Source organism: Zeus faber (assembly GCF_960531495.2).
Source record: "Zeus faber genome assembly, chromosome: 5".
Taxonomy (NCBI): Eukaryota; Metazoa; Chordata; class Actinopteri; order Zeiformes; family Zeidae; genus Zeus; species Zeus faber.
Window position 1 is genome coordinate 6,542,722 of NC_137192.1, and position 144,179 is coordinate 6,686,900.

Below are 144,179 nucleotides of genomic sequence, written 5' to 3' on the forward strand. Positions count from 1 at the left end.
AAGGTTCATGTTAACAAATATGTGCAGGGGCGGAAATTACGGTCGGGAGAGGGGGGTCCGAATCCCTCATTCCTGGCAAAAACAAGAGTGGTCCCCCTCAATATATCGTTGCAAAAATAACTATATCATTTTAAATAATCGCGGCTCTGCACCCCGATTGCTACCTCTCTGACGGTACCGACTGTTCCGCGGCGCATCAGCGATGGGTCAACCATGACCGGTGTGCCAAAACAGCATGTTTTGATTTTAGAAATTGGTGATTTTATTTTACTCCGTTTCCTTATGTAACAAAACAAACACTATGCGTGATGGGGACACATTGTCGAGCACTCTCGAGCCCGTGTTCAGCGTTGCCAGGTCCACGGTTTTCCCACAGAATTGTGCTACTTTTTAAATGTTGAAGTGGGTTGTATTTTTTGTCTTCTGGTTGGGGGATGGCTGGGTTTGTCATGGAGACCCGGCAACACTGCCGTGTTAAAGCTTTGTTTTTGTGACATAGCTACTGAACAAGCACAGGCATGTCACAGAGAGCGACAACTAGAGCAGCGTGTTGGAGAGCAACGACCACAGCGATGAGCTCCTCCAGCAGCGACGCTGCCCCACCTGCACCTGCTACGACTGATGGAGACCAACAACTGGGGCCATGTTTACAACAAATGTGGGTTTTGTGTGTTTGTCATGTATGTCATTGCTGCTGCAACACTGGAATTTCCCTCTGGGGATTGATAAAATCTTTATCTCTCTCTCTCTCTCTCTCTCTCTCTCTCTCTCTCTCTCTCTCTCTCTCTCTCTCTCTATATATATATATATATATATATATATATATATATATATATATATATATACACACACACACTAATTTTTACTCTACCAATGAGGATACATTGAGAACGTGCACCTCATGAATATTCACATCTTGCCCTGAAAATAAATCCGCTTCCTGCTGCTTGTCTGGACTTTCTCTTCAACTTTTCCCTCGTGGTTAAATAAAGTTATTTACCCTGGAATATTGAGTCGATGTGTGCAGCTGTTTCCAATGAAATCTCGATGCCCATTCACCAAAAACAAGTAAAACAAAACCCGCCTGATAAGAAAACGACACCACGGACATCCAGGCGACACCGCACCCTCGCACGTGCCTGATCTACACACACACGTGCAGTCGCGAGGAGTCGTTTTAACCCCCCGGTTCCGTGACGCAACGTTTCTCAGGAAGCGAGTGAGCGAGAGACCAGCAAAATGATGAGAGAGCGAGAGAGAGAGAGAGAGAGAGAGAGAGAGAGAGTGAGAGAGAGCGTCATAAGCAAAGCACGCTGGTTAAGTAAGAACTGAGAGTATTGCCATTACTTAAAAAAAATAGATACATAAAATACAAATAATAATAACAATAATAATAATAATTATAAATAAATGAATTAAAATGTTTCAATCCTCAGAACGTAGCACTTGTCCTAGAGAGAGAGAGAGAGAGAGCGAGAGAGGGAGAGCGAGGCAGTCAATTTGCAGATTAGCGCCATTGAGCGATAGAATGCCGTCCGACCGTTCAGCAATCGATACGTTTTATTCTAATCCCCTCCCATGTTTACTCCAGAGTCCTGTCTTTACTCTCACTGTACCTTCCCAGTCCCACCTCATCCGTCCTCATCTTCTCCCTCTCTCTCTCTCTCTCTCTCTCTCTCTCTCTTTCTCTCATTTTCCGGCCGCTCGAGATCGAGACTCTTTCCTTTCCCTACTTAGCTTCCCCAATTCTCACCAAGCCGCAAGTAGGGCAGTCCAGTCGGAGCAATCAAGACCGGACATCCATCATCGTCCTGTGGGGTGACGGCGGTGGCGGATGGTGGTGGAGATGGTGGTGGTGGAGGAAATTACCTTGGTGCTCGTCTTTGAACATAATTTTGGGTCGCCCCCGGGGCGTTGTCGCGGCCTCGGCGTGGGTTTTTCGCGCTTCACGGCGATGCCCGGTCGCCACGCCCAACGGGAGGAAGCGGAGGGCGATGAGAGAGGTGGCGTGGCGGGTCGGAGCTGCGACGGGTGGGGTCGGGGTTGGAGGTTGGGGTGAGGCAGCAGGTGGAAGTGGCGGAGCCTTGATTGGTATTCAAGAACTCGATCCCCCCTCCCATGTCTCGATCCCCCAAACCACACCCTGACTCCAAAACCAATGGTTACGACTTTAGGTATTTGAAGATGTTCTTCAAATTGGAGGGGAGGACGGGCACGGTATGGAGGGAGAAGCTGGGGGCTGAACAACGTAATAAATCCAGGGTGGAGGGTTCTCTATGAGCCTCCACTCACCAAAAGGTCAGGTGACCTCCAACAGTGCTTTTGCGGTATATGCGTGGACTTTCAGAAACTAGAAAGTATTTTATTTCAGAAGTGCAATGAAAATGTCCTTTGTGTTTGGTGCTATAGGTACCATAAGCTAGACCCAACTAAATGGAAACTTTTTTTCCATTTTTTTAGTTAGGGAAGCAAAACTTTGAATACAGAATGATTTAAATGAAGAGGTAGCCCCGTTGTCTGTTGCTCTGGGGCTGATTTGAGGTTTATCAAAATTACGAGCGAGGTGCAGGATTTCAAACAACAGTGGTGCCACAAGGACATTAATCGCTTTGTTTTAGAGGGAAACGTGACCCCTTGCACAGTTTTTGGTTTATTCCTTTGTGTGGTTGTATGGTCTTTTTTTTAACTTTAATTTCTATTTTTTTATTAGTAGTAGTATTATGATTACTTTATTATTATTACCAATGTGTACACCAAAAGCCTTGCAAGGTCGGTAAACTCCCCTCCCAAATGATCAAAGACCAAGATGTGTGTGTGTGTGTGTCGCTCTCTCTCTCTCTCTCGACGACACAGACACCTGCCGGCGCTGATTACTGATCGTTTCTTTCCACCCCTGCTTGCCCAGTCGGTGGTGCGGTTCCTTCTAGTCTCGAGAGGGAGGGGTTTGTCCCGGTTCACCCCCACCCCCACCACCCAGGGGAGTTCATTTGGCGGCGGCGAGAAAGAAAAACACCACCCGCCAGGTTTCAGCCGCGTCAGACGTGCTCCGCTGTCAAATTAGACACACAGCAATATCTCACTGACTTGTTAATACACCTGGATTTCCTCAGCCCTGGGGTGAGGGATTGCCCTGGTGTGTGCGTGCGTGTCTGCGTGCGTGCGTGCGTGCGTGTGTGTGTTTGTATTGTTTAAGGGGTGAAGGGCGGGGGGTGGTGATAAGGAGATTATGCTCGAGTTAAACAAGCATGTAAATATAATATAGGATGTTCGCGGCTGGCCCTGGATTATGCTTCTCTAATCCCTCTCTCTCTCTGACTCCGCACCCTCTTATATTAGTCGTTTAGGAATTATAAGATTAAAAAACAGTCTGTCCCCACTCCCCCCCAGGTGCAGCTTCCGGCAGCGGGCTGCTTCTTATGAATTAATGTGTGTGTGTGTGTGAGAGTGTGTGTGTGTGTGTGTGTGTGTGTGTGTGTGTGTGTGTGTGTGTGTGTATGTGTGAGTGTGTGTGTGTGTGGAGGTACTTATTGTTGATTTATTTTACCTCGTCCGACCTAACCCGTTTTCCTGAGGGACGAGGAGGAGAAACCGGCGCGACAAGCTCCAATGTGCGCATCACCTGACGGCTGCCGTGCGCAAAGAGCAACAGGCTGCGAGAGCTGCAGCGCCTGTACTGGAATTCCCGCAGCTCCCGCTACATCGAGAGGTCGCCGACTCGTCAGCCCGGAACGAACGCCGGCACGTGAAATGCGTGCCTGGGGGGCCTGAGATGATCCACGTCACTCCCTGTTGCATCACCATTCTCCTGCCCAGTCACGCTCAAGGCAAAAGCACACATTGAGCCTCGTCCAAGACAACTCATGCAACCCAAATGCTGTACCTGAGAAAAGCCTCCCGTTGCCCTGACTGCTAAGTTACTTTCCTCCTCTCGATTTTTTTTTTAATAATATCACGACGCCACTAGGGTGATGGCAGGGTCCTTGCGTTCTTTCAAAAACTCGGCATCCAGCATCAAGGTCTGTGCATCGTTATAGCTTGTCACGATGCCGTCTGCATCTTGCGTATTGCTCTCTCTCTCTTCTCTCCGGCAGATTGCCAAGATGTGTGGTTCCAAGAATGAGGAGGCTCTTGGCACCCCAGTCTCTCAGCTACACCCCCCTCCCATCTCTCTCTCCCTCTCTGACAAACAGCTAGAATTATCCTCTCATGAATTTATTCGCTGCTGCCTGTCTGCCACCCAAGAGCTGGAATGTGTCAGCTAGAGCAGAATACTAAACATTGCCTGACCTCCATGACAAGAAGACAGAGAACCAAAACTTCCACCAATCTAAAGACAAAAACAGATGTAGATATATTGATGTATAGTGTATATACTGTACTAAATGAAATACTGAAAGGACAAGGGGCAACGCAGATCAGTTCAAATTTCTTGTCCGTGTCGGTGTCTATGCCACTGAATGCCAATGGGGTGAAATCGTTCCTTGTCATAAGGTTTGGTGCTCAAACCTGTTTTTGATCTACGCATTTTTATCATGTGAACGTCAAGAGGGAAAATGGGGACCATAGTTTCAAAGAAAGTGGAAAGCCAAGGCTATGTCTGACCTACTGTTACCTCAGCGGTTCAATTTAATACATTTCCATATACCAGGGAAGTTTCCTGCGATGTTTATTTACAGACCGGTGACAAACTAGTTTTGATCCACAACCGACACAGGCATATTTGGTTATAAGATAGGCAATGCCCATAACAAGATTAAGCCTGTTCCAAATTCCTGCAACCAGGGTGGATACATTTCCGCAACCGCTGACGAATGTACAACTTGTAAAGCAGTTTGTGGCAGATCCGCCTGCCACACGCCACCTGAGCGACGTTTTCAGGGCCCTCCCACACAGAGACAAAGGCAGAGATGTTGCAAACACACCAGTTTATTGTAGAGTATGTGTGATATTGACAGAGGCTCTCCCCTGTGTGTGGGGATGGGTGATTTACCTGTTGCTCATTGATTGCTGAGGAGTAACAGGCATACAGCCACCTCTGATCCCAGGCCCAATTACTTAGACCTGTTAGAACAGTCCCCTTTCCATAAGACCTGGTTCCCCGGAACAGTACGATCCATGGGCGACCCTCCCCCAGGGCGACGAAACAGACTGCCCCCTCCTCCCTTCCAGAGCGTGGGGCCTCAGGCTGCCGTGATGACTGGTGAAGGTGTAGCCAGGCTTGGCTGTTGCAAGGGCGTCTTGGAGGGGTGGTCTGGCTGCTGGGCTGCTGGGCTGATGGATGGTCAGCTAGCCGCAGGAACCCTGGACATCTTGGGTGTGGCTGCTGCCAGGATGGGCTAGTGCTGTGGCCGCCATCTGACCTGCTGGTGGCTCCATTGTGTCTTCAGACAATCCTTCCGTGTCTCTTCCCTGTGCCGGAGAGTCCCGGTTCAGGCGCCACTGTGAAAGTTCCGCTTGCCGCACACCACCTGAGTGGCGTTTTCAGGGCCATCTGACACAGAGACCCCGGCAGAGATGTTGCAGACACACTAGTTTATCGTAGAGAGTGGCAAAATGTAACAAGCCAGAGCAGAAGGACATATGTCATGACAGAGGCTCTCTCCTGTGTGTGTAGGGAAGGGTGATTTACCTATTGCTCGTTGATTGCTCTGACGAGAAACAAGCGTACAGCCACCTCTGATCCTGGGCCCAATTACCTAGACCCAAGACAGGTCTGGCTGCTTAAACCCCCACACACCACACAGTTGTTCTTCCAAAACCACTAAGGGGCAAATTCACAAAGTGATTGTGCGGCTTTTGCGGCTGCTAATCCTGTGCAAATAACAGAAAAAGCAAGCATCTCAATCACAAAGCACCCATGAACGGTGAAATGCACTGCTATCTGCGCTGCCACGCATATAGCGTCTTGGTGCGCCGTTGCTATTTGCACGGATTTTAATGAGGTATTATATACATTTGGTGCAAAATTGGCCCCTTTCTATGCAAATGAGCCTTGTTGCAAATAGTGCCCAATTCACAAACTATGGCTCTAATAGCCACATGCAGTTAGAGTGACAGTGTTACCGTCTGGAGAGACCTTGTGATAACTGCACGAGACCAAAGAAAAAAACACTCGTCTGAGGCAAAGGCAAAGGCAAGAGAAGACCTTAGATCAGGTCTCGGTCGGGACCTGTCTCCCTCTCCATGCGTAATTTGCGGCCACGATCTCCGTTCCCCTTCCTCTTAATAACACATTGAGAACATTGTGACATTATTTTAGATGTTTTACATTTGACTCTGTTTTATTTTACTTTTCATTTTACTTAGAAACACTGGTGTTACTTCTCGTAACACCGGTGTTGTCGTGACTTTATTAACCGGTGGGATAGCTCCGCTAAAATAACTACTGTCCGACAATTATTTAAAGTTTTATATTTAAGACTATAAGACTGATAATTCATAAAACAGGCAAGTGTAGAGCGGTGGCGTAAATGCGTCACCCCCCCCCCCCCCCCCCCCCCCGCTGACACACAAATTATTAACTTTGCCACATGGATCATTGAGATCAGGTGGTAAACAAGGGCAAATTGCACTCAGCAGCAAAACTTTATGGGCGTGTTTGCACTGACATATCATTAGGGTTAGGGTTATCGGTCGCTAAGACGAGCCCGATAGCGACAGAAATTCATGTGCAATATTTCTTATTGCCACTGCCAATATGCCACTGTGCTATCAGCGGCCGCAATCCATTCTTTGTGAATTTGCCCCTCTGTCTCACTTATCTCTTCAAATGGGCACGCATGGCCACCAAGAGACTGAAAGTAGTTCTTTGTAACAAGAGGCAGTACAACTCACAGGAAATGCTCCCTTGTAGGACATGCCACCACTTCTGCTAAACTCCTTGCGTGAGCCTAAAAAGAAAGGAAAACAAAATGCCCTTGATGTTTTTGTGATAAAAAGTTCTGTGAATTGCCAGCGGCATGTGTCTAGTCATCTCTCGTCTCGGCGGTGGGAGATTTCTAAGGACACCTTTACTGTCCCTGGAAAGTCAAAGAAACAGCGTATAGCCATATCTGCGTTGTCCCGGGTTGAAACACTACCGACACAAACACATGCTTTGTTTGTATTGTCATTTCCTAGATCGAGAGGTGAGATTCTTTTCTTTCTTACAAGGACTCACAAAGTCTCAACTCAGCAAAGGGGCTGTCTGCACCAGCTAAAGTTCAGTGGAAAGCAGCCACTCAGCCAGGGTTCAGGGGTTGACAGCATATCTGCATTGAGTCAACAGACCTTGTAACCTTATCAACATTTACATAAGAGCCGGTTATCTAACACGCTCCTTCCCCCGGCAACCCCCACCCCTCCCCCGCTCTCAGAACCAGCTCCGTGCAGCTCACGGCCAGATGGTTTTATTACCCATTAGCAAGTCTTTATCTGATCCGACACACATTTCCACAGTGTGACACAATGCAGTGGCGCCGTGGCATTAGCATACTACATGGCTCTCCCATCGCTCTGATGTCAGGAAAATTCCTTCAACTGCCAGTCAGCGTTACAGTCGACTGTCTAAGCCCCTGCGCTGCCAGAGTCTCTTGTTAAGGTGATGACGTCCTCCCATGCCTCCCCCCATCTCCCCTTACTCTCCCTTCAAGTGCCCGTTTCTCAGTTTCTTTAGCCCCCAGGTCCGCCCTTTCATGATCGGACGGCGGGTCGCTAGGAAGCTCTCAGAAGAATGAGCGGAGCATATAATGGAAGGCTCCACCCCACCTCCACCTCGGCGTCCGTTCTGCACCGATGTAATCTACACCTCTTCACGGAGGAGGAGAGGAGGTGCAGTGATTGAATAGGTGATCCGTGACTGGTCGAGACAGGCACGCCCGTACGGGGGGGGGTCCACCGTTGTATACCCAATCTAGGTGGAGTGTGACAGATTCAAGGGGGCAGATTGTCACATGATTTTTTTGTTTTTGCATCGCAGACAGCAGACTCCAGAGAGTTAAAGATGTTGAGGAAGTGAAAGAACTTTTTCTGTCTGATGGGGGATGAGAGAGGACGCCGGGCCACACGTCACTGGGACGGAGGTGAGGAAATCAGAAAGGGCGGCACAGTCTCGCGAGGCTGTCTTCAGCGTGTGCCAAGGCATTTCTTTATGAACGTCAAATCCCTGTCTCTGTTACTCCAGAAGATCTCTACTCCCTGCCTCTGCTCTGCCTGTGCTTGACTCTACCTCCCTCCACTCTACCCTACTCTAGCTCACTGTAGTCAACCCTACTCTACCTCCCTCTAATGTACCTCCCTCTGCCTCTACGCCTCCTGTACTTCACGTCTACTCTATCTCCCTCTTCCTCTACTCCACTTCCACTCTACCTCTACTCAACCTCTGCGGTAACTTCCTCTGCCTCTACTTCACTTCTACTCTACCTCTGCTTGACCTCTACTCTACCCCCCCTGCCTCTACTAGTCATCTACTCCTCTAAATCACTTCTACTCCCTCTACCCTAATCCACCTACCTCTAGTCTCCCTCTACTCTACCTCTATTCAACAGGGAACTCATGAGGGGATCTGTGATTTCGGTCAATATATCTTGACATTAAAATATGATATAATTCAATTGTTTAATTTGTCAATATATAGACAAACAGCAATGCTCATATACTATTCTTTTGTTTTCATAGGTGTCAATATGTGACATTGATGAATGATACTCAGTAGGTAAGAGCCCAAGTGGGTGAAAGGAAACCAAAGGGGTCTCGACTGCGAGTCAGAGGGTGCTCAGTTCCAGCGGGGATGGAGTAAACTCTACACAGGATGGAGTTGTGTTACGCTCTGTGATGGAAAGCCAGTGTACAAAAGGAGACCTATGCATGTCTTTTTCCAAGAAGGGACAATGCAGAGCGAAGCACAGCCGCTGCTGGGTGAACTGCGAGAGCCAGGCGAGCACTGTGAGTTCTGCGCAAGAGCAGAGGCTTTTATCAATGTCAGTAGCTTAGCTTGTGTCAGTAATGTCAGCAGGGGTGGGGGTGTGGAGGTTGGGGGTTGGAGAGGAAGCCAACCCGTCACTGCCAAGTGTGCCAGGAGGGTGCGTGCACGAGAAAATTCTTTGTTCTCCGGTCTGCTTGCAACAGGCTGACATCTGCAAGGCATCGTTAGCGCCGGGTCTCAACCGTCTGCACGCTCAATGGATAGAGGGGAGGAATGGGACGGGTGGTGGTGGTGGTGAAGGGGAAGGGGTTACACCTCCCTTCACAGCGAGGCCAGAGGTCGCGATTCCTCGGACGCAAACAGAGCAAACACAGCCGCCGCCGAGTTTGTCCGAGACCAATCCCCCCTCCTGTTCTTTTGCACGCTGAGGACACTGAGGACGCTTTGATCCACTCGCCTCTGAAAATGAAGAACGAGAAGAAGAGGAAGAAGAAAAAAAGGTTGCTGTTCTCTTTTTTCTTTTTTTACACACACATATCGTGGACATGGAAATCCAGCTCCACCCTTGAAAAGGAAAGCGCTTATACACCGAAAACTTGTTGACACCACGCCGCCAGAGCTCCGGCGTCAGTTTATTTTAGTTTTCTTATCCTGCAACCGCTCTATTCAGGAGCCATAAAAGAGCTGCGCGGTTCAATGAAAACAGAGGCGAGGCAAAGAGGCGAAAGAGAGAGAGAGAGCAGAAGAGGGAGAAAGCCAGAAAGCAAGTGTTGGTTTGTTGTTCCCTGCTCCCCTAGCGCTCAGAGGCTCCCTCCAGCGTAGTCTCTCGCTGAAATATTAATCATGTTTGACAGCCGTTTTTTTTTTTTTTTGCTATGAAAACAAACACGAGACCCGCTCTGCGTTTTCCTCAGGACGGCGGAGAACACGCGCTACCGCTCGGAACGGCTCGGGGAAAAGGCATGGCTGTTAAGTGAAGGCCAAAAAGGTTAAGTGAAGGCTCTCAATGAGGTTACGCGGGAGCAACCGGCGCGTCTTGGACAGTAAGTCCATTATGTAGGAGAGGGTACTGGACTGTCCTTTCTGGAAGTTAGGCTTGAGAGTTTAATATGGAGCTCTATAAAGTTGAAAAAGAGCAGGACGCCGAGAGAAAGACAGCGTTTTGAGTTTACACAAACCATTCCCCAATTCACCATCACTGCAATTGGCCCAAACCTCCACACTGTACCGTTGTAAAAGAGAATAGACAGGCCTTTCCAGAAGTTAGGGTTGAGAGTTGAACACAGCTTCTGAGGAGAGAAGGTCTTCGGCCAAAGGAGCACGTTGGGAACAAGAAGCCAAGAGAGAGACGGTGCTTGAGTAGACGCTAGCCGTTCCCTCGCTGTGCTGTTGTGAGGACACTGCGCGTTGAATGCACTGACAACTCTGTTTGGAAGAATGTTTGCCGCTGGTTCCTTTCTTAGTTTGAAGCGGTATACCGACTGTTGAAGCCTCTCACCCGGTGTCTCTTCAAAAGCGTCTCCACCGCTGCCACAAACCCACCGTGCTTAACGAGGCAAGGAGGTCTACCCAGCTACCAGTTGATTCTCTCACCGTCTCTTACACACAAGGCTCAGGCGCTACACACACACACACACACACACACACTCACACTCGGGGGCCCAGCACGGCTGAGGTAATTTGCAGCATTAAGCAGCCTGATAGCACATGTCCACTGAGAGTTAGGGAGTGATTTAACGGACATTGCTCACACCAATTAGAGTGAATCAGCCAGGCAGCGCTGCTGAGGACAAGTGGATGCCACTGCTGTCACACACACACACACACACACACACACACACACACACACACACACACACACACACACACAGACACACACACGGTCCTTCACATTGTGTGAAAGGGGACCGTTTTAAACATGTTAATATAGGTCTCTGAGGTCCCCTAAACATGTTTTTGAATTTTTTTTGCTGAACATACCACTGTAGATTCTGCATTCTAGCCATTCTAATGTGCCTCAGCCTATAACCCTGTTCCAGGACACTCTGTTTCTGTGGGGTGGCGCCACCCTCTTGAGGCCTCTAGTTCTCTGAGCCAATGGGATTTGAGCTTTACTTCCCGGTTCTGTTGTAATTAGTCCGTAACGGCACCAAAAGCCCGGGAACACCGGCTAACATCCGGTATTTTTCATCAGTGGGAAAGGTAAAACCCTGGTGTCAGTCCCTGGTCAAATGACCCTGCAATAGACGCAGGTTTAAATCGGCTCCATCAATCAGAAGTTATTGACTTTTTCCCGCAAACGTTTGAGTGTGGGGATTGCTCTGTGGGGACGACAGCGGAGAACCCCCACGCTCCAAGCCGGTCTCCGAACAGGAGGAGCACCTCCTATCCCGGAGAGCAGACCGGTGCACATGCCATCCGGTGCTTGGGTGCGCACCAGCAGCATGAATACTCCATGCTGCTTCTCCTGTAGTGTTGGGTCGTTCGATTCGATCTGATTCTTTTGAACAGCTCAAAATACTTTTTTATTAAAATTAGCTTTATAGTTTTATGCCGTTATATATTTAAGTTGCTGTCTCCTCTACTGATTTGTTCCCAATCAAGCTGGCACCACGACGAGCCCCTTTTACGACATGTTCGAGACGTTGAATGTGACACACCAAGAAATGACGAAAGGTGCCAATGGCCTATTTTTAGTGGGTTTAAAAAACCCGGGTAAACCTACTAATTTTGGTGTAAAAACGGTATGATTTCACCTTATCAGTCCAACAAAATCTATTTCTGGACAAATTTGAGGAATTTGCTGCATCATCACTCATATGAGATCTACAAGGCTTAATTTAAAAGTTTGTTCAGACAGTCATTGCCATTGCCCCCCTGACACACACACACACACACACTCACGTCTCTCCAGCCACCGTTCAAAAGGACAGAAGGGGATTCTATTTGCGCACACCCCCCATCGGAGGAGTCAAGCCCCAGCGAGAGCATCTGATTCATTTCTTCTTAAGGGCTATTCATCTTTCAAGCACCATGAGAATCACTTTGCCTCTCAGGAAGGGGACAGGAGAATGAGTTTTTCTAGGCTCTGCAGGTGGAGGAGGTACTGGGGGGCTGGGGGTGCGGGTGTGGTGTGTGAGGAAAATAACGGCGTCCTCGGGCGCAGGTGCCGTTCATAGTGAATGGAGGAGGAAACGTGTCATTAGCAGAGATGATTGATGAAATTGTCACGATGAATGCGTTCTCCGTTTGCAGAGACGTTTCGAAACCGCGCCCACAGGTGAACACTCTGCTTGGTTCGACCTAAGTGCCTCCGCCCTCCATTGAATGAGGGCGGAGGCACTTAGGTCAAACCACTTGTTTTAAGGGGTTCAAATGCTCATGAAATGCGTACATCCTGCGACTGCACCGCAGCGGGCACTCCTATTCCTGAAGCACGCTCCTCTATGATTACACTTTAATGATAGCTAATTTAAAGAGAAAAACACAAACGGCAGAGGCCTCTGTTGTTGCAAATCATCAAATCAACACATTACCTCTGGCTCTCCGACGTCCGAGGGTCAATGTTCATGTCTGCCATTGGAGCAGGGGGATCGATTAGTCAAATCGGGAGTCCAAATAGGGCCAAATTAAGGGCTCTCACAATTTATCAGCCAGATTCATTACTGTGGTGTGGTCGGTGTGGAGAGTATTAATCGCAGACAAACAGATTGGCAAAGTGCTACAGCCACACTACAAAACGACGGCCCTAATAGGAGAATATGGAGGCCACTTTGAAATGAAAAATGGCAACGGAGGCTGGTGTCACTTAATTAACGTGAACCACACACCTCCACCACGACCCGGCGGGGAGCATTAACTGCTGCCTGAAGGGCTGCACGGAGCCAGGACTCGTGTTCTACGCCACGGAGGGTTTCTTTTAAACGGGCCAACCTTCACACTTTGACTCATTTCATGTAACAAGGATGACAGCGCTGACTCCTGGGACGAGTAGGTGGAGAGGCTGTCCTCTTCTTGGATAGGAGGCTTGGTGGGTGGCGGGGGGTGGTGCTTAGCAATGCCATCCATCTCCGTAACAATACCTCAGGGACCGCATACCTATAAGAAGCGATCATCACCGCAGGCACCCCCCCGCGCACACACACACTTAATTTACACAGGAAAGAAATTCCCCCTGGGAGGCAGGCCGGAGGCAAAAGTGTGGCCACGCAAGATCAGTCACTCCCTCTAAAGCTGTCGGGTGAGTTATAAGCACGGCAAGCCCTTACAAATTTGTTCCTTCTGCAATCTGGGTTATTTCCATCCTTTGTTCGCCATCAATTACGCCTAATGGCCCAAAGGTCCACTCACAGTAGACTGACAGAATGTAATTTATTTTCTTTATTTTATTTTTTATCAAAATGGGAGCCTCTTCCCACAGCGGCAGCCGTGCTGTTGTCATGCGTGTGTCTGGGACAGCACATGTCAGATCTGGCCCGAGTGGCAGTTAGTCTCGGCCGGTCTCGTGTTCCTATCTCCAGGCTGCCTTGGGCCCCGGAGAGCTCTTATCTCTCAAACAAACAGCCCTCGTGCCGCAGCCCTCATCCGTCTGCCTGACGTGTGCTTCCTTGTTTGTCTTCTCTCGCCCGCCTGGTGATATTGAGCTGTGTCGATGGGTGCCCCTCCATTCCATCTCCGGATGAATCAATCGGCGGCTAAAGACAATCCCACTTGGAAGGCTTGATGCTGCCCGCCCCCTCACACTGTATTGCCTTTTTATTTTTCACTGTTGGATTGCCTATTAGTAAGTAGAAATTGTAACTGCTGCAATGCCTGAATTACCCCTATGGGGATTAATAAAGTACCATCTTATTTTAAGATATGTTATATCTTATTAAGCATTTCTATGTCGGTAAATCCTTCATTTCCAAGTTAGGCAACATCATATCAGGAGATCTGTTCAAGGCCAGTATTTAAAAATATATATTATCTGGATCATTAAAGAGTTGTTTTTCCCTCAGAAACTCACTTGAATATCCTGTCGTCTAACTGTATTTTCTCCCTCCAAATCTACAGACCTGCTCTGTGTTCACACAATTGTAAATTGGGCTTCAAGTTAAGTAATAGCAGATGTCACTGGATCAGTGGTGCTAACGCACAAACACTGTGGATTTGAAAACATCTCACCGTGTTTATTCCCTGCCTCCCCTTCACTGTGAAGTATTATTCAAATAACAATTTACGCAACAAGAGTTATCATCTCATGACTATATTTTTTGACTCTCCACAAATCTCTTTCTCGGGAGGAGAGCTTAGAAGTAGAGGGGTATTAAGAGTGAGAGATAAGAAATGTAGAAAAAAAACAATCTCCTGGTGGAGATTCTGCCGCTATCAGCGCCAGGCCGCCTATTCCCTATCTTTGCTTTGAACAAATAGGCTTGTGTAGCTTAGGGCTGACGAAAACAACCAGGCGCGGATCAATTTAACAACAACATTAAAGAACTTTGTTTTTATTGTGGTTCTTGTGCTTTACACAAAAAAAACAAGTTATATACAAAATAACTGAAAAACCTGAAAAAAAAAAATGGACTGCTGCGACTAATTCATTGTAAAATGGTGAACTCTTTTCACTGAACGTAAATTGAACAGTGAGCGGTGCAGGAATGGGGGCCTCACTGCTCCTCCGAGTCGCCCTCGTCGGGATCCTCCGCTGTGGTGACGATGAGCAGGGGGTTTCTGCGGGGGCGCCCATCCAGCAAGCCCCCGGCGGAGGGCTGGGAGATCCGCAGCTCCCCGGCCACCTGCTCCCCCAGCTCCTGGATCAGGAGGCCGGGGCTGCCCGGGGCCGGGAGCCGGTCCGGGTCGTGTTTCCTCTCTGCGAGACCAGCCGCAGGGCCCTGGGGGAAGGGGGGAGGCGGTGCAGGCGGGGGAGGAGCCGGCTGCAGGCTGAGAGGGTGGGCCTCGGCTCTCTCTCCTCCCCCTCCCTCGGTGTAGCGAGCACAGCGCTGCCCTTCAGCCTCAGAATCCTCACTGTCCACAGATGAGCTGCTGCTGCTGCCTGTCTCTTCTTCTTCCTCCTCCTCCTCCTCCTCCTCCACCACCATGACGGCTGCCTCCTCCAGCTCCTCCAGCTCCAGCTCCAGCTCTGTCTTCTTGAGGGAGGTGTTCTGCAGAGGACCGGCCAGAGCCCTCACCTTCCTGGACCTGGGAGGGAGGGAGACCAGGAAAAACTAACTAGATAAGACGACGAGCGGGACAAAGTCGGGAGTGCCAGAAGATTCTCTTTCATCTGTTATTTCGATATCGCCGTTTGTCTCATACGATCTCTGTAGGATGGTGAGGAAGTTTTACTTGAAAGCTGTAGTGTTTGACATATAACTTGATATTCTTGAGTATCTTAATGCAACACAGATAACACAGATTACTCAGATTACTTCTTTAATGTGACATATGCATTGTGATATACACTACTCACAAAGTTAGGGATATTTGGCTTTCGGGTGAAATTTATGGAAAATGTAAAAAGTTGACGCTATAGTGATATTATATCATGAAAGTAGGGCATTTAAGTAGAAGCATGCAATGGTGATTTCCTCATCTCAAACAATTTTTTGAAACAAAAGCCAACAACAGTGGTGGGTTTACCACAACAAAAAATGTCAATGTCTCAATAATGTGCCCTTGAGCACCAATTACAGCTTGACAACGACGTCTCATGCTGTTCACAAGTCGACTTATTGTCTGCTGAGGCATGGCCCCCTCAGGTCATTGAGGTTCTGCGGTACAGAGTTACAAGCCTCTACAGGGCGACTCAGCTGATCCCATAGGTTTTCTATTCAGGTCTGGAGAAAGTGCAGGCCACTGCATTTGAGGTGCCCCAGTCTCCAGCAGCCGTTCCCTAATGATGCCACCTTGATGAGCTGGAGCATTGTTGTCCATGAAGATGAAATTAGGCCTGTGTTGTTCATGCAGGCACTGTTCACAATGAAGCGCTCATCAGTGTGGGATGTGGCCAAAGGACGTCCACTTCTACGCCTTTCTGTGACGCTTCCAGTCTCTCTGTATCTCTGTTGCAACCTGATGATGACACTCTGTGACGCTCTAAGCTCAGTGGCCACTTCCCTCTGAGAACATCCTGTTTGAAGCCTCACAATGGCGAGGTACTGTTGATCAGTTGTTAGGTGTCGTCTTGGTCTCATGATGTCAACATGTGAACAGCATGATGAAGAGGACTGTTTAAATACCAATTCTAATTGAACCAGGAAATGTATTGGTCGATTCATGGATCAAACACCTGTTGTGAATTTTGCCGTTCAGCTCCTTGTGAGAGAACAGCAAGTTGTGCAAAAAGTACTGAAACATTGAACAGTTGGACATGTGCATTCAAAAGTTTAGAGGTCAAATTAAGTTCACCTGTAAAGGTTATAGTGCATTTTAGGTTCATCCTGAAATTTCACCCGAAAGCTGAATATCCCTAACTTTTTGTGAGTAGTATATATATATATATATCCAAACATGGTGTTGAAATTCCTCATAGGTATCGTGATAATATATCCGTCTAGCCCAGCCTACTATGTGTGACAAAGCATGAGGGGAGGGAGAGAGAGAGAGAGAGAGAGAGATCTTTATCAGCGCTTGCTGAAAAAGGACTGACTGGCTGCGCTTAAGACATCGCCACAGGATAACCATCCACAAATCTAACAGCCATTACCCCGGTTCCCCGTTCTCCGCTAAATGCTAAGTAGGCAGCGATTTGCAGCGGCATGCGCGTGCTTTGCTTTTCTTGTGGGTGGGGGTGGAGGGTGGATGGGGAGTGATGGTTACTGAATGAAATATGGAAATACAGCTGTTTAATAACGTAGGGGGAGATAAGCGGAGGCGATACGGGCACTCTTGGGCCCCCCTTTTCTCTCCCCCTGTGAGCAGTGATAAGACACTGAGAGGGATTACACAGGATTGTATCCGACCCCCCCCTCCCCCACACACACACAGACACGTTGAGACGTACACACACTAACATTAACACTCCCTCAGAGCTCCAATCCAAAGACTTCAGGCCGCGTTGTCGTCTTGTGAAAAGCTGTGTGCTTGGCCTGACATAAGACTGATTTACAGAATGGAAGTCTACATTAGGGACCGCAGTACAACTGTGGTTGACTTTTGTAAGAATTCCACTGGATTGTCAGTCTCGTTTTCTGCATCGCATCGATGTAGACAGACGAGTGATGATTTTTCTACAGAGTCCCGCTGCGGGTCGGTGTCCATCTCCAGGAGGTGCGCGGCACGTTTGCAGGCCTCTTTCAGGAGCGCGGCGGACCTTCCTGCGCGAGTATAATTTTACGTTTTCTTATATATTTGCGGAACAAGAACAGAAGACTTTGCGAGTGGCTGACGCAGGCGTTAGAAACCTTCTTTTAACGACCGCTTCTCCGTATAACGCCAGCCGAGAGACGAGAGGATCCGTGGCGTTGGCGACAGGCATGTTAAGCGGGTAGATCTGAGATGACACAGTACTTTCAATATTTTGTTTGTCAGCTTCGTCCCCGGACGGCAGCGGAGGGACGCGCGCACAGGTACACACTCTGACAGTAATAAGTGCTACGCAGTCTCAGCCTCGAGTGGCTGAACCGCAGGAGTACATAATGAGACGCCTGACCTCGCTACTATCGACGGGATGTCTGGGGCTGAGGACGCCCGAGCACCAACGCCGCCAAGATGAATGTCTCCCCACGCTTGAAGATTAAGTGTGAGAATTCACTCATAAAACAGTACATTAAGGCATGTCCCCATCATGTAGCCCAGGTTTTTTTTCCCCCTTTACAGATGCATACAGATGGAGGGACAATGGGCTTCTCCCAAAGGGGGAGTGTCTGATGAATGTCTTCCCACAAGGCCCCATTAATGTTAAGCCATTGGATTGGACACATTATTCATGTTGGGACACTGCCATACCCCCACCCCACCAAGCCACCTCCCTCTGGAGGAAGAGTGCGCCGTCCTCATTGCCATGTTGATTATGAGTTGACCTCCGAGGGTCAGCGTTGGGCTTTAGGGACATGTCTACTCATTGAGGGATAAAAGTGTGTGTGAGCCTCTTTCACACTAGAGAGCTACGTTGTCTGATGAATCACAAATACCTTTTGACGATTTTGGCAAACATTCAGCTAAGTGGCAAATATAGACTTTGACAGTGTAGATAGAGGAGACACATCCCTCTCTTGTGGAAGAACAGCAGCTCACTTTTCAATGGACAGGGATTTGAAGATTGTCTGTGATGTCATTGAGGATTCCTTCATCAAGGTAATCCCAAGATAAATGTCATTTTTATCAACGCAAGAATGTTGATTTTGTGGCATTTTTTGTGGCGTTTTGTTGTTGTATTACCGTTACATTCTAAAAAACTCATGAGACTGGGCTGGAAAAAATCGGCTGGTGACAACAATTGTGGATGTATGAATCACTTTACATAGATGTTTCATTACATCCTTTTCGGTATTCCAATGTGCGAAAACAACGGTTTAGTTGCAGACGCTATGGAGCCTATCTGTTCAGCCATTGATTAATACAGCACCATCCAAACTTAATTAATTAATTAACTTATTAAAACCAGCCAAAGTTTTTTGACAGAGCCCGCATTCACACTGTGGTGGTTAAAATTCTATTGGAAGCGCCATCCAACATCAGCTTGGCCTTGCATCGCAGCAAAAAGTTGAAATATTTCTCACCGTGCGGCCTCCTCCTACCGCATTGACACCGTAGCGTGCGCTGAAAACACTAGAACCTTCCCAAGCACTGAGGGTTTTGCTGTTGCGGACTGAGAGGGGCCTTTAGATTCTGTCACAGAAGAGGCTCCAATTAAGCCACCGCTGAGCTCCTATTACTAATGACACCCTTTGACCTCCACCTCCTCCACAACCTCAACCCGACCCCCCTCTGCATCCCCAGCCCCGGGCAAACCGAAATGCACGGGGTAAAGTGAGGACGGGGGGGGGGGGTCAGGCTTCAGGAGAGCTAGTGTAAACAGTTCATGTAGTCGTGTTGTATGGAGGCGACGGGTGGTGGAGGGGGTGCGCCCGGGGGGGTGGGGGTTCGATTGATTTTCCCTGGGGAACAAGGCGGGAAAGAAAATGAAAATGAAAGGCACAGCGTGACCGAGGAATAAGAGCACTTGTTAAAAAAAAAAACAACAAAACTCAACAACCCTGAAGAAGGAAAAGCAGTTCTCCTTAGCAACGGGTGAGGAACGAACAATATCAAATCAGATTGTCGCCCCCCCCCAGCCGACTACAATAAGTAAGGGGGAAATAATCTGATTTCAGAGTGTTGCGCATTGGTGGAACTGTTGATACGACCCCCCAACCCCCCGCCTCAACCTCCGTCTAGGCAGGATGATGGTGATGATGCTTCGGATAATGATGAGGGGGCCTTAAGGTTTGTGAAAACCCCCTCAATGAGAACATCCTGTTGCAGGGCCTGGAAGGGGGGGGGGTGGCATAGAGACAACCTCCTGCAGCAGCGCTGCCACTTCAAAGGCGCAGCCCCCCCCCGCCCTTACATTCTCTTTCCCCCGTGGGAAGTCATTATTGAGTTAACATTGGAGAGGCGCGCTTGGTTTCTCTCCTCCCCCCTTCCTCCCTCCACCCTCCCTCCTCGCACTGTGGTGGGAGATGCCGGGCCTGCGGTGAATAAAAAAACAGAGAAGAGGGGTGGGATGGGGATGAGGGGGGGGGGGGGGGGGGGGGGGGTTAATGTTGTACACAACCCAGCCATTACTACACCATTGTTGCACGTCGTGGCTTCATTAAAGTGAGGAGGCTTGACGGCTTTTGCAAAAGTTGAAAAAAAACAACTTTTGCAGACACAAATACAGTAAGCTTCCCTCTGCCAGAGTCCTTCAATGAGAATACGGACAATAGTGTGTTTGTTTGTGTGTGTGCGTGCGTGTGTGTGTATGTATGTGTGCGAGCGCGACGCACGTCTGGATCCGGGAGAGAGTCGAACTGACATTTCTTTCATCGGGCACGCGAGCGAACCCAATTCAATACATCTCCGCTCTTCAAAGCGGCTCAGATAAAGCCTTGTCGTCAGATGTATAAATCTGTGTAATGTGAGCTGCGGATTTCCGGAGCCGATGCCTGCCGAATGCATTATTCACTCGCTGAGTGGATAAAAGCCGACGGTGGAAGATGCGATCCGCCGGCGTGACGGACGGCCGTGAAGGACGGCCGTGAAGGACAGCCGTGAAGGTCCTGAGACGGTGGAGGCGGCTCGCAGGTGCTTTCGTGGAGCGTTCCGCCGCTTGAAAACCAGACGCACGGGTTTGTCCTTAAAATACCGCTCTCCGCTGGTGGAAAGTCCCGTGTGTTTGTGACCGGTTGCGCCATTTATTCTGTGAGGATGAAGAGGAAAGGGGGATGAAGGTTGTCTCTGCGATGTGCTATTTTCACGGCTCCCTGTGTGGTCGGCGGAGGGTTACAGTGAGCTGGTGGGAGGTTAATCTTGACATGTGCACCTAGGAGCGGACAGGTTTAGCTGGGGATGTGCATTTAGTAATAGATGAGAAATGTCATCTCTACGAATTTTGAGACATGGTCATCTAGGCTGTTTTAACCCCCACTGATTTAGGGTTCGGGATCAGGACTCTAGAGTCTGTGCCATCAAGAGCAAATGTATTATCTATGAATGCACTGGCCATTCCCTTCCACATACTGTAAGCTGTTTTTCCAACAAGGTACAGGAACTTAAACCAAGTCAGCCTGGAACCTTCTGAAACTGGAACCTTTGGCAGTCCCTAGAAGAGTTCTAGATAAGATAGACACCTTGGAACCGTGGACATTATTTAAATCAGGGGGAGGTGATGCAATATTTGATAAATCATTTCAACTTCTTTGTCCGTCCATCAGCCAGAGTGTTTCAGATTCAGATCATTTACACTGATTTAAAAATGACAGATACTCGTTGTTCAGTACTACAAACTCTGTCGCAACGGTTCCCAGTTCCCCAAAGGGTACAGTCTCACTGATGGGAACTTAGGACCGGGAACTATCCAAATGGATCCAATATTGGAACAAAGTTCCTCCTGTACCGGGAGCAAAATGTACGGTTCCTGAAATGGTTTCACCAGTGGGAAAAGGGGCTATAGATGCCACATACAATTCCTAAGGTTTGGAAAACCTCCCTCTGCCTTCATTAGAGTTAACTCCCTGGATTGATAATTCATTGTGTTACAGTAAGTAAGGAAATAGGAAACAGCTATAGGTCAGTCACTCAGGCTGTATTCAAGCTGACTCGCTGAAAATGCCAAAACTGAAGATGAACACACTCAGCTGACATTCGTTGTGCTACTTATGCGAAGACAAGGTCCACGTGCCTGGAGTCTGTGTGTACAGACAAAAGCTGGGTGGGACTCGTCCGGAAAGGAAATCTGCAGCGCTTATGCCTGTTAGCTGGGAGATGCTGGTGTCTTTGTAGGGCCTAGCGGGGCCCTCGAGGGTCTCCTGTCTTTACAGTGAGACACATCCGATAAGGGCCGCTCCCACCATTCACATCAAAGACGCACGTTTGACAGATGTATGATCTGGGGAAAGTCCTCCAGGGGCTGCTTACGCTTCAAGCCAGCTATAACACAGATACTTCTCAGGACAGGTAGATAAACATGCACCAGGCAATTTCATTGTTAGCACAGACAAGATGGCTTGAGGTGATGCAGAGTCCAAACAGAGGCAGAGACTCACATTGAGTCTAACACAGGGGTTGGGAACCTTTTAGGCTTTGAGCCATAAAAGCAAAATATTTCTAAATGTATTTCATTGTGAGCCATATAATATTTAATAAAATGTAATGCCACTTAACGCGTGCATTTTTTAAGTAAGGCATACATTTTTAACGTATAACACATCTCTGAGTACTTAAAAAAGCGCTATATATAATACATTTCTCTTTATTCTTCTTAATTATATTGTTGTTATACTGTAGCTAACCAATAATAAATGAAATACTTTTTACCATTATTGTGACTTCTGGTGCTGCATGGTTTTGCTGATGGCCTTGTAGTCTGCTTCATACGTAGTGAGGTTAAGCTTCATGCTGCCTTGAGGCTTCATCAGTTAAACGTGAGCGTAGCTTGCTCTTAATGTTTCCATTAAGATGCCAGAAAGACTGCTCACATGCGTATGTAGAGCCAAACATGGTCAATACGGCAATACTCACACGCTGCATTGTGTGGTGTGTGACGGGAAGCTCCTTCCAAGTTTTAAGAATCAGCTGGTCTTCAGGTTCAAGTTCAAGGGATTATTTGTCACATACATATTGAAGTTTTTTCCATTTCTGTCCACTTGTGTTCAGCTGATTGGTCCAACTGAAGGCAGGGAGTTTTCTTAATGTTTACCTCTTACAGAGGTCTTCTGTGGTCCGCAGCCGGTGCTTGACTATGCCGCTTTGTCCGCCACATTTATATTTTGAATTTTATTTTCAAAATTGTAATTTATCTTACCTGTTTTACTTTAAAATGACACCGGATAATTATTTATTACTTGTTAATTGTGATGAAAGATTTTAGCTCAAAATTGTCTGTGAGCCATATACCGTCATCGAAAGAGCCATAGGTTCCTGACCCCTGGTCTAACAAATGAGAACACAACAGATGATGTTGTACTCTGCACAATATCAACATCAAATGCAGCAGAATGTAACACTTTGAAGTTTAAGAAGTAAAACCCACCAAGAATCCAAATATTAAAAACAACAGAAATTTGAATCCAGTTAGTAACTTATTATCATTTATCTATTGAATTGGAAGGCCCCCGCTAATTCCCACACAGCGTCACCTGCACAACGTTGTTGCAAAGCTTCAGATTTCCGCCCCCACGGGACGCATCGCACCTCTGAAACGGCCTTTAAAGTTAAATTCTAACGCCAACAAAACAGCACACAACAACAAACAAAAAACAGAAATCCCTGCTCAAGTAAGATGTGCCCACCCAAAAAATACTGGCAGCCTCTGGGAGAAATCTTGGGGAAATAAGTGCCCCACACTTTGCGGGTGCAGTGAGGTGAATTGAGGTGACATCCACCGGCCAGGGCTCGGCTGGTGGGTGTTCACACAAAGTGACAGAGTGCAAGTGCATTTCCAAGACGACTGGCCCCCGGGGCTTAGCTGACACACTGACCCCCTGGTTGACCCCGTGGCCCCTCAGTACCCCCTGAGCACCAGCTCCCTTTTCTTTTTTTTACGCCCATGGGGCGAACCGCTCCCTCCCCCAACCCATCCATGGAACTGTGGACAAATCTTTTTCCAATGGCCATTGTATCTCACACACCACCACCACGGATAAATTAGAGGAAGGGAGGCAGGGAGAGTGTGTAGAAAACCAATGGGCTCTTTCATACTCTAATTAGCAGGAGTTTGTCTCAAGCGGGAAAACAAAAGAAAGTTGACACGTTTCTTTCATTGTTATATTTTCACGCTTTGATTTGTTGTTTTCCTGGGTTGCAGAACACTTTTCTTTTGTTATCTGACATGTTTGCATTCCTTTGGTGAAAATAATACCCATTTTTCTCTCTCTTGACATGTGTAGAATTGAGATGCACTTTTTTTGTTATAAATGTATAAAAACAATAGGTGTCATGATATCAAAGTAAACACTTTCCCTAAGGATGGAATTGGCTGTTGTGAATATGTATTTCAAGAAGAGAGAGGAACACAGGGTGACATATAAGAGTGGAGGAAGGTCCACACAGGTGGACTACATCTTATGCAGGAGATGCAATCTGAAAGAGATTAGCGACTGCAAAGTGGTGGTAGGGGAGTGTGTTGCTAGGCAGCATTGGATGGTGGTCTATAGGATGACTCTGGAGGCGAAGAAGAGGAAGAGAGTGAACGAAGAGCCAAAGATAAAATGGTGGAAGTTGAAAAGGGAGGAGTGTTGTATGCAATTTAGGGAAGAGGTTAGGCAGGCAATAGGTGAGAATGAATGGTTACCAGATGACTGAGAAACAAATGCAGAAGTGGTAAGGGAGACGGCCAAGAAGGTATGAGGTGTATCATGCGGGAAGAGGAAGGAAGACAAGGACTCTTGGTGGTGGAATGAGGAAGTACAGGAGAGCATAGAGCAGAAGAGGTTGGCAAAGAAGAAATGGGAAAGTCAGAGAGATGAAGAAAGTAGACAGGAGTACAAGCTGATGCGGTGCAAGGTGAAGAGATAAGTGGCAAAGGAAAAGGAATACGACGAGTTGTATGAGAGGTTGGACAGTAAGGAAGGAGAAAGGACTTGAACCGATTAGCAAGACAAAGGGATCAAACTGGGAAGGATGTACAGCAGGTTAGGGTGATGAAGGATAATGATGGGAATGTGCTGACTTGTGAGGAGAGTGTGTTGAGAAGGTGGAAGGAGTATTTGAGGAGTTGATGAATGAAGAAAATGAGAGGGAGAGAAGAGTAGATGATGTGGGGATAGTGGATCAAGGAGTGCAGCAAATTAGCAAGGATGAGGGGAGAACAGCATTAAAGAAGATGAAGAGTGGAAAGGCAGTTGGCCCAGATGACATACCTGGGGAAGCATGGACATGTTTAGGTGAGATGGCAGTGGTGTTCCTAATGAGACTGTTTAACACCATCCTGGAAAGGGAGAGGATGCCGGAGGAGTGGAGAAGAAGTGTACTGGTACCAATTTTCAAGAAAAAGGGAGACGTACAGAGCTGTAGGAACTACAGGGGAATAAAGTTGATCATTAACAGCATGAAGCTATGGGAAAGGGAAGTGGAGGATAGATTGAGAGGAGAGGTGGGGATCAGCGAGCAGCAGTATGGTTTCATGCCAAGAAACAGTACTACAGATGCAATGTTTGCTTTAAGAATGCTGATGGAAAAGTACAGTGAAGGCCAGAGGGAGTTGCACTGCGTCTTTGTGGATTTAGAGAAAGCATATGATATGGTGCCGAGAGAGGAAGTGTGGTATTGCATGAGGAAGTCTGGGGTGGCAGAGAAGTACGTAAGAGTGGTACAGGATATGTATGAGGGCAGTCAGACAGTAGTAAGTTGTGCAGTAGGTGTGACAAAGGCATTCAAAGTGGAGGTAGGATTGCATCAAGGATCAGCTCTGAGCCCTTTCTTGTTTGCAATGGTGATGGACAGGTTAACAGATGAAATCAGGCAGGAGTCTCCGTGGACTATGATGTTCGCGGATGACATTGTGATCTGTAGCGAGAGTAGGGAGCTGGTTGAGGAGAGCCTGGAGAAGTGGAGGCATGCATTAAAGAGAAGAGGAATGAAAGTCAGCAGGAGAAAGACAGAATACATGTGCCCGAATGGGAGAGAGGGTGGAGAAAAACTGAGAACGCAAGGAGTGGAGGTGGAGAAGGCAGATGAGTTCAAGTACTTGCGGTCAGAAGGGTTCCAGCAAGAGTGAAGGGGAAGGTCTACAGGACGGTAGTGAGACCAGCTATGTTGTACGGTTTAGAGGTGGAGGTTCTGACAAAAAGGCAGGTGGCTGAACTGGAGGTGGCAGAGTTGAGGATGTTGAGATTTTCATTGGGAGTGACAAGGGTGGACAGGATTAAGAATGAGTACATTAGAGGGACAGCTCAGGTTGGACAGTTTGGTGGAAAAGTGAGAAAGGTCAGATTGAGATGGTTTGGACACGTGTATAGGAGAGATGAGTTACATTGGGAGGAGGATGCTGAGGATAGAGCTGCCAGGCAAGAGGAAAAGAGGAAGGCCAAAGAGAAGGTTTATGGATGTGGTGAGGGAGGACATGCAGGCGGTTGGTGTAAGGGAGGAAGATGCACAGAACAGAAGGTATTGGAGGCAGATGATCCACTGTGGCGACCCCTAACGGGAGCAGCCGAGAGAAAAAGAAGATTCAATACATGTATTAATATGTGTGTTTGTGTGTGTGTGTGTGTGTGTGTGTGTGTGTGTGTGTGTGTGTGTATATATATATATATATATACATACACACACACACACACACACACACACACACACACACACATATACACACACATACATCACACACACACACACACACACACACACACACACACACACACACACACACACACACACACACACACACACACACACACACACACACACACACACACACACACACAGTGTATACACACTATGTATATATTTTAATTTTTCACTTATTTGTCTATTTACTTTACATTTAAGTTACTTTATTTGTCTTGTTTTTGTAATTCATGTTTTTGTCTGCACTGTGTTAAATACTCAATAAAAAATATAAATCATAAAAATGATGGGAGCCTCTAAAAGTCTCAAAGTTTTGCATGTGTGTTCATACATAATCGCTAATTTGCAAATATCTAAAGAAGTTGTTTCCTGGTAGTTTGTACTTGCTCTGTATTTGCGTAAAAGATGCAAAAATGCCTTCAATGAACAGGTCTCCTATTACCCTAACCCTAACCCTTTCCAGAGTTTAAAAGTATTATCAAGGTTAGATGGTACAAAAGTAGGGTTTCCAGCAGTAGGTAACACCCAGTGTTCTCTGCAGCTACCGTTCACATGGAGTTGAGCCTGCACACTCACAGCTGTGTGAGGGGGAAGGTTTGACGCACTGCGCTCAAACTATTGCACTTTTTTAAGGGATGGGGTTGATCGCTCATCCTCGATCTCCTGCGCAACATCACACTCCAATCCACTCCATCGCCCTCTCTTACGTGGGCAGAACTTGACCGATGTGCTCAAACACGTTAAGTCATATTCTCAAAAGGTTTTTTGAATACATTTCAGCTTTCGTCGTTTCATGTTCTGAAAACATCTTTTCGCTCAAAAGGTTCTGTTTCTCCATGAGTATACTGGTGACAATAAGCATTTTCTTGTTCAGCTATAGGCCCTGTCGGGGGAGTATCAATTTCACCTTTGTTGCATGTTCTCAAAGTGTCTTTTTGCTGAAAAGGTTCTGTTTCGCTGTGAGTATACCGGTGCCTTTAGGCATCTTCTCAGTTTAACTAATGGTTTGTGGCGGACAAAGGGGTGTGGTCAAGCAGCGGCTGCAGACGACAGCACAGTTCCCTTTTCCCGTGGCCACCAAGCAATCTTGATTGGCCCAATCACGTTCGCATGGCGCTGATTGGTTCAAATCAAGGCAAGGAGTTTTCTTAATGTTTTGTCTGTCAGAGGAGATTGGCGCACGGGCTGGTGAACAGCCCAGGAGCAGAACGCTTTTCCTCCTGTGCCCGAGAGGACTATTACAAACCCTTATATAAATAGATCCTCAAATATATACAGTATATATAGATAACTGTGGCTTGCGTGCCAACACCCAAAATGAACAATAAAATTCCAACCATGCTGGTGAGCCACAGCCAGAAAAACTCTGTCTCCCCCCCTGAACCTGTGACTGTGGGAAGGAACTCCCACAAGTGGCACCTGAGCAGGGACAGATTAAATCGAGTTAGCCGTGACACTCAGACAGGAGAGGAGTTAACCCAGTTGTTGGTACGGAAAGGCCGCCGGGAAATGCTCTTCCAGGCGGCTCACCATAATCCGATGGCCGGTCACCTCGGTCACGAGAAAACACGACAGTGGATAATGGCCCGCTTCTATTGGCCAGGCATTTGGGCAGATGTGCGTAAATGGTGCGCCGCGTGTCCCGAGTGACAGTTAATCAACCCTCTGGCTACACCAAGAGCGCCGTTAAGACCCCTCCCCCTAGTCGAGGCCCCATTCGAAAGACTCGGTATGGACCTCTCGGGCGCAGGAGGAATAGTGTTCAGCTCCTGGGCTGCTCACCAGCCCGTGCGCCGATCTCCTCTGTAAGACAGACAAAACATTAAGAAAACTCCCTGCCTTGATTTGGCCCAATCAGTGCCCGCACGGGGCAATTCAAGGTAGCTTGGTGGCCACGGGAAAAGGGAACCGTGCTGTCGTCTGCAGCCGGTGCTTGGCCATGCCCCTTTGTCCGCCACATGGTTCCATTGCGGGTAAGTATGAATTTCACCATTACTTTCCTGCTCTCAGACTATCCTACTCCACACACACCAAACCTCACTTTTCTTTTTTATTGCTGTGGAATCCAATTGACCCAATTAATGATTGCGAGACAGACGAGCGGTGGGGGCTGGCGGTGGGCGATGAGTGAACCACCCCCTCGTCCACGGTAACACAACGCCGGTGCTCTCTTTGTCTGCGCTGGCGGCTTGTGGGTTTACACTGGCTTCCCTCCAAGCCTTTGGATAAAGGGAGAAGGAAGGAGAGGAAAACGCCAAACCGGGGAGAGTGGGGAGCGACGAGAAGAGCGGGGCTCTCGTGTGGCGCTCCGGCGCCTCAGCGGGGGGCCTTGGCGTCCGAGGGCCCTCCTGAGGCGCACGGCAGGACTAATGGCCGCCCCGTTTGGAACGGCTTTCCCCCTGTGCCCCTCATTCGTTTAAAAGAGATAATTGGGGCGTCGGGAGGATGTGGGAGGGGGAAGCTGACACAGTTTTCCCACAAAGGAAGTGTGTGTGGAATTTTGGAAAATGTTGACCATGGTCACAGCCGCAAACGCAAATATATATATGAAGAAAAAATAAAAAAGCTCCACGTTGTTGGTGACGCAGCCCAGATCTGCAAGACTGAGGAGAGTTTGCACCGAAGGTCGGCTTTATTCTCCGTGTGTTTGTGTGAGCAACTTTTTTCTGTGTGTGTGTGTGTGTGTGTGTGTGTGTGCGCGCGCGCGCGCGTGTGTGTGTAAAGTGCAGTAAAGGACCTGACCTGTGGTCTAAATCAAGGTGAAGCCTTTACTACGTCATAAATTCTGAGAGCGATGTCTCAGCAGACGGAGGAACTTTGGGGAGCAAAAAACGCATGTGCGACAGAGAGGAGGCAGTGTAAATCAAAAATCCCTCACACACACACACACACACACACACACACACACACACACACACACACACACACACACACACACACACACACACACACACACACACACACACACACACACACACACACACACACACACACACAGAGTGCAGGGCAAACATCTCTTAATCGGCATGTATATCATGCGTGGCTAATCGCGTCTGTCTTGTCGACCATGGGGGAAAATGGGGGCGGGGGGGCGCTCAATACTGTAAAGGGTTGTGGGGTATAGATTACATCTCATCTCGCCGCTGCCTGGCTCCAGGAGAGGAGTCACTTAGTAGCGGATGTCAAATTCCACACGAGGCGGGAGAGTGTGTATGTGTGTGTGTGTGTGTGGGGGGGGGGGGGGGGTTCTCGGGGGAAGGGGGAAAACAGTGCCTGTACAATCTGTCATCAAACCTGTCACAGGCACAAAAGAAGCAGGGGGAGGGTGTGCCACAACAAGGGACATGTGATAGCGGAGCCTTGTCTACGTAAACTACAACATACCTCAACCCCGCCTCCCCGCTCCCGAACACACACACACACACACACACACACACACAGACACAGACACAGACACACACACACACACACACACACACACACACACACACAAACACAAACACACCCCTCCTCTACCTCCTTCTCATGTCCATGCTGCCACCGCTTTTTATTTGCCATGACAAACGTGGCGCTAGCTCCACCGTCGGACCGGGGGGGGGGGGGGGGGAGAGAAGAGGAGCCGTTTCGGAACGTGTGTGGAACGTTTGTTATTCTGTTTGTTTGCCCGACGACTGTTTACCCTCCCCATTCACTTTCTCTCATTCTGCTTGTTTTTCCTATAAATTGAGACGTCAAATGCAGCGAATAAGCGTTCTTGTGTATCGAGCGGAGAGAGAGTAAAAAAAAAACGACACCCAAGCGGGAGAAACGGGAGAATCCAATCGGGGGTCGGTGGCGGCGGTGCGAGGGGCAGCACGGGCTAATCCCGTTTAATGATGGATGCGGGGTGCGAGCATGTTAGGTCAAGCTGACAGCCTTCGCCTTGCCCCCTCCTCCCCCGCCTTCCTCCCTCACTTCCACCCCAACTCCATTCCATCTTCCCCGAGTGGGGCCGAGGTGAGGCGGATTGAGATTTTCAGCGGGCTGACAGCTCGACGGCAGCTCAGCTCGCTACACACAGGAGCACAAAGAGCCTGTGTGTGTGTGCGCACGTGTGTCTCTCTGCTCGTCTTTATCTGCCATCATGCGAGGGGGACAGACGGCCGCAGCATTCGCGATCACAGCAAATCATCGAAAAAAACGTTTTTTTAATTTAACTTTTATTATTCTACAATTGGGAGGGGGGGCGGTGAAAAGACTAAAAAACTAAAAAACAAAAAAAACATAAAAACTAACTCAGAATGCAGAATTGCGAGGGCTGTAGCTGGGGGGATCTAAATCCCTGGCAGACCTTTTATCATGTATCTGCATCTGGGCGCTGAGCCCACAACGTCAGGCGCACATTTTTCAAACTGGGCCTTTTTCCAGAGGAGCTCGCCACTTGAGCTGAACCCGGGCCAGAAGTAAATAAAAAAGAAAAAAGAAAAAAAAAAAGGAGCTCATTACAGAGTAATGCGCTCGTAGCCTCAAGTGTGAGTAATTGTAAAATATGTACTAGGGCGAAGAGGGAGACAGACAGACAGAGAGAGAGGGAGACAGACAGACAGACAGACAGACAGACAGAGAGAGAGAGAGAGAGAGAGAGAGAGAGATAGAGAGAGAAAGAGACATGGGTCTTCGATCATTTGGGAGGAGAGTTTACCAATCTTGCGGGTATATCGCACGGTGCTGGTTGGAAGCCTGCCCCGCACAAGAGTAGAGACGGGCCAAAGCACACACACGCCTGTTTCACAAGGTAGAACATCTGATCAGCACTGTTCCTCTGAGGCTGTTTAAATAGGTAAGTTTGCTATTTTACAACCCGGGCCTTATTAAAATTTTGATTCCCGTCAACTAAAACTGTCCATTGCAAAGTCACTGAACTTTTACTTTTACTCTTCAGAAACTTTCCACTCTGCTGCAGCTTCTCACTGTGCTTGAATGCAGTCCAGTGGGGCAAGAGTTTAAGCCTTTAAAAAGCGTCAAGTCTCCTTCTAGGAAACAGGAAACTCCAATTCTAGTCACAGGCTTCTTGGTGTATCTTTTACGTTTTGAATAACAGTAATATCACATTTTATTTAGAACTACTATTTGAAATGCACCGGTACACCCAGGGCATAACATTGGCTACAGCACATTGTCAGTAGGAAGCAGTGCAACTTTCTGTTTCTAGTCTCTCACGCCGATGTACCCAAAACAGCTTATTTGCGCAAGTGCAAAAGAGTTGATAAAACCCTGACAAACTGCACGGAGTGACCATTTTACTTTTTCTGTATAACATTCAAAGACTGTTTGGCTATAATGCGAGTTTCCCATTTTTGACAAGGAGATGTAATTTTCATTTTAAATGTTTAAACGTTCACCCAATTGGACTGCACTTAAGCACAGTGAGGAGCTGCTGCAGAGTGATAAGTTCCTCAATAGTAAAGCATTAAATGAGGTTGAACTATGAACAGTTATAAATGATGGGAAGCCAAGATTTGAATAAGGCATGGGTTGAAAGACACCCAACCAATCCTTAAAACACACATTGAGTACTGGCAAACAGATGAGAGAGAGAGAGAGAGAGAGAGAGAGAGAGAGAGAGAGAGAGAGAGAAGGAGAGCAAGAGAGAGAGAGAAAGAGATTGCATCTCCCCCTGGCTTTGGCCACTCCAATCGGCCCCGTTGTGTGACAAATTACTCAACTAATCCTCTACCCCGGTGCACCAGGGCATCATGGGGGCAGAAAAGCCACTTTCCCTTAACCCTGCAGGTAATGCTCTGAAGGCCAAGGTCTCAGAGGTGTGCGTGTGTGCGTGTGTGTGTGTGTGTATTTTTACACACTGTGTCGTTGCATGCCAGGCCGCATTAACTTACTTGACCCTCTGGATCCAGATGCAGTAGTCTGTGATGTACAGGTCGTTCAGGATGTATGCCGGGTCGTTGTGGCGGAAGACGTGGTGAATGTCGAGCAGGCACTTGAGGACACAGGCTTTCCCTGGGCAAAGCAGACGGCGGGCCAGACAAATGGGAAAGTAGTGTTACTCGCACTCCACGGAGCGAATGACAATGTGCGCCAGTCGCTGGCAGACACACAAAGTACTTTTCACTTGTTCCATACATAACTCCCCCCACACCCCCCCTCCCACACCCACACCCACACACAAGAGAAAAAAAGTTGCTTTTGATCCACACCACTTCAGCAGAACTCATACATAAAGAAGAACTAGCTTTTTCTGAGAAGAATAAGAAGGAAAGGCATCCATCAAGAGCCACTGCTATTTTTGCAAGAAGAGTTTATCCTTTATTTGTAGGAATGGGCACAAACATGGTTTCTGATCGCCATTTTCTTTTCTCCTCTGTGTATCGAAAAACTAAAGCTACTCTTTTTGAAAGAAACCTCGTCACTCGTGTGTTCAGGTACATAGGAAACCACGGCGGAAGAAGGGGCTCATTACTGCCTCAAACCACCGTATGCCCCGGCTCCCCTGGTGGGGAAACAAATGCAATTGGCTAATTTACAGATTGAGTGCGAGTACGAGCGAATTGACCGGGCGGTGCTTTTATTCTACACGCCGTAGCCCGACTGGAGAGAGCCGGTGAAAGGGCTACAGCACGGCTTTCTCCAACCAGCCATATAAATAGCCTGGTGGTATGACCACCATTGCGCCGAGGGCAAGAAGAAAAAACAAACCTTCCTCTTGGCCTCCGCCAGACCAGAGACATTCCAGCACAATCCAAACAAACCACCACACTAACTCTGAGGGAAACCTTAAGACAAACACTGGAGAAGGAGAATGTGATGCAGGGCTCCACATTAAGGCTTGTCTGCTTGTCCTGGACAAGTGGATTTTTTTGTAGGGCAAGTGGAAGCCAAATTGACTTGCCCCAACTGACAAGTTACAATTCATAAACAAAACAAAAATAAAACCTGTGTCTCTATGTTGTGCTGGCCAATAAAACGATAACCATAATTAGTGCAATATTCTTTTCCTTGAAGCAGAAATAAAATTGGCGAGATAATCTCGATAAACTGTTCCGCAGATTTTCTCATTTGTAGAAGCGTTAGGGAAGTGGCAACGGAAAAGCCAATCAATTTGGACGATCTAAAGCTGACCTTTCACCTCTAGCCAGTTCGGTTTGTCGCAATGGGAAGAAGCCCCGCCCCCTCCCTCGTGGGTAGGCTGCACTTGTTCACACACGGGCAGCGGAGACAGAGCAGCAGCGTCCAGCATGAGCAGCTCCAGGACAAGGAGAAAGATGATACTGGATCTTCGATATCGATATCGATGATATCTGATATCGTTGACAAAAGGGGGTCACATACATCTATACACTGTAGTTTGGTGTTTTTTGGGGATATTTAAGTTGGCAAACATGCCATATTTAATTTGTTTTTGATTTTTATCTTTATCTCTTTTATCTATTTTAAGTGAGATGTCAATGAAAGCAGCTGCACTTGTAACGTTTTGTTCACTTCCACGAGTTCTGTGCAATGTTCATTATATAAAAATAATGTTTAACATTTTATCTTCAGATTTGTACCCCTATTTTTAAAAAATAGGATTCTAAAGGCTACTAAGTTTTGTTGGAACATTTGTTTTTACAATGCAGATTCTTATTTTAATACTAACGTTTTTTTTCTGACAATTTCATTCCACCAATAAAAGTGTTTTTAAAAGGCACTATGGCATACAACTGTCATTTAACAGAAATTGTGACATTCTTATTATATTATATATTAACACCCGGCACTACGTTATGTGCCACTCATTTCTCGGCTATTTATATTTGTGTTTAGTGTGTGGTAAGTTAGCTCTAAAGATAAGGCAGCTCTTAAGAACTACAAAATGGCTCAAATAAAAAATACAATAGCCACTTGTCATTTAGAATACCGGTCCGTTATGAGAAAAATAAAATTGCGAAAGCAAGTCACCTTGGGGCTTAGCTGAACATTCATTGGTATCACTCAACAATTGCCTATTGTTATATACAATCTAAATGAAAATGAAAATTATTTGAGGTAAAAGGTTACATAGAGCCACTTAAACAAAAGTCATAAATTGAATCATTTATACTGTATGTACTGTACACATTTGGATGCTTTCAACTGTTTGCTCATCTGAATTGTGCATTTGCAAACAAGTAAAAAGTAAATTATTGTCATTTTCCCCCCGGACAAGTGACTTTTGTGCCTGGACAAGTGAAAGGTAAATTTTAAAAAGCCTCAAACACTCAAAAGTCCCTGTAAAGCAACAATAATGTGTTTGTCGTACCACAGAAAATTGTGTTATTAAACACCCAGCCAAATTTGAATCATTAAAAAAAAAGGCAAGTGTGTAAAATTAGGTGTCAAAATCGTGAAAAAAAAAAAAAGGCAGTTCTCTCTGCGCTGAGACGCTGGGGCGTGTCCGCTGAAGGCGCTGAAACCGCGCCCAATCACAGGAGAGGAGCAGTCTCTCTCAAGTGTCAAACACCACTAATCCAATATATACATGTACAAATCCAAAATCAGAAACCCTATAATGGGCTGTTTTTGGTTGTTTTGATTTTGTTTGGAAGTTAAAAATAGAACATAGGAAAACAGGGTATTTGTTACGGGGAGCGTGGTGGCTCCCCCAGCTCCATGCGGCTCCGTGCACGGGCCCCGCTGCCCCGCTCTCCGGCTCCTTGTGCTTGTGACCCCGGGGAGAACCCCACTCAGAGGGGAAGCCGGGACAGTGCCCCGCTAACCGGGAACGCACGGAGCCACCACGCTCAGTACGGAACGGAAATGTAAATAAGGAGCTGTTATGTACATTCTGGCATCCAGGGAAGATGCATTTCAGGGATGAAGGTGCCAGAGCTAGAAAGCAAACTAGTGTAGGCTGGAGCAACTTGTTGCGATTGAGCGAGACTCTTATATAGTGTTGGGGGAGGGGCTATGCCAGGTAGGAACTAGTCCAAAAAAAAATCAGGCCCATAAAAACAGTTTAGCGGCCTAATTCAGTACTACATAGTTCTGTCTTTTTAACATGTTTTGAGCAATTACTTTCTAACATGTATAATGTGTTTAGAAACAAATCTCGGAATGGACTTTAATGTTGAGCCCTATGTGATGGACAGACAGATGGATGGGTGGATAGAGGACTCAGGTTGGCTCCCAATTAGGCCTGTCACGAAAACTCATTTTGTAGGGCGATATATTGTCCCAGAAATAATTGTGATAAACAATATGGTAATTTTAAGACCGTTTTTGCCACTGCTTTAATGATATAATAATAATATAATGGCAAAATAATACAAGTACACCCTTTTAAAATAGCAATGAACTTTTAATTCTGAAGACTACTGAAGACGTTATGTGAGAAAAATATTAAAATATCCTAAATAAGTAAAACATAAATGAAACAAAAACACACAACCATATAAATAAATAAAATGGATTGGATCAGATGTTACCTTTACCTGGTTCACCGTCTCTGTGTGTGTGTGTGTGTGTGTGTGTGTGTGTGTGTGTGTGTGTGTGTGTGTGTGTGTGTGTGTGTGTGTGTGTGTGTGTGTGTGTGTGTGTGTGTGTGTGTGTGTGTGTGTGTGGAGGAGCTGCCTGAGCCCCGCTCACGGTGAAACCCTGACACAGAGAGCAGACAAGAGGACAGAAGCAGCGCGACCAGACGTGACAGGAAAACGTGTCTCAGCATAGTTTTTCCTCCCTTACTTCAGCTTGGTCACGTTCATTTGTAATATGGTTTACATTATATGTATTTGTGAATTCTGACACATAATTCCTACCATAATGTGTTTTTATTTACTTTGAAACGTACAACATTTGGGCCACATTACGTCATTTAGCTGGCACTTTTGTTCAAAGCCATTTCCAAATATTTTTTTCCATAAGTTCAAATATAAGTAGAGTAGTTATGGATACAAAAACAGATTGATGTTATGAGCAGCACAAAGCAGCAGGTCCTTTTGATCCTAAAATTGAACGCAGCATTTGCACAGTGGCAGCGCTAGAGTCCACTGTAGATTCTAGCGTAGATAAAACTCAGCCAGGGACTATAATCCTGGTCACTGTGAGAACTCCAAAAGATAAAGAGGAGATCGCATTTTCAGAGGATTCTTCTGTCGTCGAGGTACTATTTAGGTTTTGTCACGTTGGTACTTGGAGTAGCGGCGTCACTTTTTTTAAACAAACACGCGTGTAAACACAACGGGCAATTATCGAGGTCAGAAAGACCATTGAGGTCATGTCCATATATCGTACGATAAGTCGATCTAGTAATTATCGCAACAGACCTACTCTTAATGATCAAAAAAATTAGGTTTCCAGAGTTTTCTTTTAAAACCGTTGAAGTCAGAACCACGGCACCAAGGCACAACGGCACAGTGCAACAGCATTTTGTACGGCACGCTGACAGTTCTTCTGGAGGATGAAAGTTCCCTGTTCGATCTGGGAGCAGAATTGGGGTAGTTGGTGTCGTTTTCTTTCAGGGGCCGGCGGTGGACCCTGGGAGGGTGGACCCTGCAATTTTCCATCACTGGCGATGACAGGTTGCAGCTAGTGGAAAGGCACCGACCGACACGGAACCTAGTACTGACGTGGCAGACTCCTCAAAGCCGCTACGCCCATTAGTAATAACTCGTCTTTCTTCTCTTTCCCGCTGCCAATCGTTTCCAAAGCTCCCGGTGCACATTAAATCAGGCTAGAAACTAATCCCAGGCTCTGCCTCTGTAGCTGTTATGGCTCAGGGAGCTGATTCGACTTGTCTCGCTGCGGAACTCCCAGGACGTCCCTGTCCAAAAGCCTCCCGCGCCTCTGTCTGGACCTTAGCGGGCAGCTACAAGGGCGCCTTGAGACGGCCGGTCGGGTTGCTAGAGGGCTGTTCAAATATTTACCCCCGGATAACATTTCCTCCGAAGCCTTAACCTGTGCGCCGCCATTAGCGGGTTTGTTTTCCTAATACCTGGGAGTGTTTGCCCTCGCCGCTCAAATGAAGTGCCATTTAGAAAAAAAAAAAGGAGAAAAATCAGAGCATGAACTTCCATACGCCTTGTCCTGACAAATTCATTTGCGTGTGTGGCGACGCTGGGAGGAAACGTGCGCTTTCAGAATCAGCATAACATTAAGGCTCATTAAGGGGAAAATACCAATTTGCTCTCATTGGATTAGAGTCATTGAATTGACAAAAAATAAATAAAATAAACTTGCCTTCATTTGTTGGACGTAAATCTTTTGGACATTTTCTCAACTTAAATGTGCATCTTCACACCTCACACCTAAGAAACAACACCTGAGGAATATAGATTTTCCAGATTTAAGCTAATCTTTAATGCGACCCAATGACTTGACTTTTTCAGTGGACTTCCGCTTTCGACAAAACTACCTCACAGGAATGTCGGCTCTCCACAATAGATTGAAACGAGTAAACGTCACCCCACGCCACTGTCCGTGTGCGTGGATTTCGGCATTGTCAGTTGCCCTTTCAACAACGCTAGGCGGAGGCTGTGCGGCTCCATCAGCTGTCAGACGGCCTCGGAGAAAAAGCCTTGTTATGGCAGGTGAAGGGTGTTAATCTGTTGGGGAAATGAGTTAAGTATGCTATGAGGGTTTGCTTTCTCGACCACCATCTCCCCGCCTCCTCCTCTGCCGCAACCCCCGATCAATTTATCTCCCGACCTAATGAGGCGCGGAAATGCTAATCTGGAGCTTAGAAGGCCCTTTAATTTGCTGTCATTTACAAAAGCGTTTCCAAATCATCACAAGCTGGATAATCTAGGCCCTCGCGCAGCCCGACTGTGTTTAGACTGCAGGGGTTCCTGTCTGGGGGAGAGGGGGGCTTGATTTAAAGATTACTCCGGGCATTCCGTTCACTACTAATCTCTCTCTCTCTCTCTCCCCCCCTCTCTCTCTCCCTCCCCCCTCTCTCCCTCTCCACCCCCCCCCCTCTCCCTTGGGATGCAGGCCAGAGCGTGTGGCGTTAGAGGGATGTTACACTTTCACGATGAGAAGCCCTGCGCTCCAGACAGAAGATTGCTTGGCACAGAACATATACTGCTTCTGTTTCTTTTTTTTCTCCCCTGCGGGACAGAGTGCACTGGAGCGCACCCTGCCTTTTCATCAGTCTCCGCAGCGCCTCGCAGATGGATGAATAAACCAGCTACAAACGGTCCCGCTGCCTGCCCTTTAGAGGCTGGGGATGCTATCTGGCTACAAATGAGAATAAATAAAATAAAAACAAAAAGACTAATTTCCGTCGTACCAACAATGGTGTGGAAACAAACTTACCGGGGTTGGAGGACAAAATAAATCAATCCATTACGGCTAATTGGAGCCAATGGAGGTTCCGAACAGAGGCTTCCGGTGCCTCGGCGGTCAGCCTACCAACTTGTCAATGTGTGGGTGTGTGGCTAGATGGCCATTAAGAGTCTGTAGGGGTAAAAGTTCAGCGGGTCATGTTTGTCTGTGTGTGGTTGGGTGAGTGTGTGTGTGGGTGTGTGGAGGAGGTCAAGACTCACCCGACTGCAAAATGAGAGCGGTGTCACGGACAGCCGCCGAGACCAAGTTGAAGTGTCTGTGGAGCGGGTAGCACAGAACTCGCCGAGCGAACGACACCAGGACCTCGTGCAGGGAGCTGTAGGTCTGAACACACACAGGGTTTGAGTTTTTAAAACACTTTTAAGAGAGAAATTTTCAACATACTTCAGCGCTTGGTGGAAATGTGTTAGGAGCTTGCAGTTGTGTGTTGGGGGGTGGTACTGGGAGGGAGGAGGGTTGACGGTGGAGGGGGAGTAGGGGCATCAGTCACTCCCTGGGGCTTGTTTAGAAAGAGTGTTAATATAGTGCAATGCTGTATGGGTGGGTGTGTGTGTGTGTGTGTGTGTGTGTGTGTGTGTGTGTGTGTGTGTTACTCAAACACCAACACAGCTGACAGAGGAGGAGTAAATACACTAGAAGAAGGTGGAGGTGTGTATGTTTGTGTGTCGGAAAGGGGAAAGGGAGAGAGGGGGAGAGAGTGGTCGGACACTGGGTTGTAGAAAAACGGTGTGTATGAGTGTGTGTGAGCGTGTGTGTGGGGGGGGGGGGCACAGCTTAACACACTGACAGACTGAGTGAGCGGATGATGAAGGCTCTCCCCGAGCAAGACAGGTGGAGTCTGTCATTTACACCTCCCCCGTTATCGGGGCCCTTCCCCCTTTGCGGTCAAGGTCTCAGACAGCGAGACCCCCCCCCACCCCCCACCACTCCATTGTTCTCCTTCCCCAGCTGTCAGGTTTAATGGGCCAAATCAGGGGATTAAAAGGTACTGCTTCATGCGGTGTAAGAGGAGCTGCACACACACACACGCACCTGTACCATTTCACAGGCCTCAGGTGATCTGCCACTTCAACACACACACACACAGACACACAGACACACAGACACACACACACACAGACACACAGACACACACACAAATTGCCACTCTTAGATATAAACACCGACCTCAAGCCAGCAGAGCGTTCCGCTCAGTTTCCTGATGGTCCACGGTGATTCGACCTGCAGGGAGAGAACCCCTGTACTTCAGCTTCCACAAGAAGACACGTCCCAACACATACAGCTTCTTAGGGATCTCATATTTACTGGAAACAGGGCAGGGAGTGTACAGAACCCTGCTATGAATGATCATTTTACATTTATTATTAGACACTGGCAACCCAGTTTAGGGCTGTCTCGATCATGAAATTGCATTTGGTGATTAGATCAAACATTTGCGACACACATCCTCCCTAGGAAGACTAGCCGTGGGTGCTGGGCAGGATTGCAAGATTCGATTCAATTTTGATACAAAGGGTCACAATACAACGCAATGCAATATTAATTATACTATTTAATATCAATATATTGACATTTTATATATCATGACAATTGCTTCTAACTTTTTCAGTATAGTGTCTTGCGTGTGTTACACAGTTACAATGTTTTTATTTATATGTCACTATGGTATGACTTAATTAAAAAACAAAATAGCTGCATAACTTTCAAAACAAAGATCACGGATATTACAATTTTCAAATTAATTCAGGAATTGAAAGAATATAATTAAATTGTATCAGAGTAGTGATTTATTTTAACCCCTTTTGCTCTATTGGAACATAACAATTTGGATAGGCAGTTAATTAGCCTCAACCCAACTGATGGAAATGTTCTATTTTTTGCAACATTTCTGGCATTGACTCAAATTCTCCCCCATTCTTCTCTTGCCTGGAAACATACCAGACTCTTTTATAAAATGATCATGGTCAGCTCAAATAGTTGCGATCAGGTGATTGCATAATAACTCTGACAGCTGTAGTCCAGTCTTATTGGACCCCCCCCCCCACCTTTACTCATAGCGCTGCCATTTCTTCAGCGTCCTCCGCTACATACAGCACCCGACATTCGTTCTGTGAACACCGACTGTAGCTGCTCGTAAGGCTCTGGGGGAAAAGGGCGGCCTTGAGAGGGATATGAGGAGACGGTGCACTCACGGTGTGTTCCCCCTCGGTGAAGCGCACTTCATACGCGTAGGCCAGCAGGATGTCCGCTAGGCCCAGCCAGGCGTGCCGGCGGGAAGCTTTGTCCAGGAGGTACGAGCGGTTGGAGAATCGCCTCAGCTGGTCCTTGTCGTCGTCGGTGAAGGACACGGCTGCAGCGGAAACACCATCCGGTCAACCAGCAACCCCCAAAAAGGTACTCACGGCCATATCGATAAAAAGAAGTCCAACTACCATAAGAAGAAACTTCTCCCATTCAACAACCTTCTGAAGTAGAAGTACTTCATATCAAGGGTACCCAATGAGGAAAAGTTACTTATACCTCGAATTCGGTTTCGTGTTTTGAACAGTTCTCACCAGATTGGAATGCTATGCAGTAGTATCTGTGCATTCCATGGCACTTTAATGATAAGTTTAATTATGCGGAAAGACAGCAATGGTTTTTGAGTAGATGGTTGGATTTGGCTTAATGAGATTAGAGGTTTGAGTAGATTGGCAGGCGGTTTTGGGTTGGCGTTTATAATTACGGGACAAAGGGGTTTCAGAAAACCTTCAGCTGTTGAGGAAAAGTAAATCAGTGAGCGACTGTAGCGCTTTTGTGAAAAACCTTTTTGGAAAAATTACACAGTGCTTGCAGGTGTTACAGTTGACAGAGTTAAACAAAATTTGCATTGAAACACAGTGGAGTAAATGTAGAAAGTCCCTTAAAATGGACTTTCGATTACACAAGTTAAGTACAATAACTCAAAAATACATAGACATACATATAAAAAAGTATACACGCAAGAAGCGCGTGACATGGAAGTTTGCAACCGTCTCTTGGAAACTCCTTTGTTCCAATTTACAACACGTTGCAATTTGAAAGAGACATCTACTCGACGGACAACCACGGCAAACCCAGAAGAGAGATAGAAACACTTCAATCCCATTTGTGAGATCTGTGTCTTTCAGGGATGGAAAGGGGGGGAGAAAAAAGAACACACGCTGAATGTCTGCGGAGACCTACTTGAATTCAGCTTTTCTTCCCCCCGGCAGCTTACAAAAACAGCTGAAAGCAATTATTCTCTCCACTTGAACAAAGGAGAGCCAAAATACGCTGCACGTGATGTGCAACATTGGCTGTGCGGCTGTAGCGTGAGGCACATACCCACACAGCTGCATACGAAACGAAAGCAGTTGTGTGTGGACACACACACACACACACACACACACACACACACACACACACACACACACACACACACACACACACACACACACACACACACACACACACACACACACACACACATACACACACACACACACTCCGCTGCTTGAAAGTGATCCTCCTGGCTGCAGTGGGACTTTGGCTCTGCTGGGAGAGATTCTGTCTGCATTACGTCACCGCTCCCTGCAGACACTACCTGAGTCTGCTGCCAGCACAGCTGCACGCGCACGCGCACGAACACACACACACACAGTTGACTACAGCGCAAGTGCAGCCACAGGTATGCCAACTGTTTTTTGAAGTCGCGCGCGCGCACACACACACACACACACACACACACACACACACACACACACACACACACACACACACACACACACACACACACACACACACACACACACACACACACACACACACACACACACACACACACACACGCCTGGGGGCCATATCTCTAACCTTGCTGGAGAGAAGTGGTGCTTGCTCAAGATAGCGTTGGCAAGTTGCAGCGCGATCTACATCGATTTCAGAAACATCACTTAGCGCTAATTAAAGCTACGGAAGGAAGATACGGGCATGCCAAGAAAAGGAATGCAGAGTATTCAATTTAGATATTTGATCATGGAAAACTAGGAAGAACGCGAACGCCTAATTGGGAAAAAAGAAAGGCTAGAGTATTACATGATGTAATAAAGAAATGCAATCTGAACAGAATTTTATTGGCCCACGTAAAGATTCAATGGCTTGAATTAACAGCTTTATATTGCTATTGTCTAACATCGGAAAACCTATTGATTTAATATTTGCATGGGAGTTGGCCCAAAAAGCCAGTGTTATTTCCTTCACCTATGATATGGATCTAATACATCCAAAATAATACTTCCACCTTATTAATTAAATAAATTCAACTGGTCAAGTGTCAGTCAGAATTAAGAAAAATGTGTCTGAATCATAATTATAATTTTTATTTTTTCCCGTCAGTCTGGTCAATCTATGATATCCAATCAGCTTTGTTTCTCCACCGCCTCTCCATCCCTCTCCGCTTCCGCTCTGAGGGATCAGTTTCAGAACATGGCGAACTGCACTAACACCGTTTCAATGCTCTGAACTTTCCTGGCAGATAACAAAATAAATAACCCGCTCGTCATTAATGTCAATTGCGATCGACTCCACCGACTCCCGATTGATGATTTAATCGTCAATCTGCCCAAGCCTAATGTCTAATGCGTACGCCTCACTAGCGGTGCCAAAAAAGTTATCTTGGTAATTTACCAGGAACTATGTGTGAAAGGGGCTATAGACTCCTCCTACAAGGCCATGACAAACTCCACTGAATCCCTCTATCTGAGCGAATGGGGCCTGGCTTTGGACTGACAGACTAGGTGGCAGGGCTGCACCCTGAACGTCAACGAGTTGAATCATCAGTTGGAAACCCATCAGTCGATTGAGATTCTTCAAGTCGAGCAGTCGTTTTTTATGTAAGTCATTACAATAGTGTGCATTACAATAACAGGATAAAACAGATAGAAGCTTAGGAAAATGCACAGGGAAAACATTTAATGAGAAATTATAAATAAGGGGAATCATCCACATCCGGATACAGACACAGCTCTCCCTGCGCCCTGATTGTTGGCCCTGTTCCTCCAAATAAAATAAATAAAAACTGTGTGGGGATGGTATTACTAGGATTTAAACAGTACAACTACTCTTTACCGATTCTGCTTATTAATCCGTTACTTTAAAGGTACCCTTATAAGTTATTTTTTATTTTTAAGAGAAAAACTAAAACAAATTAAGAGCACAATTAACACTGCTTTATATTCTGCGCATTACGCATGGAGAGGGGGGTGATCGGTGCGTGTGTGAGAGCCAGGCAGAAGGAACGGGTGCCGGCCCAGCCCCCCTTGCACATATCTCCAGCGATGAAGAGAGAGAGAGAGAGAGAGATGGGTCTTCGATCTTCGATCATTTGGGAGGAGAGTTCTCTTTCGATGATAGCAAAAATGCTTCTTAGACGAATATCTTAATCTTATTGCAAGTTAGAAACGGGTTATATAGCCTCAAAAATCGAAAATCAATTTTCTTTATTTCTCCAATTCTGTTAACAATACCAGTAACGGTAACCGCTTATCGACACTACAGTCTTTAATGATTTAGTCCGGGGCCCATTTCATATCGGGTCGGTCGTTACCCAAACCTAGGTACGAGCAATTGCTTGTGCCCCTTTCTGAAATGCTCGGCCCACTAATGGTAATTACAGATCTGAACGTCAGCAAGACAGCCTCAGAACCGACAAACAAACGAAATAGGGGCGTTTGCAAGTGTAATTGAAAAAAGCTTTTCAACCTACATATTTGGTCGATGGATTGTTACCCTTGCAAATGTAAGTACACATTTGCAAATCTATTTACACGTTGGCTAATCTGTATGTGCACCATCGTTAATAGTGTCGAGACTACATGGGCACACACACACACACACACACACACACACACACACACACAGACACACACACACACACAGACACACAGACACACAGACACACAGACACACAGACACACACACACACACACACACACGGTTCCCCTGGGACTTAAAGGGGAGGTGCTGGGGAGACACTGAGCAGCCCAGTGGCCTACATCCAGCTGTCTCCCTCTGCAGCGGAGCAACGAATTTGATGGAGATTGATGAAAAGCTCAGTTCTCGCCAATCTAGTCAGTGCGGAAAGAGAACATTGACATTATGCCAGAGCATCGATTCCTACAAAACAATATGCTCCATGAGGTTTCATGGTGTTGATGAACTCTGGAGATTTTCCAAGTAAATTTCTTAAAAAGGAGTAACATCAAGGAAGACACCTTGCCATGTGACGTGTAATGTACATATGTTGATATACAGGGACATTTTAAACTGTTCGCTGTGAGGCTCGTGGAAAAAAAATTGAATCATGTGACTTTCTGGGGCTTTCTGCAACAGGACACCGTCTGAACACTTTCCTCTGAAGGAGAAAGGAGCGGAGAAAGGATCCTTTCTCCTCTGATGAGTATAGGGCCATCGTTACATCGTACCGCGTGCTTTCCCGTCAGTGGGGGTTAGACAAACAAAGATCGAGGTTGGGTCACTGCTGACTCTGTGCTGATCTGCTCTTGCTGGGCATTACTGGGCAGGGCACGAGGGGTGGAAATCATCCGAGATTTAAACCTTTTGACCTAATTCCAGCAGTGGGAAGGCAGTGTGGGAGCAAGTACATGAAGGCTACGGATGGGGATGCTGTTGTCTGGCTATCCTTGTCTATATACACACCGATCAGCCACAACATTAAAACCACTGACAGGGGAAGTGAATAACATTGATACAATGGCACCTGTCAAGGGGTGGGATATATTAGGCAGCAAGTGAACAGTCATTTCCTGAAGTTGATGTGTTGGAAGCAGGACAAAATGGGCAACCGTAAGGATCTGAGCGACTTTGACAAGAGCCAAATTGTGATGGCTGGACAACTGGGTCAGAGCATCTCCAAAACGGCAGGTCTTGTGGGGTGTTCCCGGTATGCAGTGGCAGGTGGTCCAAGGAAGGCCAACCGGTCAACCGGTGACAGGGTGATGGGGACCCAAGGCTCATTGGTGCGCCTGTGGAGCGCAGTCTAGCCTGTCTGGCTCAATCCCACAGAACAGCTATTGTAGCACAAATTGCCGAAAAAGTTAATGCTGCTATGATAGAAAGGTGTCAGAACACAGTGCATCACAGCTTGCTGCGTATGGGGCTGAGTAGCCACAGACTGGTCAGAGTGCCCATGCTGACCCCTGTCCACCACGAAAACACCTAATATGGGCACATGAACGTCAGAACTGGACCATGGAGCAATGGAAGAAGGTGGCCTGCTCTGATGAATCACGCTTTCTTTTACATCATGGGGATGGCCGGTGTGTGCGTTGTTTACCTGAGGAAGATATGGCACCAGGATGCACTCTGGGAAGAAGGCAATGGGCAATGTTCCTGAGATTCATGTGGATGTTACTTTGAGGCGTACAATCTACCTAAACATTGATGCCGACCAACTACCATGGCAACGGTATTCCCTGATGGCAGTGGCCTCTTTCAACAGGATAATGCACCCTGCCCCACTTGACAAAGAGTTTAAGGTGTTTACTTGGCCTCCAAATTCCCTAGATTGCATTCTGACTGAGCATCTGTGGGATGTGCTGGAACAACAGGCCAGATCCATGGGGGCCCCACCTCGCAACTTACAGGACTTAAAGGATCTACTGCTGATGTCTTGGTGCCAGATACAATAGGACACATGGAGTCCATGCCTCGAGGGGTCAGAGCTGTTTTGGCGGCTACACAATACTAGGCAGGTGGTTTTAATGTTGTGGCTGATTGGTGTATATTTTTTGTTCATTAATTCAAGTGTGTAGCCTCGTTACTCTCTACCATTTGAACAATATAAAATAGCTGCTGTTAAAAATACAAATAAAAAATACAAATAAATAAGTGCATACATGTGTTACAGACACAGACAGTCACCCATACACATGCACAGCTGTACACACACAGACACAATACATACAGTACATGCACAGACTGCCATCAACCAACAAATTGCACACTGCCCGTCGTACAACACACCTGTAGTCATCATAATGGTGTACATAATATGTGCAGTAAGAGTAAAGCAGCCTCATCAACATTGAGTCAACATAAACTTTACATGTGCACAGTTTAAATTAAAAGCAGTGTTACAGGGGTTGGCCTCTGGCTAGCTTGCCATTTAGGGACACGGGGACAAAGGAGTTAAAAGCTAAAAGCTGTTGAGTCTGCATTGGGAGACTTGAGGGAAGAAGCTGGTTCTGGTAGCTGGTAGGGTGGAGGACATGGGTGGGGTCTGAAATTTTATAATGATTGTTTCATTAAAGACAGCCTGGAATATGGGCTGCTACCTGATTCCCATGGCTCTCTGTGTTAGCCGGGTAATCTGCGCTTTCAGTTGTACACTGAGGTTGCTAAATCAGCCATACCACAGGATGCTCTCAGCTACGGCATGGTAGTGGAGAAGCAACACTTTCCGGTTGACACCAAAGAGCCTCAGCCTACGAAGGAAGTGTAGCCGTATTTGGACCCCATTGCAGACATTTTCTACCTCAACATTCCATGTCAATTTGGTGTCAAAGTGTATGCCCTTGAATCTATAAGAGTCAACCTGGGATATGTTCTGGTCATGGATAACCACTGGTGAGTGGTCTCCAATGGACTTGGAAACAAACACCATTTCCTCTGTTTTCTTAATGTTGAGGGTGAGGAAGTGTTTGTCGCACTACTGGACAAAGTCCTGAGTCTTATATTTGTATACAACTGTATCTGATGTGTCGGACATGAGACCCAGGATAGCTGTGTCGTCAGAAATATTTATCATGTAATTGTGAGCAATGCTAAATATACATTCATTGGTGTACAAGGTGAACAGGACTGGGGAACTAACACACCCCTGGGGGGCATTAGTTGATGGTCACTGATGGTCAGGGGTTCAGATAGGGTCCTGTTCACCCTGATCTGTTGGGTGCGTTGGTCAGAAATGAGTAGTACCACTTAATAGTGAAGGGGTTAACATTAATCTGCTGCAGTGCTCGCAGGATAACATAAGGCTGTAGAGCGTTAAAGGCTGAGCTGAGGTCTACAAACAACAGTTTAACACAAGCTAGACTTAGTCCCAAAGGAAAAACTTTACAAGTGGTATGGTCTAGGGGGACGTGTAGTGACCAGTTTTCCACCAGGAATGATCATGTGCCAGACAAAAATTCAGCAAATTGATCAAAGTGCTGCACATGCACATTTTCATGTCGCATCGCCTTTGTCGTGTTGCCCCGATGCCAGATGCTGCAAATGTTCGCTTCCCGGGTCATTGTGATCTAGAGGTGTTACAGGGCCACGTTTGATGAGCTTTCCTTGAAGAAAAGTCAGGATTAAGGAATAAAGGATTAGGTTTTAAATGTCAAATCCTTAGGTACAAAGCGAAGCTCTTGGCCCTTCGTGGAGAGCACTGGCTGATGGCAAAGTCACATTTAGTGCTCTTTATTTTTGTTTCGCTTTTCATCGGCCAATGTCAGAGTGCTGCAGGGATGACGTATTTTTGTAGGTTTGAGGCCACAGTTTGAGTTAGAATTGCAAGAGCAATTCTTTGCAAGAGCGTGAGTATGAACATAACTAGAGGCTGTAAATGCGGACTAGTGAGTAGATACTTTCCGTGTTATGCGTGATGACGCTTAATGTCTCAGACAACCTCTGGAGTCTCATTTAGCCACTTGTTAGCATCTGCCTTTTTTAAGACACATAAAAGCTTCAAAATTCACGAGTGGAGTATTTACTGACATATTTTATATTGTAGAACAAAACGTGAAGATCTCTTAAGCTTGTGAGCACAGACCTTATTTCATTCAAAAAATCCATTGACTTCGGGACGAGGGAAGCGGAAGTGCAAAATTGTTAACTTATTGCTGGGTTTTAGGACTCATTCCTGCAGCACTCTATTTAGCCATGTTTTCAGGCTGAAGGTTGTTTTGTGGTGGGTTGGTGGTGGTGGTGGGGGGTGAGGTTCATAAAAATCCATAGTTTGACCAAACCATTTTTTACCAAATGTTATGCAAATAATTATTTTTCATTTGTTCAGATGTACAATACTCATTAAATTTACTGAAAAATATGTATTAATGTATAAACAAAAAGAATGCACAGCCAGTTTCTCACCTTTGACAGTGGGCCAGTCCAGAGAAATACAACAGTGTTGCACCAAGCATAAATACTTGTTTACAGCAGTGAATGACTTTATTGGAAGATGATATGGCACATTTGGCTACAAACCAACATTTCTCACAAGTGCTGTAAGGGATTGAGTGCAATGTGCCAAGAAACTAATTGTACTCTCCCTAAAAGATTGTTAAGATCCTAACAGACGCAGAGCTCAAAGATTCATGCCCTGAAAGTACGAGTTGGAAGGCCAAAGTGTGTGTGTCTGAGGGGGGGGGGACTGGTTCTGGTGCCATTGGGTGCTCACCATTACACCCTAGAGGTGAGAGATGAGGATCTCTCAAATATCCCTAAGGTTGAAAAAATTGAATTTGAATTTCAAGCACTTCCACGGTCCCATTGAGTCTGCGTAATAACACCTTTTACCAGCACCTAATCATCACTAACATATGGTTATTAATTTGTCACTCTCTTTTCTCACCATTATATAAATAGATCCAAGCATGCCTCAAAGCAATGTAAGCACATTTGTAATCTCAAATACGCTAACCTGAAAGCTGTACGTATTTAAGCGTTTGTACAAACCCCAAAGATCTTCAAATCACCAATGAGACCAAAGGACGACCTTGAATTGTTAGAGATGGGTGGATCTGCTGAGAACCCAGTACCATATCAAAAGGGTCGCAGGAGAGACTTTAAACCGTAGCCCTCGCTTGCACAGCAACAGCCTTATACAATCAAGATATCTCATTTGGTTAGAAGGTCAAAGATTGCCATTTATGCCTAAATTCAGCCATAACAAAGTGCCACAGGTAGAGAGTGAGCAAGAGAGAAACTGAGCTGTCAGGTCCATTTAGCCAAACCCGCTGCGTGAATACAGACCTCCAGTGGACAGCTGTGGCCTGTCAGTGCGCTGGCCCTGACATGGGAGGGAGCACTAAGGGCCAGTTTCTACTTCATTAGCACTTGTGTCCACATCCATCTGTCAGTTATATGTATGTATGTGGGTGTGTATGTGTGTGCGTGTGTGTGTGCGTGTGTGTGTGCGTGTGTGTGTGACCTGCCAACCTGCACACATTTTGTGTACCAACTACACAATTCTTAGTCAAAATACACAGGCACGAAATGCCAGGTGAAACTAGACAAAAAAACAAACAAGTGTGTATACCCACACACACACGCATGCGCACACACACGCATGCGCACACACACACACACACACACTTTCCTTTAAACACAACAAACCAGAGAAAAAAAAAAACAATGGCGATGAATTGAGATATGACACCAAACTGGAATCTCCAGACCAGCGCTCTTCTCCGCAGTCAGCCAAGGCTAATGCTGTTCAACCTGTCACTCAAGCCATTAAGTTTAATTTGGGCCATTTATCCACGCCTGGGCTCCCGACTGGGGTGCTGTGCCTCAGAATGCGTAATGAAGGGAGGGAGCCGGCTGGCTTGCGGGGGAGAACCTAATGTTCTTCGGAGGCCGGGCTCAGTCTGCGGCTAATGACCTGTGTATTGCTGAGTGATGGCTGCCCGTCAATGATCGGGCGCTCCCTGCTGCAGAGACGAGCTCCTGCGTTGCACGCTCCAGCAACGCTGTCATATGACGTCCACACACACAGGCTGCAGCTGGAAGCCACATGCCTGTTGAAGTGCGGGAAATCTGGGGCTCTGGACGGAACAGTTGAATTGTGCGGTGTGCCGCCGAGGCCTCGTAAGTCTGCCTCGCTCGGACATTAGAGGCCGAGGAGGGAAAGGAGGGAAGCGAGGCTTCTGCAAATGAACCACAAATCAGATGCTCGGTGAATGAGTCATTGATTTTCCAATGCACCTGATGACTTCTTACAGAGATCGGGAGTGTGTGTGTGTGTGGGGGGGGGGGGTTGGGGTTCCAAGGTGCATCCAATTGCAGAGCCGCAGGGCCTGCAGTTTCAGATGAACGTCAGATTTAGATGCAGCAGTTCTGGAGTAAATAGCATACAGAAGAACTGTCACAACAGCAACCATGTAATATTGATATTTGATATTTGATGTGAAATTTGACAATTAGCGGAGAGGAGGAGTTGTCTGTGTGTGTACTGAGCATGTGCAAGAAAATAAATCAGCAACAGGAAGGTGACACTATTTTGCCATCCTTAACCCTTACTGAAAGCTGATGATTAAACAACAATTTCCAACCTATCACTTAAAACTAACCAGTTCTAACCTATAACCTAAATCAAACCGGTTTCTATATTAGCATGTCTTAACCTGCAGTCGTCTGAAAAGTTTGACAACATTGAAACTTTTTGCAGAAGCAGGCATTGTAAGATGTTGATTCCAAAAGAGGGTGGTTATCCCCGTGCTCCTGACCTGCCAGTGTCTAGGCGTCTTTCTCCTTCAGTGGCAACCAGTGTCAAAAGACAGAGAAACTAACTCTCCGAATTTAAATCCTGCTAAAAAAACAAGAAGATCCTGTTTGTAATGTTATTAAGCGCCACTGCATCGACAAAGTCAACAGTGACGTGACTGTTTGGCTTTAACTCAGGAAAACCTGTCTGATTACCCTCGTAAATTTTGCCAATTTATGCCACCTTCTGGTGGCTAGCAGTCAGTGTTTTATTGGCCGTTCAGTAAAGGCTCAAAGAAACTAAATGACATGCATTTACAGCAATGCGTGGTTGTTATCTTGATTTCTGCGAATTTAGACATCACAGAGACAAAATTTATATTTTCAAGAGAATTAATAAAACCAAAGGGCAGCAATTTATTCCTGCACCGGACTGATAAAATTTAAATTGGAACAGTATTTATTCATGCTTCCAGTTTTTCTTTGGGATTGCAAAGGGGGGCCTGTTCACAACTCACTTGCTTCTTTGTCCTGCTCCGACGAGGGGCTGAGCGTCGTCCACCATGGTCGGAACTTCAACAGTTGCCGAACGCTGTCATCCTCAAACAAATCGGATCTATAAAAAGACGTTTCAATACCAACAAGACTCCATGGGCGCAGTTAAAAAAGGAAAAAAAATCCTCCTGTGCCTCACTGATGGACTCACAGGTAATGGTCAGGAGAGAAGGCGTCCTGCTCCGCCTCAAGCCGTGCTTGCCGCCTCTCTGCCGCTGTGGTCGTTTCGGGGTTTTTGACGTCAATGACGTCACCCAGTTCCTCCTGTTGTGGGGAGCAAAGTTGAGGGTGAGTGGGTAAAATGGATGACAAACCTTTTTTTTTTTAGGTCATAAGCCAGAGTGGACTTAAACATGTGGGTGGAGTTACTTCTCTTATATGATTGGAGGAAATGCTCCTTTGGGCTAACTGTATGTTTCCTTATGGTACTGTAGAGTCACACCACCGGTGACGGGGCGCTGCAAATAGACAGGCTGCAATGCATTTCAAACACAGCTTGGCTTCATCCAGCTGCAGGGGACGGAGCGATGACCGGCGACAAGCTCACGGCTTCACGGGGACAAAGAAAGTTGAGTAGGTTTAAACTTTATGCAAATGAGCAACCCTGAGCACCGGGCGATAGCCAATAGGAGGGAAGGTACTGAGCCTTGGAAAATGGACGTTCGGCCACTGCGTATTGTTTATGATTAGGCTGTTTTTTTAATTGAAAAACATCCCCACAATTCGTTACTTTATGGGACGGATGGCAGGATTATTTACGTATTGTCTTCGAGGTAATTTATTTTGCGAAGTAAACAGCACTGCATTGATGGCTATGCCATTGTTAAGCCCCTTTCACGCATAGTTCCCAGTAAATTACAGGGAAAACCTTTCCGCCACCGCTAATGAGTTTCACTATTCACACATGCAGCTACATTCTGGAACATTGCTGTCTTGCACCTTTTTACACATGCCATGATAATACCGGAATAGATCACCCGGAGCCAAAAAATAAAAATAAATATGGCTATGAAATAAATCCTGAAATAAATAAATGAGGTGATAAATATATTAATAAATGTAAATATAAATATAAATATCTAAATGAGTAAATATACGCCCGACAGACTGGTTGGAGGCAGAGGAGCGCACGGGACCCGACGTGCGCCAGCTGAGGTGGCGAGAAATTTAATTCCGACTCATGGGAGCTTTCATCACTTTCATTGCGGTGTGGGGTTTCCTTAGACTCTCAAGCAAGCACACTTGCTCCCTCTCCCATCTGGAAAACAGAACAGGCTATTTTGGAAAATAGTAACGTTTTAAGAACGTTTTGAACAGGCCATTACAAAAAAAAACAGGTTTTTGATTTTACTATTGACACAGAGACAGTCATTTAGTCGGCACATTTTAACATCTCTAGTTTGTACATGTGTTTAAATAGCCGGTGGATCTTGACCGCTCCAATATGGCGACCATGTCGGACAATATTACCCACAAAAATACGGGAAGAAACGCGAACCTGCTTGTGATTTTGAAGTTCGAATCAAGCGCTCATTTGGATTAATTTTTGATTTCTAATCGGAACTGTGACACCCCTAATATGATGTATATTAAATATGGAAAGGGAGAGAGGTTTGTCATGTTTGGCACGCCCACAACAGTGGATTTTGAGCCGACACACCCACAAACGGCAGGGGCATACAGGCCCTGACGCAGGCGGTGTGACCATGCGGCGACAAAACGAGAGCTGCTTGGCTTCATGCTGCAGCTCCGTTGCAGGCGGTGTGACCCGAGCATTATTACATGTGTTGCAGACTTACTATAGGGTTGTGTTTATCTGCCCTTGGAGTCCAAAAATAGGTGAAATTTCATTTCGCGGAGAGAAAATATCAAGATTTGAATGTTCTTTTTGGCCAGTCTGGACCTCTCCCTCAACCTTTTGCACACTATACTCTCGAGATTTGCCTCACCTGCAGCCTGGCAAACACCCCGGATCTCTGGTTGCCGAAGCCGTACTTCTGGAGGGATGCCAGCTCCCCCTCTGAGTTCTCCACGTACGCCTCCTGTTCCACCTGCCAGTCAAAGTCCTCTTCGTCATCCTCTTCGTCGCCGGCGTCACCTCCGCACGCCTCTGAAATGGAAAGCCGTGGAGGTGGATTGGTGGGTGCCGCAGTGTGGCGGGGGACGAAAGGACGCGGGCGTAGAGGCTTACCCATGCTGACGTCCTCCACCAGCGGCTTGGCCGAGCGGGAGCCCCTCGGGGCCAGAAGGCTGGTCAGCATCTGGAGGCCCTGAAAGTGCTCCCCGGCCGTCTCCTTGGGAACACGCAGAGTGAAGAGTCCTGTGTCCAAACGGAGATGGATTTTGTGTGAGGATTTTTTTTTTTAATGTCGCAGGCAATTTAGCCAATAAAGCTCTTACGTCAAGAAAAAGACAAAGAATAAAAGAAAAATGGGTGCGTTTCCTTTTTAAAAATAATTGGGGAGTGAAGCAACATTAAACAAAAAAAAAGTACTCAAAAATTGTTATTATCTTATTCTTAAAATGTTGAGATTTCTTTTTTTTTGGCCCAAAGAGTAAGTAGATAAAATGTCCCCTCCCCTCAGATCGGGCTTCGACTGTTAGTCGGCCAATTTAAACAGATTACCGTCTTGAGACTGTAGCGCATATGGCTTCCACCACACTCCCTCTTTTGATGGCGTTCCCACCAAATTTTGGAGAAATGTGTTTGATACAGATAATTATTGCCACTTTATCTATTATCAATAGCTCGCTCTCATTAGGAGTTTTCCCTTCCGGCTCGTGTCATGTAGTGGCCAGCTCAGGGACAGTCCTCATTAGGTTTAGAATGATATCATAAATGAAAGCTCTTCTTAAGGCTGGTCATGAGTTTTACTTTTGGCTTGTTAAAACATTGTAAGGGTTATTTTTAATTGGGGGGGAACGCATTCTTAGCACAACAAAGGATATTTATCTCTTTAAACATTGTCGACGTTGCCTGGGCTTTTCTTGTCAACATTATTGAGGCACAGGCGTGAATGGCAACTCGATAGCGAGAGATCTGGAGTAAGCTGCATAAGGCGTTGTAAACAACCATCTAGCTTGAGCGTCGCCCTTGAAAAATCTTCAAATTCCACAAAAAAAAAAATAAAGAAAAAGTGGAAAGTATCTTCTGTGTGGCAAGATCAAATTTGCCAGGCTGCACTAATTTGTCTAATTAATCAGTTCCAGACGGAATAGCGACTCCAGCAAAACAAGTTCACTCTGAAAGTAATGACTATTCGTAGTGATGGAAGGTTTGACTCTTTTTTGATATTCAGTTCACGACTCACTCAGTAAAAAAGAGTCTTTAAATTTTCAGAGTCTTTGTTGATTTGATTTGTTTGGTGTAACATTTATAGTGGTTAAAAGGATCATGGTGTTAATTTTATCAAGTGTGCCGTATAGGAATAAACGGTTCGGAAACAGTGCTGTGCATAGATTTATTACATCAGGTTGTCTACAATATTCCGTTTAAAATCTCCTTATCAGCAATTAGCAATTAAGATTCTAAAATCAACCAGGGGAATGAGTGACCCCAACTTCACATCTCTTTGCAGTTCATTTCAGCATTGGCTATTAAAGGATAACCAATCCAAAATGTAACCGGTTCCCCCCCAGTGAGAACCCTCGCCAACACAGGACACACTTGGAAACTCCACATAGACAGCACAACCCATTACACCACGTAGCCCCTCCACCACATAACAAGAAGCCATTAAACTGCAGTGGACCTTTACCTCAACGATTTATCCATATGACAAAGACAACTTTATAGAACCTCCCAAGACCTCATAAAACATGAAAACGCATGCCGGGTGATAAAACTTAATAACGCCTTGCATAGGCGGTGGGCCATTTGCCGTGGCACAGCAATGTCCCCCTGCACCCCTTGTCTGTCAAATAATCCATTTCCAAAGCAATCGGTGAGAAGGCCTGTAATCCTCTGAGGACCTCTTTTAGAAAAGGTGAACATATCAATGGACTGCGTGACTCAAGGGCTGCAAACCCAATATCTGACAGTTCTTGCCCACTGCTTAGTGAGTTTTCATGAAATTCTCCATTGGGAATGTATCTCCATAAGTCTTCAGGTTTGGGTTATTTTTGCGAGAGGGTGAATGTTTTGTTAAGAGCGACAAGGCAAAATATAATTACTTAAAAAAAAAAAAGAAAACACATCTTGGAAGGAGCAGGAGGCTGTGTGTGGATATTGAAACATTAAATTGAGCAAGCCATCACATATCCTGCCGGAAGACAGCCACAGCAGCAGGCCCATAGGCCGCGGTCACATCACAGTGACAGATGGTTCCGATGTCCCTTTAAATTGATTGAAATAACATGGTCGCTGAGTTAATTTGCTCTGCCTGAGTGACTGACTGATTCATAAACTAATGACACTCGGGGGATCAATCAGCGATGGCTACTAGACACATGTCGCCGAGCCCTCAGGCATCACACCGGGGAGGGGGGGAGGGACGTGTCCTATTTTTACACTCTATTTGAGCTATTTTAAGCCGAGCTGTGGAGCTCTCTTGAAAAAAGAAATCCATTTGAGACGCACAATAAAAATTGTCACTGAGGGTTTTTGTCATAAAACATGATTGGCAATCTGTCATTTACCAATCTATTAAAGACGGAGCGCTGTGTGAGATTCTCTCGTGTTGTGCCTCTCGTTGTTCTCTCACACAGTGAGTAAACAACCTTAAACCGCAATACATTTTAACCTTTATCTCCATATGCAGCGATTAACTGATAACTGAAAACAAAAGGCACATTCAATTTAATAATAATAATTAAGGATAGTGTTCTACGCTTATCCTGACCTGTCGTTCAATGTCACAAAAGTCAATCTAAGCGATAACAAACAGTTAATATGTTCTGATTGGACTCGAGGGTTCACCTCACACACTTGAAGGGAGGTTCAATTGACAAATTGATTGCGATTAAAGGTTGTTTGCTCACCGTGCAAACAGCTAGGGGCACAACACTAGAAACGTACACAGCGCTCCTTTAAGGATCATTTCAATTTTTTATTTTATTTTTTTGGTGATATTTACAGCAATATTCATTAACTACTTGATTTTTTTAGGTCATTACGTTGACTCTACCTGCCTAATACAAAAAAAGGTGCATGCATTGCTAAATCAACATCACTTCCCCACTTAATCAGCTCAAGTTATAATCAATACTGGCTGCTACGCCACATTAAAATTGAGTGAACACAGGTTTTGTGTTTAAAGAGAAAAATTAACATGTAACAACCAGAAAGGACGTTAAATCAGAAAATGATCAAGGTTACCTTTATCGATATCAAATGTTGCCTTCTCCCTCCCATCTTCGACAATCCTACCAGGAAGGGTTAATCTGTAATCATGACAAAATACATAATAATAATGATAAAAATAATTATTGTTATTATCATCATCATCATGATTATTAGTATTATTATTATTAATAATAAACAAAAAAATGTATACCTAGAAAATACATTTTATTCACCTGAGGAAGTAGGGTTTCGCGTAGAACTTGAATTCGGCCCCGTCGATGTGGAGGTCGAACTCCGACGTCCTGGTGTAGGGCACACGGAGGACGAGGACCAGGAACTGGGGATCCTGGCTCAGCTCGAACGCCGGCGTAATCATGGCATAAACAGCACCGCGGGACTCACTGCTGAAGATCCCCAACGGTACGCCCGCCAAGGCCCCAGGGTTCGCGGCTTCTCATCCGCCCGCCGAGCGGCGCTAAAACCGGCGGATCTCCCTGGCACGCCTTCAACCAGAGGGAGAGAGCAGAAGTAGTTCGAGGAACGAACATGGAAACCCCACACACACACACACACACACACACACACACACAATTGGGTTTGAACCCACAACCATTCCTACTCTGAGCTGCTGTTCCATCCAAAACAAGTGATTGGGGACCACAGGTCAACAGCATCATAGATTTTGGATGCACAGTGGAACTGGATTAAAGGGTTGGGCAAGGATGAAGCTGGATCACCAAGCCAGTTCCACGCGACCCCCTGCTCGGGGGTCAGGTAAGAGTGAAACAGCGCCGCCTGGTGGTCGACCCGCTTCAATGTTATTATACTGGTGTCACATGTCTCCCATCTACACGTGTGTGCCACCGCCACGCTGACAGGGGGAACACTAAAACGCACTTCCTCCTCTTATTTACTGCATCACACGCAATGACAAGTTCAACGACCGGGTTAAAATAGAACATGTGATCACATACGCGGTATCCCATTTGAGATAAACGTCATGTTGTTTAGCATGTAGCTAAGCTAACCACGTCGACCTCCACCCGTTGTCAATGTTTGGACGACTACCGGAATATATCATTTCAAACACTTGCTTTAAGGTGCGCGGACCGAAGCGTTTAAGATGGAATTACCTTAAATAAGTTGTTTTCTAGTTGAAATCTAGTAGATGTTTCCACACAAGCAGCGCTTGGGACGAGCGTCCATGTTTTACCGTAATGTACCGTGTATTGGGGGCGGTAAAGTGCCTTTGGGTATAATATTAATATTATTATTATTGTTATTATTATTATTATTATTATTAATAATATAAATAGTAATAATAATAATAACAATAATAATAATAGTAATTATTGCTATTATTATTACTATTATTATTATTACTATTATTATTATTATTATTATAGTATTATCAGTATTTTTACTGTTGTTGTTATAATAATAATATAATAATAATAATAATAATAATAATAATAATAAAATTGTAATTTAAAAGCGCCCTTCAAGGACACTTTATCACAACAGTAACTTAGGTTGCAGTAGAGTAACGGTTCTCAACTGGGTCACGATTCACAGGTATATCGCATGTGAATTTGGGTTTCTCGTAGGTTACCTTTATGAAATCATAGAGCATAGAAAGGGATTACATAGAAATGATTATACATTTAAAACCCATTTCCCAATCGACATTTTTATATTAAAAATTATCCAAATCAAATATCACTTTTCAAATATCACTATGTCGGGGAAACGGAAGAGCTTGTTGTTGTTGTTTGCAAGTAGTTTGCTCAGCTGGACATCGACCATGTTCCATGAATGACAGTTTACAACTCCCTTGGCACAGTTTTTGCAAAGCGCCAAAAAAAAAAGAAGAATACACACAATTCACTTAAAAAAAACCCCAAACAGATTTATTGATTATTATTTTATATACGTGACTTGTTTACGTAGTTAGAAGCCCATTCCGATTTAAAAAAAAAAAAATGACTGACTGAAAAATGAAAAACGGTGTTTTTTTTTGTTTTTCCAACCACCTGTAAATGTTTGCCCCGTTCGGACGGCGTTGAAGCACCGTCAGAGGCCGTCAACAGAGCGGGACGTCTCCCAGCGGCAGAGCTCGTCCTACGAACTATGACGGACGAGCAGCGCACAATTGAGTCGGACGTCGACGGAGAACCATCGTCGACGTCTTTAAAACGCCGCCCCGGGTCCGAGCCACCTCCTTTAGCAGCTTTACGGCGGCGTAACCAAGCCCCGCCCCCAGCGGCGCTCCTCCGTGGCCGCTCGGGAGCCCCTTCTCGGAAAGCGGCGGAGCAGCGCGAACAAAATGTCAACTCTGTCCCCGAAGCTCCACTCGCAGCCATGAGAGGCGACCCGTCCCTCCCCTCCGCCCACAACCCCCGCGCTCCGGTACCACGATGCGGATCCGCTGCAAAATCTTCGCGATTGCCGTGTGCTTGGGAGTTTTCCTACTTTTGTACTTCTTCGGTGGGAACTCCGCGGACGACCCGCTGCTGAGGGGAGTTGCGGAGGACCAGCAGGAGCAGCGGGAGGAGGAGGAGGAGGAGGTGGTGGTGGAGGAGGACAACTCCTCCTCCTCCTTCTCCTCTCCCACAAAGACTGAGCACCACCGAGAAGTTGTGATCCGAGCAGGGAAGGCGATCGGGCAGAGAAGGAAAAAGAACGCGGTCGATGGAGGAGCCATCCGGATTGCAAAGAGGTGAGGATGAGGATGAATCAACTCCACACACACTTTTCCATTTTGACCACAAACGTGTGTGTGTGTGTGTGTGTGTGTGTGTGTGTGTGTGTGTGTGTGTGTGTGTGTGTGTGTCACTCTGTCTCTCTCTCTCTCTCTCTCTCTCTCTGCCTGTCTGTCTGTCTGATTTATTCTGCTCAAATCCCGTAGTTGCTGTTATATGAAGCTGATAACCTGTTATTTTTAATAGGTTTTTCCCTTCCATTCAACAGCCTCAAGGACACTGTCAAGGGATCACCTCACGAAACATAAAACTGCATACATAATACAGCCTTGCAAACAGGGCTTAATAAGTCACCCGTCACACTTTGAATATGAGGGGCTGTGTATTTATGTGTTTGCAAACTGTAATCATCATAGTTAATCCTCACCTGAGCCCTTTTTTACCAACAAGAGTATTTGAATCATAAATGATAAGAATATTTAATACTATTATTATAAGAATGTTATGTGTTGCAAGGGTCACCTTGAATTACATCATGTGTAATTCACAATATATATATCACACAAACAGTAATAGTGATATTAATTGGTGCATTTAGGAGAAATGCAAACACCTATTATGTCCACTTATGTCACAATATCAAATGGTCATAGTTTGATATCTTCATTTGAGCCCTTATTCCCAATACTGTAAGGGTTTCAACGATAAATGATAGGAATATTATACAATATTATTATTTGATAGTACAAGAATATGTTTAATTTGAATCTTATGTATTTGCAGGGTCACCTTGAAATGATAGTGGTGTTAACTGGTGCATTTGGGTGGAATCCAAACACTTTGTCCTTGTCACAATGCAGATGAATCATGAATGAGTGAATGACAAGATTTCTGCCTTGGAAATAGGGCGCCTCCCTATTTCTGTCTCACGGATGGAAGTCCTTTAATTGTGTCTTCAAGATTTCTAATTTAAGCCAGCATACATCCTTTGTTTTTCTTCTGGGCCCCACGCCGCTGATTAATGCGATGGCCACAGCGTGCCGCTGGAAATGTCATTTCTATTTTAATGCCTTCCTTGGATGTTGTCTTGGCCGGTTTGGTAGATAAAATGAAATCAAAGAAGAAGGCTATCGAGGCTTTATATTTAGAGAAGACCCCGGCGTCCTCTAGGAAAGCACTCTCCTCCCCTGTGTGTGTGCTGTGCGCTGATAAGGGAGATGGGGGTGAGAGGGTCACCGGTGGCCGTGGAAAACGCCTAACAGGTTTGGAGTGACTGGAGGAAGGAGTGCTGTCTCTAATAAAAAACACAAGCTGTTCTTTTCTGGACGTGAGCCGCCTCGACTCGGCTGCTCGTTACAATAAAGCTGCTTTATCTTTCTTTGGGAAATTTGGACCGTGAAACAAAACTGAGAACATAGTTGAACTAGGAGGTAATGGCCAAACACATAAGCAGTACCACAAATTATGAATCCCTTCTCAATTATTACATTTTGGGGCGGTTTCGCAGACTGGGTTTAATTCAGTTCGGCCGGAATTTAAAAAAATGCCTTTCTGAGACGTGTCTTAAATTAAGATGAATTAGTTCTAGACTAGGAAGTCCTCGACTAAGGTCATTAATGACTAGTCAGCTCCTTCTGTCTGGTCCTTCCGTCTCTGGTCCAGATAATCCATGTTCACTGTTGTCAAGGTCGACCTGGAGGCCCACACCCATTAATCCAAAAATAAACCTGCCACAGACCAGGTTTAATTGAAACCTTCATTTAAACGTTGATGACCTCTAATCTTCCTTATAGAAATAGGATTTTTTTTATAAACCAAGACTAGGACTGTGAGACGAGGACTCTGAGAAAGTCTAAGACTGTTTTAAACCATGACTGAGAAAGGTCATTTCAGATTAAAAGAGTGATTTAGTCTGAGATTAGGCCTAATCTGTTACCGCGAAACCGGCCCCATAAGTATTAAGATGTCTCGAAACTGTCTCTCCCTTTCATTGTGATTGTAAGTGGGGGAGGGGGGGTCATTATTTTCTATTGCACCCACACTCTACTGCATTTATAACCACCCTTTGAAGAGATTATATTATGGATGTATCAATACTGTGTTCTCTAAACCATGTACAAGTACTCACTCTTGGGACTGGGCAATATCGACAAGATCAAATATCATAATATTTTTGACGAATACCTTGATATCGATAATTTTAAGATGTTAACTTATTAATTTAATGTTACTTATTCCCAGTCATCAATGTATTCACTGCTTTGTTGAGCCAATCAGACATACTGTAACATAACATCAAGTGGTCACCAAGTTTCAAAAATACTATAGAACCCGGTCTTGCTTTGAGTGGCAACAATGTCTCGCTGGATTGGTTTCAGTTTTCAGTATCAGAGCCTTTTTAAATGAGTACAAAATACATGAACACCGTTTTGTCCCTTTTATACCCAATACAGCTATCAATTACTGTTCATCCCTAGATGGTATGTTATCTCTCTGTTGTAGTAAGGATAATTGGGGAAGGATTCGAATGTCAAGGATTGAAAAAGAAAACTGATCTGATTGTTACTTGCTCTACATTTATGTATATTCTTATTCCTATTCCTATCATAGATGCCTGCACAGCACAGAACAGCAAGTATTATATGGGAAAGGAAATGCATATCAACGTAGAGTAAATTTCCATAGTTTATTTGTTTCGTGAACTATTCTTTACTCTGGTCATCTGCAAATTGAAGCCTTGGACTGATTTCCTGTCCTGCAGAGTTAATAGACAAACAAGCCCATTTCATTCTAATCATATCATTTCCTCTGGAGGCATCACACCACTTCCTGCAGCGAAAAATACAGGGAAGAGCTCCAGCTGTCCCCACACCCAAACCTTACAGCTGTAGTGTAGGCGTTGGACCACTTTGGCTGTAGGTTTGGTGAAACAAAGGGGAAGAATTTTTAAAGAGCTTCAGGAGATAGTAGTGCTGGCCGTTTTCACCTCCTCGACTTCAATATTGGCAAACTATACTTTTTTTTTTCCCAATACCAATTTTATTTTTTTATCAAGCGTGTTAAAGGGCACACACTGCTCCAAAATACGAATGTTTAGATACAAAAGAAGCTTTTAGTTTTGTTTGTGTCTAAAGTCGCAACATATCATTTGATGCCTAGCCCTCGCACTCAGAAGTATCCTCACTCTATTTTGTCAGACCTACATCCTCAGGTGTGTAAGAACCCTTAAACTCCCTGTTAAAACCACTGGAACTGCCAAAGCCAAGGAAGCGGAGAGAGGGTGGCCACATCTGGCAAGGGGCCAACTGTGAAATTTGAGTGGCCACCACAAAATCTTAAACTTGGATTGGCCGCCATCCTGTTCGTGGGCACATTGGAAGAAATCTGACTAAAATATTTGCCTGTTCCTATTGACTTGTGCAGAGGGAATGTTATGAAAGGATAAAGTATGGAAGGTTTATTGGTTTGTTGTGGCAATTATACTGTAACCAAAGTAATTCAGTAATCTTTTCACCATGATGTAAAAGTTGAGACAGAGTAATGGAATGTTGAACATCTATCAAATGCTCTAAGTGTACTCCTACCAATGTCTTTTTTTTTTTTTCTTAACTCCTCCTACCAATGTCAGTGCTAATGGCTGTTCCACAATTGTCACTGAGTCCATCCTTGGAAATCTATGCCTTGCCAGCATAGGGCTGGTTGAAGGGTGATGCTTAAAGGAACCTTTGCTTTGGTCTGTGCCCCATTGACTCATTGACCACCCCAGTGAACATACTGGACACAACTGGGTGAGGCAGTGTTGATCATGTTAACAAAGTAACTGTGCAGTGACATACTGCTAAAAAAATCCATTGCATGACTCAGTGTTCAACTCCGCCAGCGCTGCTCCAAAGTCTCCCCCCTCGCCTGCCTGCCAACCAAGCCGTGAGTCTGTTGGGGAGGCTGGAGAAACTTTGCAGGCCTCATCAGGATGTGTTGGATAGACTCAGGCTCAGCGTGTGTGTGAGTGTGTCAGAAGGGGGCTGAAGGCGAGGAGGGAAACCTGGCAGACATGAAACAAGAAATACAGGCAATGGAAAAATCAATTTTAAGAGAGCAGGCATTGAATGTTTAAGCACGAGGAGATAAAGTGTGTGTGTGTGTGTGTGTGTGTGTGTGTGTGTGTGTGTGTGTGTGTGTGTGTGTGTGTGTGTGTGTGTGTGTGTGTGTGTGTGTGTGTGTGTGTGTGTGTGTGTGTGTGGCTTTTCCAGGCTTAGGGTTAAAAGGTGAACACCATTAAGCCATCGGTGAACACCATTAGGTTTAGGGTTAAAGGATGAACACCATTTACTGTATATCAAATTGGGTGAAAGCAATTTTTTTGGCAAAATGTTAAAGGTTGCAGTCATTTGTCATTTTCAACATAGAAATGAATTGTCCATTGACTTAGACTTGGTCTGCTGTTGTAATAGGTTTGCTATGACTCATATTTTTTAATAAATTGGAGGACTGATGATTATCTAGAACCGCTAGAGCCAAGGTGCAGGAACTAAATGAGGAGCCATTTAGACTCAGAAACGTCTAAAACGTGAATCTTAACAGATGTAAAAGAGTTCCTGGATGAGTGAGCCTCGATCAATGAAACCTTAAACCCTTAATGGGAATTAAGTAGAAATTGCAATTATTGCATTCATTTGCTGTGTTACGCATGGAACATTTCACTATTAATAAGAACCATCTTACTAGATGCATAGGCTCAAACTTGTCATCTGAACGAGGTTGAGGTGAAGCCTGCACACATTACTTTACAACCATTCCCATCATCCCAGTGAACACCCAATGTTCCAAAGACAATGTTGTTCCGGCTTGTGGTCACGGAGCCTTCCACGCCATTTTTGTCATGAGAAAGCAAAGCCGTCTCCGCTAAATGATTGTTCTTGCAGACATGCTTTGGCTTGTCTGTAAAAACAATTTCAATTGCGGGCTTGGTCCAATTTCACGGACCAAGGAGTTGGCGCTGTGGGGTTTCTCTATATGAGGAAACAAACCCTTTTGCCTGTTTATTTAGTTTTAATTTCTTTGAAATTCTTTGTATATTTAGTCTGTGTTTTCCTTCCTAGTCCAATCCGTCAATAGCAAAATCAGTTTATCTCAATTGCCAAAACAACTGAGTGTTGATTGATTGTTGATTTTGGAAACCATGTTGACAAAAGCCAGACCAGGTCTTGACCCCGGTCCTCCGTCCGTGCCTGCTCGGGGATTTCTTTCTCCCCTCCATAACTTTGTTGGAACAATATTTAATCTGCCAGGGAGGTGTAGAGACAGGTGGGGGGGCGGTGCTGCTTTATTTATTTTGATCTTGAAGGACATGTTGTTTTACTGCTTAGAGACTGAGATCACACAAAGCCACTTAAAGTTCCCGTGAATGAACACGAGTGAATGATGAGCCAGTTACAAAAGCAGATGCATGCCCATTCATCACCAGTCAAGTTGACTCTAGAACGCGAAGATCATGGTGTTTCCTCCTTCCGGAAAGGGGAAAGCCATGACAGTACAGCGAGATCAGGCTAAGAGCGTTAATACCCCCTCTACGCTGTGATCTAGTGGAATAGACTCACACACTCAGATAAAAGACCCCAACCAAAACGGCGCAGACTTTAAATCAAGTTAACAGTGCGTTTCTCAAAACTCCGCTGTTTAGTTCTGCTTCACCGTGCTTTGAAGGGGGGAAAAATGGCTGCGAAACTATTGGACACAGACAGAATACACGGTTGCTGCTGCCAGAAGTGAGTTCAATCCCCTTTGACCGTTTCCAGATGTTGGGAATCGTTCCCTCGTGTGCAGCACGTCTCATGTAAAAGCAAGAGCGTGTTTAGAGGGTTGCTTTTGTCTCTGGAAAAAATTGCCGCAGAACATTCAATGCACAGGTAAGGCATGTAAAAAAAAAAATAATAATAATTATAAAAATGCCATTCCGAATACATTGCCACCCCAATTAAAAATGGAGGCTTCTGCTACTTTGCAAGGAGTGTCATCCTTGTGTGCGCCACAGGGTTCTCAGCACCTTCTCATTCATCTTAATCAGTGTTTCATCACCGTCCCCCAGCCATGCAGAAAACTAAGTGTCGCGCTTTGGAGACTTGCCTTGGAAGGCACCACCTGCCAAACGTCACTCTGCTCCGCCCCTTCACATCTATTTTGTCACGGCAGACTCTTTGTCTCTATGCCCGGAGGGTGTATTTACCCCTTTCTTTATTCACTGCACAGTCCTTCAACAGAATGCACTTCCCCCAGAATCCACCTTTTCACTCTCTGGTAGATGCTTTTTTTTTTTTTTTCTCTCTCCATTTCTTATTGTTCTTTTTAGGACGATTCAGAAGATCTTCCGCTATTTTTGTGTCATTCTGCCGTCTCCCCAGGGCTGCGCTAACGTTTACCTGTTTGACGTCTGTGATTAAAGCCAAACCCCAGGTTGTTTATAAGGAGAAGGAGAACGCGTGATGTTGGCTTGGCTTCAGGGCTCCCTTATCACAAATGTATTCCTTTGCTTAGCGGGAGATCTAAGCACCGCTGAGTCCATTTTAATTCAACAGCAGCTCTACTTGGGCGGTTGTTGTTTTTTTTTGGTTGTTTTTTGTATCAGATAGAGGAACTCCTTGTCTTTGTACATGGGAGAAGAAAACCCAGTGGGGGGAAAACACAATTACCTTAAAGTAAGGTGTAGGTGTGTGAGTGTATGTGTTTGAGGAAATCTTTGAGGGGCACCAAGTCTGCATTGTCAGTAAATTGTCAGGAAATGTGCCAATGTGCAAGGTCTCATCTCATATTTCCACCACTTCTGCCCTCGTAAAAGTATGAAAGATTTGCTGTTTCGCAAAGTGACAATGCTCCCCAGTCTCGGCAAATGACAGGAGTGTAAATAGGCCCCTAAACGCTGGGATTTCATTACCTTACCCATTTTCTTTTCTTGTGCCTCTTTACAGTAGACAAAGGAGTGATGCGGGGCGACCCCCAGTGTCGAAGCGCATCCGTGTTGAAGAGGTCATGCACCTGGCTGTGGTGGCTTGCGAGAACCGTCTGGATGAGACCCTCACTATGGTCAAATCAGCCCTCCTGTTCAGCGTCAAGAAGATCAAGTTTCACATTTTTGCCGAAGACCCCTTAGCCGGCCAGTTTGAAAAGGGGGTAAGTGGTCTTGAGGGGCTGATGCCAGAATGCCTTTTGGCCAATGACGAAAGGAGTACTTGTATCCTTACCGAGAAGGAGAAGTACAAATACACCCCAACGTGACCTTATATTCTGGTGTGAAGACACTTTCCATCCTGATTGCTTCAACCTCTCTTATCAGTTAGTCTTGGGCGGTTACAGTTAGTTTTTCATTTTGTTTGTTTTTTTTAGCTTAGAGGGTTCCTCTTACTACTTTTAATTCTCAAATCTGAAGCAAGTGCATTGTAACTTATTGTATTGTTTGTATGAAAACCCATTTTAACAAACCGTTTAAACACTCAAAGTAGTACAATTTTAATACAAGGAGTTTTGGAAAATTGCCGTGTTACTTTCTACCCCGGATATTGACTTTGGGAGCGTTTTCCAAATTGAGAGAGACAGTAGATAGATAAATGAGTAATACTAATATAGTAATAAGAATAAAATTGAAATAAGAAAATGGCAATATAAAAGTTCAAGTTCAAAGTTCAAAGTGTTTTATTTGTCAAGTGTACAGGACAACACAAGGTCATTCGGCACAATTAAATTCTTGGGGCATGACAGGCAACAACTGCGTTGTGGGCATAAAAAGATTTAAAAAAACAAGGCAACTATAATTTTTATTTATTTATTTATTCATTTTAAATAAAATTAGAGTCGAATATAAAAAAAAAAGTAAGAGTCCATGTTACAAATACAGGCAAGAGGTCACAGTGTATGTACATAAAATGAAAATAAGAAAAATAACCCTAAAAGGGAATCTAAAATAATCTATAATCTAATAATAACAGAAATAGGTCAGTCTATTGCACAAGATATGGATATAAATATGAAGTGAAGGAGTGAGTAATATGCAATAAACCTAACAATTAGCTGGAAAAAATGGCAACATAAAGCCAATATAAATGAAGCAAAAAATATACAATAAAAATAAACTTAACAATAAATAAAACAATTCAAAAGGAAACATTTGGGGAAAAAATTGCAATTTTCAACAAACCTAAAAATTAACTAGAAGATAGAAAAAAAAAAAGCAATATACTATAACCTAACAATAAAGTTGTTCAATAATCGCTCTTCATCTGAGGCGGTATGTGGACACGCTGTTTTTAATCTACAAACTGCCGTCGCCTGCGTGTAATTTATCAGCCTATGCGTTTTCTGGAAGCGTCTCACTAGTGCCTTTTTAATGTGGAGCGTGTTTAACAACCCCTCCCCTGCCCCAACCCCTGGCTTTTGTAATGGATGACATCGGGATCAGAGTGGGTTTAACTCTGCCTATCCGAGTCGCGCTCTCTCGCTCAGTCAGGCATTTGAACCTTTTATCTCAAGGTTAGGGCATAATTTATCACCGAGACACTCCTCCGCTCGCTTCTAGAACGAAGCCCCGAGCGTCGCGGCACTTCAAAGTCACCTTCGCAGCTGCGCCCAGCGTGATTTTGATGGGCTCCGAGGATAAGGTAATTACTGTCTTTTATAACCGCTACTCCGGTTAACGGCGGCACGAAGCCTAAAATTCGACCAAAGGAAAAAAAAGAAAAAATCATTCGAGCCTGATATGCACAACAGGAGATTAGAGCCTACCAAAACGGTGGCAGGGATAGATAAGGTGTGTGTGCGTGTGTGTGTGTGTGTGTGTGTGTGTGTGTGCGTGTGCGTGTGTGTGTTCGAGTGTGTATCTAATCTCCGAACGTTGTCAGCACAAAACTTGCCAATTCCTCGCACTCCTCTCTTGACGGAACTAAGTCTTGAAGCGCGCCGGTGATTATGGGAGGGTGCAACATCTAAGGAAACACAGAATCTGAGGCTTTAGTTGAATAGCTTTGGGCTTTAGGAGGGTGAAGCCCTGCACCTGGGTAAGGTGGGGATGTTTATGATTTTCTTTGTAGTGTGTTTAGTTTCACTTAGCGAAGGGAGGCAGTGGTTCCCAACCTTTCTTCTGCCACTGCACGCTTTTTACAATGAAATAATCCCAAGCCACACCACTATCCTGTTAACCACTAAAAACACCAGCAGCATGTATAACTGTGCTTGTTATTATGGCCTACTCATAGTTAGTGTTGCGAGACTATTGAACAAATCTTTTAGTCTCCCGACTCGGGAGCAAGTGAATTTTGCAAGTGAGCAAGTGAATTGAGCGAGTTAATCTTGGCTTCACAAACTGAAAATAATTAATGAGGACTACATTAGGAGTCCAAGCCTAAGGCATTTGGCACAATTCATATTGAATGTGACTGGTTTACACTTCCACCAAAATAATTAACTTTGACAGAAAGCTGTGATTCTTGACAGAATTCCATGTACAACTCAGAGCCCAACTGACTTTTCTGATTCTTGCTCATCATTTACCGGAAGTCCTCCCTCGCTCACTCGTTACTCCAACTGACTCAAACAACCGAGAGTCTGAAAATCGAACGTCTCTTTTTTACTGAGTGACTCGCCGAGAACGGAATCTCAAAAAAGAGTCAAACCTCACATCACTATGAATAGTTTTCACTCTCCGTGCGGAACTTGAGCTTGGTCTGGTGAACACAGAGCTGTTCCCCAAGGATCTTCAGCACAGCAGGACAGGAAAAGTTAGAGGGCTTCGCCTATGATCATAGAACTTGAGTTAGAGCAAGCTAACTATGGTTCTATTTCACATTTGCTCAGCCCCCTAGCTTCGTCCTTATTGGCATAAGGTGAAGCAAGTTGAGTCTACGCCCTGCTTTAGAAAACGAGGCAATAGCTCTGCCGGTAAAACTGGCCAACCGATAGGCATAAGCTTCCAAGATATAACAGGGCAGTGGGAACGGTGTTATACGCATACCAATTTTCCACTTAAAAATAGCATTGTGACTAACCTCAACAGAGAAGGTCTGCGATATGTTCGGACCGGCCGTTTTGTATATCCGGATGAACAGGTCCGCGATGTATCCGGACTGGCGATTAAACCAATCATGCGCTGGGACCGTCCATTCTCATTTACATATTGGATAAACGGATCACAAATATTTAGCCACGTAACGTTCGTGTAGACACTAAACAAGGGACATGTGGGGAGCACCAAGGAGGATAGGAATCCTCCAGATACATCCAGTAGATAAAATCTGACAAAGGGGTATGCTGACACTGCCATGCAAATGTCCTCCACTGACACAACTCCAAACAGAGCAGTGGACGCTGCCATTCCGCTAGTTAAGTGAGCCCTGACGCCACGTGGCAAAACTTGCCCCGTTTTCGGGCCTGTGAGATGCCGTCACATAACAAATGAGAAAGCCGCTGTTTCGACAGGTTTTCCCATAGTAACCCCGCTGTAGGAGACAGACAGTTGAGTTGTGCCCTTTATTGCTGCCGTGGATCGAATCGCATCCCAGGCCCGAATAGGGCATAAGCAATGGAGACGTTTATCTTCCTCGTTAGCCTGTAATGGCGGTTAGAAACAGGTAAGTGTGATGTCCCTTAAACTATAGAGGCTCCTGATGTTCTTCGGTATAAAAGCCGGATTGGGTTTCAATGTAGCTTCACTCAGATCTCCATTCATAAGAAGGCGGCCAGGTGCACAGACAGCCCGGCGAGGGTTGTCTGTGCACAGAGAGGCAGAGAGGCAGGGTGGATAGAGGGGGGTGTCGTACGATTTTTGTTCTTTATTTGAGTTGCCGGTGTTGGCGGTTGTCTGCCTGGCGTGGGGGCCGTGCGTTCCCCCCTGCCCCGATTTGCCGGGCGTTCTTAGCACCGCTGCCCAATGGAACCTGGCCCTAAAAAGGGCCATTGTGGTGAGTCGCTTCTATCTTCTGTGAGAAAATGATAGCTAAATAAAATGGGGAGTAGAATAGTGGGCGAAGGGCCTATGTGAAATAGAACAATAAGCTATCTCTGAGAGGTAGGGGGGGTCATTTCTAAGTATAATAAGTTGCTGTTTTAATGGTACGTGTAGCGGTCAATAATTGCATATTATGCAAAATCAAAATAAAATTGAATGAAGCTGATCTTGCAAGGTCTTAGATTTCGTCCGTTGATTTCATTTCTCCTTTTCAGCAACTTCAATCATCTTGAATGAAAGTCAAATTGAGTGCTTCCTGTGCACATCCAAAACCCTCTCCATACTGATTTTTTTTTTTTTTTTTTTTCCCAGAGGAAAATTGGGGATAGTATGTTTTTTTCACATCCAACTCTCAGCTGCATAAAGCTCTCAGAACATACTGTATACAGTTCCCATTGAAAGCAGCACCACAGTAAAAATAATTTTACGTTTATAAATTTGGAATCTGAAGAGCTGGAACTCCACTAATAAAGCAGTTATTTTTGATGGGGTGGGCTCAAAAATGTTATAAGTGTGCTTATATTTTTCCAGTGCGACTAACTGATATGTGTGTGACGTATGTTGATTTTGTATGAGTTTGTTTTGTGCTCTGCTCCACGTCTTTGCCAGGTTTCCTCCTGTGATTGTAGTGTGCGCACATTGCATTAAAAACACCATCGTTACACAAGTTTATTTTCGCGAATTGAAAAGGTTCTCAGCCAATGAATGTGTAGATCATCAGCGATACCAATTTGGCTTTGCTCAATGCCGGTTTCAATGGCAGGAAAACAAGACAGCTCTCCAACCTGAATGTTTTGGTGCGCACTTAACTAGTTACTACTTCTGTTACAGTTATTCTTACATAATCGCCAAAGCGCAATTACTTGAGCTGAATGCGATCACTGTGCAAAGTCGTTAGTTAACGGGAATTTTGAGCCTATGATAGTTGTTAATTAGATCTTTATATTCCAATAATCAATGCCAATAAGTGGCTCTTGTGCATAAGGTATATACTGTATGTGTTATAACACTGTTCTAGGCTTAAACTATGATAGCGGCATAAAATGAAGAAGGAAGAGAATAAAATTGTTAATCGCAATAATTTGTATGACCATTAATAATCGACTAAAATGTCATTATCACGACTGCTCTACAGAGATCTTTTGTTATTGGGTGTTTTTAGGGGTATTTTTGTTATGTTAATAATGTCGATAAGAAGCGCTGTGCACAAACTTAGTGTGTAGCTAAGTGTGAAAGTACTTATAAAAGTACTTTCTTGGGGGAAACAGAGTTGTCCCCCTCAATATGTCATTCTAAACATAACTATATCATTTTGAATAATATGATACTATGCATTGAAAGCACTTGTGCAAATAGATGCAAAACAATGCATTTTTAATTTTCGAAAGATTGCGCCCCCCCCTCCCCCTCATATGCTCACAGTGGTTTGGTCCACTGCCTTCCCCACACACATTACCCCTCCGAACGAGTGTGGCGCAATCTCTGGAAGTGGTGGCTGACCTCCAATAAGTAGCTACTTGGAAAGGTTAACCTAAAACAAAGGATGTGTCAGGCATTTTTCCTTACCTCGACCACTCAGTAGAATAAAACACATTTACAATCGGAACCAGACTGCACGTGGTTGAATCTTGTGCATCAATATGGCCGTCATATTGGTACGGGGCAGCTACGTCTCCAAATGCATGTATGTCTATGGAGGCAGGAGGTTGATCCACTATTAAAATCATTATAACTCACTGAATTGAGTTTGTTTTGTTACAAATGCCAGACGTATTTATGACACAGGGTACATGGTGGAAAAAAATTGCGGGTTTTCACCAAAATACTTTATCATTTCTAGATGGAAACACTAATATTTCTATAATATAATGATTAACTTACCCTATGTTATTAGGTTAAGTATTTTATTTTTTCTTACTGCATGTTAATTGGCTGCCATGATGCAATTTTGTTTTAATTTTGGAAATAAGTTAAGGCTTAAGTCATAAAAAAGACAAAATTATTACAAACACTAAAGTTCAAATATTAAGTAAGTTTCTGGCAGGCTTCATAGCATTTTAGACTTTTACACATTGACAGCAAAACATTTGAAATCTGCTTCTTGGGGAAAACTATAATCTGAAAAATTAACAAATCAAATTATTATCTTAAGTTCAGTTAATGGCTGTTGCTTCTCTCCTACTAGTGTAAATAACCTGCATACTGTAAAAGCCTTAAGTTATTTGTTATTTACCTATCAATTATCCAATATATATAGTAGTAGCAAGGGTTTCCACAACAGTATATAAAGTTCATTTAATACAACAGTACTTTTTGCGGCAACAGCACTTTGGCTTTAGGAATTGCTCTCGAGAAATCTTTCTGTTTATTGTCCCCCACAACAATAAAATGAAGTATCCGCCACTGCGTGTATATTATTAAAAGGCCAACCTTAATTCTACCAACACCCTGGAGCTGTTTTTGAGACAAAACCTCTGAAGGAGAGGGCAGTATAGAGCCAAAATTATATTCTATACTCATCTTCAATATGTCCAGAGTGTGGTGTTTCCGTAGGGACCTCAGTATATGTTTTTTCCTCTTACAGCTGGGCCAGTGGCCTCGCTCCGTCTCAGCTAAGTTCCAGTACCGCATCTACCCCATCACCTTCTCTGTGGGGAACGCAGAGGAGTGGAAGAAACTCTTCAAACCCTGCGCTGCCCAGAGGCTCTTTCTGCCCGTAAGACTCAACTTCATTCCAGTTCCATTTTGGCTGGGTCCATTTCTTGGAGCGTTTCTGTTATTGTGTTTTAGTCTGTAGGTATTCATGTGCGGTTATTGATGGTTTTTAGCAGCGTCATTTAATAGGCTAAGTCTCGGGAGAGCAATATTGTCATTTAATTAAGGCGAGGCTTTGTCCAACCATTGATTTTCTTTCCTCAGTGTTCACTGACATATGAACCGACTAATTTACAATGCAATCAGCATATTGCAGGTCAGGGAAATCAATATGGATTTTCCTGTTGCTGAAAAGCAAACCATTAATAATGCCGTCGTGAGGAAAAATCTCAATGGGGGGGGTACGTACATGCCAGATAATGTAAATCTAGCCGTTCTTTTCTTAAGGTCATTCTTAAGGAGGTGGACTCGTTGCTCTATGTGGACACCGACGTGCTGTTCCTCCGCCCCATGGACGACATCTGGGCCTTCCTGAAGGCCTTTAATGGCACCCAGCTGGCGGCCATGGCCCCAGAGCACGAGGTGCCCAAGATCGGGTGGTACAGCCGCTTCGCCCGTCACCCCTTCTACGGGGTCACCGGGGTCAACTCGGGTGTCATGCTGATGAACCTCACGAGGATCCGCAGCACGCTGTTCAAGGTAAGCCCCCCACCCCACCCCCCCTTTCATTTTAGATTTCTTTTTTTTGTATATTTTGAAGCCGATGAATTTATTTTTGGTGTCTGGCTCAGAGCCTGATTTGTGCTTTTTCGGCTCTGAGTGCTCTTAGTGAGCCCTGATTGAAGCTGTCTGATTGCCGACACTCACATTACAGACGCCTGCCCTCTCCAGTTAATTTGGCAACTGTCCACTACCCAGCACAGGAAATTGCGACTCTGAGCCCAAATGGAAATGAGCCCTCCTTTTTGATGATGTGTTTTTGAAAAAGGCTACTCTGTAACGCTGCTGATAAGGAAAAGAAAAAAAAATCTCCTTGTTGGCATTTCAGAACAGCATGATCCCCAGTGGCCTGTCGTGGGAGGCCCTCCTCCATCCTCTTTACCAGAAGTACAAGAACCACATTACCTGGGGGGACCAGGACCTGCTCAACATCATCTTCCACTATAACCCAGGTACGGCCCCTGTTTCTCAGCTGATGCCGCAAACACACATGGCTTTGTCCCATGTTGCGGTGCACTACGTAAGGCATATTGTGTGGCCAGCCGGTCATTCTCGCAAAATAAACCCCGGCAGTGTGATCAGGTTCTCTGAAGGGGGTTATTTTAATATTGACCACCTAGATACATATTATTACGCTTATTACATGGCTTCTTACTAAATAAAATAGTATATTGAGATGGAATATATTTTTTAAATTTGATGATTTTATAACTAGTATGCCTATTGCGGTGTCATGCTAGGTGACTGCAAAGCTTCGGAATCCAGGCGGATAAGGGATTGCCCATGACAACGGTCCTTATCAACAGATCAGCGGTGATTTTTCAAAAATAACTGACCATTGATCGCCACTTTTGACCAATCACAACCAAATATTACACAGAGCTGTGTAATAATCCATGTTAACACAATGACAACAGATACACCAATATAGCAACTGCTAATTGTATAACAATCTCTTGAAGCAGGCCTTTACTCAAAATGAAAAATTTTCAACAATTTGTGGTTGTTCATTACCAATTTTTTTTTTTGTATTATCAAATGTAAGACGTGAAATTTAACATCTGAAATAGTTGCCCATTTCCATGGTTACAGTGAATACTACCAATGCAAATATCCCAATTGCTTGTTGGGTTTTTTAGATCCCAGCCCCTGCAGCTCAGAGTAATGCCCACTCAACTATTTAAGTATTTTTTCAGAAGTAATAGCAATTATATTTATCAATTCTTTCCTGAATTATTTTCAGAAAATTAGAGGAGGTTTGAAGGACTCCAATGAAATATCATCTTAGATGTAGGGAAACAACCTATTTTTTCTTACTGAGAAGGAACTTGTGTTAACCAGAAAGACCGTAGGCTGAAGACGAAAGTGAAAAGTCGACATTGAAACCTCAGGAGAAAAAAAACCCACAAAAAAAAACCAGACCAGTATTCGTACATCCATTCTGAAATACTTAAGGTGGAGTGCTTTTGCTTTTACGTGTTGCGGAGGATTTTGATGTGCAAATACCAGCGTGGGTGTTCCGGCTCCTACGAGAACACTTCCAGTGGAATATGGTAATCTCCTTCCCTTTTATCGAATAAGGGAGTTCAGCTGCAGGCTGCTGTATGAATTTCAATCTGTAAACACAGGAGGCTGTGGCTGAAGGCAACAGCAGACTCCCAGGTTTCGTCTCCAGATACCGGTAATAAGGGCTCAAAGGCACTGGCACAGTTGGCAGCGGCCCGAGAGCGTGCATGTGAAAACAGAACCGTGTGTGTGTCACCGCTTATGTTTGTTTGTGCCGTCAAAGTAGTGAAACTACGAGTCAAAACAAAATCCGACACAGCCATATTTTTAGGTTGAAGGTGAAGTAAAAGCTTTCGTGATGATTAAACCATTTACAGGACAGGTCCACATTTGATGCAGTTCACAGGGAATTCAAATAACTTTGGAAAAATGTACATAACCACAAGTGTGTTTTTGCAATACGATTTAACGTTTTTAAATGTGATTGTGTGAGAAATGGTAAACGGTAGATGTACTGTGTAGGTAGGTGCCTGTAACAATACAAATTGAGTAATGAAGCTTTATGGTTTGGCTTAAACGTTTTCTGTAGTTGTCCCCTGCAATACTATATATATCATATTGTTAAAACCATTGAGTTTTCCATGCTGGTAAACACAGTACATATAAAAATATATATTTTTATGCAAACTTGCACATTTCATACTTTTGTCAGAATGTGAATTGTTGATACAGAGGTTTATTGTTATTTTTCAGGTTCATTTTTTATTGTTTATTTTGGGATTCTTTATTCATTTATTTATTACTTACTTATTGAAATGATTATTTATTGTTAGGAACCATCCCTAAACCGCTAAAGAAAGTTTAACTCTGTTTCACCCAGAGAGTTTACTTGAGGAAGCTTACTTGAAAGGGTTTCCAACGGTCTATACTGGCGTCTTTAGGGCATGGGGCCTGGCGTCTTTAGGGCCGAGGAGTTCCAACTGTCTATACTGGCGTCCTCTAGGTTCTAGGGGTTCCAAAAGTCTATACTGGCATCTTCAGGCTTAGGGGTTCCAGCGGTCTATCCTGGCGTCTTTAGGGCATGAGGCCTGGTGTCTTTAGGGCCGAGGGGTTCCAACTGTCTATACTGGCGTCTTTTGGGCCTTGGGGTTCTAACGGCCTATACTGGTGTCTTCAGGACCTAGGGATTTCAGCAGTCTATACTGGCATCTTCAGGGCATGTGGCCTGGCGTCTTCAAGGCCTTGGGTTTCCAACAGTCTATACTGGCATATTCAGGACCGAGGGGTTCCAGCGGTCTATATTGGCACCATTAGGGCCTAGGGGTTCCAATTGGGCTATATAGATGTCTTTGAGGCCTGGGGGTTCCAGTGGTCTATATTGGCGTCCTTAGGGCCTAGGGCTTTCAATGGCCTATACTGGCATCTTTAGGGCCTAGGTTTTCCAATGGTCTATACTGCAGTCTTTAGAGCCTAGGGGTGCCAATCATCTTTGCCATGACAATAACAGTTGAGGACTAATTGCATACTACCACTACATCAGTAATTGGGTATTGTTGTTTCATTGTTTTTGTTCTCCAGAATGTCTCTTCACCTTTCCCTGCCAGTGGAACTACAGGCCGGACCATTGTATGTACGGCAGTAACTGCAAAGGGGCCGAAGAGGAGGGGGTCTCCATCCTCCACGGCAACCGCGGCGTGTACCACGACGACAAGCAGCCGGCCTTCAAAGTCATATACGATGCAATACAGAATGTAAGTGAACCAAAAACTAAATAAAAATATAGTTGACTCAATAGAACCTATAACCACAATAGAGTGCTGCAGGGATGACGTATTTTTGTAGGCCAACCCGGAAGTAAGCATCCCCCTGGTTCCCTCGACAAAAAGCCAATGGGATTTTTCCATTGGAATTTGGATTATTGGCGAAAATAAGCTCTGTGGCAAACAAACATTTATGATACACATTTTGTTCAGCAAAATAATCTTCAAAAATTAACACCACTTTAATGTTTTTTGGAGCGTAAATGCAATCTCCAGGGGTAAAAAGGTAACGTTAGGCTATAAACCAACTACACCGTGGTCGCATGACTTCAACATCACCACCACTAAGCTTCCAACTTGTCATTTGATTTTGCACCCTTATCTCTTCTACAAAAGCTTTCCACTTTGTGTGACCTGATATAGCAAGAGCGCGAGTATAAACAGAACTAGAGACTGTAAAGGCGGACTAGTGAGTAGATGACTTTCCATGTTGGCCGTAATGACGTTTAATGTCCCCGTAGCGCTGGGCGATAAAACAATCTTGATCATTTTCACGATAAAATCTTCCACAATCACAATGATAAATTTATGACATTTATTTTTGATACAGTTTGATTCACAGTCTGTTTTCCTTTATCTACAAAGACACAACATGAACAGCTAATCGCACAGAGCAGAGAAACAAAAATGTGACAAGAACAGCCTATCATACAGCAGGAGCGGAGGTGCTCCTCCGCTCTCCAGTTGGCAGCACGCAACGGGATGTGGCCCCCCGGAGCTGATGCGCCCGGTCTTCATCAAACAACAACTTGAAATTGAACTTGCCCTCCTCCCAATCCGAACCCGACACAGCTCCCGCAATAGGAGAGCGATCTAAAAAAGAATCAGCACTTTTCAGTGACGTTTGGTCTGACACAGAAAGAGTCCCCCGGTCCGCTCCAAACGTCGACGCATACAATTACAGAGCGCAAATTCGACAACTTTTTGGACTGTTCCAGGGCTGCAGTAACGAAATTTTAATAGAATTTGAAGATTCAAAATATAAACTATTCAAATGTTGAAATTGCCATTGGATTGTGTATTTCTTTTTATTAATAAACAATTGATTGTAAATATAAATTGGCTTAAGTTAGCGAAATCAATCTACATGTGATGAGCAATAAAGTTCATCCAGTTTGTTGCACAGTGAACACACATTAGAGAGAAATAATCCAGTAACTGTGCAAAGTCTGTGTTGGCGGCGACTCACGAGTGCGCGTCTCCCTCTCCTCCGGTTGTTTGACTGTGTGTACAAGGGAAAGTGTGTATTTGACCAGAATGTCCAGTAATTCCACTGATGTGGCGATGAAAGTGGGAATTAAGGCCAACCATCATCGACGGAATGTAATTTACTGTAGAGGTTCCCAACCACCAGACCGCACCGGGCGGCAGGGCGGGATGTTTTCAGGAGCGATCTGCAATCTGTTCCGCAGCAGCTGGAAACTGAGCCAATTAAATACATTGAGAGTTTTTATTTTCTTTGTTTGTAGAAAAGATCACTCTGATCGGAGCTGCCGAACCGTGCGTAAACCACCCCGCCCACTAAATTTGTGCATTCAAATTTTTAATAAATTTGAATATTAAAAATAAAAGGCATACAGATTTGAATGGGATAATAGAGGAATATCTGTATCCCTAAATATATTTATATATTTGTGGTGTGGGGATGGTGCGGTTTGAGCAGCCACACCTGACCTGAATCTGGGTAACTGGGATCAGAGTGGATACCTGTTGCTCGCTGGTTGGTGTACGGAGCAGCAGGTAAAACCCCCATCCCCACACTCACTCGGGAGAGGAGCCCGTCATGACACATGTCTATCTGCTCCTGGGCTTATTCCAATTAGCCCACTCTCTACAATAAACTGGTGTTTACAACCCCGTTTTCTGTGTCTCTGTGCCGGAGGTCCCTGAACGCACCACTTGGCTCGCTGGTGGTAGACGAAACTGCCACAATATTATATTTAAAATATATTTATATATATTTTATTTATTGAGTATGTAAGGTAAAGCCATGAGAATACACTTAAAACTGTAAATTTAGCATTATTGAGCAGCCAAAAGAAGAAGAAGATTATTCAATATACATCATGATAATTATTGACATCGATCAATATAAAAAAACATATCGTGATAACATTTCTGGCCATATTGTCCAGCCGTATGTCCCCGACTACCTTTATAAGATGCGTAAAAGCTTCAAAATTTATGAGTGGGGCAAACTGAGGTGGTTTATGTCATAGAACAAAATGTGAAAATCTCTTCAGCTTGTGTTAACCACAGAACTTATTTCAGGTATCTAACCAAAAACCCATAAAAATAAAACCCATTGACTTCGAGACGAGGGAACCAGAAGTACAAAATGTTAAATTATTTCCGGGTTTTAGGACTCATTCCTGCAGCACTCTATAGAGAATTTCCTTTTAAAATGGTTATATATTCAATTCAATATTAGATAATGCAAACTGTACATTTTTTGCCTGTAGTTTTCTTATGTGCACCTTTAATTCTATCATAGACTTCATTAACACGTAGCTTGTCGTGTTTTTCGAGAATTATCAGCCATAATGTGTTTAGAAAGCTTTGTCTATAAACTCTTGAGTTATATTGTTAATACCATCAAAGTTGACAAAATTAGCAGTTCAGAGTGTTTTATATGTCAGTATAATATTTTTTTTCCACACTTTCCGCTGGCATTAAATAATCTGGGTCAATATTTAAATGTAGAATTTTCTTTTTTTTTTCCTGGCGCTGGCGTCTGTTTCTTCTGCTTTTCCAAGATAAGCCTCTTAAGGTCGTGCCGACTGGTAATTTATGAATAATGCTCCAGGATTTGTGCCAGGATTTGTGAGAGACATTTAGCCTGGGATTTCTGCCACTCGGAAAAAAAAAAGCAAAAGGAAAAACAGCGCTCCAGCTCTCCCCCAACTGACACGTGACGATGCCCCCCCTGCCTCCATTTCTCCGCAGTTTGCCTTCGACGACAACCTCTTCCAGTCGCTCTTCTACCCCATCCAGACCAAGTTCTTGGACACGGTCAACACGCTGTGCGGCCGGATCCCCCAGGTGTTCCTCAAGCAGGTGGAGAAGACCATGAGGAAGGTGTATGAATTGAAGGTGGTGCGGCACGTGAATCCACGCTGATGGACGAGTGGACGATGTCTGGGGATTCAACTTTATACATACAAAATATATATATATATATATATATATATATATATATATATATATATATATATATATATATATATATATATATATATATATATATATATATCTTTTTTACAACAACAAAGGACCATTTTGCTGTGGATTATGCAAGGAGTTCCTACAAAAATGGGGAGGGACTTTGATACTAAAATCTGACACTCCAATGAATGCTGTTAGGAGCATGTTATGGTTCATGGGTGTTTGTCCTATGTCTACAGATAAGCATACAGTGCTGGTCAGTGATGCTGTGGAATAAATGGGCCTGCCTCAAAATTGCTCTCAAATGTTGTTCACAACCAGATTTTCACAATCAATGAGGGATTGATGCCTCCCTTGCTTTAAGGCCGTATGCATTATATTCGGTCGCGAATTGGGTAAAAATGTTGAATGCAAAGTTGCTTAATTGGCGCAACTTGCCTCAATCTTTTTTGCTTTTCCTTGTAAATGTGTGTTTTTAATAATGGCCCTTGCCTTTGGGAGCTTTATGTGGATCGGAGTGAGTTGAGGGCTTCTGCAGGCTGTTACTACTTGAAGTAGTAGTCTTGATAAACCACTTTCCTAAAAAAAGGAAATAAATCAAGTGAATGTTTTCCCTTTGGATAAGTCTCCTGGATCACATTGGGAGTTCTGGATCTCTCTGTTCCCAGAATACCACTGACAGTGTTAAATACAAAAGAAATACAGTGGTTGAATGTTAAAATGCACTTTCAGAAAAATGCTTTGATAAAACTACGATTTCCATTTGTTAGATTATATTGACAATGTCCAATTGAGAGGCTGTGCTTTTTTCTTTCTTCTTATGCCAATTTCTTGTGACAAAGTGTCATCTTTCTATCCGACAGGTGAATGAGGGTTAAAAAAAAAAAGTACTACAACTGCGTTTGTGCCATATTAATAATCATGCAACGTGATGTTTACTTTTCTGAGGAAATTAGTGATATACACCTATGTGTACGCACAATAATGTATTATTGTAAACCTGATATGTTTTATACGTCACGTTGTCTCGGTCCATACATACCAATTCAAACTGGAAGGTGAAAGTAAATGTGCAGTCAACATTGTGTTTCTGAATAAAATGGCATGTATTGGCTGTGTGTTTTCCAGAATGTTTTTTAATTTTTATTTTTTAACCTGTCCTGTCAGCATGCTGGGCATACAATAGAGTATCTGTATGCCATTGAATCTAGGACAGAGTTAGTCTGCAAGTGGAGTTCAAGTTCTCAACCTGCAATGCAACTCTTAATTAATTCTTAAATCATCAAGAACTGCTGCAATAACTCTGTCCTGTGGACGACCTATAAGATGACGAGAGCACAGATTTTGGTTATAGAAACCACCACCAACCCCCCTCTTTGGAGAACTAGTTTACCATGTTTGGGTCTATAAATAATTGATCACTACTCCAAGAGGGGGAGATTCACCACAAGTAAGACAATTAAACACAGAACCAAACAATATTTACACGGAAACATAAACATCAGACGACAGCGTTTATTGAAAATGTTAATCAGGTCCAGGAAAACTGGAACAACAATTGGGCACGTGCCTCTTCCTGTCATAGTTATAGCAGTAAATGAGGGAGGAAAGGAGAGGAATGCAACCATGAGGGTGGTGGTGGTGGTGGTGGTGTGTGTGTGTGTGTGTGTGTGTGTGTGTGTGTGTGTGTGTGTGTGTGTGTGTGTGTGTGTGTGAGAGGTGTCCACCGGTGAGTGTACAGGACCAATTGGCTCCGGTGTATTATGGTATTATGTTGTGGCGCCTCCGAGCAGCGTAAAGGGCCCCGAAGCTCCACGAGCTCCGCAACTGTTAGACACCCCACGGCTGCAAGAAAGCCCTGAGCACCCTGCCCTGCAGCCACCGAAGACCCCCGGGCCCCCAGAGAAGCAGGAAGCCTACGGAGCAACTCCCATGCTTGGCCTCGAGGAGCATAAACCAGTCCCAGGGACCCCGCACCCCTGCACACATACAAACCACCCGCAAGACGCAGCCGCAGGCACTGAACCCGGGCCGTGGGCACCAGGCACGGAGCGTAGGCCTGGATCCAGGCCCCGTGCCGACAGACTGACACCCCACCCAAACTGCCCGCCCCGCAGGGCAGCCGGCGGGACCCCCACGCCAACGCCCACCCACACCCCGCACCCCGCGCAAGGGCGAGGCGTGCAGCAAGGGCCGTGGGTGGGTGTTCCAGAATGCTTTATGGAATTTTTCAATTTAAAGAGATACAATATGGAAATACAATGTAGGGGGGAGGGGCTTGGACTGTTTGCGACCACGGCGGCTTTATCTAATTGGGTTAGACCAGTCCTCCACCCAAGTGGTACCCCAGATACCATACTTCCCTCCACCCTACATCTGCCCATCACAGCCCCCAGCTGTCACTGTGGATGATGTCGTCCAAGTAGGTTGCGGCGGTGTATACCACGTGTGGACGCAGGATTCGGTCCATGGAGTCTCTGATAGGTGGCTAGGGCCCCAAACAACACGAACGGAGGCGTAACAAACTGGTACAACCCGTGCGGAGTGGAGAAAGCAGATTTTTTCTTGGACTCTGGAGACAAGGGCCAGTAGCCCTTGGTTATATCTAGTGTAGTGAAAAATTGAGCCGTGCCTACCTGGCCAAGCAACTCATTGCCCCAAGGCATCGGGTACGTGTTGAATTTTCACACCTCGTTCACTTTTTGGTAGCCTACAGAGAACCGGACCAACCCATCCGGCTTACCTACCAGCACGATCGGGCTACACCAAATTCTGCCTGGATGATTTTGTGTTTGTGCTTGGGCAGGCAATATGGCTGGGAGCGTACTTTCACCCCCAATGTCGTCTCCATATAGGGGTGTATGAGTGACGTGCGGCTGGCAGTGGGGAGAAGACATCAGAGAAGTGTTGCTGTAACACTGCCACGTCTGCGCTCTGGCCTGGCGAGAGATGCTTACTGGTATTGGCCGAGGTGGTATCAGTTGCTTTTAGAACCTTCGCCCCTCCCTTGTTTCACCACTCTACCTCATAATCGGCCCCCCCAACCCGCCATATGACCACGAAGGGCCCTTGCCACTTTGCAAATAATTAACTGCCATGTATCCTCACTGAGATCCAGTATTATATCCTTTTGTCTACTCATTTAAAGTTAATCTAGTTTTGCCTTTAGCCTTGTCATTAACTCTCCTGTAATTTCAGATCCGGCCACTCCCCTTTGCTATGACATCACCTAGGGTTCCTGCTCTTCACCTCACCTGCAGCTCATTTCCTCATTAGTCACTCAGTACTTACACTGGTCTACTTCCTCTGTTCTGTGCCAAATTGTCTTTGCATAGGCTGAGCTTGCCAGCGTGTCGTCTAGTGCGCTCGCTATTACCTTGTTGATTCCCTGGTTTTTTGATCCTCCGCCTGTCTCACAGATTTTGATTCCCTGCCTGTTCCTTGCCGGACTTGTTTGCCCTCGCTGACAGATATCCTGTTTTTTTTACCCTGGCCATGTTTGTTCGAATAAACCCCTGCTTTATGAACTTTCACCCACTGCCCTGTGTCTTGCTTTTGGGTTCACCTCTGGTCTGTGTCAGTGAGGCTAACATTAGTGCTGGTTGTAGGGAGCAATGCTAACACCTTGTCTCGCAAGTTTTCTGAGTCAAGCCCCTCTGTAATACAACTGCCGCTGACGTTCTGGGCCTGGAGCAAATTCTCCTGTGCCAGTGCCCTGGCATGTGCACCAGAGAGTTCACTAATTGGCACTCGAGGCATGCGGCGTAGCACTTGTGTACATCTGCCCAAATGTCCGGCCATTAGAAGCAGGCCATTATCTGCTGCAGTGTTTTCTTGTATCCGAGGTGACCGGGCATCGGGTTAAGATGAGCCGCCTGGAAGAGTGTTTCCCGGTGGCCTTTTAGAACCAACAGCTGGGCTATTTCCTCTCCTGACTGAGTGTCATGGCTCACTCGATATAACCTGTCCCTAATCAACAGGAAATACGGGTGAGTGAGCGCGGCCTATGGGCACACCAATTCGCCATTGATTATAATTACCCACCCAAAGGCCAATCGTAGAGTATCGTCCTGCGACTGCTTTAGAAAAATCATTCGTGGAGCAGACCAATGGGACCAGGGAAGATCCCAGTTGGGACTCCTCCGCTACTGACTCCGCAGCAACCTCTAACGTCCCCTCAGGCACGTGTATGGGGACCCATGTCCTAATGCACACACCGAATCTCCACCTGTGACACCTTTACCAAGGCTCCAGGATGAACCAGACATTGCTGGACCATTGTCTGAGTCAGAGTCCAACAACAGTTTCTAGAGTCCAACAAAGTCTGATGTCTACCTGCTTGTACTCTTACCGGTATGTTGCCGGCCTCTTCCCAACTGGGGTAGGGGTCTGGCGGAGCAGCCACCCAAACTGCCTACCCAACCTCCATCCGAGGGCAATCCTGCCAAATGTGTTTGGGTTGTTCGCAGCTGCAGCACCCCTGCCTAGACATTTGCAGAGCTGTCAGTGGGCCCGCGGCGGCACCGCCCTGGAGACTACAGGGGACACAGAGGGGACAGCACAGGAAGGATAGACAGCGTCCTGTGGCACCACAGGACCCGGTTGGTAGGCAACCACCCTCCTTTGTCGGGAGGGGGACCATGCGGGAGGGCATCCCCGGTGGTCCCGGTTGTTGGGCAGCTCTGGAAGTCCTTGGCGCCGGCGTGGGTCAGTGTCTCACTGGCGGGGCGGCGGCACAGGTGACCCAGTTGGTGATCTTGGCCGGAAGGTCAAGAAGGAACGTTTCTAGGACCACCAGGTTGATTATCTGGTCCGGGAACCAGGTGTCAGTTCGCTGCTCCTCCAGGCCATGTCTCGCAGTTGTTAGGCGTGAGCAAAGGGCGACCCAAGGTTACGTAGTCTAGTCTCTCCGGTGTCCTCTCCATGCAGTCCAGCACTTCCCTGGTCCAGCTGCCAGGCCCCCGCCATCTCGCAAAACTGTTTGCTTGCTCCGCCTGCATGTTGGTGAGGGCGGCAACCATCCGCTCCAGCAGGGACGGCGAGCTGGTTCCTGGATTGCCTCCCTCCATATTCCAATTCAAGTGCCACTTGTGGGAGACAGGTCAAGGAGGGAGAGTCTTTCACCAGTGAGGATCCGTCCAGACGGGGTTTTTATTAACGGAAATAAAACAAAGGCTCGCTGACAAACAAGAACGTATATAAAGATTGTTAGTTGGTTTCAAGTTTGTCCGCAGCGATCTGGTCACCTGCTCCATTTCCGGCACCATGCTTTCTTCTCCTCACTGCAAGACAATCAACACATAAAACTTCCTGCCGAGTCGGACCAATCAGCGCCCCTGGGCTGGGGCAGCAATACACAGGGTCCATTTTAGTTGTGTTAGTTCCATTTTACACGTTGCCGTCTTTCTGTGATTAATTACAATTTCACGGGTTCGAGTTTTCAAAAGTGTTCCTTGTACATGAACACATCATTACCACAGCTGGGGTGGACTTGACTCGACGTGGTCACGAGTTTCTGTGAATTAATGTTTTTTTGGGTCCAGGTTTTTCGATGGGTTACGATTGCATGAAAATGGCAAATGGTTGATATTTTTACGTGACTATTTGAAATGTTCAGGATACTATTTTTACGATTAGTTCCGAGAACATGAAGTCATCATGCGCTCGCCGATTTTCTGTCTTACCACTTCTACAAATCCGGCAAAGTAAGGACACAACGCCGCATCTAACACTGGGTTATATTGGAATACAGTGTCTTCATTTACAAAAAGACCAAAGAGATAAAATATCAATCGAACATCCCCGAAGACATCAACCAGGTTAAGACGGTACATAAATACGCATATACACGCCTATTTTGTACGAAACTCGCATGGCGGTAATGAACAATCAGAACCACAATCTACACATTTATAGCGGATTGGATGATGATGTCACAAAGCACCTTAAGAATTAAAATGTTGCCGTGTCGGTGAAGCACGAAATTTTGGTTAAATTCTGTCGGTTTTTCACTATTTTCTGCTCGGAATGTGGATTGATTTGGATGAAACTTGAACCATGACATATCTGTGACGTCCCAATTCAAACAACACCTCAACTGTGTCCATAGCTCTAGCAGTCATCCAGGGGGGGCATCCTGTGACACTTTTACATATATTACAAATAATATATAAAAATATATCATGTCATAAGATATAATTTATATTTCTTATTTTTTTGAGGAAATTTTCTCCGAAATATTTTTTTGTTTTCTGCCTGTTTTTAAGATGGCTGATCAGTGATAACCCCTGCATTATTTTATAATGACCTTAACTGCTTTAAAACAATATATGCATTTGTAGCAGATCCCCAGGTGTATGTTTCCTAATAGTCAAATATTGTTTAAAAAAAAAAAAGTGTTGGTGCAAATATAATTTATAATCCGTGACTATGTTATAATGTATTATATACGGAATCTGAAGAAAATAAAGTTTGGGAACTCCTGAGGTAGAATGTACAAGGGCTCATGGGATACAAATTGCAGTTATTTATGTCCTGAGTTTGGAGGCTACAGCTGAGGTGGAGATATTAGGAGATTATTATTAAGAGATATTAAAAGGAACTAGAAATGGAGTGGGCAGTGATGAATCTATTTTGATCCACCACTACACTAGAATACAATTTTGTGTTCCCAAAAGTCTTCCTAAATTTTTCACTATTACATTTCAAATTCGTATTCGCCCATAATTCTATTTAACACAAAGAAATTGTATTTTGGATTAATTTGTGACCAGTAAGGTCAGTGGTTCTATATGTGGGGTCCGGGGTCCCCCTCAAAAGGTTCCAGAGGGTCCCCAGCAAAGTGATAAAAGTTGAAATGTCCCCATTATTTCATTCAGCACAATTAGAGAATGGACAAAAATCATAGTTTTACTGTTATCTCCATTGCTGTTATTTAAATTGGCAGACTGACATTATTGACAGATATGGACGTTTGGTTGTAAATCATATTAACAGTTTAAAATGTCTTCTTCTCTTTTGAGGTCCCATAGAAAAAATCCTATCAAATGAGGTCCGTGGCCTAATGCCATCAAATTGAACGAATTGAATTGTATGAAATTGATGATCCTTTTTCAAAGTATGACCCTACCAAGTGGCCAGGACATCTCAAGACATCTCGAAGGTTAAAGTTTGATCCATATCGATCTACATTTGGAGCACAAGTTAGTGAAAAACCGATAAAATCTTACCAGAAGTAGCACAAAGTATGTTTTGCTGATACGGCAAAAATCAAGTTGTCTCTACTTACTTTGCAGGATTCGAGGAATCGTAACATACTAACTGTAGGAGTCCATGATGTGATTCATGGACTCAGAACGTATCACAAAACTAGGACCTGGAAAACTATAAATAATCACAGAAAGTCGTCACCGTACATTACGTAACTCTGTCATTATTGCCCGACACGGCATCAAACAGTCATGTGTCACTGAGAGTGCAGCTCTATTTCCACAGACAAACCGGTGAGTTATAACAATGAGAAGTTGTGGTTCACAGGGAAACATAGACAGTTGTTTTAAAGACTTTTCATCTAAATGCAGCTTCCTGCAGCTCATCGTAGAGGGCTTCAATTAAAAAAGGAGGAGGCATAAAATAGTGACGAGTCCTTCCATAATAAGTCAAATTCCAAAGTAATTTTAATGTCCAATAAACATTGCCTGTATTCCATTACAGGCAATTTGTCTGTAATTGTAGGTTGTAAGCACAAAAAGTATCATTATATACAAATTAAAAGTAAGTATTTATTATGTTTTTGAAATAAAATAATTGCATTGTTTGTGTTTATTCGTGTTCCAGATGCCAAAAAGTAGCCAAAATTCTAAGACAATAAAGAAGCAATGGCCAAAACATCTTGCCTTAGAGGTCAGCCTCACTGTTCTAAAAGAAAATACTAAGCGGAATTCACAAAACTTTGAAAAAAAGCTATAAAACATATATTGAAAAAGTGGCAGAAATAGCCAAATATTGAAATAGTATCTGTGATAATGTGACAAAAGTCAATATAGATGAGATGCCTTTAAATATACTGTTGATTCCCCCTACATATCTGTGTTAAGAGGCATCATTTTATCAGAAAATTAAAAACAGAAAATTAAGGTGAATAATTTATTTATTTATCTTTGTGAAGATGTTTTTGTAATAAATATATAATAAATGTCAAGCTGTCTTTATAAAAATAAAAAAAAGGTTATATAGATTATATATCAGACAATCTTTATACATTTTGTTTTACTTGACAACTTTGTTGAAGTTGTACATTTTTATTTTTGTTTAATTCTTAAGATTTTTTGGAAATGTATTACATGTGGTGTGATCTTTATTAATACTGGGTTATTTTGTTTGGTTGTTTTGGACAATTGTTCAATGAAACAATTATCTGACCTGTCTTATCATCATTCCTCCAAACTCACCAATGCATCTATTTTGAAAAAAATGAAAAAAAACAAACACGTTTGACTTAAATACGTTCAACTGGTCTAATATTTAGAATTGGGAATTGTGTAGTTTGTGTCAATATAAAAAGAGGTGTTTTACACAACCTCGGCAACTTGTATTAGCTGTAATGTAAAAATGCTAGAACCTTTGTCGGGGTGATTACCGTTCATGTCGCTACACAGGATAAAGAGGACTATTACGGCTGCACGACTAAAAATGTGTCCGAAATCAGGCTGAATTTGTAATACGTAAAAATGTAAATACATTGTCATGTAAAAATGTAATACGTACCGAACACCACTAAACCGGAGACTGTATTGCTGCCAGCAGCTATCATCATTATTATTATTATTAAGGGGGACTTATTATGCTCCTTTTTACACATGTTAATATAGGTCTCTGAGGCTTAAACATGTTTTTGAAGTTTTTTGCAGAAAATACCGCTCGGATTATGCATTCGAGCCATTGTGACGTGCCCCTAAACCCGAGCTGCTCCAAAACGGTTTGTTTCAGTGTCTGTATTGTAGCTTGAATTGTGAACGAGCAGCCAAGCCACTAGTTCTGAGCCAGTGGGGTTTGAGCACCAGCTCCGGGTTGTGTGAGCCGATGGAATTGGGGCTTTACTCCGGGCTCCGTTGTATTTACTTCCTCAACTGATTTCACCTTATCAGTACACTCAAATGTGTTTCTGAACACATTTGTTGCCATGGTTCCAGTGTGATTGGAAACGAAACAGGATAGGAAACAGCAATTTAAACAAACAACGACATAAAACCATAAAACTAATATATATATATATATATATATATATATATATATATATATATATATATATATATATATATATATATATATATATATATTTATTTATTTATTTTTTTTTTTTTTTTTGAGCCATTCAAAAGAATCGCATCGTTCATGAACGACCCAACACTAGGGTAGAAGCAGCATGGAGCACCGGCACTGGTCCTTCGGGAGCGGGGAGCAGGGACCGGCTCGGGGCGATGCTGCAGTGAGCGGAGCCCGGTGGGGGTTCCTCGCTGTGGTCCCCACGGTGCGATCCCCACACTCACAACATTTTATTATTATTATTATTATTATTAGTAGTATTATTTGTATTATTGGTAGTTGTTTTTGTTGTTGTTGCCGTAGTATTAAAAATGTTGACGTGAAATTGGGTCGTCTCTCACGCTGTCTTATCGTGCTGCATTCAAGTTAGCTGGGAATGACTGTTTTCACGTTTTATTGCTAGCAACATGGACGTTTTCACGCGATAAGTTATGAACTTTCGCCAGATGTCCTTTTGTCACGGCTTTTTAAATTCTACTCGGAGACACCAACAGAGGGTTTTTAAATCATATAAATAATAACAATTATTATTATGACATTACAGTTAGTTTATCTTTATTCTTGATACAGCCTATGCGTTCTATTTAGAGAGAAGCTGAATGAAATCAGATGAGACGACACTCTATTTATCCCCAGGGAGATTTCAGAACGATCTAGGTTTTATATCGGCTAATGTTGTACTTGTACCATGCCAGTAGGGTATTGTTAGCCATTCTGACAAAGCAAATCAGAAGTAAAACATGTAGTGTCACACGTCGTATTTATGACTTTAAAACTGATTTCTGACGAAACTCCCAGGTTCCCAATTCTCCCACGGGACGTCTGGGGTAGCACGAGCCCAGAGAGGAGGCGGTAACAGTGGAGTAAGCGGCCGTGACGTCACGGACGCCATATTGAAATGCTCCTTCCTCCTTCCCTCAGAACGCAGCTAACCACTAGCTCGCTAACTAGCCGTCAGTTTGCCTTTAGTACAGCACTGTCAGGGGGAGACGACACGATGGAGATTGACTCACTCCAGGAAGCGCTGAAAGGTCATTTCACATTATATATATATCTCCCTTTCCATACGCGCTGTCCGCTTTCTTCTACGTTGAAGTCGTTCTGAAAATAAACGAAATTTGGCTTGTTAGCTGTCGATGCTAGCCAGCTAATGCTAATTTCCAAGCGTTTGTATAGCCGTCACGTTAGCCACCGTGCTAGCTGTTTCAAGCAGCGTAGCTTTAGCATAGCAACACTGCTCTAACGTTCGTGGAATTCTCGGCCATTAACAAATGAAAAACAATAACGGAAATGAATTTGTCGTTTCATGATAACAAGTGTCTACCACCCCAGGCTGTCAGGGAGCGGTAGTCATGTAAACACTCGGTTTGAATGTATCTGGGGCAGTGGAGTTACTAGATTTCTCATAAATATAACCATTTTGTTTTCCACCCTGGCACACAGTGTATATACAGATTTGGTTTATATATATATATATATATATATATATATATATATATATATTTTACACACACACATACGTGTGTGTATATATATATATGTATGTGTAGTGTAAAGTAAACATATACACTAGATATATGTATATATATATTACATGTGTGTAAACTTGCACAATTCCCTACCCTTTAAGGGTGTGAATTGGTTTAAAATGTTATCCTTAGGTTTATTTTGTGTGGCTGTTTTCATTTTTAGTTCATTTTGAGTTTTTTACTTTATTTTATGTTTTTGCAAATATTTTTGTGTATTTTATATTGCCATTTTTCTAGTACTTTTTTGGGTTATTGCTTATTGCCCTTATTTTCAATTTCTGTCACTTTATTATTGTATATTGTTTTGATGTGAGTTGGTGTGACAGTGTTGTCCCTTCAGCGATAAATGAAAAATATCTATCGAAAGGTAAAAAAGCTGCCACAGGCTGAGCAGTAGCTGGAAGCTGCCAGCATCCTGGGGATTTCTATGTTCTTCCCCAAACAAGAAATGATTAATTATTATTTGAACATCTTGTTTATTATCTTTGTATGCAGACTTCGACAAGAAAGGGAAGAAGGAGACCTCTCCCCTACTGGAGCAGTTTCTTTGCCACATTGCCAAGACAGGAGAGACCCTGTAAGTATGCCCTAAATAATGGTTAGTTGATAAGTTAGGCCCTGTCCATATGGCCATTTTCTCTGCGTTAGGCCCTAGTAGCTGACCGGGTGTGGGTAAATGACTGTCCCTGTTACACACGGTGCTTTTGGTTTCAGTCAATAAGGAAATTGAGTAGGATAATATACATCTAAAATAGAAACACAACGTTTTATTTACTTTATTTAGAGGAACGGGATATGTGATCGCTCCCCCTCCAATGTCTTCATTATGCATGGGAGACAGGGGTGCAAATTGCACCATGATTACTCCCGCAGAGGACACCCAGAAGACCCAAACGTAGTTGAGTTTTTGGCGTGTGTGGCAGTTTCGGAGCACTAGAGGGTGGATATTAGAATCGGCACCTTGGGCATGGCACCAAAATGAGGCACCTAAATGTGCGTTGCGATTCGGCCCGGTAGATACAGATCGTATAGCAACCGATGCCATAGTGGTACCGGGTTTCGGGGGGAGGGGGACTTCACCAATTTTAAATAGTAAAAAAAATATATATATGGCTGATGATATTGTGGCAGGCCACCAGAAATAAATCACTGTATGGGAAACACTGGTGAAACACCAACTGAGTCAAACAACAAAGTCGGAAAATCGAACGACTCGTAACTAAGTAACTAGTCAAGAAACAGATCTCAAAAAAGAGTCAAACCATACATCTCTATGAATTGCAGTTGCAGTTTTTCCTACACATTGAAAAAAAAAATGTAAATGCTAAAATGGGTTGCCAAATATACCTTGGTGGCTGTTAATTTACCTTGGTGGCCCGCCCAAGTATATTTGGCAACCCATTTTAGCATTTACATTTTTTTATCCTCCTAGAGTTAAAAGGCGCGGACACGACTCTCTGGTTAGAAATTTGTATCAGGTCGAGAGATAGCAGGAAGTAATGCTCCGTTCACCGGAACGTTATTTTGATAAATTCCACAGATCTTTTCATTTCCGCATTTGGCAAGTTGCAATGGAAAGCCAATCAGTTTGGACACTCTAAAGCTGACCTTTCACCTCTAACAAATCATGTTTGTCGAAGTAGAAATAAGCCCTGCCCGCAGGTGTAAAAACAGTATGCACATGGTGGAGACAGGTCTGACGTACCGGCCAAAACTCGGAGGAGAAGCAGAAAGATGATTTATCGTTTACAACAGTGATACATACATCCATAGTTTGGATGTATGTATATGTTCCAAAGCAGACGGTAAATGGCCACTGTGTTGTAAAATCTAGACGAGACGTCCCAATGAACACCGCAAACTTTATTATCTATTTAGACCTACTTGCCATATTTATTTTGTTTTTGATTTTATCAATTTTATTTAAGTGAAATATTAATCAAAGCAGCTGCACTTGTTACTTATTGTTCACAAACAGAAATTATTTGATTTATAGGAGCAATATTCATAATATTTATTTATTTAAAAAATAGCTTAACTGACGGGACTTATTTTATTTGGAATATCCAATAAAAAATATTATAAAATCTACATGCCTTCATGATTTCATTCTCTATATAGCCTGCCTATCAATTGTTTTTAAGCTCAATAAACACATATACAGTATTTAACGGGACTCTCTCCCATTTGTCCGGGACATTGAAATCTTCCAGGACATGTGGGCCGGCACCAATTTTTTCTAGCATTCTAAGGTTCTACAAACAACAATACTATGAAGCAGGGTAAAGTGTTGATAATTTTGTAAATGTATGAAAGTATTTTTTTTGTAATTTTGCTTGCTAAGATTTTTTGTGAAGGGATACTTTATTGTAATAAAAGTTAAAAAATCTCCTTAATATATGCAAAGTTAGAGCACATATTACTGTACCAATTCGGGGGGAAAAAAAATGTAAGTGAAGATCAATATTTTCCCTCTGTCAGTCAATGATGCTAGTTTTAGGGCTGTACCCAACTCAGAATTCTGTCAGTCGAATAAGATTCGGCTGTTCAATGCGACGCACACTTGTTGTTGTATTATTAGGAACGGGGCACTCGGATATGCAGCTGTGCACGGAGAGCCGTGTCCGCGTCTTTGTCGAGTCCACTTCGACTGACGGGTCTCCGACTGATGATTAGACTCGTCGACTTTCAGGGGGCCACCCTATCCTGCTGACACAGTCCTACTGTACAGAAAGCAATTCACTTTATTTTACCATTAATGTATGTAATAAAATGCACATTTTGGTATTTTTTAGTTTTTTTAGAGCTTATTGTGCGTAATCACTGGGTGTCATGACATTTCACTGCATATATGTATGACCGTATGTATATCTATTTGACAAATTGGATTGAGATCTGGTGACTGGAGGCCATTGGAGTACAGTGAACTCATTGTCATGTTCAAGAAACCAGTTTGAGATGATTTGAGCTTTGTGACATGGTGCATTATCCTGCTGGAAGTAGCCATCAGAAGATGGGTACACTGTGCTCATAGAGGGATGGACATGGTCAGCAACAATACTCAAATATGCTGTGGAATTTAAACAACGCTCAATTAGTACTAAGGGGCCCAAGGTGTGCCAAGTAAATATCCCCCACACCATTACACCACCACCACCAGCCTGAACCTTGATACAAGGCAGGATGGATCCATGCTTTCATGTTGTTTACGACAAATTCTGACCCAACCATCTGAATGTCGCAGCTGAAATTGAGACTCATCAGACCACGCAACGTTTTTCCAATCTTCTAATGTCCATTTTTGGTGGGCCTGTGTGAACTGTAGCCTCAGTTTCCTGTTCTTAGCTGACAGGAGTGGCACCCGGTGTGGTCTTCTGCTGCTGTAGCCCATCTGCTTCTAGGTTCGACGTGTTGTGCGTTCAGAGATGGTATTCTGCATACCTTGGTTGTAACGAGTGGTTATTTGAGTTACTATTGTCTTTCTATTGTCTCGAACCAGTCTGCCCATTCTCCTCTGACATCAACAAGGCATTTTCATCCACACAACTGCCGCTCACTGGATATTTTCTCTTTTTTGGACCATTCTCTGTTTACCCGAGAGATGGTTCTGCGTGAAAATCCCACTAGCTCAGCAGTTTCTGAAATACTCAAACCAGCCCGTCTGGCACCAACAACCATGCCACGTTCAAAGTCACTCAAATCCCCTTTCTTCCCCATTCTGATGCTCGGTTTGAACTTCAGCAAGTCATCCTCACCATGTCTACATGCCTAAATGCAATGAGTTGCTCCCATGTGACTGGCTGATTAGGGGGGGTGTGTAATATAATTATGGAAATCAAACAAAACAATAGCGTAGATTTATTCAGTATTTAAACCACATCTCTGGGATTCGACCAGATGCTACGACCTGTGGTTCTGTAAGCCCTCCTCTCTCTCGCTCAACAGCCACTGATATGCAGCACTGAGCGCAGCAGGTCTTTATTATCCACTGAGGTGTAACGCTGCATTGTGAGGTAAAATGGGGAGTGGGGGAGTAATAATCAAGCACAAATGTGACTGTAATGTTAACATATAAAACGTGAGATGCACCGATTGATCAGGCGGTGACCAGAATCGGCCGGTTTTCAGCTTGATCGTCCATGACTGATGATCGACCAATCAGTGACAGATATATTTTCAGATTCTGTGCCGGTCAAATTTACACGGCCCATACAGTGCTCATGTACTCGTAAAAAGGTTCTGATACTCAAACCCTATACTTACGTAAAGTTATTGCGCAGTTGACGCTAAAAAAAAAGAGTGAAAGAAAGAAAATGTCAGCTGTTTAGAGGTACTTGAAGATAAACGAAGAACATTAGATAAATGATTTATCTAATCGCCTGACAATATTCCAAAATTGTGCAGACTGCATTTCTATCTGTCCAGTTACAGGTTGCATTATACTGAAAGTTGGTGACCGTCCCATATTTTATTTTATTGGAACTCAGGGACAGTTTAATGTTCCATTAATATTCCATAGTGAATAATGAACAATAATAAATACAGTGTCAAAATCAGCAATCTCACTATTGTGGTAACCTAAAATTGCAGCAGTTGTCCGTATGTGCAGCTGTCCTATCACGTGAGCGTGATCAGATCACTGGTTGTACTTGTCCTCGACGTACAGCAGATCGGAAATTGGAATCTGCAGGTCAGATTTAAAAAAATAAATAAATAAAAATAAATAAATAAATAAATCTAAAAATTGGAATCAACCAAGAAAATTGCAATCGATGCATCTCTACATGTAACCACTGGTGATCGGGTCTCTCTTCCCCTCTACAGTCCCATACAGAGACTTTGAGAGGCAGTTGCTCAGCTCAAAAATGCTCATGCCCATGCTCAAAAAAAAGCAAAGGCACATGGACCCCCAGCTCCCGTTCTAGGCATTTTGTCGCTCTGGCAAATGGAGCAGCACATCGCAGGTGTGCCGAGGCGTGAGGTTCATGAGCCGTTCCTCATGGAGATAGATAGATATACACACACACACACACACACACACCAGACAATCCGCAACCTTGATACCCATTCATGCTTTAAAAAAAAAAAAAGGCGACCCTGATAAGAAGGGCACCGTGGGGTCCATGGGGCAGGTGCTCCGGCACCCTCCGCCCCACTACCCCCCACCAAACCTGCCGCTCTATATGCAAATATTGTGATCATAATATAGCAATATATAATATAATCTCATAGAAAGGTTTCGATTTATTTTGTTTTCCTTAGTTTCTTACTTGTATGGAAAATGAAAAATGTAAACCTAACTCAGATAACTGGAGCTGGAGTTTTGTTTTTTTTAGTTTCTCCTCCAGACAGTGGTACACGCAGGCTTCCGTGTCTTTTTATTTTAGATCTATTTATTTTTGTTTGTTTCCTACATGTATGAAAATACATTTTTAAACACAACTGAGTTAAGGGAATGCTCCGCTTGCACTAATTGTAAAATATAAATCCTGCACTTCTGGAAAGGGAGACAGCATTTGTCACATCACGTTCTATGCACGGGCGCCCCTGATGAAATCGGATTGGAATTTTGCATGATCGCCCAAACCTACCTCATACCCCCACCACCCAACTGAAATTTATCCTGTGACAAGCACCCCAGCGCTCTAAGCTTTGCCTACAGGTCCATAACATGAACTTCCATTACATGAACTTTGTTATAACTGGTGCTAGGTCATTCCTCACAGTTTTCCTTAATTAGGTCCAGCACCCCCTGGGGTCTCCTGCCGAAGAGGAGTTCAAAGGGAAAAATTTGATGTCTGAATTGAGCGGACGCCCAATAGCTGGTAAAATTCCCGAGGTGTACGTGACAAAGGAAGTGCCCTGGTCGGTCAGGATTTCCTTCGGAACCCCGACTCGGGAGATGACCTGAAACAATGCCTGCGCCACACTTTTGGCTGTAATACTACGCAATGGCACCACCTCGGGGTACTGGGTTGCATAATCCACTGGGACTAACACAAAACGATAACCGCGAGCCCCGCGGTCTCACGTCCCGATGAGGTCAACAGCAAGCCTTCAAATGCCGCCTCGACTTGGGATAGGGGCCTCTACAGTGCGGTTGGTGTAGACCGAGGATTGACTAATTGGCACTCGAGACATGCGACACACCATTGCGCACATCTGACCAAATGGCTGGCCAATAGAAGTGGGCCATTATCGGCTGCAGTATTTATTGTGTCCGAGGTGACGGGCCATCGAGTTACCCGGTTTAACCTTTCCCTAATCACAGAGAAATACAGGTGAGTGAGCTAGTGTCTTGGTGCGCCAATTCGCCCCCCCGAAGGCCACATCTAGGATACCGAGACTGCTCTAGCAGAAAATCATTCGTGGAGGAGACCACTGGGACCCGGGGGAACCCAGTGGGGGCTCCTGCACTTCCCGTAGCAACCACTAACGACCCCTCAGCATCACCGCATGCCATGCAACACCCCTGAGCCATCCTTCATTAAAGCATCAAACCCTGGCCAATCAGTACTGAAAATCAGGGCGTGACAGGCAGGAAATAACCGCAGCCTTTAATGTATGCTTTTTTTCCCCTTGGATACATGTGAATATTCCCGTGCACAAACTGAATCTCCACCCTTGACGCCTCCACCAAAGCCCCGAGTTGAGCCATGGTTGTTGGACCATCGTATGAGAACAGTCAAGCCTGATGTCTATCCCCTTGTATTCTTACCGGTACATTGTCAGTCCATTCCCGACCGAGGGAGGGGCCCGGCGGACCAGCGACACAAACCACTTGTCCAACCTCCATCATAGGGCAGTCCTACCAGATGTGGTCCGGTCGCACGCAGTGCCAGCACCCTTGCCCAGGCGTTTGAGCAGCTGTCTGTGGTAGAGCCCGGCCCATGCCAGATTGTTTGGTCGGATATCGATCGTGATTTTGGAGAGTCCTAGCTCACCGATTACCAATGTTTTGACCGATATTTTGTGAAGTGAACATTTTTCTAATACATTTGAAAGAGGTATATTTTTATCGAAGTTTCTATATTTGAGAACATTTAACTTATAAGCAAACAAATAAATACAAATAACCAAACAAAGAACTTTTTGGTAGAATAGATTCATTTTTATTTTGTATTTTTTTTTCTCTGAGTTTCCCATAAATGCAGCATCGCTTCCTGTTTGGAAAGCCATGTCCATGTGTAAAGAGTGTAAACATTAAAACATGGATGGATTTATAATGCCTAGTCGAACTTGCTCATTGCTCATTTTGGTGAGTAACTTAAAACTAGTGTAAAACAGACGAGTACATGGTAAATAATCAATGTTTTTTGTTTTACTTATTTAATAATCGGGACACATTGGCTGCATAACTGCCGAAAAAAGTCAAACAATTGCCCATACATTTGCCAAACCGATATATCAGTTGGACTCTAGCCTGTGGGCCCGCAGTGGCACTGCCCTGGGAGCTAACAGCGGGCAAAGGGGGGTCAGCGCTGGAAGGGGAAACAGTGGTTGGAAAAATTCCTCACTGTGGCATCCCTAATAGGAGCCATTTGAAACCATTCATTATCACATTCTTCAATAACCAAATCGTATTTTAAATGCTGATGCCCAGGCACAGTTCACCATCCTTCAGGTATAGCGCACATGCTCAAGCTCCACCTCCCCGACGGACTGTGTGGAGGTGGGGAGGCGCTGCGTGTAACTGAGTCTGTGTCCCGGGAAGCGGCCAGGTCACGGCAGAGGGGTGCTGTAAAGCCGGTGGCAGTCCGGGATCCCCGTCCTGAGTACCGGGGATGGGGAAGGTGCAGCGAGTAACTGAGTCCGCGGCCCCAGGAAAGGCGCCTGAAGAGGGGTCCTGAACGAGGGGAGGTCAACACCGGGAAATTATCATCAGTACACCACAATTTAGTGCAAATTATGTTAATATGTAATTTAAATGTGCTCATTAATTAAATAATAAGGCGGCCTTATAGGTTTAACCGACTACTATTTCCGGTGAAAACTAGCGAGGGTGTCAACATTTAATCGACTAGTTTGTATAATCGACTAGTACTGATCGTGCACATCCCTACTGCTGTATGAGTTTGGTCGAATGTTGTTTTGATATATTGTCCCACTCACTGGTTCCTAGCCCTTGCCCAGGCCAAATCGGTAATTAATTGCTAACATTGCTTTCAGCGCCTTCCCCATAAGCCTGTTTTTGCTGTAAATAGTCTTGTTCAATCTCGTTTTGAGTTAGTCTTTTGGTTACATTGTGAATATGGCCATGTAAAAGTACGTTTTCTCTAATTTCTCATATAAATCTTTTTCTTATTTTGCTGGTATCTCTACTTTTATGCTTTGTGCACAACTCCATGAAATAGTCGATTTAACTCTGTTGCGTTTTCCTCTAGGGTTCAATGGTCTCTGTTTAAGAACTACTTCTTGTTCAAATTGGAGAAAGTAATGGATGACTTCAGAGCCTCAGCACCTGAACAGAGAGGCCCGGCCAATCCCAACGTTGAGTCGATCCCGTTTGAAGATATGAAGGAGAGGATACTGAAGATAGTGAGCGGCTATAATGGGTAGGTTCCAGACGAAACAAAAATGACCAAGGTACACTTTCAGACCCACAGTATTGTGGTCTATGGCTTCCAATCCATCCACCCACAGCTCACACTTACCCTCTAAGGAAAATTAGCATATATTGAAGATCTCCTCCAGGTAGCAAGACACAAGTGATCTGTTTGAAAGACACTTGTTTTTATTTATTTTTACAAACGCTACTCAGCATCAAATTTACCGTTTTATTTCTCTAAGCTTTGATGGATATTTTTAGTAATGTTAACCACATAAATTCATGAGTGACTTGTATTTTCTGCTGCCAGTGTACTATCTAGTACACAGACACTTAAATGAGCAATTCCAAAAGGTCTCCCTGTCGCATGTTATAGTTAATGATATATATTGATGCTTGTAAAGGTCAATACCAATAATAGTAGCCATTAAATGTTTTTTATAATTCCAAGCAAAATCTAATATTTTACCACAAAAGTCATTGTGTTTGTGGGTGTGGGTGGGTAGGAGTGGGGGTTGTAAAATACAATGACAGTACAGAGGCATGGGTTAAGCACCGTGCTTTCAAGCCAAAGAGCAGGTCAGTCCAATTATCTGCGTAGAATGTCACTGACATTCAATTAGTATAACTACTACTTTTATAACTCAAATAATTCATGTTCTTGTTCAATCTGACCATGTCTGCAAATTGCAAATGGTAAAATACTCTAATCTCTTGAATAACGGAGCCTCCAATCATTTGACAAGAGAGTGTAAACAAGTAACATCTCAGCCAATATTTGTTTTTTTCCAGAGAAGTTACTTTGAGCGTATGATTTTTTTTTTTTACGACTCATCATTTGAGTTAATAGTTCCAAGTTCTGTGCCTTGCCCTTCATTATTTTCCACTGGAAGCTTTCTGTATAAAATTGGAGATGCTGAACATCTTGGAAAGACAAATATACAGCTCCATCAAAAAGCCTGCCTTGCATTGAAACTTTTTTCTCCTGGGACATAAGTTGCTACCTTTTATGTCTACAATAGCCTTTGTACATGCCATCATCAATTGGCAACGAAAAAAAACTCTGTACTGTCTACAATAAATATACATACATTTAACACTTTCTATTTTAATTTTACTGATTTTTTCTTGTTATTCAGATCCTTCCCTCAGGACTACTTTGTAATGTTTACAGCAGATTTTTGTTCAGTTTCCCCTGGTGGTTTGTGCACAGCCCGTCCTGTCTTTCAGGAAAATATCACCACAGCATCTACATGGCAATGCGCAACTATATATGGCCATGCTTGTGCTCGCTGGTAGTGTGTGCGCCATGAGCCACACAGCTCGCTTGCGGCGACTATAACACGGCCTTAAGAAATTGACTGGCTGTCAGAGTGAGTGAGAGAGGAGCGTGGGAGGGGGGCGCCCCGTCTTGAGTGACAAATGACCTACAGCCAGGGGTTGCATCTGACTTCTTTGCACTGAAATTACTTGTCGATTCTGTCATTGATGGCTTAAGAGCCTGGAGAGCCAAACGTACATCGGTAAAACCTACGTTTGGAAAGTCTACGAGAAACGCAGACTGTGACAAGATGTCACGTAGAAAATCTCATTCTTTGTCCCTGTGATGAAGCCAACTCACAAGCTCTATGAACGATCATAATCTGATATATCCAATATAATATGTAATTTATGACAAGTCACATGTTAAGTTCAAATAGTAATGCTACTACATCTTCACATCTCCCACTCACCGCTTCACAAATGTCTTCTACTTCTCATTCACACGAGGCTTGGGCAGTCGTGCAAATTTCTAATCACCAATCGCTGATGGGCGGCAATCACCAACTTTTATCGAGGGGGTGCACGAACATAGAACGTAATGTAATGTGACAAATGCTGTCTCCTCGTTACAGTAATGCAGGATTCATCATTTACAGTTATAGTATTTATACAAAGACATCCACTTTTTACTAAATTATGTCCCAAAGCTGTCTCGACAGTGGATATGCGCAGATTTTTTTGGAAGGGAACAGGACCTTCTCTTAACTCAGTTGTGTTTGAAAAATATTTGTTTCATACATGTAAGAGACAAATGAAAATAAATATATCTTAAATAAAAAGACAGGCCCGGGAGCCGGTGGCAACGCTCTCTGGAAGAGAAACAAAAAAAATGTTTTCATTTTCCATCCAAGTAACAAACTAAGTAAATAAAATTAATTGAAATCTTTCTCTACGAGATTATATAATATATTGCTATATTATAATTACAATATTTGCATATAGAGCGTTAGGGTCGTGTGTTGAGGAATGTGTCCTCGCACCTGCAATGTGCGCACTGTTTGCCCAGAGCGGAAAAGTGCCTAGAACTGGAGCTGGGGGTCCATGTGCCTTTTCTTTGAGCACCTGCCCCTCAAAGTCTCTGTATAGTAGTAGCCACTTGAAGAGGCCGGTTGACAGCTGAATTGCAACCAGCTTCCAGCCAACCACCAGGCAGCTACCAGCCGGCTGCCAACTGGCTGGAATTTCCCCTCCCTCTCATGTGTCCTGACAGGGTGTGTTTAATTTCACAAAAACACAATCACAGAGAGAGATTTCAGTTGACCCTTTGATACTGTCCTTTGAACCTTGACCAGAGGTCATCTTTCAATTGTTTTTGTCATATGAATGAGAACAGTGCTTTATTTTAAGTGAATGTCGCACAGCTTTTTAATTTCAAAATTTTAAACATTTTTGAAATTACAAAGTTCAATAGCTTTGTAATGAAAGTACTCAAACTAGGTCTATGTAATTATTGTTTCAAATTTACTGTCAAATACTTGATATCAATGCAAGCATCATTACCAGTAATGAGATTCTTAGTCTCATAGCCAACTCAATTTTACATAATATGTAAAATAAGGGCATAGTAGTGATTAAGATGAAACCATATTTAAAAACAGAATTTAAAGAGTATTTAAATAGTTTTTTTTAACTAAATTTAAAAAATCTAAAATGGAAAGGAGTAGGTAATATAAGTAATATAAAAGTATTTACCTGAAAGACAAAATAAAATGCAGACAATAAAGACAGTGAGTCAGCTTGATAGTGGACATCCTAAATAGTCGTGGGCCACAACAATGCAGTGTCATACTGAATGGCAAGATAGACAATGTTGTAAGACAAACATTGCAATGTACTACTAAGATGTAAAACAAAACAGGTATGCAATGCAATACTTGATAAATTAGGTGACAAGTGGTAGATGATAACAGCAGTTTTACTTTTTTTAAATGGCCAAGTGTATAGATTTCTATGTTCTAGTCTTTGGCCTTTGGATTTCAAAATGAGCAACAATGGCACAATAAAATATTAAAAATCAATCAATAAAAGTCATTTGAATAAAATAAACACCAGGGATATAATAATAATTTGTACAAACATTAAAGAGACTAAACAGTGTGTGCACTATTGATACAGTTTAAACTCCAAGGTTTACTTAACAAATTAGTTGCCAACTATTAAATAAATATCCAACCATAAATTAAGAATTATTAAGAAGACCTGTATGATAGTGAACTGGATATTTGATTCCCCCTATACAGAGAGGGGAAATAAAGAGAGGAGGCCATTGGTCGGTGGGAATTTTCACCTCAGTGAAATAGGGTTGATTGCTCCATTGGAATGTGGAGAATTTCGTCAATGAATCTGTGTTTGCATAAGTATGGGTTAGGTGTGGGGGCTTCCAGATCTGTTAGGTGACACAATGATAGGCCATTAAGTGCAAACAAAGAGAGAGCCCAAGCCTGTGGTCTGCTTCAGTAGTCACTCAAAAAAGGTGTACTGCTGCCATTAGAGACAACTACTGTACCCATGTGTAAAGATTTTAGACTGGGAGGCTCCAATACAAATCGTCTTCTGCTTTCGGCTGCTCCCGTTAGGGGTCGCTACAGTGGATCATCTGCCTCCAATAACCTTCTGTTCTGCGCATCTTCCTCCCTTACACCAACCGCCTGCATGTCCTCCCTCACCACATCCATAAACCTTCTCTTTGTCCTTCCTCTTTTTCTCTTGCCTGGCAGCTACATCCTCAGCATCCTTCTCCCCATGTAACTCATCTACTATACATGTGTCCAAACCATCTCAATCTCGCCTCTCTCACTTTTTCACCAAACTGTCCAACCTGAGCTGTCCCTCTAATGTACTCATTCTTAATCATGTCGATCCTTGTCACTCCCAATGCAGATCTCAACATCCTCAACTCTGCCAACTCCAGTTCAGCCACCTGCCTTTTTGTCAGTGCCACCGCCTCTAAACCGTACAACATAGCTGGTCTCACTACTGTCCTGTAGACCTTCCCCTTCACTCTTGCGAGAACCCTTCTGTCACAGATCACTCCAGACACTCTTCTCCACCCGCTTAACCCTGCCTGTACTCTCTTCTTCACCACTTTCCTGCACTCTCCGCTGCTTTGGATGGTACTCCAAGTACTTGAACTCATCCCCCTTCGCCATCTCCACTCCTTGCATTCTCAGCTTTTGTCTGCCCTACCTCTCAGTCAGGCACATGTATTCTGTCTTACTCCTGCTGACTTTCATTCCTCTTCTCTCTAATGCATGCCTCCACTTCTCCAGGCTCTCCTCAACCTGCTCCCTACTCTCGCTACAGATCACAATGTCATCCGCGAACATCATATTCCACCGAGACTCCTGCCTGATTTCATCTGTTAACCTGTCCATCACCATTGCAAACAAGAAAGGGCTCAGAGCTGATCCTTGATGGAATCCCAACTCCACTTTGAATGCCTTTGTCAAGCCTACTGCACACCTTACTTCTGTCTGACTGCCCTCATACATATCCTGTACCACTCTTACATACTTCTCTGCCACCCCAGACTTCCTCATGCAATACCACACTTCCTCTCTCGGCACCCTATCATATGCTTTCTCTAAATCCACAAAGACGAAATGCAACTCCCTCTGGCCTTCACTGTACTTTTCCATCAGCATTCTTAAAGCAAACATTGCATCTGTAGTACTCTTTCCTGGCATGAAACCATACTGCTGCTCGATGATCCCCACCTCTCCTCTTAACCTAGCCTCCACTACGCTTTCCCATAGCTTCATGCTGTGGCTAATCAACTTTATTCTCCTGTAGTTACTACAGCTCTGTACGTCTCCTTTATTCTTGAAGATTGGTACCAATACACTTTTTCTCCACTCCTCCGGCATCCTCTCCGTTTCCAGGATGGTGTTAAACAGTCTCATTAGGAACGCCACTGCCATCTCACCTAAACATTTCCATGCTTCCTGAGGTATGTCATCTGGGCTAACTGCCTTTCCACTCTTCATCTTCTAGCCACTGGGGGTGCACAAGCCAGTGTATCATCAGTGCCAGTCCCAAGCCCAGATGAATAGAGAGGGTTGCATCAGGAAGGGCATGAAAATCGTGCCAAATCAAACATGCGGAGGCTCCGATACAAATTATAAAAAAAAAAAAAAGAAGTAAGCAAGGAAATACGTGAAACAGCAAAAGCATGAGATAACCAAAGGGTGATGCAGCAATACAGATAAAATGATCTCATACAATCAATTGTCATAATGCGCAGATCGTCAATTACACTTTGCGTGTGCATTAGTTGTCGTTCTAAAAAGCAGGGATCGATAGATACTAATAACACACCATCCCCCGGCATTTATTAGAGGCCTGGTTGTTATTTGAGTAACTATTTATTTATTAATATATATTATATACTATATATAATAATATATTATATGGTATATGTATTAATACTGTTTTATATATAACATAATTATATAATACATATATCATATACTATGTTAATTATATGTGTTTGTGTGTGTGTGTGTGTGTGTGTGTGTGTGTGTGTGTGTGTGTGTGTGTGTGTGTGTGTGTGTGTGTGTGTGTGTGTGTGTGTGTGTGTGTGTGTGTGTGTGTGTGTGTGTGTGTGTGTGTGTGCGTGTATATATATATATGTATTTCCACTCCTATTTGTCTCAAATAGGAGTGGGAATCACCTGGGACCTCACAATACGACCCAGTGTTCTTGCACCAAACAGTTGTGGGGACTCCCTGACGGGAACTAGGACCTGAGGGAGCTCCCCGAGAACCTGGCACTGGTGACACTGATGTGATGTCCTCCAACGGTGTTTCAGAACGAGTTCCGTGTTGTATTTACTCTGTAACTTTCACTGGTTTCACCTTACCAGTCCACTAAAATTCTGAACAAATTTGAGGCAAGAAATAATCAATCCAGTTGCTGGATCTTCACTCATATTAGATCTACAATATATAATTTAAAATTTTGTTCCCACTTTGGTAAAGCACAGGCTCGCTCGTTTAGGGATTTTCTGTACATTGTAAAACGAAATAAATACATATACAATAAAAATCCTTTTGTTTTTTTTATTTGTCATGTTTTTTATTACCACTGAGTGTACGTGGGCTGGTCCCCACCAAGAGCAATGCGTCTTGACCGGGGAATCAATCCGAGGGACCATGCTCTTGGGTCTGGACCATTCACCAGCACCATCCTCTTGTGCCGGGTAGTCCCTGCTCTGAAGCAGGAGCAAAACAAGATGCTCTAAACAGAGTTCTGAGAACAATGATCGTTCCTGGTGCGAAAACGAAGGATATGGCTAGTTTTGCGATATATTAACTATTGCGATTCTATTTGAGATACTTTACAATGATTTTAAGTAAAATAAAATGAGATAGAAAATATCAAATTGAAGGTGTGAGGTGCGGTTCCCCGCACCGTCTGAACGGCTTTTAGAAATAAACTTTAATTGTCTGAGCTGTGCGGTGCCGCTGCGGGTTCCAGATCAGATAGGGTGGGATTGATGGATGATTAGATCAGCCCATATCGGTCAAATTTGGGATTTGAAAATAAGTGGAGTAACTGACAAGGTGTCACGGTTACACACGGTGTTTTCACTGTTTCATTCAATTAAATCTACAATTTAAAGAAAAACACTTCATTAATTATTTCAAGACATTCGATCTTTAAAATAAAATTAAACTGCTTTTCCACAAATGCAGCCTGGCGGTGTTCCCAGGCACCGGCACAAAATTACGTCATCAAGGGGGATATCATTACAGGCAAGATCCAAGCACGGACCCAACAGGAACCCTGCATGGGTCAGTCACGCCCCAATCACGGATCTGGCTGGCACCTGTCATGTTCCAGCTGCCCTCTCCAAGTGGCTCCTACTGTACGAGCCTGTAGAGCGGGGAAGCGAGATCTGATCACCAGGGGTTACTCGACACTTCTGGGCGGAGAGGGGGAGAGCCTCCATTCTCCCTCTCTCCCTTTCTCCCCCTCGGCTCCAGTTCAGAACACGGTTAACTGCACTTACACAATTTCAATGCTCTGATTTTTCCTGTCGGATTAAAAAAAAAAAAAAAAGATAAATCGTCTGTCATTAATGTCAATTGCAATTGATGGAGTCGATCGCCGATAGATGATTTAATCGTAAATCTGCCCAAGCCTTATTCACACAGGTGGTATGTATACGGTATGGGTGTGAAATGCAGGAAAAGTTGCCTCCAAATTGTCATAAATTACTTACAATATTTTAATGATGATAATAATCAATTTTCCCTCGTTTTCTTTGCCCTTTTTGTATTACTTTAGTCTTGGTATGCTATTGTAAGGCGAAAGACGATGAAATTGGAAAGAGAAAAATCTGACTTGACCGCTTGTCCTGTCACATGATCGAACCCACTTGGGGATTATTGCTGTTTTATGACATCTGCACAACGGTGCCACCTACTGAGGAGGCTTCACAAACTTTCCCAAATCGCTTATTTGGTTATAGCGTCCACGTCTACATATCTTGGCAATGGTTCCTGGTTCAAGTTAGTTAGTGTTTAGAGTGGACAAACACTTATCTGTCCAGAGCCGATCTATTGTATGCCTTCTTAATCCTTCATCATGACTGATTTTGTTTTAAATGTTCCTTATAGCATAATTTTAAAATACCTTTCGATCAATGTGCTATGCACGGGCGCTAATTACGGATGGAGACAGGTCCCGATCTACTATAGCCTTCTCTCCTCCCGTGATAAGCAGACACTTTAACTTTCGTTGCGGCCGACTAAGTATTGATAAGACGCTTGGTATTTTACCAATTCTACTTTTTTCTTATTTGATGAACTTCAGCGCCGACACGTGAAAGTTAACTTATTAATAAATTTATATTTTATTCTTTTAACTTTTATTTATTTAACTTAACTATTAAAAAAAGGTCGGGGGGGGGGGACAAAACAACAGCCGGGGTAGTGGGCAAGTAATGTAATGTCAGTGTTTGCCCTAACACCTGTAACACCAATAACTGGCAGCCCTAAATAACGGTGTAAATCCAGTGTCCTCTTAATAGTGCATTTTATAATTAAAATAAATTGGCGCCATGTAGTCTTGGGAACCCTTTCAGCACAACATTGAAATGTTGAAAACCTATATCTGGGTCAAAGCTTCTTCTCCCACCAAGAGGGACAAAAAAAAAAAGCAAACTAATTATTTTTCCTCGCGTTATGACGGTTCAGGTTTTTTTAATTCAACGTCTTACGGTTTTCATTTTATTTATGTTTATGCCTGTTCCATGTAACTTTCTGAGGTGCCCGCATGTTTTTTGAAAGTTGGTGTTAAAGAGGCAGACGAGGGAAAATGGATCAGAATCTGATTGGTTGTATCTATCAAATTAACAAAAGGGTTGTTCTTCTAAGCCTCCACAGCTGTTATAAGTACCTACTTCCTCTTTTTAGCAACTAAATATTTAATAGTTTTATATCTTCTATGTCTTCTCTCTTTTTTTTGTTTTTTTTTTCTTCACAGCATCCCATTTACGATTCAGCGCCTGTGTGAGCTGCTCATAGAGCCCAAGAGGAACTACACAGGGACAGAGAAGTTTCTCAGAGGTGTAGAGAAGGTGAGAGAACCTCGAACCTACAAGGTGTCTGGTTGCACTTTAGATAACACCGTAACACCATAAAAAATGATTAATTCCATGATAATAAGGCATTTGTTATGTTTTGTCATAATTATTTGGAATTAATATCTTAATTAATCACTGTCAAATTGTAAAAAGCCCAAAGTAATTGCAACAGCAGAAAATAATTTCTGCTGTGGGCCACATTATAGTATGATTATTAAATAATATATATTTTATGACCTTGAAATCTCCGTCATTACTCATTATTTGCTACTCAGGTACACATTTACAATATTAAGATTCATTATTGTCACGTAAATTATCGTGAACTTGTAACAATGGCACAGCCGTCATTCCAAATGGTTGTACCTTTTAACATCTTGTGGCTCATTTGGATCCTTTTGTTTTTCTTTCTGCATAGAATGTAATGGTGGTCAGTTGTGTGCATCCAACCTCAGAGTAAGTGGTTGTTCGAAAAACCCTCTTTTACCAATACACTTAAAATGTTAGTGTCTGATTAAATAATGCAATCCATTTCAGGAAAAATGGCTGCAGTGGCATAAACAGAATGAACGGAGTGATGCTTCCTGGGAACACGTCAGCTTTCACCGAGAGGTAATCCTTGGGAGACAACTAAACTTTAATCCCCAATACGTGCGTAATGCAGTAACGTACATGTAGTAATATGGATTTACTGTTGACTCACCCTAGACTCTATTTGGTCTGACTTATGTTTTCATGTTGTGTTACATATAGATAACCAATATGTCATGTATGACTTGCAGGAAAGTGAACGGTCCTGGAACTCCGCGGCCGCTGAACCGACCGAAATTGTCGCTAGCCAGCTCGCTAGCGGCGAACGGCCTGCCAGACAGCACGGATGGCAAGGAGCCCGACACAGAGGCGGAGGGCGACCACGAGTCCAGGTGAGCAGCCGGGCCAATCCCGGTTCCCACCACTGCAGAGCTCCACCCCATCACACTGACCCGTCGTCTCCCCGTTTCATCCCCCAGCGAGGTGTCGGCGTCCGGCTCAGTAAAGAACAAGCATCAGGACGAGGACGACGACGAGGAAGAAGACATGGAGGCGGAGCAGCACGAGGTCAAGAGACTAAAGTTCAACAAGGATGACGACGACGACGAAGAGGAGGATGATGACGATGAGGAGCCCAAGGCGGACGCGCCCCGACCTTCGCACCCCGGCTGCCTCTCCAAGGAGGCGGAGGCTCTGGTCCAAGAGGAGGAAGAGGAGGAGGAGGAGGAAGAAGAGGAGGAGGAGGAAGAAGAGGAGAAGGAGAAGGCGGGTGACAGAGAGGAGAGCGAGGCCTCCAGCAGCAGCCTTGTCCAAGACCAAGGTAGGACCAGAACACTCCACCAGCAGGAAACCATGCAAGCAGAGAATTCACTTATTATCCGTTCGTGGGACTCAAGTTTGTTATTTAAGTTACTATATTATTAGCCCGATATATACTTTACAGTAGATAGGTTATAGGTGTTTGTGTTATAATACCTTTTTTACAGTTATACTTCAATGGGATGATCCTGAGCTGGATATTATGTGAAATTCCCTTCGATTATCCTAATTCCATAGTGTCCAGGCACCAGAGTTGGTAAACAAGATAAGTCTCCATTATCACTCACAGAAATATATAGTTAGAAAATAGGCTGAATTTACAATATGCATTACTTAACTGAACATTATGTGTTATGTTACTGAAAGTGTTGACCCCATCTCGCAAAGCAACAATTCTATTTGCAGTGTGTGTGTGTCTGCTGCGGGCTGTGTGTTTGACAACTTTATGAAATAGTTTTTATATATATATTGTTCAGTCCTCCTTTATATCAAAACATTAGTCATCACTTCAATTACTGAAACAATACGCAGGGTCTAGAGTGAAGGGTTTGGCAACCTTTAGTGCTGGAAGAGACATTTTTAAGACATTTGTTATTAGTTGTTTTTTTTATTATTATTATTATGATGGAGCTGCTCCAATTTTTGCAATTATTAGTAGCTATGTCTTTCTATTTTCGGATTCGTTTTCCACAAAGAAGACAGCACCTAGAGACCTTAAGTAATTTATTATGAACTGTTTTTCCTCATTTTGGCATTTTTACACTTGAAGAATGTAAATTGAAAGATCAGTTTTTTGGGGAGGGGTTTAAGAGCCCTGTGTTGTCAACCCCTGCTCTATAGCAATCCGATTTTCTTAAATTAGATGATATCAAATCACGACTAGGAAAGTATTAAGTGGGAGCGGGGTCCAAATACCAAAATAGCATGATGTGACTAGTGCCTGCTCAGCACCGCGGACTCTGACCAGCCAACTCTCGTTCCCTGCAGAACCGACGAGCACGCAGGCCGAGGTGTCCGTGGACCCCGAGTCGCAGCAGGCAGAGAGGGAGGTGCCCTGCGGCTCCCGGGAGGAGGCCAGCGACATGGACCAAACAGAGCAGCAGACCCCCACCGGGGTGACGGAGAGCCCTGACACCAGCAGGGACAGCGATGAGGGCAGTGGCAGCGACCCGGTCAGCAGCAGCAGCAGCAGCAGCGCTAGCGGTAGCATCATGGAGGAGAGCGCGGCGGAGGCCAGGGAGGACGACGCCCCCGCCCCCTCCAGCAGTACAATGGAGCCCCCCACAGATGGCGCCGTGGAGAGTGCGAGTTTGAACACTGGGACCAGTGACGAGCCCATGGAGCAGGACTAGACTGAAGCCCATCCCCCATTACCACCTGTGAGCATTTTTCAAAAAGACCCCTCCCCCACCCCCACCCTCGTCCATGAATCCAGCGTGACTGTCACTGGGGACGAGGCCAACTGCACCTCGTCGTCAAGACCAACGCCTCCACTCGCTTTTGGACACTCCTCCAAAATGGCTACCTGGCATCAATGTGGGCATAATTACATTCTGGTTTGAAATTTGTTTGTTTTTTGATGACTTCTTTTTTTTTTTTTTTTTTTTTTTTTTGTTTGTTTGTTTGTTTTTTTTATTTTTATTATTCTTACCTTCTGTCACTTGACTTTCCACCAGGACTTGTTTGTCTCCAACCTCTACGTTTCAACTTGACTTTAGATAGGTAATGTCTATTTGTTTTGTTTTTGAAGATGGCGGCTTCTTGGATACTCTGTTCCTCTGGTTCCCTGTGTATCCCACCACCAAATCATCTCCTAGCATTTTGGACAGGAAAGGACAGAGGTCACTTTTTGTACTCCCAGAGGCTCCCAGTTGTCGCCATCAGCCGCCACACCACCGGGATCAGAGCGGGAGCTGCACCAGCCACAGTTTTTATTATTTTTGTACACCTCGCACTACTGTCGTTTTTTGACTGAAGCACACACCACCACCACCACCGCCACCGTGGCTGCTGAGAATGAATTTTAATTAATATTGACCGACCCTTTCTTTATAAAATTGGGCCCTTCCCTTATTGTGTCCGTCTGCTCATCGTAACCTAATTTCCACTGAACCGCCATCTACCCCATAGCAGACTGTGGTTGACTCACTACCTTGTAGAGGCATCCTAATGTAAGACTCTATATATTTTGGGTGAATAGAACCACCATAATTTATATGATCATTTCAGACTTGATCGTCTCGGCGTGTTTTTATTCTTTTCCTGTGTTTTTTTTTTTTGTTTTGTTTTTTTGTTTTGTTTTTTTTGTTTTGACAGACAGTTCTAGTTTTTCTGAAACCAGCTGTAAAGTACAAAGACGACTTCCAGCTTTCTTTGTATTTTTGTGATGTCACCCTGTCGTTCCACACTGACGGATATCCGGAGCAGTTACTGGTTACAGCTCTACACCCGTTTCTGCAGCTGTACTTTTTGATATTTAGAATTTCAAATTTCTGTAAAGTAGATTTTTTTGTAGATTGTAATACAGTATGTGTTCACTGCCTTTGTGAAACCATATATAATAGTATAATTTCTGTGTATACTCTGAATACTCCTGATTTCAATGCGGTATTCAGAAACAGCAATAAATGTTAACATTTTTATGCGCTGTGGTCTTTTTTCTGCTTGCGGTAATCTGCGTTAACAACATTGTTCCACCAGACCATGATCACCTTGAGAATGACACTGTTATCCCTTTGAATCCCACCTAATCTGATCATAATGTACATCATTCCAGCGCTGTGGGTGTCGTGCTCGGAACAATAGCTCTGGTAGCCAGTCTATTCTGTTTTTACTTTTCAATGTTGTTGTGAAATCTTAAAGGGAAGGTTCACTATTTTTCAACCCAGGCCTTATTAAAAAGTTGGTTCCATTCATTTCTAACAGCTTACAATACAACCTCACTGAAGCTTCTCATTGTGCTTCAGTGCAGTCCAATGTGGTATTGGTTAAAAAAAACAACCTTTAAATCTCCTTTCCCAAAATGGGGAAACTCTCATCATCCTGCACAATGGCGGCTACAGTAGTAGTTGCATCTAGGAAGTGGCACAACTTCCTTTTTCTAGTCTCAGAAGTGCAAGAGAGAGTTCAAGAGTTAAAACCCTGAACCCTATATTTCTGGAAGACATGAAAGTAATATTGTGAGCTTCCTGTTTTTTTAAAAAAAGGGGATGTCCTCATAAGGGCTGAGTTAAAATTTGGTAAACATCTCCATGTTTATTCAAGAAAATCCTCCTTTCAGAATGGATTTTAGCTACGCTGGTGTTGGAAGACTCGCCAGTTTTATGAGCTTGTGTTTTATCTCTAAATCAATCACTGCACACAAGATCCAGCGCCCTCATTGTGTTCCCTCGCTAAACAACTATCAGCTTAAATACATAGTCGGACGCCTGCATCCTTCAAGCCGCTTAAATTTACCCAAACTCTGAGGAAATAAAAAGTGGATTGAGCAAACTGGAGCGGCAGTGTCCCGAAGGAGCGGGTTTACACTGTACCCCTCTTTGAAGTTATCTTATGGGGAGGTGGGAGAAATAAATGCCAGGTCAGCGGGGGAATTAAAATCAGCTCAACATCAAATGATTCTTCATTTGAAGGCAGCTCTGTAGATGGTGGGGTGTGGGTCTGCGCCGCCCTAGCTCTTAGGCTTTAGGCAATTGCAAAAGCCTCTGATTTGGTTTCACACGCATGCAGTGCTGCAGAGCTACTTGTTTGCATGTACTTCATGCATTGCAAACTGTAATCCTTATTTTGAACTAGTTGAGATGAATTTTTTACAACAAAGACATTATATTTTACTGTCTCAAATGACAAATGCCTAAAGCAGTTCTGTCATTCAAAGATGTAATATATCATATATCAGAAATTCAATTTGTACTGAGAATTACAACCATTTCCAGGTTTAGTTTAAAGGTGCAGTGGGTTGAATTTACAGAACAGACTTGGCATAAATGGGTTATAATATTTTATGAGTATGTCTTAATTAGTGTATAATCCCATGAAAATAAGAATTGTCTTTGCTCCCTTAGAATGAGCCCTTAATATCTGCATAGGGAGCAGGTATGCTGCAGGGAGGCCGCCATATTGCACCAACATGTTTCTCCTACAGTAGCCCAGAACGGACAAACCAAACAGTCTCTTCCTTTAACCTCTGAGATATGACCGAGCGGTCTTTGACTCTCTAAAGGGATATTCAAATATGTATCCTGCTCACACTATCTTGCTATCAGAATAAACACTTTGAATAAAATAGCTTTTAACCACTGCAGCTTCTCCTACGTCATTGGAAAGGGAGGGGTGAGGGAGCCGGGGCGGGGGCATTCAGTTGGTTGCCATCTGCGACCTCACTGCTAGATGCCACTAAATTCCACACACGGCACGTTTAATGAGCTCTGTTTTTATTAAGGTAAAACCCAAATTGCTTATTAAGTCAACAATATCAGAAAATGAATTTTCACGGCAAGCTCTCTCGGCGTCTAATCCCATCCGTTACTAGACTCAGACTAAGAAACTCGAGATCACATTTTTTTAATTGATATCAATGGTTTTAAAGTTGATTTTGTATTTGAAGTTTGACCGCGGGTGTAATCTAGTGCAGCCATCCTAATAAACCCACTCCTATTTGACTACTTTTTCCAGCCCTTGTGGGAAAAACAGATAAATTGATTTGGCTTTTGCCAAAATCTGGTCTTTTGAACTTTGATATCCTATTTTTATATCTTTATTTTTTTTTATTCGATTTCCAGAATCAAACAGCACAGACATATCGGACTTTATTTCCTTTGAACTGTAAATTTTAAGACCAAAAAAAATAGCCATATTCAATTTTCTGGCACGGCGGCATAACTCACACTTGAATTGGAATCACTTCATCAGGCTGCGTTGAAAGCAACATCTGCAGAATGAAAATGAACGACTTTTCAACCCGTTTGGATGTGACATGGCAACCTTGATGGATGACCTCTGCAGAGAAAAACCTGCTGCTGCCACGACATGTATCTGTCTATTTATCTATCATATCTATCTCCATCACTCTCTGCTCCCGCTATCTCCGATCCTTTCCCCTATTGTTTGTCCTTCCCATCATTGCAATTCCTTTGGTTCCTCGCTGAAAACACCTGGTTTGATCCCTTGTACCTTGACTAACGACACCTTTGGGGATGTGAAAGGTTATGAAAGTTTTTTTTTTAACCATTCCCTGGATATCTCTGGAACTAAACCTGCTCAAGACTCATCTTTTGCAGATAAGAAAGGCTAAAACAGCTCATATAGTGTGTATACACACACACACACACAGTGGTACCTGGATTTACGAGCGCACTAACATACAAGTTTTCCGAGTTACGAGCCGTCGTTCCGTTGATTTTTTGTATTGATTTGCGAGCAAAATTGTGAGTTAGGAAGAGCGAGCGTCAGGTGCCGCCGTTAGTTGTCGTGGCGAGCGAATGCAGCCAGCGTCCCGCGTCTCACTCCTTCACTTCATGTGGTGACCTGGGGGTGGAAGCATCGCTTTTGTGTTTTGTGCTTTTTGTCCAGTTTTTTTGCCAGAAAAAAAAAATTCGAACCCTGGGTCCAAAGAAAGTAAGTGCTGAGAAGAAGAAGCAGATGATGTAGATTGAATTAAAGCATGAAATCAATCAAACAGTTTATTTCTTTACATTCTCTTTTATTATGTTTTTTTTATGTTTTTATACAATATTTGTTATTTATAAATAGATTTTTCTTATTTAAAAACACATAAAAATAAATTGGGGTGGTTTTTGGGGGGCTGGAACGGATTAATGGCATTACAATTCATTTCAATGGGGAAAATCTGCTATACGAGCAGAATGAATTACGAGCTCTGTCACGGAACAAATTAAATTCGTAAGTCAAAGTACCACTGTATACACACACACACACACACACACACACACACACACACACACACACAGTGGTGGTTTCAATGTTGTGGCTGATATCAATCAGCCACAACATTGTCTAGCCCCCCCTGATGCTCACATGCCCATAGTAGGTGCTTTCGTGGTGGACGCGTGGGCACTCTGACTGGTCTGTGGCTACTCGGCCCCATACGCAGCAAGCTGTCATGCACTGTATGTTCTGACACCTTTCCATCATAGCAGCATTAACTTTTTTAGTAGCAGGAGCAGTACTTCTCCCCATGTGAACCACGCGCATCAATGAGCCTTGGGCATCCATGACCCTGTCGCCGGTTCACAGGTTGTCTTTCCTTGAACCACTTTTGGGAGGTACTAACTACTGTATACGGGGAACAACCCAGAAGACCTGCCGTTTTTGAGATGCTCTGACCCAGTCGTCTAGCCATCACAATTTGGTCCTTGTCAAAGTCGTAACAAGATGATCAATGTTATTCACTTCACTCGTCATTGGTTTTAATGTTGTGGCTGATCATGTATATCCCCCTTCTTATTTTTTTATTTTTTTATTTTTAATATACAAGAATGAGCTCTGGAATATTGTCGCGTCACATTATACACCTTGTTCCAAATTATTATGCAAATGATATTTTTCTCTGATTTTCCTAAGTAGTCGATGCAAATGAGTCAGTATAATTTTCACGTCATCAACCGTTAGGGTATAATTCAAATGTTATTGAACAAACCTCCCAATGATAACAGTATGTTTTTCAAAAATAAAAAACTCAAAATGCACTGTTCCAAATTATTACGCACAACAGAGTTTCAAAGCATTTTATAGGTTTGAAAGAACTGAAAATGGTCATTTGTTGAATGTGCAGCATTAGGAGGTCATATTTACTGAAATCAAAAGCTATTTCAATCAAAAACATCTTAACAGGCCAAGTTACATGTTAACACAGAACCCCCTCTTTGATATCACCTTCACAGTTCTTGCATCCATTGAACTTGTGAGTTTTTGGAGAGTTTCTGCTTGAATTTCTTTGCAGGATGTCAGAATAGCCTCCCAGAGCTGCTGTTTTGATGCCAACTGCCTCCCACCCTCATAGATCTTTTGCTTGAAGATGCTCCAAAGGTTCTCAAGAGGGTTGAGGTCAGGGGAGGATGGGGGCCACACCATGAGTTTCTCTCCTTTTATGCCCATAGCAGCCATTGAAACAGAGGTATTCTTTGCAGCATGAGATGGTGCATTGTCATGCATGAAGATGATTTTGCTACAGAAGGCACGGTTCTTCTTTTTGTACCATGGAAGAAAGGGGTCACACCTTCAGGCGCCCTCAAGGGGCCTACCAGCTCTCGTGATTCCGGCCAGAAACATGACTCTGCCACCTCCTTGATGACGTCGCAGCCTTGTGAGTCTTCATGTATTTCTGTGCCCACTTCAACCGTTTCTGCTTGTGAACGTTGGTTAGGGGAGGCCCAATAGTAGGTTTATGCACAACTGCAAGCCTCTGGAGGATCCTACACCTTGAGGTTCGTGGGACTCCAGAGGCACCAGCAGCTTCAAATACCTGTTTGCTGCTTTGTAATGGCATTTTAGCAGCTGCTCTCTTAATCTGATGAATTTGTCCGGCACAAACCTTCCTCATGATGCCTTTATCTGCACGAACCCGTCTGTGCTCTGAATCAGTCACAAATCTCTTCACAGTACGATGATCACGCTTAGGTTCTCGTGAAATATCTAATGTTTTCATTCCTTGTCCAAGGCATTGCACTATTTGAGGCTTTCCGGCAGCAGAGAGTTCCTTTTTCTTTCCCATATTGCTTGAACCTGTGGCCTGCTTAATAACGTGGAACGTCCTTCTGAAGTACTTTTCCTTTAATTGGGTTCACCTGGCAAAGTAATGATCACAGGTGTCTGAGATTGATTTCAGTGATCCAAAGAGCCCTGAGACACAATAACATCCATGAGTTGAATTGAAAAACAAAAGAAAATTAATGTTTATGACACTTAAATCCAATTTGCATAATAATTTGGAACGTATATATATATACATATATATGTATATATATATAATGTGACTATTCCAGAGCTCATTCTTGTAAATAAAAACGGTATTTACAGCAGCACAAATGACACAATGACCTCTGTCCGACTTTTCAGCTTTGGTGGAAAACATAAGCGTGCCTCAGCCAGAGCAGGAAATTGTCCGTGAGGCTGTGTTTTAATAAAGGAAGATGCAAGATGTCTTACGCATACATCTCTGCGCTCGCCACAATCTCAGTCTGGCGATCGTTGGTGTTTGACCGGGCTCGGGATGGCGGCTCGGCTGGCCTCAGATCGCGTTGCCAAACCCGAGGCCTCGTCCGTGGATGTCTCTAGCGACTGTGGCTTTTATTATTTATTCCGGGAAGACCATAATTGACCATAATCATTCTTATAAATGCACTGCGCACAAAGAGTATGTTTACATTTGCCAAGTGTTTTAAACACTTGGCAAATGGGACGTATGGTTATCCAAGCTGGACTAGACTGAAGCCCCTCCCCCACCCACGACCACCACCACCTCTGGGCATTTTTCAAAAAGAACCCCGTCTTATCACGACCCACGTTGGTGAGAATCGGCTTTCTTTTCCACTGTGTTGTTGCTAGGACGTGGTATTATGCGTCCAGTTATGAATCACGCTTCCATTTTCCATTTGGAGAAAATTGATCCCACAAGTCCCACCAGACAAAGGTGCTGAAACTTTGTCCGTCATGTTTCCATGACAAATCAAGCTAATTGTTCCATTTACTTTCTCCAGCCTATTATCACGACAGGCTGCTTGAACAAGCGGTGTGGCTAATCGACAGAGGACTCCAGAGTGATGAAGATGAGAGAGACAATTAGAAGTTTCTGCTCAAACTTCACTGGGGTACTTCACTCGCTGCTCACTAACCCCTTCCCAGGTGGGGTTAAAAATACTTTACCACATTCTTAATCGGTCAGGTCTTGCAAATGTCGCTTAATACCGACAACGTTAGGTGATGGAAAGAACATTGGTTGTCGGCGGTGGTCATAATAAGAGGTTTGAGGGGATTAAACAGTCCACAGGTGGCACATAAGGCCCAGACTACAAAGTGGAGCAGCTGCAGACGGCCGTCTGGGTCACACGGCACCACTCTGGTGTAATCTCTGTGTCATCCAATAGAGGGCACTGTTGAGTCTGCTTTCCAGGAATAACGTGACATTCCAGTCTGGCCTGTGATGCAGACCCACTTCCCCCAGCACTGCTCTTCTCCAGCGGCGGCTGCGATCAATCCATTTTTATTTATAGATCTAAAAACCAGACGCCAGACGCCGTGACCTTCCGAGATGTTACTCCAGTGCAGAGCCCTCTCAACCGAGCCCACTTTGATGTGACAATTTCCCTTTTCTTTTGTGAGGAAAGCAACTGATAAACATAGTCTGTAGCGTGTGGATGTTCCGGCTTTTGGCTTTTCAGAACTTCTGAAGGTCCTCATCTTTGACAGACCTCAGCTTCTGGTCTGGTGCAGCTGATGAACTCCCGACACGTGTCCCTTCTTTCATCTCCCTGGGTTGTGACTGTCTTTGATATCGTTCTCGAACACACCAAATGTGGTCTTGTCATTCAAAAATTATATTTTTTGGGGGGTAAGCGAGGTGAGAGGGAATGTGGCACATTGGCACAGTTGGGGAAGTGTTGTTGTTGTTCTCACACCGCTTAAGCTTGCTTCTAAAAGTCCTCCCAAGACATGCAGGTTCCAATAATTGTGGACCCCTAAATTTCCACAGAGTGCGACAGAATGGATTGACTGGCATCCCTTCAGGGGTCAGGCAGACCACAGAAGACCATAGTAACCTTAAATGGGTCGCACCTAAACTGAGATACGTCGTGTATAGTGAAAGAATTGGCGGGATGGACATTCTGTGTATTATCAGAACGCACAATAAAATGGGGAAGGTCAGTTCCAGTGACAAAATGAGAAGGGATGAACAAGTACAGCTCGTCTGACCAACTTCAAGCTCTACTATCTACCGTCTGGCCTCTGGTGAACATACAGCATTCTGAACCCATTCGACAACTTGCACCCTCCGCCACAGGGTGCAAGCGATGTCCACTTTGTCGGCAGACACAGACGCTCTGCGTACAGAAAGGATTCGTTTTTCCCCTTTTCACAGACGCTCTAAAAACGGATTGTGTGGGGGTGGTGGCGGTCACGGGTGAGAGACGACAGAAGAAGCCTCAGACGTCTTCCGAGCGGTTGAGAAATACTAGGCAGCGCAATGAAACGCTCAGCAGTCCGAAGAGGCGTTCAAAGCCGTAGTCTGAGGTTTCACACGTCAGAAATATAACAGGGGTTTGGAGGATTGAGTCGTGCAGTGCTTCGGCACGACAAGACGGGGCATTGCCATGAAATGGAAATTCCTTTCACCTGTCTGTCCGCCTGTCATCACGGAAAACTAGACTTTATTCCATCATTGGCACTGTCTACCGATTCCCTGTCTGCATAAAAGAATGAATGAAGGGACTAAAACGTCTTGTTCTGCAATATAATGTCTGCATAAAGCCCGAGATTGACATTTTTTGATCTTCCGCACCTGAACCTCAGTATTAAGTCTACAGGGGTCAAGTCAAGTCAAGTTTATTTATATAACCCTCAATTACAATGCAGTCTCAAAGGGCTTCACAAACCTACATTAACACATAGAAATCAACGGCATCCCCTGGTCTGAACCCTCATCCAGGCAAGGAAAAACTCCCAGAAAACCCTCTGGAGAAAAAAAGAAAGAAACCTTGAGAAGGAGAAATATCCCTTCCAGGATGACCAGGCTGCAATGGACGCTGAGTGGGCAACAATAATAATATAAAATGACAATTCACATGATATTGTGCCTCTTTACAATGTCATATCAAAGCTAAACAGCATGAGAGTCTATTTGCGGGTGCAGAGAGCTGCTGGTCGGCGCCTCCAGGGAGGTGGTCCAGGTCATCAGGCCCGATCCAGGTAGCTCGCAGCAGCCTGACCTATGTTCTTGTGTTTGACGTACATGGGCCAGACGTGACCATCAAACAGGCCGGGCGGGTCTGGCACAGTGTAGTTCCTTGAGATACATCCAGACTTCATGTTCCAGCGCTAAAGGATGAAGGCGCACTGAGGGTTGATTTGGTTACCCAAATCCCTGCGATTTCCGCAGGTAGGGCATTCCAGAGTACTGGAGTGAGAATGCTCTGGAGCCGGCGGACTTCTTTTTAACTCCCGGAATCGCTCAAAAGCCAGCCTGTTGTGAGCGTAAGGCTCGAGATAGCACATAAGGTATCACTAAAGCAGTGAGACAGGAAGGTGCTGGGCTGCGCAGTGTTTTATAGGTAAGTAGCAAAACCTTCAAGTCTTTAAGCAGGGAACTGTTTAACCACAACGTTCCAGTCTGGGTGTTGGCAGACTGCTCCAATAAGAAAGGCAAGAAATCTGAAACAGAAAGAGAGAGAGAGAGAGAGAGAGAGAGAGAGAGAGAAGGGATACACAAAGGGAAAAGGGTTTCGATGAATTTAATCGTTTGCCACGTAGAGATAGGATGCCAAGGTCGGTTTGACAGCTGAATAAATTGCTCCTCCATAAACTTTTTCTCGTATTTGATATCAGGTTGAGAATTACTCTTGAAGTTCAACTTTAGAAGTGTGTTTAATCCCCTGGAGGTAAGAGTAGGCATCCCACGTTAGATAAAAATGAAAATGACCATTTTTACATTTTCAGTACTTTCCCTGCCCCGGCGCTGAGTTCGTGAACGGCTAATACATCCCTATATCGGGATTTAAGGGAATATTTTATTCTAACCGAAGCAGAAATATTCATTATGGGGGATTATAAGGTTACAGCCTCTGTTACAAGTGCTCTCTACACAGCTGGTGAAGTTCGCTAATTGACTTCACAGAGCACACCGGCCGCCCCGGGCTCCATCTGCCCCTGACCACTCAGTCTAATGGCGCTGAAGGGTCTTGTTTATGGCGGCTCCGGTGCTTTCAGAGGCCATTTCAGGACAGGCTTGCCGCTCTTTCACGGAGGGCGGTAAAGAGGGGTGAATGGGAAACTAATAAAGGTTCAATTACAGCAATTGAGTGTGTGATGCTCGCGTTGAGTGCACGCGTGAGCGTGCCCACCGCCGCCGGTCGCTGGAGAGGCGGCCGTGGGCTTGTTACATCACGTTACGTTGTGTTACATTGTCGTGGCGGGAATCAGACTTCATTCACGATTTTACCCTAAAAAGAAAACAGACAAATGATATTGAGTCTTGACCACTTACGCCGTATTGATCTTACTCTCACTTGGGGAACATAAAGTTGAAATGTAGCTGGTGAGAAAACGCCACAGATTAATAGAAAAAATATATGTGCTCTGCGAGCACCATTCATTTACGGCGACAATGGGCCGCCTGTCACATGGTAGGGCCGCTTGTATTCAAAATCAATAGAGAACGAATAAGAGTGCATTTCACATGGAGCATAATAACACCGCCCAGATTTCACTTTTCCCCAATGACTCGCAATAACTGTCTCGGCCGTGAGAGATGCGCAAACCCGAGCGCTCACACTCTTTCAGCGGTCAACCTACAAAGCGGTTAAAGCGTCTGCCTCTGTCTCACCTCTGCATTTGGGTCCTTCTCTGTGATTCCATTGAGAGAAAGAATCAACCACAAATGGTCCCCATACAGAGGGGACAGGGATATTTGGCGCCCACCTAGTCAATGTTGGTGAGTCGGTAATCTACGGCAGCATTCCTGCTCTGACTTTGGCAGTTTCAGTTCCACTTTCCATGTGGAGATGAAGAGGAAGGAGTCTGGGCCTTTCCATGGAGACTCTGACATCACAAGGTTCAACTTCCCATCATTTTTGTACCCAAGCAATCCAGTGGTCAGTCAAGATCAGTATATGGCCCCCATTCTCAACAGGTCCCCACCTTTGAGGCCCCTGGTTATCCATTTCACCATAGCTCCAAGGTCTCCCCAGTCTCTGGAGTCCAGTCATGAGCTTTCAGATTTGTGAAGTCCTGATGATGAAGGGGGCCAAAAGCTTGGGAATGTCATAAACTGCTCTTCGTATAAATCAAATCTCAACATCAAATCTCATGTTCTAAAGAAGCAGACCAGCTTTTCTACATTTGGCTTTACAAAGAAAATTGCTTATCCCCCGAACTTATGAACCCATGATGAAAGCTGCTTATCCCATGAACATGAAATCAGTGAGCCAATTCAAAGCATCAGAGCATCATTCAACATAATTATTATTGTTACACGAATGTTGTTGTTACACTAATCTCTGTCGCAATGTAGCTTGAATGTTATTCTCCCTTGTAAGTCGCTTTGGATAAAAGCGTCTGCTAAATGACTTAATGTAAATGTAATGTAAATGTAAACATGAACAGCGCCCTGTCTACTACACCGCGTGGCACGGTCCTGGGTTCGATTCCCGCCTGGGGCGCTGTTGTCACTGTTCTCCGGGTGGGATATCTCCCAAATAGTAGCCTTTCTGTGTGGAGTTTGCATGTTCTCCCTGTGCTCACATGGGGTTTCCTCCACCTACCATCAGTAAGGACCCCCACCAAAAACATGCACCCATTACCATCGTCTGACCAGCGATGGACACTTGGTACCAGGTCCCCGGGCGCGTCGATGAATGCTGCCCACTGTTCCTGGCTGCCCCCCGGAAGGAAGGACAAGCCAGGATGGGTTAAATGCAGAGGCCACACTTCACTGGCCACCATCCAAAATAGTGTGTGTGTGTGTGTGTGTGTGTGTGTGTGTGTGTGTGTGTGTGTGTGTGTGTGTGTGTGTGCGTGTGTGCGTGTGTGCGTGTGTGTGCATGTGTTGTAGTGTGGTGTGCTGTGTGACAATTAAAGATTCTTCTTCTTCTTCTACTTCTGATATTTGCCATATCGTCAAACAAACATCTCTTGCCTCGGCACGTAGATTTTATCTCACTTATTGTCAATTCATTTCATTGTTTGTTATTAACTGACTCAGGTAACATTGTCAATAGTACTTGCAGGCAGTAGTACCATGGCCAATACATTGCGGAAATTTAAAGTAAGAGATGGTTGACGAGCCAATGTCAGACAGAGTAGATTGTGAGTGACGGCCATTTGTCACACTACGGCTGCTTGTGACATGTGATGTCATGCTGTCTGCGTCTTGCAGTCCACTGGGTACGTTTTTGCTTGTTTCTAGGTCTTGTCTTCCTTCCACCGCTTAATTTCTTTGTCCAATTTCACGACTTGGACGTGGCCTACGTCACCAAGACACACTGGAGAACCTTTCTGGCAACAAATGGTGGATATCGGAGCACTGTTCACTCAGAAGTAGTTTAACACTCTATGTAATGAGGGAGATCACTTCATCAAACAGCTTATGTCCACTTGGATTCTGATTCCTGGGGGGGGGGGGGGGGTCTCCATGCAAGTAAGGTCAATTCACGCTGTTGGAATTGACCTGTCGGTTGAAAAGTGCAGTAGTACGGAAAGACGATGCAATCCAATTCCCTTGGTTTTAATATCAAAGTTATTCAAATAAAACCCTGGTTCTAGGCCCTAGAGAGACTTCTGGGCACAACAAGGTTAACCCATTACGAAACCAATACACTTTGATATGGGTTCTACCAAAAAGCCTATTGAAGTGGAGCAATATGACCACACACATTTACTCTTTATCCGTTCCTGATATTTAACAGAGACCAGAGAGAGAGCAAGACCGAGAGGGGAACGCAAACGCTCTAAATTATTGATATATTCTCATTATAATAATAATAACTTTGCTCAAGCACTGTGTTCATTTTAACAATCTCTAAGTGAGGTCTTGTTCCAGGCTAATCTTCTAATTTCTTAAGTGAGCTGTTCTCAAAGTAGAGCTCATGTAAGGGTCCTTCTGAAGAAAGCAGCCATTTCATTTCGTCACGACGCAGTGTTTAATCAAACGGCTGTCGGGGGACGGGGGCGTGCTCTTGGTTATTCATTCCCAGTAGATTGGGTAATTGAAATAGGGTTTTGCAAATAGGGGGCATTTGTGTGAGTGGAGAAAGATAAATCGTTGATCAACGGGGCATTCGTAAAGTCGGCTGAAGCTTTCCTTTAAATACTGGATCAATTGAGAAGATTATGACGCCGATCACTCAGGTTGACTCCCAATGATCATAAAGAAAGTTTTGGTCAAAAATACTAGAGTTTTCCTTTCAGGTAAATTGTATATTTTGTCAGATATTGAAAAGGAAATTGAAAGTGCCAACCTCAAGTTTGTCTGTCTCTCTCCCTCTCTTTTCTCACCCTCTCTCTGTCTCTCTCCTTTGAGAGAGCAGGGGGGTTCAACCGAAGGCCCAATCAATTTCTGAGCTGTGAGTGAGCACGGCGGAGGCATAGTGATGACACTGGTGGAGGCTGGACGGAGCCTGGACCTCTCGGCTGGACGGCAAAGCACACAGGACGTGAAGGGGCCGGATCCCGGTCCTGGACGGGCTGAGGGCGGATTCCTCAACGAGCTGGAAAGAGAGAGTTGAATTTAACAGCGGCACAATTGCCTCGGCAGTAACGCGAGCGGAGTGGTTCTAATTGCTGTGAGAGCTCTGCGCTGTCACAGCAAGCAAGCGTGTTACGGAGCTTTCCACCGCTACGCAAATGGAATTTGTCGCCGTCTCCACTGGGAGACGCGGCGGCGTCGGAGGAATGGCGGCCATTCAGAACCCCTCCACCCATCCACTCTTCTCCTCTTTCTTTTTGTTTTTCCTTCGCTTTTCTCTTTGCCTCAGTCCTGTTGACCGAAGCCATAACACGTGATGTGTATACAGGATGAATCAGCCTTGTCAGCCAATAAATCCACGCAGACTCTGCATTTGATGTGATCTGACCCAAGGGGAAACTCTGGGAACGCTGTGGGAAGGGCGGCCCGGCGCGGCCCGGGAAGCCCCTGTGGGAGGACGGGCCCGGCCCTGAGTTACGGCCTTGCCGCCGACTGGGGCACAAAGGGACCGGCATGACCTCTGAACCCAGCGGGACCACGCTAAGTTCAAGGGTCAAATACGTAGTTAGAGACATTTACGTCTGTGGCATTCAACGAATCGCTGAACCCTTTTGGGGCTTGGAAATAAATGGTAATGGTCTCATTTTTTGCCCTGTTTGGGTGAAAGTTATCTGTACGTAAGTTTTATTTTTCAAAGCCATCGCAATGTGTCAGACCAGCTATCAACAAGCCAAACCAGCCTGTGGAAACAGGAAGAAAAAAAACACGTGTCTGTCCAATGAAATCAAGTTTATCACTGTGTTTATGTCTAATGTAGGCAAAAAAAAAACGCATAATGTTGCTCATTTATTAATCATTCAATAAGAAAAGGAAGTGTTCACTCAAACCACGCATATCTTCAATCTATTGGCTTTGTGTTAAATTTTTGTTTATTTTATAAAATATATTATAATATAATCACTGAATTAGTGAACGTGTTTGTTATGTGTTCGGTTCTTGTCGATTTCAACTTCCGGCAAAGGGTGAACGAGAGTCGGTAGAGTCGATCGGCTCTGAGTTGTGAATGGAATTCTCACAGGAATCATTTACTTCTGTGAAAATTATTTATTTATGTCGAAGAATGCAAAGTGTGGATCCCAGAAAATCTTTTTTCCAAAATCTCTCAAAAATATGTATTTTAGCACAGAAATGCAAAGTGTGAATCAGGGTTTTTATTGTTGTTGCATTTCCAGTTAAAATCTGATGGCTTTAGGGTTCCTTTGTCGTTTGTAGTTTGTTTTTATTTGTTTTAAACCACTTTCTAGCTAGTTTTAGTTTTAAGAATTTGTATCCTTTTTCAGATTTTTTACGTTTTTTTTCGTTTTCATAAAATCTCTGTTTGCCGTTGTCACTCCAGCGATCGGTGCTGTGCATCACTCACATCCCATCGAGTGATGCACAGCTCCCATGTCACGTCCCAAGTATCCCAATAATTAGAATTAGAAAAAAAGGCCCTTAGAGGACGTACAGAGTGGACACAGACATGGTGGGCGGAGGAGAGGAGACATGCACTTTGGACTTAAGTGATGAAAAGTTTGGCTCTTTTTAGAGATTTGGTTCTTTACGTGAATGGAATTCTCCCAGGCTGCAGGGCTTGATACTCACAGATACACAGCAGATCACGACATACATTTTATACGTCGACCAAATGTATGTCGTTTGAATTCATTACACAGGATAAATCAACCGGGTGAATAAGCAAAAGTAGAAATGAACTTGTTGTACGGCACCGCAAGAGACAAAACCTAGTCTGATAAATAACATTATTATATACAGTATATGTATATACTGTATACAATATTATATACAGAGAGAGATATGGTATTACATTTTTTTATCTGATATTATTAAATATTGTAATTTATATTGTATGAAATAATAATGATACCATAATTGCTGTGATTAAATGTATTTCTCCATATCATCGGTCCTAAAACAGAAATGTTGAACACAATACCCAGAATGGGTTTTAGACAGAGGTCCAAAACAGTCACATTCAAGTCCTGACCTGTCCTTAAAAGCGCGCAGAGACCCAGGCTGAGCGTGAAGGTGACCCGGTGATGTAATGGTTCAGGCGTTGCCTTTCAGCACTGCTGTCACAGACTCAAGTCCTGATTTTTTCCATCCTTGAATCAAACAATTGGAGGAGAGGACCAAGACTCGGGGGCTCAAAGCGATAAATCGTGAGAACCTCAGTGTTGGAGGGTTTGAGGGTTTGATGTCAGGCAAGCATTCGAAATCCGGCAAACCTCAAGTATGCCTTTAAAGGCGCCTGGAGACAAGACCCAGCAGTCAAGTCGATCTGGTGGACGTGATGGTTCAGAGGCTGCTTTTAAACCCGTACTTGTGTTGCTGGCTTACAAACACTTGCCTGGCATCGACCCCTCAAGACCTCTGACAGCGGCTGATCTCTTAGTTCCACTGAGACTTTCTGAGCTTGGGCCGTCTCCTCCAATCATTTCTGTGTCTGAACCAGGACGCCGCCAGTCATGCAAACCCTCCTCCAGCCACATCATTTACTGAACAACGGCGCTGACTTGGATGGCAAAATCTGGACATGAACTTGTGATGGCAGCGTTGAAAGGCAGCATGTGAGCCCATCACACCACAGAGTCCTGCTGGGTTCCAGCTTCTCTGAGATGAGGAATTTCTGCCCCTGCCCCTAAAACACTATATAATTTAGGGTATTGGTTTTACATAATTAAAAGGTCTGCGTACTTCTCGCACCACTGACAGATAGATTGACAGACAGATTTATTTTTTATTAACACTTCAGGGTTTGCTTATTATACTCAATAAGTAGTCACAATTGACATATGATGGAGTTCACATGATAGAATCTGTGTACAACCTTTGTCAAAAAGTTATTAATTCTATTTATATATATATATATATTTATGAGGTAACAGAAAAATTGTGTTCCAATGTTTCCTATTAAAAGAAATCCATTTGTATTTAAATGTAGGAGTATAAACAGGATCAATACAATGATTTATAATAAAAGCGTTTGAACACTTCACTTGCGATCACTCAGAGATCTAATTAGTGACTCACAGTTCGGGTGTCATGGCCCCTGTTCGGGACTCAGGGCTCTCAGCTCTTAAGTTTATACTCAAATTTATGAAACGCCTTTTCCATTGTTCGTATTGGTTTTAGTTTCCCTTAACTATTGCTGGAGTGACTCCAGGCTCCCAAGTCATTTAAATGATTTTTTTGCTACGATCGAATACGTTCCAGATCTTGCATCACTACACCGTGTTCACCGTTTCTGACGACAAGCCTTCAGTTTGGTGACAGTCCATCTGCCTATTGAGCCACACAGATGAAATAATTCCAGTTTTTCCACCTTTCTGTAAACCCATAAAAGGTAAAGCTTCAAATCTGGGTTTCGAAACTGTGCAGTAAACCTAACACCTGTAAGATTGAGAATGTATGAATCAGTTTTATTTTCTTCTATTCTTTCAAATGGCGCTAATGTTGAAGCAAATGACATTATATCTTTACACAGTAAGAGGTCAGATAAGCATGCTGTTTAATGAGTTATTGCAACAAGGATTTAGACAAAAGACGAAGCCCTGCGATGCAAAACACTTCATGCACTATTCAAAAGAACAGAAAATAGTCTTGGAAATACAGGAGAATATCACCTTTATTTCACTTCTGGTTCACAAAATCCTGCTGGCAGTCAGGGCTGCGTTTGGAAGCCTCTCAGTGAACAAAGAACACGCACAACAAGCACATTTGTGTCAGATCTGATCTTCACCGTACGTTCTCGTATTCTCTCACATCGTTCGTCAGTCCCACGCCTCCTTCTTTCCATCGCATATTTGTGACGAATCAGAGCGGGTGCCTGTGTTGTTATTATTCATTTTATTTATGCGATGCACCGAGGCGCGGTTCGAGGCTCATCCATCGATTCTCGGTGACATGTTATTTATATCCTGGATTGAAATAAAGCACTGACTGCTGCCAGGTTCCTGGTGAAACCTCCAATTTATTTAGCTTCTTAAACATCAACTGGTTTGTCTGAGGATGGGTGCACTGTTGCCAAGGTGACTAGTTTAAGGTTACGCATTGTGCATTGCGCAGTGCATTGCACTGCTGCCTCACAGCAAGAAGGTCCTGGGTTCGATTCCCGCCTGGGGCACGGTTGGCACCGTGCTCCGGGGGGTACATCCCGATTAGGGTCCTTTCTGTGTGGAGTTTGCATGTTCTCAGCATGCTCACATGGAGTTTCCTCCTTGTAACATCAATAAGGACCCCCACCAAAAACATGCAGAACATCGTCATCTGACCAGCTGCCCCCTGCTCCTGGCTGCCCCCCAGAGGAGGATCATAAACTAACCACTCTGCTGCAACTTCTCCTGTGCTTCAATGCAGCCCAAGAGGGAAAAGTAAGGGAAATGCATGCACATACATAATGCTCTCAATACTTATTTACTTACTGAATACTGACAGTGTATTGTAATACACTTTACCAAAAATGGTTATTAATTGAGTAATAATCGAAAGCTTGGACGACAATATCCCAATCATTATAATGGGAGAATGAAGAATACGTGGACAAATAAGTAAACTTGTTCTAGTCCTCAGGGAAGTTAGTTACAAAGAAAGGTTTCAAGAAATAAAGTCTGACCAAAATGCCCCAGAAGCACACACATACAACGAAAATGATCCCCACCCACAATGAAATAAAAGAGGCCATGAAAGACCTCATCTAGGGGAATAGAAACCCGTCAGATATTCAGAGATCAGAGGCCCGAAAATTCTCCGAGGGCACGACTGCAGATCTGAGAAGCGCGTCATATTTCCACTGATGTCTGAGTTTTTATTTTGTGTGGGAAAACAATGCATACAGGTCAGCACGTCTTTCTGTTTATCCAGCACTTTCGCTCCCCTTACGACAAACACAGACTCCAAGACAGTTCTAACATAATAAACATAATTTTTTTTTAAAGAATGTTTTTTTTGCACGCCTGGCGATTTTGTTGCACCAACTAGCAAAACGTGCTCTCCTTTTGATTTTGGCCTCTTTTGTTTCTGCTGCAAGGATTTTGGTTAAAGGTTTGCTATTTTCCAACCTAGGCCTTATTAAAATGTTGATTTCCATCATTAATAACTGTTCATAGGACAACCTTGCCAAATAGTCAAAAATATTGACTATTGACTATTATTCACTATATTACTACTACCGCTTATTATATTACTATTGAGAAACTTACCACTCCGCTGCAGCTTCTCACTGTGCTTAAATGCAGTCCAATGGGGCAAACGTTTGAGACTGTTGAATCTCCTATTTTGAAACAATTTTACATTGTCAGATATTCCTTATATGTAATACCAAAAGAAAAATGGCCAGAAACCAGGCATTTTATCAGGTTTTTGTTGACTTATTTTGCACTTCCACTAATTAGCTCTTTTGGCTACATCCATGCTATCGTAAAAATTCACAACAGGTTAAAAAAAAACAACCTACTCAGACATGTCAGACTATAATGTGAGTTTCCTGTTTTTGAAAAGGAGATTTATGTTTTTTCTTAAAGGCTCAAATCTCATGGAAGCACAGTGATAAGTTTTAGCAGAGCTGTAAGCTCCTCAGGAGTAAAGCGTTGAGGCGAGGTTGTGCTATCAACAGTTATAAACGATGGGAACCCAACATTTTGACAGTGCCCAGGTTGAAAAATAGTGAACTTACCCTTGAAATACTCTGAACTACAAGTTGTAGAACTAGAAGACTTCCCCGCCATTTACAAGACACTCCAAAGACTACAGTTCCAAAGCTACCTTTTCGGTTGATATTTTAAAGGGAAATCGATGTCCACTTCTTGATACACCCACAGGCATACTGGCTCGTCTGATACTATAGAGAGCTGTCTATGCTTTCATCAAAACTCGCTCCTCAGTCCTTCTTCACGCCGAAAATGCCAAGCTCAGAGTCTGGCGGCCGGCGAAGCGGCCACATCCTTATCAGTTAATGGATGAGAGCACTGGAATGTCGGCCTTTTCTCTGAGCTGACATTTAAACAGATGAGTCGCGTTCTCTGGGCCAAACACCGGGACAGGCAAACCAACAGAGAGAGATCAGAGATCACAACAACAACAACAACAACAACAACAACAAAATGTATATATATTATATACATATATATAGGAGGGGGCATCAAAGTATTGGTGCGCAATCAACTCATCTCTTACAATTAGAGGTGGTGGTGGTGGTGGGAGGAAATTCCAGGATTGATTGCGGGAGCTTTTTTGTTTGCCTTGCAAGCCATATTGTTATCTCCCATTAAAAGACTGTGTACGGAGCAGTACCCGCACATAAATCACCAGGCTCGGGCTCGGCCGGCCTTAAAGAGGAGTAATCAATTATCCCCACGCCGACATAGAGGAAGAGGCTGAGCTTGCACCCTTGGCTACTCTCATTATCATAATCACCCCCCTCATAGTCGACTCATACCCGGGGGCCCCAGCCAGAGGCCTTAAAACGTTAATAGTTTCATCAAAATTCAATCATTTCGCGGAGGTGGATGACAATCGTGGAGTGTTGTGTCTGCACACAGACTGCATCACTTTGGAATACATCTAAGGGATAATGTGCAGCCAGCCGGTCATTATTGCAAAAAAACAACCCCGACAAGGTGATCAGGTGTTGAAGGGGGTTATTACACGGCTACTCACTTAATAAAACAATACATCAAGATGGAACATTTGAAATTATTTTCCAACTAAGTTAAAGAGGACCTATTATGTGCCTTTTCAACAACTTAATATATTGTCTCTGAGGTACCCACATGTTTTTGAAGTTTTTTGCTGAAAACACCACTCAGATGATGCATTCGAGCCATTGTAACATGCCTCAAAACCATAGTGTTCCAAAACAGGTTGATCCGAGCAACGTACAACAACGTAGCCAACTATAAGAAAAAACAATACCCCTACATACAGTACGACTAACGTATTAACTGTTGACAAAATGGGAAATTGGACATCACCTTTTCCATTGTAGTTTCTATGTAGCGTCACAAGATGTCACCAATAGCTACTATTAGCATTAGAATGTAGAAACAGCGTTAAACAAGGGTAAAAAAAAACAGGCCGGGAACTGGTCATTATTCTGAAATAACTGACCACTGATAGCCACGATCAATCAATAATTAACACGATAATAAAACAATAAAACAAAAATAAAAATAAAAATCAAACTCAAAAGCTCAAAAGTTCCTACCTTCCTGCCTCGTCAAAAGCAGCATGAAAGGTGAAATGCCAACTGGTGATTGATTTTGTTGAGTCTTCCGTTCTCTCCGGTGACACGCTGAGCCGCTAATCGAGGGCTTGGTAGGGGCCCGATGCTGGACCAGATCCCTCTGGTTGATTGGGCGCTAGGTGTCAAATGCAAGTGCATGAATCGTGACCTCGAAGATGTTAACGCTGCGAGAGCCAGGTGCTGGTGAAAATCCTCTTGACAACCTTGTTTAGTGCAGCGTAAGTCACTGGAGGTTTTTTTTCACGGTGACCAGACGTCCCAGTTTGTCCGAGCTGTGTGTCCCAAGTCCCGACAGATATCTGTAAAACACTAACATTTCCCGGTTTGTCCCCGTTTTCAGCACAATTTACAGAACAATTATTATACTTGTTTTCAGTGCTTACATATATGATATCTTGTAAAGGCAAGCAGAAAAGAGTGTGCACAAAGAAGTGTGCATTGTCATCAACTCGCTTGCTGTGAATTGTGTGCTTTCAGGGGTGTGTGTGTGTGTGTGTGTGTGTGTGTGTGTGTGTGTGTGTGTGTGTGTGTGTGTGTGTGTGTGTGTGTGTGTGTGTGTGTGTGTGTGTAGGGCCATTTGACGGAATGGGTTTCTTTATTCCAGAACTTATTTCCTGACTTGATTTTGACTCTCATAGAACACACCGGTCCATGGCAGTTCTGCCATGGACCGGTGTGTTCTATGAGAAAGGACCAGATAAATAGCAGAACCACAGTTACTGCAATCCACAAAAAAAATAGAACTTTTTCATAAACTATAGTCTTTAATTGACCATAAATACAGAGTAACATCCATCAGTAGCAGAAAGACTGGTACAGGTAGGTTACCTCTACCAGGAACACCAGCAGAACTGAATGGGAATCTGTTTCTTGCAGAAAGTAGATCTGTTTTAAGCTTGACTCAGGTTGAAATTTGTGGGCACCAGCAAAATCCTGAGCATGGATGTTTTCTTTAACCCAAACTGAACAGCCAGAGCGACAAACCAAAATAAAACGAGAGCGCAGAAATGTACGACCCGTTTGTTTTAGATAAAATGGTATTGGCACCTTTGCATTTAACGTAGATGATGTACAGTATCTTCTGAAAAACAATGGACAATGAAACAACTTTGGTATTCACACATTCATTTGTTTGATACACAACAGCACAGGATCAGACTATAACAATTAAACATTTGTTATAGGTGTAATGGCATAAAAATTATTTTGGCGCCCTTTTGTTGCTGGTCATGAAACCTCCCAGGACGTGGTGGTATGAGGAAAACTGACCAAACGTGTCTTCATATGTTGGTGTGGCCCATTGAAAATACACCAGGTATGACCATCCAGAGAGCTTAAATCTAACCAGATCTTGAGTAATGGTTTCAACCCGTACCATAAGCCACACACTAAACCAAGAAGGGGTTCATGGGCGACGTATGCCAAGGAGGACCCCACTGTTGAAAGACAAATATAAGAAGGCCCCACTGGTCTCTGCCCGAATCCACATAGAGTTGATAAACCACAATCCTTCTGAGAAAATGTTCTGTAGACTGATTAAAATCAAATTAGAGCTCTTGGCAATGAAGAAGAACACCCTGCCTACGGTCAAATACTGTGTACAGTGCTGACCATCATGTTGTGGGGCTGCTTTGCTGCCACTGGTACTGGAGGTCTTGAACGTCATTAAGGGGATCATGAAATCAGAGGATTACTAAGGCATTTTAGAGCAAAATGTGCTACCCACTATCAGAAAACTATGCATGAATCGAGAAACAAGAAAACACAGGACTGTTTTGGTTGTTTGGCAAGCAATGAGTCCTGATCTCAATCCTATTGAGTACCTGCGGCAAGAGCAAATTTAAGAATTTCAGGATTTATCATTTGCATAAATCTGCAAATGTAGTATATTGTAAACATTATATGTAAAGAGGCCAATTACATTGGACAGAACAGTATATTTAAAGGGCTCCCTGGACACATTAAGTCAACTATATGCTATTTATTCCTAAAGGTGATGACTAGGATCCTTTTGTGGACGTGTTAAGCCTCATTACAAGCTTAATCTGTTCTGGTTTGGTTATTTACCGTCCCAGTCGACAGAGCACACAGATACTGGACATTTTGGAAAGAAGTGCAGACACCAGGTGAAAGTTCATCATATATAAAACAATAATTTATTATTTCTCTCATTTTACAGGACATCAAATTGTGTGGCTATCTAAAGATTTGTTAAGCTGTGTTATTTTGCTCGATACATGGAAGTCCTACGAAAGCAAAATGCGACTACAATGTGCTGCAACAATAAACACAGACATAATTCGTTAAAGTTCAGCATGTGAAGAAGGTTCTCCCCGAGCCAAACCTACACAGTGACAGCGGTGTGCAATGGTAGCCGACAGTATGTAACAGATGAAATACCGCTCGTTTTTAGAAAAACAACTTTCAGAAAAACAGCACCATCGGAAAGATATTGTAAAAAAGTCAATTTGTTAAAAAACACATTTGTATTTCTTTTATTTACAAGTTGCTCTTGAAAAGAGTTAAATGTTAGACCTTGCAGGAAAATACCATTGTGTTTATCGATATCATTAAGGTATGCGTTACAGTAAAATACTGATAAAAGATAACTGTCAAGCACAAAATAAAAAATAAAGTGTAAATGTTGACCTTTAAATGTTGTTTACTTATGGGAGATGGTTTATGCGCTCTTTCAAAACCTTCCAAAGCTTGGATATTGCATTTTGTTCCATTAATATTTAAAAAGGCCAAGCTCAAAAAGGTAGAAAAGATTATTGAAAGCGTTTAAACATTTTTTTTTTGTAAATCACCCTCAAAAACATGTCCGCTGATGTGTCCAAAAGTCCCTCTGCGGACCACCTTCGGACCACCCACTGCGGTTTCCAAGGTTCCTTCAATAAAAGGCTTTTCTCGTTTTTTCCTCCTATTTACAAAACATTGCTGCATTGAACGAGGCAGGAATCTGTCCCCCAGTCAGGAGAGTCTTATCTACAGTATGTCACAGGGAAGCTGCTCAGACGGTGGTGACGGACAGGAGCGAATTGTAAACCCTGGTTCCTTCCGGAGACTTGGTGCCGTGGGTGAGCAGTTCCTGGATGGTCATCCAGTTGTCGAAGATCTTCCTGTTCCTCTTCTTCATCATCTTCTTGTGGCTCAGCTCGATGATGTTGGGCTCCTTGCGCTCCTCAGGGCCGGCCTGCTCCTTCAGGCAGTCGGCGCGGCTCTGCTTCATGAACTCACGGCGCTGCCGCTGCTCCTTGGCGCGCACGGCGTGCTGCTTGCGCTCCTCCTTACTCCAATAGCGGCCCATCTTCAGTTCGCTGATGGCATCGTCGTCCGTTGTCATGCCGCTGCGCTCCTCGCGGATGCGCAGCGCGCGCTCCCGCAGCAGCTTGTCACGCACGGGCCGCTTGGTGATGTAGCGTGTGCCGTCACTGCGGATCTTCACCTTCCATTCCATCTTGGCCTCCAGGGCGGTGGGGTCACGGCACATGCTGACCAGGCTCATCTGGCTTTGAGCATACTCCACCGCCGACTTCTGCTGGATCAGCTGCATGTAGCTCTGGTAGTGCTGTGCGTGCGCCGGGATGTGGGCGTGCTTGTAGGGCGAGTGGGACTGTGACAGCTGAGAGCTCCGCCCCGCCTTATCGCCCAGCTTCCTCTCATTGCCCTCCGCCTGCGGGCCTCCCTCGGAATCCTTGGAGCAGGAGGCGTTGTTGCTGCGTCCGTGGCTGCCAGCCTCCTGGATGGGCAGAGGCTTGAGGATCCTGCCATTGGAGCCACTGGAGCCGGAGGCGACGGCCAGATCCTGGCTCTCTGCCCCCCGACGGAGGGAGTTGTCGGGCGACAGCTCCAGGGTGAGCGGGGTGCTGCGACAGCTCTCGCCCGTGTTGTAGGCGCTGCTGCTGTCCTTGTCCGACTTTTCGGGCAGCTCGGTGATGTCGGAGAGCTGATGGCGGCGTGCGTCAATGCTGGTGTTGTAGTTGTGGAACCCGTCGTTGTGCAGCATCCAGGCCTCGCGGCACTGCTCCCGCACCTGCTGCATGCGATGGGCACGTACGATGTTCAGGCACTCCAGCTCGATGCTGCGCAGTTCCTCATTGAGCAGCTCTAGCTCGCGGTCCATGCCCTCCTGCTCTGAGCCGTCGGCTGCCTGGCAGCAAAGGCCCTGCACCCCGCCGCTAATGCCCTCCACCTGGCACTTGAGCTCCAGCAGCTCCCGGAAACGCTCACACTCATCGGCTGGGATGCCGAGGAAGTCGGCTTCGGCGTAGTCGCCGGAGATTAGAGACTCCCCGCTGAAGGGCAAGTCGGCGCTGCCCAGCGTGTCCTGGCTGTAGGTGAGCTTCCGGCGGCTGGCCAGCGTGTTGGAGGCTGTGGTGTGGTCGTCGGCCAGGTTCTCCTGCTCCGAGCTCTCGTCGTTGCGCGTGCTGTCGTCAGTGCGGCCTACGCCGCTGTCCTTCTCGTGGCGGTTGGAGAGCAGCGTGGCCGAGTCCGTGGTGCCACCGTCCTCCTCGCGCTTCTTCTGAAACCACAAGACAATGTGTCAAAAATAAAGACTTCCACTCACAACAGGCGGCAATGTTTACTGTCAAACACGTTACACATCTGCCTCTCCACTTGATATTCTTTTATATATATATATATATATATATATATATACAAATGCTAAAACAGCTGTAACTGAACAGCTGCTGTCCTCGGCGGATTTGGCTCGACCAGCCAAGATTTCCCACAGTTGAACATATGTTGTTGTTGTAGTGTGTTTGAGATAGTTTGCCTGTGAGTGTGAGTATATGTAGGTCTTGTGTGTACCTGCTGCAGGACGCTGGCAGTGAACTGCATGGCCTGATGGTGCTGCTGCTCCAACATGTCCATGTGAAGGTCATCGAGGAAGTCGTTCCTGTCGTCATCCATCCAGCCCTCATCCAGCTGACGCAGAACGGGCAGAGCACAGAGCTTATCATCTTATCTTATTATTATCACTTATTTTCAGTGAATTTCACGCGACGGCTTTCCCTACCACTTACAAGATAGGAATATCCCACTTACTTGGATTTCTGGTCTGGCTACTAGTAGACAGATGTTCTGGTGCTCCTCGCTGGTCAACAGTGCCACAGCATCTTCCCGGTTTTGGATCTCAATGCCATTGATCTGGAAGGAAAGAGAGTACCGGGGTAAAGTATGAATAAACTCCAGGAAGATAAAGGAAGGGCGAGCCAAAAACGTTTTCACAAAGATCTAAATGAATCAAGTCACCAAGTCAACTCCTTTGGATGTTGAGCATTTTTCTTTGCAGATGACTTACCTGAATGATTCTATCCCCTTCTCTGATCCTGCCATCCTTTGCAGCGATGCTGTTTGGGTCAATCTAAAGACAAACGTAAGACCAAAACAACAAACTGTTACCCACTGAGGTCAAAGGACCTGAGGTCTTTCTCCCCTTAGTAATAATGTTATGACTATGTATGTATTATAGCAAGACGTAATGGTTACTGCCAGGGACACATGGTAAGTACCTCACTGACGTAGATCCCGGTTTCGTCTTCATCGTCGGTCCGGTAACAGACTGTCAGGCCAAGCTTTTCCTGGATATTGGTGCGGTACAAATCCACTTCCTGAAGAAGAAGAAACAAATACTCTGGGTAACACCTCAAATGAATCGGATTTCCCCACCGAAAAGCTAATCGAGGACTGTTGTTGGTGCACGCAGTAGATTGAATAAGAAAGGGATTCAGAGAGCAGCGGCGATCCATCAGTCTTTTTAATGGATCTTTCAGCTGGACCCGATGTATTAGCCACTGTGTCGCTCTCTAGGAGCCTGTTGACAGCATGAGAGATGTTGCACCGGCCCACAGACGGGCCCCCGAGTCCCGTTTGTCACTTGTCAACATACCTGTAATCTAGGGGTCACAGATTCAGATACCGGCCCGGCTTCAGGGGGCGGAATGGGGTCTCTTCTAAGGGCAAACAGCCTCCACCTCATTGCTAGGCCCACTAATCTGTCCATGCCCTGTTTGGTTTGCAAGCTCTGATGAAATTTACAAAGGGCATGAAGTACTCTCTATTTACTAATCTAATACTAATATAAACACTAATCACTTATTGAAGTGGTTAGAGTAGTAAGGGATATGGAACAACTGGAACCCGTAATGCTATCCAACCGGAAACATCCTCAAACTGGTGTCAGAGATGAATACTGGGTACCGGGGCAGGGTCGGTAGTTCTGTGCCCGTCTGCAGCGCATCTGGTGTTTGCTTGCTCTAACTTCACTTCCACTCTGAGCCTCAACCTCCATGGCCCTAGACTGATTAATAAGTTGTGACTAGGGCTTGAATTGCTGTGTTGGAAGGTGGGGGGCATGCGAAGGAGCAGATTGGCGCCTCACGGGTCACTATCTCTTGGATGCATCCTCGTTGAGGCCTCATGTAGTTAATGTGAATCATCGTATCCATCACTGCCGCCGAGCGGCGCCTAATTATCCGCCGCGGCCCCATCTCGCACACAGTGGAGGGGCCCGGATGGGCCCTCCTCTGGAAGACACATTAGGGCTCTTGTCTTCAATAAGTAATGATGTCACCGTTCCACATCTGCTGGAACAAACAAGCCACCCGGTTGCTGTCTGCCCAAAGTCTTATTGGCTGGACAGTGGGGGAGAGAAATGGGGATTGTGGGGGCATTAATAACGTTGATAAAACGAGGGGATAGGGCTCTGTGGTGGCCAGCAGGGCCATTGGGCTGGAGACACAGAGGCTAAGAGGGGCTCACTAATGGGGCAATATTGCATCACTGTCTGAATGTATATTTTCATTAGGCAGACAGAGAAAGATAGAAAGAGAGAGAAGAAAGTTGCTTTACCTCATATTCCAACTCCTCCCGCTCTATGTCCTGCTGTATGCCTTCTAGGAAATCATTGGGGTCAAAATAAGCATGGCCTGGAGGATGCCTGAGACAAAAGATAAAGCACAATCAGATATAGCAGCAATCTTACTCTAGCATTGCTACTTAAACAGCATGATTGGAGCTCCAGGGAGTATTCTGGGAGACTGATGGTGGTGGTGGTGGCAAGACTGACAGCAGTTGAGTCACAAAAAGGCTCTAATCTTCAGTCTAGAATTAGTTTTACCTCTAAATTGAAAAGACTGGAACATTAGAGAGGTTTTAATAAGGGCTCGTTGAAGGACTCGCTCTTGCGTCTGAACACGCAACAGCGTAAGGGTAATTGGAAAATTAACATTCTGTGTTTTTAATTTGACTCTGATTATCAATTAAATAAATCATAATTGATAATTACAAAAGGGCAGCCATGCCGTAGTGCCCAAATTGTAGCTGTGCTCTCTGGGGCAGCAGACACAAATAATAGAGAAATTGTGCAACTCAATATGCAAATACAAATAAAAAGATCCATTCAAACGGGACCGTGTGCCTGGGGGACTTGCCATCGCCATGTGAGTGACAGACGGAACATTATCCGTGAACTTCAGATACTCTACAGTGAATACCAGCATTGTTTGGAATTAACTGATAGGGCGGCAATTTCCTCTGTCTCGGTGGAGTAAGGTGAGCTTTTTCCAGCATAAGTGAGTTCTAAAACCCACAAATTTTGAGCCTACTTGTCAACGTTATTTAAATTGAACCCAAATGGCACTATGAATATAAAGCTTTTCTCCAGTGAATCCCCCTTTTAGCAGACATGGTCGTGCATTTTTTTGCCAAATGATACTCACTCATCTGGGAGCAGGTACGGTCCTAGCACTGCCATGGGGGCGTCGGAGGCAGGAATCTTGGAAAGGGCAATGATCTCCTGGAAAGTGATGTCTGTCTGGGTGCTCATGTTGACCAGCTGGGTGTCCGTGGCCACGCCGGCCAGCCTGGGCCGGGGGGCGCGGCGCAGAACCTGGACCACTATCGGCTCCTTGGCCATGCGGAAGGCTTCTACTGCCTGATCATGGGTGGCCTTCGACAGGTCCTTACCGTTGACCTGTTTTGAAGGTAGATAAACAGAACAATAGGGGAAGTGTATTGGTTAGTCATAAAATAAAATAAAAAACTTCCACTAACTAGTTTCCTTTTGAGATACTCTAAGTCGATCTCCTGTGGGTTATTCTTTTTGCGATGTCCCAACACAATCACTTGGCCAATATTCAATATTCCATTGGAGAAGAAAAATCTTCCAGTCTCTTTAGTTCGTTTCACAGAGTCACATTTGGACCAAGTGGAATAAGAGCATAATTAGAACGAGTCCTTCTTTAATTAAACAAGGTCATTAGTGAGGGGCCGCATGGAGCAGCGCTCATTTAGCTAAGTAATTTCTCAGTAGAGGGTGAATTTGAACTCCCGTCAGAGACGACGAAGCAGGCGCAGAACGTTGACCTGGGGAGAGTTATTTGAGCAAAAAGGCCCCGGTGTGTCGATGAAAAAAAGAGCCCTAATTAGGTTTGGTGGAACGACTTAAGACCTCAGTACGCCGATAGACAAGCACACACTGTCAAAAGTCCTTGTAGTATGCTGCAGGATGTGACGGCACCTCACAGTGCAATAAATGTGTCGGTATGCAGAGCCACAGTATGTCAGAAAAAAAGGGTGGATGGAAGAGATGGATGGAAGAGTCTTCTCAGCCCCTTGTTGATGAAACGGTATTACACCAATGTAGTTCTAGAACATATAGTTGACAATGGTCAACTTTCTCGATTTTTGAGGAAATTCTCCAGCTGACAGCATATTGCACTCTGGACAATCTTCGTCTTATTAGGATTCCTCAGAGCTTCTGGTCTATCCTCCATCATCATCGCGCAGTCCGGAATTTGTTGTTTTGGTGATTCCTGGATGACTTGGGAGCTTTGATAGGATATGAGTCTTGGGTTTGCCGTTAGAATGGCTCCACGCTCCCCACCTTCCGTTCAACAAATCAGGCGTGACACAGTCTTGGGTTGTATCCCGACAAACTCTGAGATGGAGCTCACCGATGCAGCAGGGCAGCCTTTCGGTGAACACATAACTTTGCGGATCATTACTTGCCTCATTAATCTTCAGCATCCTTTCTCACTCTCCCTGGCACCCCAACACACGCAAGACCATGTCGGTGGATTAATTTTCTGGTAAGCGCAGGGCTGGTTGATCCTGTTGCCTCTGGCTGTGTTCGTTTCATTCTAATTCACAGCATAGTTGTTCTCAGACAGAGTTGGGCTACTTTGCATACCGGAACAGCAGAAATATCAAACTTGCCCCAGGGAATTGTGATATCTTTGTATAACAATCCTACTTGGGCTGAATAAGAAAAACGAGTATTTCACTTCTTGAAAAAAAGAATGAACACAGACCTTGGCACGGATACACCGAGTTTAGAATGTGGTGTTGTGTGTGCTTGTATTCATTTGCCAGTGGAAGGGGAAGAAAAGGATGGAGATCCACACAGTTCTACTCTGAAGTGGTTATGTGCTCACTAATAACCAGAGAGGATTAATAACAAGCATAAGCCTGCAGGATAATTGGATCATCTCAACTGGCCTCAACTTCCACGTCGTCTGAATCAAACTTCTGAATTTAAGAAAATGAATCGCTCCACTATTTGAAATTGGTTCCAAATAATTGGATGTAATTTAGGAGGCCGTTCCCACTCTCCGTCTCTACCAAAAGAATCATAATGAATCTCACCAAAACTCAAAATTAGAGACTGAAGTTAGATTTTTAATATTAATATCACAGTTGAAAGAAGTTGTCGATGTCAAACAAAACCTTTTGTCAATGTCACTAGCATGAGGAGAATAAAGGCCTCCCACAAGCATCCTGCACAATCCCAACTCGCCCAGCACTGTGATGTTGTACATCAGCTGCTAGGAACACAAGTGACTTTGTGTTTTGTTCCCCTCCCCCCTCCACGCAGACTCACATTGACCATACATAGTTGCCAGGAATCCTGAGGGCTACTTGAAGGCAGCGACCCAGGGACAAAGCCACAATCCCCTTTTCTTGGAGAACCCAAGGGATTCTGTCTCAGTCGCTCAATGGCGGAAGTCTCCTCCCAGCCGGGGAGGGGGTCCCGCGGCCTCCATTCACAACCGCTCCCCTCTGACACAATCCAGCACACTGGGAGAAAACACACAACATTTTCTCTACACAATACACCTCGCGGGACACCACTGCGCTCCCAAACCATGCAACGCTGAACCATTACTCTGGAACGGGGGCGGGCTCATTTTACTCAGGCAAGCTGATGATAGAAAATTTTACTTATGTCAAGCGGATACAGGCACGACAAGAGTTTGATGCCTTTATCAGTGTAAGTAAACAATACGTATTCCTTAAAGGTTATCGGCAGCTGCTTTTGTAAACAGACAGCCGTCCATGTTGACACCTTTACGACGATGACTGACGTGCAGAGATGACATTGCCAACCTTTGGCATTTCCTCAGAGAGGATGTCCCTGTTAGTTTTAATGACATGAGGGCAGCAAGGCCCTACTTAAAGAAATTTTGATGAGGTCTATATCACATGTCTGGCGTGTCAGTGTTTAGCAGCCCAACGGGGAATTTACACAGCTGCGGCAGTGTTATTTCATTAAAGATATCACATTTGATCTCGAGGGCAGTGGAATATTATACTTCTATTTCCTGTGCATGACCTAGTTGTGAGCTGTTGAGATTGCGCTATGATTTCAGCCCGTTCCCAACGTTGTTCATGTCGGTCAGTGGTCATTTTCTGGGCGGCAACTAAGGGTGGCAGGGGACAGCCATTCCTCCGTCCGAAACCTGCCGTTATCCCCGGAATGCAAATCAGGCCACATTAAGACCTTGATTTTAAGGACGCGTTCTTTGATACCTTTCCCCCCCGGCCGTCAATGATTGATATCTGATTTATTTACATTGTCACCCGTGCTCTTGCCTTGGCTGTGTTTAGATGAACTGAAGGAAAACTAATACTAGAACTTCCATTTTACTGTACTGAAGCCGCATTATGGAGGCTTAACAGACTATTAAGTCAGTTTGCTTACCGTGTTGTGTAACATTAGTCTCTGATATGGCTTCTCGGTTGCAACCTAATCCTTTAATAAAGGACAGTACATCATTAAAGGGCCACTGTTTCTGTTCCTTGGGGAAACGCAGTGAGGTGAACAGAGTGGAAACTGTGCCAGGCGACCTGTGCCTTTCAGGAGTGATCAGGGAAACCATGGGAACTTCACTCTATAGACGAGCATTCGGGGAGCCTTGAGAGGTGGGGCGCTCGCTTCCCTTTCTGGTCAGATACTCTTCTTGAACAAATTCTTCGAAGTCTGTCTCTGAAAAGACCCCTCACAGGACGGGAAGCACGAAGGTTTCCAGGCTCATTTTTTTGGGGGTTGGGGGCTATTTCGTTGCAATCCGAATGTGGGTCATTCAGCTTCAAATTTACAGTTAATCCTCCTTTCATTTCACATGTAACAATTTTCACAAAACAGAAGAAAATTCAGAAACAGTTTCTCACTGTGTAGGTGTGTGTGTGTGTGTGTGTGGTGTGTGTGTGTGTGTGTGCGTGCATGTATTGTGCATGTGTTTCTTACCTCAAAACCACATTGTTCAGGGTTTTACGGGGATTACAGAACAAACAGCTAAAAATTAAGCGCTGGCTGAAAGACACTCTACTTCTTACTTTTACCTAATCTGATTTAAGCATGGAACACTGTTTTGTCCGCAACAGATCAATTAAGCACGTAATGTGGCTTCCTGCGCCGCTTTTCCACACCATTCTCTGGTATAATAAGCCACCAAAAGGTAAATGTCAAAAATA

The 144,179-nt window shown here is 44.3% G+C and overlaps 4 protein-coding genes across 8 annotated transcripts in view; 2 read left to right on the forward strand and 2 right to left on the reverse strand.

The window, feature by feature from the left end:
* Nucleotides 1–14,402: 14,402 nt before the first annotated feature.
* Nucleotides 14,403–57,701, reverse strand: shq1 (SHQ1, H/ACA ribonucleoprotein assembly factor). 2 transcript variants are annotated; one of them, XM_080000519.1, is made up of 12 exons: nucleotides 57,611–57,701; nucleotides 56,711–56,980; nucleotides 56,511–56,575; nucleotides 53,385–53,513; nucleotides 53,143–53,303; nucleotides 51,345–51,457; nucleotides 51,157–51,254; nucleotides 40,345–40,502; nucleotides 39,320–39,373; nucleotides 38,353–38,476; nucleotides 31,732–31,852; nucleotides 14,403–15,085 (listed from the first exon to the last, which is right to left on the reverse strand). In XM_080000519.1, exons 2-12 carry the CDS (start codon nucleotides 56,851–56,853, stop codon nucleotides 14,554–14,556), a joined length of 1,698 nt encoding a protein of 565 aa, XP_079856645.1. In that variant the 5' UTR covers nucleotides 56,854–56,980; nucleotides 57,611–57,701; the 3' UTR covers nucleotides 14,403–14,553. The 2 variants fall into 2 exon arrangements, with proteins under 2 accessions (XP_079856645.1, XP_079856644.1); XM_080000518.1 differs by having other exon boundaries at nucleotides 53,143–53,513.
* Nucleotides 57,702–58,777: 1,076 nt separating this feature from the next.
* Nucleotides 58,778–80,022, forward strand: gxylt2 (glucoside xylosyltransferase 2). Its single transcript, XM_079999989.1, has 7 exons — nucleotides 58,778–59,196; nucleotides 66,142–66,343; nucleotides 72,751–72,882; nucleotides 73,269–73,520; nucleotides 73,870–73,993; nucleotides 76,626–76,798; nucleotides 79,814–80,022. Exons 1-7 carry the CDS (start codon nucleotides 58,895–58,897, stop codon nucleotides 79,985–79,987), a joined length of 1,359 nt encoding a protein of 452 aa, XP_079856115.1. The 5' UTR covers nucleotides 58,778–58,894; the 3' UTR covers nucleotides 79,988–80,022.
* Nucleotides 80,023–90,287: 10,265 nt separating this feature from the next.
* ppp4r2b (protein phosphatase 4, regulatory subunit 2b) lies at nucleotides 90,288–112,340 on the forward strand. Its single transcript, XM_080000506.1, has 9 exons — nucleotides 90,288–90,387; nucleotides 91,381–91,462; nucleotides 99,270–99,440; nucleotides 108,249–108,342; nucleotides 108,767–108,804; nucleotides 108,886–108,960; nucleotides 109,131–109,271; nucleotides 109,359–109,699; nucleotides 110,686–112,340. The coding sequence occupies exons 1-9, from the start codon at nucleotides 90,354–90,356 to the stop codon at nucleotides 111,048–111,050; spliced, it is 1,341 nt and encodes a 446-aa protein (XP_079856632.1). The 5' UTR covers nucleotides 90,288–90,353; the 3' UTR covers nucleotides 111,051–112,340.
* Nucleotides 112,341–134,543: 22,203 nt separating this feature from the next.
* Nucleotides 134,544–144,179, reverse strand: part of pdzrn3b (PDZ domain containing RING finger 3b) — a 102,713-nt gene continuing 93,077 nt past the window's right edge. For 3 of the 4 annotated variants that reach the window (XM_080001537.1, XM_080001535.1, XM_080001538.1), the window contains 7 exons: nucleotides 140,144–140,397; nucleotides 139,275–139,362; nucleotides 137,936–138,034; nucleotides 137,725–137,787; nucleotides 137,469–137,570; nucleotides 137,232–137,348; nucleotides 134,544–136,941 (listed from right to left, as the gene is read on the reverse strand). In XM_080001537.1, coding sequence (XP_079857663.1) covers nucleotides 135,430–136,941; nucleotides 137,232–137,348; nucleotides 137,469–137,570; nucleotides 137,725–137,787; nucleotides 137,936–138,034; nucleotides 139,275–139,362; nucleotides 140,144–140,397 — 2,235 coding nt within the window. In that variant the 3' untranslated portion in view covers nucleotides 134,544–135,429. The remainder of the gene's footprint in view (nucleotides 136,942–137,231; nucleotides 137,349–137,468; nucleotides 137,571–137,724; nucleotides 137,788–137,935; nucleotides 138,035–139,274; nucleotides 139,363–140,143; nucleotides 140,398–144,179) is intronic. The other variant, XM_080001536.1, reaches the window with a different exon arrangement.

Coding starts and splice junctions, on each gene's coding strand:
- gxylt2 (XM_079999989.1), top strand. CDS start 58,895: ATGCGGATCCGCTGCAAAATCTTCGCGATTGCCGTGTGCTTGGGAGTT. Junction 59,197..66,141: donor GCCATCCGGATTGCAAAGAG/GTGAGGATGAGG, acceptor GCCTCTTTACAG/TAGACAAAGGAGTGATGCGG. Junction 66,344..72,750: donor CCGGCCAGTTTGAAAAGGGG/GTAAGTGGTCTT, acceptor TTCCTCTTACAG/CTGGGCCAGTGGCCTCGCTC.
- ppp4r2b (XM_080000506.1), top strand. CDS start 90,354: ATGGAGATTGACTCACTCCAGGAAGCGCTGAAAG. Junction 90,388..91,380: donor ACTCCAGGAAGCGCTGAAAG/GTCATTTCACAT, acceptor CTTTGTATGCAG/ACTTCGACAAGAAAGGGAAG. Junction 108,805..108,885: donor TGTGTGCATCCAACCTCAGA/GTAAGTGGTTGT, acceptor AATCCATTTCAG/GAAAAATGGCTGCAGTGGCA.
- shq1 (XM_080000518.1), bottom strand. CDS start 56,853: ATGATTACGCCGGCGTTCGAGCTGAGCCAGGATCCCCAGTTCCTGGTC. Junction 56,576..56,710: donor GCGAAACCCTACTTCCTCAG/GTGAATAAAATG, acceptor TCATGATTACAG/ATTAACCCTTCCTGGTAGGA. Junction 51,458..53,142: donor GGGTGTTTGCCAGGCTGCAG/GTGAGGCAAATC, acceptor TCCCCACAACAG/GAGGAACTGGGTGACGTCAT.